This window comes from Pocillopora verrucosa, chromosome 7 (genome assembly GCF_036669915.1).
Source record: "Pocillopora verrucosa isolate sample1 chromosome 7, ASM3666991v2, whole genome shotgun sequence".
NCBI lineage: Eukaryota > Metazoa > Cnidaria > Anthozoa > Scleractinia > Pocilloporidae > Pocillopora > Pocillopora verrucosa.
Window position 1 is genome coordinate 24,887,895 of NC_089318.1, and position 113,789 is coordinate 25,001,683.

Here is a 113,789-nt window from a genome sequence, read left to right on the forward strand (position 1 = left end):
ATAGTCTAGTCTAGTCTTTTAGTAAAGGTTGTCTTAAGTTTGCCAGAATTAATATAAAAGAGGAGCGTGCCTTTTTTTCCATTTTAGAGCTTGAGACATTTTAACTTTCTGCAAATTACGATAAGCTCATTTCAGCGACTTTGCATCACTTAGAAGGTAAGTAAATAATCATAACAATTTGATACTAACCTGAGTAAGATGGGTTCGTTCGCTAATGGGAAAACCCTGATGCGTGGCCTAAAGCAGTTGTAGGAAAAAGTTATGGTCGATCATCACTACAGGTCATCTGAAAGAGGTAAGGCCGGCATGTTTTGATTGTAACAAGTTCTGTCAGGTTTTTCTTTTTCTTCAGAGTGACTTCGTGGAAGTATACTATAGTCTACTTTAGACTAGTGAAGGAGTTAAGGTTCTCTCGAGTTTGCCAGAATTTAAATAGAAGAAGAGCGCGCCTTTTTTTTCTATCTTAGAGCTTGAGACATTTTAACTTTCTGCAACTCACGATAAGTTCATTTCAGCGGCTTTGCATCACTGAGATGGTGATCATAACAATTTAGTACTAACCTGTGCAAGATGGGTTCGTTCACTGATAGGAAACCGCGATGCGTTGCCTAAAGCAGTTCTAGGAAAATTTATGGTCGATCAGCACTACATGTCATCTGAAAGAGGTAAGGCCGGCATGTTTCTATTGCAACAAGTTTTGTTAGATCTTTTTTTTTTTCATCATGACCTTATGGGCTCAGTTCGGATCAGAGCAGGACTGGAGTGCTTCATAAAAAGAGAGCCATAACAAAAAGCTGAGCTACAACAGAGAGGAGAATCCAAAGCTTGGCATAACCACAGGTATGTTAAATGTCTCAGTAAAGGAAGTATACTATAGTCTAGTCTAGTCTAAGAGTTAAGATTGTCTAATACCTTTAACAGGTATGTTAAATGTCTCAGTAAAAGAAGTATACTCTAGTCTAGTCTAGTCTAAGAGTTAAGGTTGTCTCAAGTTTGCCAGAATTAATATAGAAGACCGTGTCTTTTTTTCCATTTTATAGCTTGAGGCATTTTAACTTTCAGCAACTCACGATAAGCTCATTTCGGCGACTTTGCATCACTGAGAAGGTAAGTAAATAATCATAACAATTTGATACTAACCTGTGTAATATAAGTTCGTTCACTGATAGGAAAACCCTGATGCGTTAAGAAGCAACTGGAGGAAAAAGATATGGTCCATCAGCACTACAGGTCATCTGAAAGAGGTATGGCCGGCATGTTTCCATTGCAACAAGTTTTGTTACATTTTTTTTTTCTTCAGCATGATCTCGTGGCTCAGTTCGGATCAGAGCAGGACTGGAGTGCTTCATAAAAAGAGAGCCATAACAAGAAGCTGAGCGACAACAAAGAGAAGAATTCAAAGCTTGGACATAACCACAGGTATGTTAAATGTCTCAGTAAATGAAGTATAATATAGTCTATTCTAGTCTAGTCTAAGAGTTAAGGTTGTCTCGGGTTTGCTAGAATTAATAAAAAAGAACAGCGCGCTTTTTTTTCCATTCTGGAGCTCGAGACATTTTAACTTTCTGCAACTCACGATAAGCTCATTCCAGCGACTTTGCATCACTGAGAAGGTAAGTAAATAATCATAACAATTTGATACTAACTTGTGTAAGATGGGTTCGCTCACTGATAGGAAAACCCTGATGCGTTGCCTAAAGCAGTTCTAAGAAAAAAATTATGGTCCATCAGCACTACAGGTCATCTGAAAGAGGTAAGGCCAGCATGTTTTGATCGCAAAAAGTTTTTTTTAGATTTTTTTTTTTTCATCATGATCTCGTGGCTCAGTTCGGATCAGAGCAGGACTGGAGTGCTTCATAAGAAGAGAGTCATAACAACAAGCTGAGCTACAACACAGAGGAGAATCCAAAACTAGGACATAACCACAGGTATCTTAAATGTCTCAGTAAAGGAATTATACTATAGTATAGTCTAAGAGTCATTATTGTCTCGAGTTTGCCACAATTGACATAAAAGAAGAACGTACTTTTTTTTTCTATTTTAGAGCTTGAGACATTTAACTATCTACAACTTTCGATAAACTCATTTCAGCGACTTTGCATCACTGAGAAGGTAAGTAAATAATCATAACAATTTGATACTAACCTGTGTAATATGAGTTCGTTTACTGATAGGAAAACTCTGATACGTTGCCTAAAGCAGTTGGAAGAAAAAATTATGGTCGTTCAGCACTACAGGTCATCTGAAAGAGGTAAGGCCGGCATATTTTGATTGCAACAGGTTGTTGGATTTTTTTCTTTTAAGCATGACTTCGTGGCTCACTTCAAATCACGTCAAAACCAAATAGCACATCGAGGGCTTCATAGGTAATATGTAATCATTTGTAAGAATTATTCTTTCTTCTAGACAATCTGAAATTTTCTGTTTACAGAACTTTTTAGGTAGTTTCCTGATTAATAAGTTTAATGACAACGTTTCACAATGTGACGTGTTTCATATTTCAACCTCTTTTTTTCTCTGAACAGTTTTCTGTTTTAAGTGGAGAAAAACTAGTGTTTTCAAACAAGGCCTAATCAGCAGCCCATGACGATTGAGGCCGCATCAGCAGCCCATGACGATTGAGGCCTAATCACAGATGACGATTAACTGTAAGTATTCAATTATAGGACAAAATAAGGAAAACTAACACGATACCCATTGTTACATATTTCGTATGCTCAAAACACGAATTGTCTTGAATAATTGAAACTGAAACTAGCTTCATAATATAATTTTTATTTCTTTGATGTTTTCTTAAAACATCATTATATTATCAGTCTTTATTAGCAGTCTTTTTGCATGTAAGTCGAGTTTAGATTAATGTATTGCCATCTACTCCATTGCAGTTCAGGCAATCCAGAACAGTCTAGTCTAGTCTAGTCAAGTGCAGTGCAGAGCAGTGCAATCCGTAGCAGCTCTGCCCCGTCCCGTCCCATCCAAAACAACTAACTGCCGTTGAGTCTACCACAATGCAGCCCTGCTCAGTCAAGTTAGGAACAGCCAAGTGCATTGCGGCCCGTCCAGTCAAGTGAAGTACTATTCGGAAAAGTCCACATTGAAGCCCCTACAAGCGTATTTCAGTCCTCTGTTGTCTTCAGTTGTGACACTAACACAATCAAGAGCGTCTACTTGCGGCATTGTCGTAGACAGGTCTTTTTTAATGATACCTTTAATAAAAGTATACCTAATAACTGAAAAGTAAACAAGAATAATTGATAATCAATCAAAGATAAAATAAAGAAATAAAATATATATCTCAATCACTGAAAACATTAATTAATTCTTGAAGAACAAAAGAAATGATGAATAAATAGGGAGATAAATAAATATGTAAATAAACTGATATATTAATAAGTTCAGAAGTAGTTACGTTGTTAAATAAATACAATTTTATCTTATGGTCTATGTATAGACAATATTTTTACAGAATATTAAAAGATAGCACCACGTTGTCTTAAAAGTTTGCAAGTATTTTTTCTCAAAAGACTCGGTTTTCCCAAGACACCAGCTCACCTTTGGAAAGACACGTGCAATCACGAGGTCACTACTGATTCATGGTTTAATTTGAAACACTGGGATATCAGTAGAGCAGGACTGGAATAGATAATCATAACAACAAGCTGAGCAACACCTGCGAGGAGAATCCGAAGCTAGGACATAACCACAGGTACGTTAGATGTTTAAGTAATTGATTAAAAGCAAGTCGAAGCGGATTGTCTTCCTCTTACAAAAAGTGCTACATATAGTATATAGTATACTATAGTATTGAAGTTAAAGGACGGATATTAGTAGGGGAGGACTGAAGTGCTTCATAAGAGGATAGCCATAACAACAAGTTGTGGTACAACAGCGAGGAGAATTCAAACCTAGGACATCACCACAACAACGTTAAATTTCTGAGTAATGGGTTAAAGGCTAGATGAAGAGGATTGCCTTCCTCTTAGAAAAGTAGAATATAGTATAGTATAGTATAGAATTAAATTCTAAACTGCGATATCAGTAAAACAGGACTGGAGTTCTTCATGAAAAGATAGCCATAACAACAAGCTGAGCTACAATACCGAGGAGAATCCAAGGCTAGGGCATAACTACAGGTATGTTAATGTCTCAGGAAAGGAAGCATAGCATAGTATAGTCTAGTCTAGAATAGTGTAATCTAGGAGTTACGGTTGTCTCGAGTTTGCCAGGATTAATATAAGAAAAGAGCGGGTTTTTTTTTTTTTCGATTTAAGAGCTTCAGACATTTTAACTTTCTGCGGCTCAAGGTAAGCTCATTTTAGGCGGCTTTCATCACTGAGAAGGTAAGTAAAGAATTATAACAATGTGATACTAACCTGTATGACATATGTTCGTTAACTGATAGAAAAACCCTGATGCGTTGCATAAAGCAGTTGTAGGAAAATGTTATGGTCGATCAGCCCTACAGGTCATCTGAAAGAAGCAAGGCCGGCAGGTTTTGATTGCAAATTTTAAGCATCACCTCGTGGCTCACTTTGGATCGGAGCAGAACTGGAGTGCTTCATAAAAAGATAGCGACAACCACAAGCTAAGGTAAAACAGCGTGGAGAATCCAAAGCTAGGACATAGCCACAGGTACGTTAAATTTCTGAGTAATGGATAACGGGCTAGTCGAAACAGAAAAAGTACTACATAGTGTATTACCGGTAACGAATTGAATTTATAGCTGGGCTATCAGTAAAACAGGACTGGAGTTCTTCAGGAAAAGATAGCCATAACAACAAGCTGAGGTACAACAGCGAGGAGAATCCAAGGCTAAGAAGTAACCAGAGGTATGTTAAGTGTCTCAGGAAAGGAAGTACAGTCTAGTCTAGTCAGGTGTAGGAGTTTAGGTTGTCACAAGTTTGCCAGAAGAGCGCGCCTTTTTTCGATTTAAGACCTTAAGGCATTTTAACTTTCTCCAGCTCAAGATAAGCTCATTTTTAGCGGCTGTCCATCAATGAGAAGGTAGGTAAAGAATTATAATACTGTGATACTAACCTGTGTAACGTGGGATTATTGGCTGATAAAAAAAACCCTGATGCGTTGCATAGAGCAGTTAGAGGAAAAAGTTATGGTCGATCAGCACTTCAGGTCATCTGAAAGAGGTAAGGCCGGCATGTTTCCATTGCAGCAAGTTTTGTCAGATTTTTTCTTTTGAGCATGACCTCGTGCCTCAGTTCGGATCAGAGCAGGACTGGAGTGCTTCATAAAAAGAGAGCCATAACAACAAGCTGAGCTACAACAGTGAGGAGAATCCAAAGCTAGGACATAACCACAGGTATGTTAAATTTCTAAGTAGTGGATTAAAAGTTAGTCGGAGCGGATTGTCTTCCTCTTAGAAAAGTGCTACATAGTACAATATAGTATTGAATTTAAAACTGGAATATCGGTAGAGCAGGACTAGACTGCTTCGCGAAAAAATGCCCAAAACAACAAGCTGAGCTACAACAGCGTGGAGAATCCAAAGCTAGGAATACACGTATGTTAGATGTTAGTTTAGTCTAGTAGAGGAGGGAAGGTCGGTGGGTTCGTTAGCTTATAAGAAAACTCTGATACGTTGCATAGAGGAGTTAGAGGAAAAAGTTATGGTTGATCAGCACTACAGGTTATCTGAAAGAGGTAAGGCCGGCATGTTTTGATTGCAACAAGTTGTCATATTTTTTTTTTCAGCATGACCTCGTGGCTCCCTTTGGATCACATCATAAACAAGTAGCACATCGAGCGCTGCATAGGTAATATGTAATCATTTGTAAGAATTATTCTTTCTTTTAGACTATCTGAAATTTCTGTTTACAGAGCTTTTTAGGTGCTTTCCTTATTAATTGCTTTAGTGACAACGTTTCACTACTCACTATGTGACGTGTTTAATATTTCAACACCTTTTTTTCTCTGAACAGTTTTCCGTTTTCAGTGAAGAAAATAGTGTTCTAAAACAAGACCTAATCAGCAGCCCCTCAGAAAGGTCACAGATGACGATTTACTGTAAGTATTCAGTTATGGGACAATTCAAGGACAACTAACACGATATCCACTGTTACATATTTCGTATGCTCAAAACCACGAATTGTCTTGAATGATTGAAACTGAAACTAGCTTCATAATATAATATTTATTTAGCTGATCTTTTCTCAAAACATCGGTATATCATCCCTCTTTATTCGTAGTCTTTTGCATAAAAGTCAAGTGCAGATTAATGTATTGCCATCAACTCCATTGCAGTTTATGCAATCCAGAACAATTCTTTTAACTTACTTCCAGCGCTGTGCAAAGCTATCCTGTGTGCTCTAGTCCAATGAAGTACATTCACGTGCAGCGCAGTACAGTCTGTCAGTTTCATTGAAAAACGTGCAATGCAGATCAGTCTAGCGAGGTGCAGTGAACTGACTGTCCTGTATGGTACTTTCCAGTTCAATCCAGGGTAATGCAGTGTAGTGCAGTCTGGTGAAGTCAAGCTCAAGCAAAGACAGTCCAGTTAGGTACAGTGCCGTCCAGTTCAGTCTTCTGAAATGCTGTCCGGCTCAGTCCAGTGCGGTCCAGTCCACTCCGCTAACGTGTACTCCAGTCCAGTTTAATCCGGTCCAGTCTGGTCCCATCCCGTCCCGTCCATTCCAGTCCCGTCCCGTTGAAATCTATTGGTTCCCGTCCAATTCCATTCACTCCCCTTCCACCTAAGTACATTTCAATCTAGGATAGCCCAGGTCCATATAAGTCAACAGCAATCGAGTCTAGTCCAGTCAAGTGCAGTGCAGAGCAGTGCAATCCGTAACACCTCAGCCCATTTCCGTTTCGTCCAGTTGAGAACAACTAACTGCCGTTGAGTCTAGCACAACGCAGTCCTGCTCAGTCAAGTTAGGAACAGCCAAGTGCATTGCGGCCCGTCCTGTCAAGTGAGGTGCTATTCGGAAAAGCCCACATTTAAGCCCATACAAGTGTATTTCAGTCCTGTGTTGTCTTTAGTTGTGACACCAACACAATCAAGAGCGTCTACTTACGGCATTGTCGTAGACAAGTCTTTTTTAATGATACCTTAATAAAAACTTTACCTGATAACTTAAAAATAAACAAGAATAACTGATAATCAATAAAACATAAAATAAAGAAATAAAATATATGTCTCAATCACTGAAAACATTGATTAATTCTTGAAGAACTAAATAAATGATGAATTAGTAGGGAGATGAATAAATATGTAAATAAATTGATATATAAATAACTTAAGAAATACTTACTTTATTAACTGAATACAATTTTATCGTATGGTCAATGTGTTTAAAATGTTTTTGCAGAATATTAAAATATAGCACCACGCTGTCTTGACGGTTTGCAAGCATTTTTTCTCACAAGACTAAGTTTTACCAAGACGTCCTTAGTGATGGTCAGTCAGTCAGCTGTAAGCAACAGCTGCAAGAAGAATCCAAAGCTAGGACATGAGCACAGGTACGTTACATTACTTAGTAGTGGATTGAAGGCTAGTCAAAGCGGATTGTCTTCCTCTTAGAAAAGTACTACATAGTATACTATAGTAAGGTATTGAATCCAAGGCTGGGAGATTAGTAAAACAGGAGTGGAGTGCTTCGTGAAAATATAGCCATAATAACAAGCTGAGATACAACAGGAAGGAGAATCAAAGACTAGGACATAACCACAGGTATGTTAAATGTCTAGTAAAGGAAGTATAATATAGTATAGTATAGTATAGTCTAGTGTAGGAGACAAGGTTTGTCTCGAGTTTGCCTGAATTAATATAAAAGAACAGCGGGCCCTTTTTTCGGTTTAAGAGCTTTAGACATTTTAACTTTCTGTGGCTCAAGAAGAGCTCATTTTCAGCGGCTTAGCATCACTGAGAAGGTAAGTAAAGAATTATAACAATGTGATACTAACCTTTGTAAGATGGGTTCGTTGGCTGATAGCAAACCCTGATGCGTTGCATAAAGTAGTTGTAGGAGAAAGTTCTGGTCGTTCAGCACTACAGGTCATCTGAAAGAGGTAAGGCCGGCATGTTTTGATTGCAACAAGAATTACAACAATGTGATACTAACCTGAGTAACATGGGTTCGTTGATTGATAGGAAAACCCTGATGCGTTGCATTGAGCAGTTGGAGGAAAAAATCTTGGTCGATCAGCACTACAGGTCATCTGAAAGAGGTATGGCCGGCAGGTTTTGATTGCAACAAGTTTTATTATATTTTTTCTTTTCAGCATGACTGCGTGGCTCAGTTTGGATCAGAGCAGGACTGGAGTACTTCATTAAAAGATACCCACAACCACAAGGTAAGCTACAACCGCGAGAAGAATCCAAAGCTAGGACATAGCCACAGGTGCATTTAATTTCTGAGTAATGGATTAGAGGCTAGTCGAAGCAGAAAAGTACTACATAGTATAGTACAGTAAACAATTGAATGTAAATCTAGGATATCAGTAAAACAGGATTGGAGTGCTTCATGAAAAGATAGCCATAACAAAAAGGTGAGCTACGACAGCGAGAAGAATCCAAGGCTAGAACAATAACCATAGGTATGTTAAATGTCTCAGTAAAGGAAGTATAGTCTAGTCTAGTCTAGTCTAGTCTAGTTTAAGAGTTAAGGTTGTCTTGAGTTTGCCAGATATAATATAAAAGAAGAGGGCGCCTTTTTCTCGATTTAAGAGCTTCAGACAATTTAACTTTCTGCAGCTCATTTTCAACGGCTTTCCATCACTGAAAAGGTAGGTGAAGAATTATAATACTGCGATACTAATCTTTGTAAGATGGGTTCGTTGGCTGATAGGAAAACCCTGATGCGTTGCATAGAGCAGTTGAAAGAAAAAGTCGTGATCGATCAGCACTACCGGTCATCTGAAAGAGCTAAGGCCGGCATGTTTTGATCGCAACAAATTTTTTTAAATCTTTTCTTTTCTCCATGACCTCGTGGCTCAGTTCGGATCAGAGAAGGACTGAATAAAAAGATAGCCATTACAACATAGTGAGCTACAACAGCGAGATTAAAAGCTAGGACATAATAACAGGTACGTGTAATTTCTGAGTAATGGATTAAAAACTACTCGAAGCGGATTGTCTTTCTCTTAGAAAAGTACTACACAGTTTAATATAGTATTAAATATAAAGCTGGATTATCGATAGAACAGAGCTGGAGCGCTTCACGAAAAGATGGCCGTAACAAGAAGCTTAGCTACAACAGCGAGGAGAATCTAAAGCTAGGACATAACTACAGGTATGTTAAATTTCTGAGTAATGGATGTATAGTATACTTTAGTGTAGTGTAGTGTAGGAGCTAGCGTCGTCTCCAGTTTGCCAGAATTAATATAAAAGAAGAGCGGGCCTTTTCTTCAATTTAAGAGCTTGAGACATTTTAACTTTCTGCAGCTAAAGATAAGCCCATTTTCAGCGTCTTTGCATCACTGAGAAGGTAAGTAAAGAACTATAACAATGCGATACTAACCTGTGTAAGATGGGCTAGTTCACTGCTAGGAAAACCCTGATGCGTTGCATAGAGCAGTTGGAGGAAAAAGTTGTGGTCGATCAGCACCACAGGTCATCTGAAAGAGGTAACGCCGGCATGTTTTGATTACAACAAGTTTTGTTATATTTTTTCTTTTTAGTAGGACCTCGTGGCTCACTTCGGATCACGTCATAAACAAGAAGCACATCGAGCGCTTCATAGGTAATATGTAATCATTTGTAAGAACTATTCTCTCTTCTAGACTATCTGAAATTTTGTTTGCAGAACTGTTTAGGTGGCTTCCGGATTAATTGAAGTTTAAGCTAAGATATGAGTAGAGCAGGACTGAGAGAGTGCTTCGTAATAAGATAGCCATAACAACAAGCCTACCAACAACAACGAGGAAAGTCCAAAGTTAGGACATAACCTCAGGTACGTTAAGTTTTTGAGTAATGGATTAAAGACTAGTCGAAGCGGGTTGTGTTCCTCTTACAAAATTACTATATAGTAAAGTATAATATTAAATTTAATGCAGAGATATCAGTAGAGCAGGACTGGAGTGCTTCATGAAAAGATAGCCATAACAACAAGCTGAGCTACAACAGAGAGGAGAATCCAAAGCTAGGACATAACCACAGGTATGTTAAATGTCTCAGTAAAGGAAGTATAGTCTAGTCTAGCGTAAGAGTTAAGGTTGTCTCGAGTCTGCCAGAATTAATAAAATAGAGGAGCGCGCCTTTTTTTCCATTTTAGAGCTTGTGACATTTTAACTTTCTGCAACTCACGAGAAGCTCATTTCAGCGACTTTGCATCAGTGGGAAGATAAGTAAATAATCATAACAATTTGATACTAACCTGCGTAGGATGGGTTCGTTGGCTGATAGGAAAACCTTGATGCGTTGCCTGAGGCAGTTGTAGGAAAAAGTTATGGTCGATCAGCACTACAGGTCAACTGAAAGAGGTAAGGCCGACATGTTTTGATTGCAACAAGTTGTGTTAGTTTTTTTTTCTTTTTTCAGCATGACCTCGTGGCTCAGTTCGGATCAGAGCAGGACTCGTGTGCTTTATAAAAAGAGAGCCATAACAACAAGCTGAGCTACAACAGAGAGGAGAATTCAAAGCTAGGACATAACCACAGGTATGTAAAATGTCTCTGTGAAGGAAGTATAGTATAGTATAGTATAGTATAGTCTAGTATAGTCTAGTCTAGTCTAGTGTTGGAGTTAAGGTTGTCTTTTGTTTGCCAGAATTCAGATAAAAGAGCGAGCCTTTTTTCTATTTTAGAGCTTGAGACATTTAACTTTCTGCAACTCACGAGAAGCTTGTCAGCGACTATGCATCATTGTGAAGGTAAGTAAATAATCATAACAATTTGATACTAACCTGTGTAAGATGGGTTCGTTTACTGATAGGAAACCCCTGATGCGTTGCCTAAAGCACTTGTAGGAAAAAGTTATGGTCGATCAGCACTACAGGTAAATTGAAAGAGGTAAGGCCCGCATGTTTTGATTACAACAAGTTTTGTTAGATTTTCAGCATGATTTCGTGGCTCAGTTCGGATTAGAGTAGGACTGGAGTGCTTCATGAAAAGAAAGCCATTACAACAAGCTGAGTTACAACAGAAAGGAGAATCCAAAGCTAGGACATAACCACGGGTATGTTAAACGTCTTAGTAAAGGAAGTTTAGTCTGGTGTAGTAGTAAAGGTTGTCTCGAGTCTGCCAGAATTCATATAAAAGAAGAGCGGGCCCTTTTTCAGTTTAAGAGCTTCAGACATTTTAACTTTCTGCAGCTCAATACAACCTCATTTTCAGCGGCTTAGCATCACTGAGAAGGTAAGTAAAGAATTATAACAATGTGATACTAACCTTTTTAAGATGGGTTTCGTTGGCTGATGGCAAAACCATGATGCGTTGCATAAAGCAGTTGTAGGAGAAAGTTATGGCCGTTCAGAACTACAGGTCATCTGAAAGAGGTAAGGCCGGCATGTTTTAATTGCAACAAGTTGTTAGATTTTTTCTTTTCAGCATGACCTCGTGGCTCACTTCAAATCACGTCAAAACCAAGTAGCACATCGAGCGCTTCATAGGTAATATGTAATCATTTGTAAGAATTATCCTTTTTTCTAGACTATCTGAAATTTTCTGTTTACAGAACTTTTTAGGTAGTTTCTTGATTAATTAGTTTCATGGCAACGTCTCGCAATATGACGTGTTTAATATTTCAACATCTTTTTTTTCTCTTAACAGTTTTCTGTTTTCAGTGGAGAAAAACTAGTGTTTTCAAACGAGGCCCAATCAACAGCCCATCAGAAAGGTTACAGATGACAATTTACTGTAAGTATTCAATTATGGGACAAACTAAAAAAAACTGACACGATACCCATTGTTACATATTTTCAGTCCAGTCCCGTCCAGTCTAATTCAAATTCATTCCCTTTCGGCTAAGTACATTTCAATCCAGCATAGCCCAGATTCATATAAGTCAACAGCAGTCGAGTCTAGTCCAGTCAAGTACAATCTGTAACAGCTCAGCCCAGTCCCGTCCTGTCCCGTCCCGTCCCGTTCAGTCCAGAACAAACTAAACTAACTGCTGTTGAGTCTAGCACAACGCAATCCTGCTCAGTCAAGCTAGGAACAACCAAGTGCATTGCGGCCCGTCCAGTCAAGTGAAGTGCTATTCCGAAAAGTCCACATTGAAGCCCATACAAGTGTATTTCAGTACAGTCCTGTCTTCCGTTGACACACCAACACAATCAAGAGCGTCTACTTACGGCATTGTCGTAGACAGGTCGTTTTTAATGATACCTTAATAAAAGTATACCTAATAACTGAAAGTAAACAAGAATAATTGATAATCAATAAAAGATAAATCAAAGAAATTAAATATCTCAATCACTGAAACATTGATTAATTCTTTAAGAACTTGAGAAACGATAAATTAATAAGGAGATAAATAAATATGTAAATAAATTGATATATTAATAAGTTCACAAATAGTTACGTTGTTAAATAAGTACAATTTTATCGTATTGTCAATGTATTAAAAATATTTTTGCAGAATATTGAAATATAGCACCACGTTGTCTTAAAAGTTTGCAAGTATTTTTTCTCACAAGACTCAGTTTTACTAAGACACCAGCTGACCTTTGGAAAGACACAAGCAATCGCAGGGTCACCAGTGATTCATAGTTGAATTTGCAATACTGGGATATCAGTAGAGCAGGACTGGAATGGATAATCATAACAACAAGCTGAGCAACACCTGCTAGGAGAATCCGAAGCTAGGACATAGCCACAGGTACGTTAAATGTTTGAGTAATGGGTTAAAAGCTGGTCGAAGCTGATTGCCTTCCTCTTACAAAAAGTGCTACATAGTATAGTATACTATAGTATTGAAGTTAAAGGACGGACATTAGTAGAGGAGGACTGGAGTGCTTCATAAGAAGATAGCCATAACAACAAGTTCAGCTACAACAGCGAGGAGAATCCAAACCTTGGACATAACCACAGGTACATTAAATTTTTGAGTAATGGATTAAAGGCTAGTTGAAGCGGATTGTCTTCGTCTTAGAAAAGTACAACATAGTATAATATAGTAAAGAATTGAATTTAAAGCTGCGATATCAGTAAAACAGGACTGGGTTTCTTCATGAAAAGATAGCCATAACAACAAGCTGAGCTACAATACCGAGGAGAATCCAAGGCTAGGACATAACCACAGGTATGTTAAATGTCTCAGGAAAGGAAGAATCGTATAGTCTAGTCTAGTCTAGTGTAATCTAGGGGTTACGGTTGTCCCGAGTTTGCCACAATTTATATAAAAGAAGAGCGAGCCTTTTTTTCGATTTAAGACCTGGGGACATTTAAGCTTTCTCCAGCTCAAGAGAAACTCATTTTTAGCGGCTTTCTATTACTGAGAAGGTAGGGAAAGAATTATAATACTGTGATACTAACCTGTGTAACATGGGTTCGTTGGCTGATAGGAAAACCCTGATGCGTTGCATAGCGCAGTTGGAGGAAAAAGTTATGGTCGATCAGCACTGCAGGTCATCTGAAAGAGGTAAGCCGGCATATTTCCATTGCAACAAGTTTTGTCAGATTTTTCTTTTCAGCGTGACCTTGTGGCTCAGTTCGGATCAAAGCAGGACTGGAGTGCTTCATAAAACGAGAGCCATAACAACAAGCTGGGCTACAACGGCGAGGAGAATCCAAAGCTAGGAAAAAATCTTCAGGTATGGTAGATGTTAGTTTAGTCTAGTAGAGGAGGTAACGTCGGTGGGTTTGTTGGCTTATAAGAAAACCCTGATGCGTTGCATAGAGGAGTTGGAGGAAAAAGTTATGGTCAATCAGCACTACAGGTCATCTGAAAGAGGTAAGGCCGGCATGTCTTGATTGCAACAAGTTTTTTTTTTCAGCATGACCTCGTGGCTCCCTTTGGATCACATCATAAACAAGTAGCACATCGAGCGCTTCATAGGTAATATGTAATCATTTGTAAGAATTATTCTTTCTCTTAGACTATCTGAAATCTTCTGTTTACAGAACTTTTTAGGTGCTTTCCTGATTAATTGGTTTAATGACAACGTTCACTACTCATTATGTGACGTGTTTAATATTTCAACACCTTTTTTTCTTTTAACAGTTTTCTGTTTTAAGCGGAGAAAAACTAGTGTTTTCAAACAAGACCAAATCAGAAGCCCGTCAGAAAGGTCACAGATGACGATTAACTGTAAGTATTCAGTTATGGGACAATTCAAGGACAACTAAAACGATATCCATTGTTACATATTTCGTATGCTCAAAAACATGAATTGTCTTGAATAGCTGAAACTAAAACTAGCGTGATAATATAATTTTTATTTAGTTGATCGTTTCTAAAAACATCAGTATATCATCCGTCTTTATTAGTAGTCTTTTGCATAAAAGTCAACGGTAGATTAATGTATTGCCATCAGCTCCATTGCAGTTTAGGCAATCCAGAACAATCCTTTTAACTTACTTCCAGCGCTGTGCAAAGCTATCCTGTGTGGTCTAGTCCAATGGAGTACATTCACGTGCAGTGCAGTACAGTCTTTATCAGTTTCATTTGGAAACGTGTATTTCGATTCCATTCATTTCCTTCCACCTAAGTACATTTCAATCTAGGATAGCCCAGGTCCATATAAGTCAACAGCAGTCGAGTCTAGTCCAGTGAAGTGCAGTGCAGAGCAGTGCAACCCGTAACACCTCGGCTCATTTCTGTTTCATCCAGTCGAGAACAACTAACTTCCGTTGAGTTTAGCACAATGCAGTCCTGCTCAGTCAAGTTAGGAACAACCAAGTGAATTGCAGCCCGTCCATTCAAGTGAAGTGCTATTCGGAAAAGCCCACATTTAAGCCCATACAAGTGTATTTCAGTCCAGTATTGTCTTCAGTTGTCACACCAACACAATTAAGACCGTCTACTTACGACATTGTCGTAAACAGGTCTTTCTAATGATATCTTAATAAAAGTATACCAGCTAACTAAAAAATAAACAAGAATAACTGACAGTCAATGAAAGATAAAATAAAGAAATAAAATATATATCTCAATAACTCATAACGTTGATGAATTCTTGAAGAACTAAAGAAATGATGAATTAATAGGGAGATTAATAAATATGTAAATAAATTGATATATAAATAAGTTAAGAAATACTTATGTTATTAACTGAGTACAATTTTATCGTATGGTCAATTTATTAAAAATGTTTTTGCAGAATATTAAAATATAGCATCATGCTGTCTTAACGGTTTGCAAGTATTTTTTCTTACAAGACTTAGTTTTACCAAGACACTAGCTGACCTTTGGAAAGACACAAGCACTCACAAGGTCGCTAGTGATTTATGGCTGAATTCGCAACACTGAGATATTAGTAGAGCAGGACTGGAATGGATAATCATAACAACAAGCTAAGCAACAGCTGCAAGAAGAATCCAAGGCTAGGACATAAGCACAGGTACATTACATTTTCTTAGTAATGGATTAAAAGCTAGTCGAAGCGGATTGTCTTCCTCTTAGAAAAGTACTACATAGTATACTATAGTAAGGTATTGAATGTAACGCTGGGAGATTAGTAAAACAGGACTGGGGTGCTTCGTGAAAAGATAGACATAACAACAAGCTGAGCTATAACAGCGAGGAGAATCAAAGACTAGGAAATAACCAGAGGTATGTTAAATGGCTCAGGAAAGGAAATATAGTATAGTCTTGTGTAGGAGTTAAGGTTGTCTCGAATTTGCCTGAATTAATATAAAAGAACAGCAGGCCTTTTTTTCGATTTAAGATCTTGAGACATTCTAACTTTCTGCAGCTCAAGATAAGCTTGTTTTCAGCGGCTTTCCATCACTAAGAAGGTAAGTAAAGAACTAAAACAATGTGATACTAACTTGTGTAAGATGGGTGCGCTGGCTGATAGGAAAACCCTGAGGCGTTGAATAGAGCAGTTGGTAAAAAAGTTATGGTTGCTCAGCACTACAGGTCATCTGAAAGAGCTAAGGCCGGCAAGGTTTGTTTACAACAAGTTTTGTTAGATTTTTCTTATTAGTAGGACCTGGTGGCTCAACTGGGATCAGAGCAGGACTGGAGTCCTTCATAAGAAAATAGCCATGACCACAAGCTGAGATACAACAGCGAGGAGAATCCAAACCAAGAACATAACCACAGGTACCTTAAATTTCTGAGTAATGGATTAAAGGCTAGTCGAAGCAGATTGTTTTCCTGTTAGAAAAGTACTACATAATATAGTATAGAATTGAATTTAAAGCTGGTGTATCAGTAAAACAGGACTGGAGTGCATCAGGAAGAGATTGCAATAACAACAAGCTGAGCTACAACAGCGAGGACAATCCAAGGCTAGGACATAGCCACAGGTACGTTAAATTTTTAAGTAATGAATAGAGGCCAGTCGAAGCAGATTGTCTTCCTCTTACAAATGTACTACATAGTTTAATATAGTATTGAATTTCAAGCTGGGGTATCAATTGAACAGGACGGGAGTGCTTCATGAAAAGATAGCCTTAACAACAAGCTGAGCTACAACAGCGACGAGAATCCAAAGCTAGGACATAACCACAGGTACGTTAAATGTCTAGTGATTCACGACTGAAGTATAGTATAGTTTAGTTTAGTGTAGGAGTTAAGGTTGTCTCGAAGAAGAGCGCGCTTTTTTTTCGATTTAAAAGCTTGAGACATTTTAACTTTCTGCAGCTCAAGATAAGCTCATTTTCAGCGACTTAGCATCACTGAGAAGGTAAGTGAAGAATTATAACAATGTGATACTAACCGGTGTAAGATGGGTTCGTTCACTGATAGGAAAACCCTGATGTGTTGCATAGAGCAGTTGGACGAAAAAGTCGTGGTCGACCAGCACTACGGGTCATCTGAAAGAGGCAATGCCGGCATGTTTTGATTACAACAAATGTTTTTTTCTTTTCTTCATGACCTCGTGGCTCAGTTCGGATCAGAGAAGGACTGCATTGCTGTATAAAAAGATAGCCATTACAACATGGTGAGCTAAAACAGCGAAAAGAAACTAAAAGCTAGGACATAATAACAGGTGCATTCATTTTCTGAGTAATAGATTAAAGGCTGCTCGAAGCGGACTTTCTTTCTCCCAGAAAAGTACTTCGTAGTACAGTATAGTATAGCATTGAATTTAAAGCTGGATTATCGATAGAACAGGACTGGAGTGCTTCACGAAAAGATTGCCTAAACTGGATTGGTTCAATAACTTCCCAATCTGCCAATAAAAAAAGCCCTGGAATAAAAGTCATCTAGGTGTTAACTGCATGTTAGCCCATTTTTGGGAGGGTTTGGTCATTTTCTTAAATTTAGCCACAGCCATCCACTTTCAATTGCGAACTGTTCGCGCGACTTAAAGGTTTGAGATTGCAAAACTTCACTGTGTCCATTTTCGGGGACTGAACGAAAATTTTCACCTTTTTTCCCTTGAACTTCGTATATCTGCGGCTCAACATAAACCCATTTTCTCACCGAGATGGTAATTAAAGAACTATAATTCTGGGGTACCAATCTGCTTTAAAGATGGGCCGAATCGAGCCGTTCGAGGAAAAAAAATATCAACGATCATCTTCATACTCTCTAGTAGAGAGCCTTTTCTAAATACAGCTTACTAAAAATATACCTAAAGTATAACTTCAATAATAAAAAAAATTGATCTATCAAAAATAAAATAAAGAAAGAAAATAAATCTTAATAACTAATAAAAGTGACTATTTCTTAATTAAACACGCAAGAAGATAAAGGAATGATGAATAAATAGGAAGATGAATAAATATGTAAATAAATTGATAGTAAATGAAACAATTAATAGATATAATATCATAGTATGATTTATGTATTTATGATTTTTGCTGAATATTAAAATGAAATGTGACGTTGTCATAAGTGTTTAAGAGATATTTTTTTCTCCCAAGACCTAGTTTTCCCAGGACATAAGCTGACCTTTAAAAAGACACGAGCAACCACAAGGTCGCCAGTGATTTGTGGCTGAATTTGTGAAACTGGGATGTGCTTCATGAGAAGATGATCATAACAACAAGCTAAGCCACAGCTGCGAGAAGAATCGAAAGCTCGGACAACCATTAGTACTAAAACATTTCTGAGTAATGAAAGTAAAAGCTAGGCAAAGCAGGTTGTCTTCCTCTGACAAAAACGTCTATGAATTGGTGATAGAGCATAGCTAGTACATCAGTCTTAAATCCGAAAGAGAATAAGTGTTCTCATCACTTCCAAACTCGAGAATACGATATCTTGTAATGGTTTTTTATTTCAAAATAAGTGAAATTATTACACATGTGCCTAAGTACTATGTAGTAGGGACATAGCAGAGTATAGTATAGCATAGTTTAGTAATGTCCATTATCGTATAGTATAGTACAGTATAGTATAGGAGATAATATGGTCTCAATTTTGATAGAAAGAATTGAAAAGGGATTTGGGAAGTTGAAACATTTTTAAATCATTGCAGCTCAAGATGAGTCCATTTTCGGGAGCTGTGCATCACTGAGTAGGTATGTAAAGAAATATTATGACACTAACCTGAGTAAGACGGGTTGCTTTGCTGATAGGAAAACCCTGATGCGTTGAATCGAGACGTTGGAGAAAAACTTAGAGTGTGATATCCATAAGCTCCACAGATAAATCTAATAAGAGGTAAGGCCAGCATGTTTTGATTGCAACAAAACTTCACAGTAGGGTATACTGCAGTATAGCATAGTTTGGTATTGCTCTCTATAATAAAGTATAGGAGTTATTGTTGTCTCAAGTTTGATAGAAAGAATAGAAAACGGATTTAGGAGGTAAAAACATTTTAAAATTAGTGCTGCTCAAGATACGCCCGTTTTCGGAAGCTGTACAGCACTGAGTAGGTATGTAACGAAATATTATAATGTTATATTACTAACCTGAGTAAGATGGTTTGCTTTGCTGATAGGAAAACCCTGATGCGTTGCACCGAGAAGTTGGAGAAAAAGGTAATACCCATAAGCTCTACAGATCATATTGTGGATTTCAACAAGTTTTGTTCGATTTCCATGTTTTGTTTTGTTTTTTTCAGCAGGACCTCGTAACTCGCTCCAGATTACATCATAACGAAAAGGGCATCAGACACTTCAAAGGTAATATCGAAACATTTGTAAGAATTATTCTTGACTCTGGACTATCTGAAATTTTCTGTTTACAGAATTTGTGAGGTGGCTTCGCGACTCATTACTTTGATATCAATGTTCAATCATTTACAAGTAACATGTTTAATATTTCAATCCTTTTTTGTTTTCTGAAAGTTTTCTGTTTTCAGAGGAGAAAACTATCAATGGGTAGTACTTTCAAACAAAACCCTGTTATCCAATCAGCTGCCCATTGGACTGGCCACCATGACCAATAAGAGTAAGTATTATGTCAGGGGACAATTCAATGCAGCTTACATGATCTCCATTGTTGCATTTCATATGCTGGAAACGCAAATTGTCTTAAATATGTGCGACTAGCACTAACTTAAAAAAATGATTTAGTTGATCTTTTCTTAATCCTTAGTATATTATCAGTCTTTACCAACAGCCTTTTGCATTCAAGTCAAGTGTAGTACCATTAACTCCACTGCAATTTAGAGAATCCAGAATAGTTCTTCTAAGTTAAGTCTAATGCGATGCAAACTATCCTGTATGGTTATTTCCAGTTCAATCCAAGGCAGTGCAGTGTAATGCACTCTGGTGTAGTCAAGCACAGTCTATAACAATCCAGTGCAGTGCTGTCTGGTCTAGTCCAGTCTTGTCCCGCTCACTGCAGTCCACTCAAGTAAAGTCCCATCCATGCAAGTAAATTGCAGTGTATTTCCATCTGGAACAGCCCAACTCCATGAAAGCTAAGTCCAGTCCAGACAGTCCCGCCCACTGAAGTACAGTGCGGTGTATTTCGATTTAAAGCGCAATGTCGAGCACTATGCAGTCCTGCTGAGTAAACTGAAGTACAACCTAGGGAAGTGCAGTGCCGTCCATTAGAGTAAACTGCCTTTCAGAAAAGGCGACATTCAAGTCTAATTTAGTTAAATCCAGTCCAGTCACATCACCCCAATGAAATATCTACAAATACTGTGGGGGAGAGGTTTTCTAAATGATAGCTTTATAAAGGTATACCTAATAACTAAAAATACACCAAATAATTGGTGAATACAAACATGAAATAAAGAAATTAAATAAATCTTGATAACTAATAACAGTGATCATTTCTCAACTTAATTCCTAAGAAGATTAAGAAATGATAAATAAGAAGGAAGATGAAAAAATACGTAAATAAATTGATAGATAAGTAAAAAATTATTAACTATGATATTATTGTATTATTTACTTATTAATAATTTTTAGTGCAGCGTATTAAAAGCAATCGCAACGTTTAAAAAGTTTTCCAGGTATTTTTTCTCCTAAGACCCAGTTTTATCGAGCCATCAGCTGATCTTTGGAAGGGCACAAGCAACCACAGGGTCGCCAGTGATTCGTGGCTGAATTTTTAACACTGGGATATCAGAAGAGCAGTATTGGAGTGCTTGACGAGAAGATGATCATTACAACAAGCTAAGCTACAGCTGCGAGAAAAACCCAAAGGTAGGATATAACCACAAGTATAATAAAATTTCTGAGTAATGGAGGTACGTGACTCTAAGTACTATGCAGTAAGGTATAGTATAGTGTAATGTAGTATAGCATAGTTTGGTACTGTATACTATAGTATAGTATAGAATAGGAGTCAATACTCTCTCAACTCTAATACAAAGAATAGAAAACGGATTTGGCAGGTTTAAACATTTTAAAATTAGTGCAGCTCAAGATAAGCCCAATTTTGGGAAGTGTTCATCACTGAGTAGGTATGTAAAGAAATGTTATAATGTTATGATACTAACCCGAGTAAGATAGTTTGGTTCGCTAATAGGAACACCCTGATGCGTTGAACCAAGCAGTTAGAGAAAAACTTGATATCTATAAGGTCTACAGATTATGTAAATAGAGGTAAGGCTGGCATGTTTTCATTGCAACAAGTTTTATCAGATTTCCATTTTTTTTTTTTTCAGGAAGACCTCGTAACTCACCCCAGATAATATCGTAACGAAGTAGTTTATCAGACACCTCAAAGGTAACATAGAAACATTTGTGAGAATTATTCTTGGTTCTGGAGTACCTTAAATTTTCTGTTTATAGAATTTGTGAGGCGGCTTCTCGACTCATTGCTTGGATGCCAATGTTTAATAATTTACAAGGTGACACGTTTAATATTTAACCCCTTTTTGTGTTCTGAAACTTTTCTCTCTCCAGAGGAGAAAGATAATCAATGGGTAGTGCTTTTAAACATGGCCTAGTTATCCAATCAACAGCCCATGGGACTGGTCACAGATAACGATTAAGTGTAAGTATTAAGTCAAGGGACAATTCAAGAACAACTTGCATGATTTTCATTGTTACATTACATATGCTCGAAACACAAATTGTCTTTAATATCTGCGACTAGCATTACCTTCAAAAGAAAACGTCTTAAAAGATTTTTTCTAAATCCTTAGAATATTATCAGTCTGTATTAGCAGTCTTTTGCATTCAAGTCAAGTGTAGTACCATTAACTCCATTGCAATCAAGGCAATCCAGAAAATTATTTCCAAGTCCAGTCCAGTGCTATGCAAACTATGCTGTAAGTAGATTTCCAGTTCATCCAAGACAGTGCAGTGTAATGCAATCTGGTGAAGTCAAGCATAGTCTATAGCAGTTCAGTGCAGCAAAGTGCAGTGCTCTCTGGTCCAGTACAGTCTTGTCCCGCTCACTCCAGTGCAGTCCCATCCACGCAAGTACATTGCAATGTATTTCCATCCGGAACACCCCAAGTCCATAAAAGACAACTGCAACAATCCAGTTCCGTGAAGTGCTGTCCTGTTCAGTCCAGTCCAGTCCAGTCCAGTCCCACCCAATGAAGTACAGTGCAGTGTATTTCAATCTGGAGCGCAATGTCGAGCGCAATGCACTCCGGCTGAGTCAAGTGAAGTACAACCTAAAGCAGTGCGGTGCTGTCCATTAGAGTAAAGTGCCATTCAGAAAACGCCACATTCAGGTCCCAGTCAGCCCAGTCTGGTCCAGTCACAGCAGTCTAATGAAGTGTCTACAAATGCTGTCGTGGAGAGCTTTTTCTAAATGATAGCTTCATAAGACTATACCTAATAACTTAAAATACACCAAAACAAATTGATAAATAAAAAATTGAAATAAAGTGATGAAATAATCTTAATTACTAATAACAGTGATCATTTCTCAACTAAATTCCTAAGAAGGTAAAGAAATGAACAATAAGTAGGAAGATAAAATAATATGTAAATAAGTTGATAAACCAATAAAAAATAATAAATCTAACATTATTATATGTATTTGTGAATTTTTAATGCAGAATATTAAAACGAAATGGAACGTTTTAAAAGTTTTCCAAGTATTTTTTTCTCCCAAGCCCAGAAATCGGCTGATCTTTGGAAGGACACAAGCAATGAAAGGGTCTCCAGTGATTTGTAGCTGAATCTGTAACGCTGGGATATCAGTAGAGCAATAGTGAAGTGCTTCATCAGAAAATGATCTTAAGAACAATCTAAGCTACAGCTGCGAAAAGAATCCAAAGCTAGGACATAGCCACAGGTACGATAAAATTTCTGAGTAATGGAAAAGCTAGTCAAAGCAGATTTTATTCCTCTGAAAAAAGCACTTATGAACGGGTGATAGAGCATAGCCCTTACATAAGTATTCACTTGAAAAGAGAACAAGTGCTCTTATCACCTTCAAATTCGCTAATGTGACATCTTATAATAGTTTTCATGGCAAAAAAGTGATATTATTACACGTGCATCAGAGTATTATACAGTAGGGTGTAATATAGTATAGTATGGCATAGATTGGTCCTGTATAGTATAGTAGTTAATGTTGTCTCAAGTTAGACAGAAAGAATAAAAAAGGGATTTGGGAGCTTAAAACATTTTAAAATTCTTGCAGCCCAAGATAAGGCGGTTTTCGGGAGATGTGCATCAGTGAGTAGGTACGTAAAGAAATATTGTAGTATTATGATACTTACCTGAGTAAAATCAATTGGTTCGCTAATAGAAAAACCCTGATGCGTTGTACGGAGCAACTGGAGAAAAACTTAATATCCATAAGCGCTACAGATCATCTAAAAAGAGGTAGGGCCGGCGTGTTTTGATTGCAACCAGTTTTGTTAGATTTCCCTTTTTTTTTTTTTTTTTCCAAAAGGACCTCGTAACTCACTCCCGATCACTTCGTGAAGAGGTAGGGCACCATACACCTAAAAGGTAACGTAGAAACATTTGTAAGAATTATTCTCGGTTCTGGACTATCTGAAATTTTCTGTTTATAGAATTTGTGAGTTGGCCTCCCGACTCATTGCTTTGGTGTCAATTTTTAATAATTTCCAAGGTGACATGTTTCTTGTATTCTGAAAGTTTTCTGTTATCAGAGGAGAAAAACCATCAGTTGGAAATGCTTTCAAACAAGGCCCAGTTATCCAATCAGCAACCCATGGGGCTGGTAACACATGACGATTAAGTGTAAGTATTAAGTCGGGGGACAATTCAAGGACAACTTACATGATTTCCATTGTTGCATTTCATATGCTCGAGACACAAATTGTCTTAAGTATATGCGACTAGCACTAGCTTCAAAAAAAACTATGGTTTAGTCGGTCTTTTCTAAATCCTTAGTATATTATCAGTCTTTCTTAGCAGTCTTTTGCATTCAAGTCAAGTGTAGCACCATTAATTCCATTGCATTCTAGGCATCCCAGAACAGCCCTTCCAAGTCAAGTCTAACGCTATGCAATCTATCCTGTATGGCGATTTCTGGTTCAATCCAAGACAGTGCAGTGTAATGCTGTCTGGTGAACTCAAGCACAGTCTACAGCAATCCAGTGTAGTGAAGTGTATCGCTGTCTGGTCCAGTGCAGTCCTGTCCCGCTCACTCCAGTCCAGTCCCATCTACTCAAGTCAAGTCTCATCCATGCAAGTACATTGCAGTGTATCTCCATCCGGAACTACCCAAGTCAATATAAGCCAACTGCAACAATGCAGTGTAGTGCTGTCCAGTCCAGTCCCGCTATCTGAGGTACATTGCAGTGTATTTTAATCTGGTGCACAATGTCGAATGCAATGCATTCCAGCTGAGACTAGAGAAGCACAACCAAGGGCAGTGCGGTATTCATAAAAAAGGCCCCAGTCAAGTCAGATTCAGTGAAGTTAAGTGCAGTTCAGTCCAAGCAGCTTTGCTTTACTAACATCATTTATCTTGGTAGAGATTGTTAGCAGACTTCTCAAGGAAAAAGTGTATTACATTCTTCAAGTTCAAAGTGTCAATTGTGTAGACTTTGATCGCTAGATTTTGATCCACTTTATTTGTTCCCTTTTTCAAATAGAAGGAGTTTCGCAATAATAGTAATTTTTATAATAATTATTATTACTATTGATAACAGCCAAAATGGCAATCTTAGGTACAGCTGTTGGACCAAAACTTCAGAGTTTGCATGTTATTGAAAGGGGCAGTATACCAAGTATATTAATCCCTTTTCAATTTTCTCTCTCCAACAGGTTCACTCAATGAGAAGACATGTATCATAAATACCGTAAAATGAAAATCTGATGAGCAGTCCATCTATAGCTCCAGAAGGAATGAAAGAAATATTTCATGCCATTCTGTCTTCTCCAGGCCCTGTCCTAAGTTTCTCAAGATAAGTGAAAAAGAGTCTTCAGGTGCCACGGCATTGACAACATGACCAGCAAAGATCTGATGATAACAACAGTTGATAAAATCTCACAGCATCAATTTGATTATGTGTAAACTTTCATACCACCATCAAATAATTCAAAAGTAAAGCAGCAACTTGAAACTTTTACATGTTACGTAATTCCAAGCCATTGGCAGTTCGCTTATTCTGATCTAGACAAGTCTATTATAGGTTTAAACAACTTGTGTGTTATCTCTAATTCATGATTCAATCTACCATTGAATGACCAAAACCAAACAAAAATCTGTTAGACAAAATAAAATGTCAAAGTGCATCAAGTAGATATATCTCCTGTGGCGATAGCTTAAATCAAACCATTTGTAGGCCACTGCTTAAACCTAGTGGTGAATAAATTCCTACTCCCTAAATATACTGCCTTCCTTAAAAAAAAAATTACCAAAATCTGAAAACCTCAGTTGAACTGAAAACATCATAGCATGAGACTAAAAGATTTTCCAATTAAAATTTCAGTAACAAATATTTCTAAAGAATTAAATCTATAAACTAAAACCATGTATATTCAATTCTGCAGTAAATTCTTAGCCAAATTTTCTCAAATACATATTTCTAGATTTACTTCTGTAAGGAGCAGCTGCCAGAAGATCGAAATGCCGCCGTGGTGTTTTCATCAAGACTCGAAAAAACTGGCATGTCGCTGCCCAAGTACGTTAGTGCTTATAAGATGGCTGATGGTGAAAGGTAAGTTGATGTGTTTATCACTTTTGCAACTAGACAATACATAGAAACTACAACCTTGAACTAAATAATTAAAAAAAAACCAACGAGTTGAAAAAGAGGAGCTTTTCAAACTTGTCCTTTATTAGGCAAACTACAAATATGCGGTACCATTCTGAATACAAGCTGGCAACCAGATATTTCTTGTTCACTTAATAGATTTGTTTAATTTAAAATTAGTAAAGTAATTCATACCCTTTTTCAATTGCATCAAACATAATCAAAGCCTGTATTAAGCAAACGAAGTTAAGAAACCATTCAAACTAAAAGGAGAAATTGACATGCCCTAATGTAACCTTACACTCTTATTTAACTACAAATACGTTTAAAGGAGAGCGAAACTAAATAATTATGATAATAAAAACACGCCAGCACCAGTTATTATGAACATAGTTGTTAATTCAATCTTTAGTGCAATTCGACTCGATATTAGTAATTACAGTTTACTTTTGTATTGAAACCTTGAATGAACCCAACTTAATATCGCTACCTTTTATCTACATACAGTGTCAAACGTGAAGAGGACTACAAAATCAGGAAAGAGACAGAAGAATACACATCCTAAGAAGCTGCAACAGCCAGAACAATCTTAAAATTTTCCTTTTCTAAATCGCTATGATAAGCGACGTATTTAAAAGTTACTAGCGCGTATATCTGAGAGAAAGCCTTTTGAAAAACCCTTTTTTTATGAAATAGAAAAACCGTAACAACTTCGAAAAGTTTTCCTGAATTGAATAATTTTAAAGGCAGACCTCTACCAGTACAAAATGTAACAATTATCTTAATAAAAAAAAATCCTTCAACCGCCAGCCAATGATAAGCATGTGATTCAATTGTCACAGTTAGTAATGGCAAAGTATAAGATTCCTTGCGTATATTTTTGTATTCAAATCTTCGTTGTATTCTAATAAAGTTACCGTCATAGTTTATATATAGAATTTGTTATGGTTTATATATAGAATAAAAGAGTGTAAAATATAAGTGTGAAACATCAAGCAATAAAAGTTTGATTAAATATTTTATATGACAGCAAGAAAGCCGACTACCACGTTGACTTGATTAGGAATTAAACCCAACCCCAATCCCAAACCGTCAACATTCAAATTCTTTTTCCAATTCTCACTACGAGATCTTTTTAAAAACAATTTTGCCAAACTTCATTCGCCATATTGAAAAGAAAGAAATCCTCATTAAGAAAAGCAGCGCATTATAGTCTAAATCAAAGGTTTTACCCAGACGGACGGTAAAGTTTATTATTTCGTAAAACTCGTTTCAAATTAATAGTTCCATTAAAAAAAACCACCCTAGCCTACAAATTTCCCAACCATACGGTACGGGTTCTTATTTCAGAAAATCCACCCGATCTTATTTATCTCGAAAAGAACCGTTGAAGCTCAGATATTTCCCACCGAGGCAGCTAAGGTCATATTTCAGTCGAGATAATTTCAAATTAATGATTCTAGTTAAAAAAATCAACCCTATCCTAGATATTTCCCAAAAAAACGGTTAAGGATATTATTTCGAAAAACTAACCCTAAGCATATTTATCTCCAAAAGGGCAGTTAAAGCTCAAATATTTCCCAGAGAGCAGCTAAGATTACATTTTGGTAGAGTTAATTTCAAATTAATGGTTCCAGTAAAAAAATAAACCCTATCCTAGATATTTCCCAGATAAACGGTTAGGGTTTTTATTTCGAAACCCTAACACTAAGCAGAGATATCTCCAAAGAAGCAGTTAAGGCTCAGATTTTTCCAAGCAAGGCAAGTAAATTTAATATTTAAAAGCATTTATAAAAAACTAATATTTCTAGTGAAAAATTCAAGTAAAAAAATCAATATTTATCAAAAAAATAAGTAAGGGTTGCTATTAACAACAATCTGCCCTAACGTAAAGAGTTCCAGAAAAGACATTAAAGGCTATTATTTCCAGAAAAAAACCCTGGTATAAAAAAAAAGAAACTAACTCTAACCCTAAGCAAAACCCTAAACCCTACCCAACCGTTAACGACCCTAAACAACCCTAAGCACAAAACAACTCTAAACACTAAAAAACCTAAGCCTTACACAACCATAACTAACCCTAAGATATACCCTAACCGCAAAATACCTCTAACAACTGAAAAACCCTAAACCCTACCCAACCATAAGAAAACCTAGCCAACCCTGAGCGCGAAATCACTCTAAACCCTAAGCAAAACCTAAACCCTACACAACCGTAACTAACCCTAAGATATACCCTAACTGGAAAACACCTCTAAACACTGAAAGACCATCAGCCCTACAAAACCGTAAGGAAACCTAACCAACCCTAGGCGCGAAACAACTCTAAACTTAAAAAAACCTCAACCCTAAAAAACCGTAACTAACCCCAACATATACCCTAGCTAGAAAAGACCTCTAAACGCTAAAAAACCCTAAACCCTACCCAACCGTAAGCAAACCAAGCCAACCCTAGGCGCAAAAGAACTCTAAACCCTAAAAAACCTCAACCCTAAACAACCGTAACTAACCCTAAGATATACCCTAACAGGAAAAGACCTCTAAACGCTGAAAAACCCCAAACCCTACCAAACCGTAAGCAAACCTAGCCAACACTAGGCGCAAAAGAACTCTAAACCCTAAAAAACCTCAACCCTAAGCAACCGTAACTAACCCTAAGATATACCCTAACCGAAAAGACATCTAAACACAAAAAAACAGTAAACACTACCCAACCGTAATAAACCTTAGCCAAAAATTGGAGCAAAATAACTCTCAACCCCAAAAAACCTAAACCATACAGAATCGTAACTAACCCTAAGATATACCCTACCCGGAAAAGTCCTCTGAAAGCCAAAAAAACACTAAACACTACCCAACCGTAAGAAAACCTAGCCTATCCTGGAAGCAAAACAACTCTAAACACTCAGAAACCTGAACCCTACACAAACGTAACTAACCCTAAGATATACCCTAATTGCAAAAGGCCTCTAAACGCTCAAAAACCCTAAACCCTACCCAACAATAAGCAAACAAAGCAAACCCCAGGAACAAAAGAACTCTATACCCTAAAATTCCTAAACCCTACACAACAGTAACTAACCCTAACCCTAACCCTAACCCTAAACCCTAACCCTAACCCTAACCCTAACCCTAACCCTAACCCTAACCCTAAACCCTAACCCTAAACCCTAACCCTGACTTCCACACGCGATGGTTGAATTAAGCCGGAAAAAGCAAGGTGAGTGTTAGGGTTGCCTGAAAATTTCCTAAGCAAGGGTGCATTTCTTTCTGGAACCATTAATAGTTGGAAGGAATTTGCTTAAATAACAACCCTTACCGCCTGTCTCGGGGGTAAAACCTTGAATTTAGACTATAATGCACTGCTTTTCTTAACGAGGATCTATTTTCATTTCAATATGGAGGGCGAAATTTGGCAAAGTGCCCCAAAGAGAGATCTCGGATTGACAATTGGAAAAAAGAGGTTGAATTTGTCTGTTCAGAGTTTTGTCGGCAGTCTAATTGTTGTTCAATTCCTTTCTCTCAACTGCAAACCTTTTTAGTCAAATGAAGGTGAAAACAAAAGACCATTTTATCGCAATTGGTTGACAGGCTAGGTAAGGAAAGCTGCATTTATAGCGATCGTGGTGACTGGAGTTAAAGGAGACACTTTTGAATGTTCTCATCTTTGTGGGCACAGCGACCTGCTTCCCTTTTGTGGCGGTTATTAAAAATAACTTATTATAGCAGAGAACAAGCACACATTTTCTCAACCATCAACTCAATTTTATTTTAAATGTGTTGAATTCCAAAATGAACATGCTGGTCAAATTTCAAAATCGAGCTAAACTATCTGTCACCTTTGTCACAGAAAAAAATTAGTTTCCTCACAAAAACACGACCGCCTTAGCTTGAATATTATTATCAACAGCTTCTGAGGAACTTAAAAAAAAAAAATCTTGCAAACACAACATTTACGGAACACACTGGCCTGTGTTGAACTCTGAAATGAACATGCTGGTTGAATTTCAAAATCGAGTAAAACCATCTCACCGCTGTCACAGAAAAGACCAATTTCCTCAGAAAAACACCACTGCCCTAGCTTGAATATTTATCCACAGTTTGCGAGAGACTTTGAAATTGATCATCTTGTTTTAAAATTGACTGAAACCACCTCTCACCATTGCCACAAAAAAAAATTCATTTCTTCAGAACACACACTGGCCTGTGTTGAACTCTAAAATGAACATGCTGGTTGAATTTAAAAATTGAGTAAAACCATTGTCACAGAAAGAACTAATGTCCTCATAGCTCGAATATCTATCAACAGTTTGCGCGAGACGTTGACATTGATCATCTCCAACTCCAAAATGAACATCCAAGTGAAAAGCTTACAGTCTGACTAAAAATTTCTTTTACAGTTAGGTACCTCCTATTGGAAGACAGTCCTGTCGATCTCTTCTTCTTCGGTGGGATCTTCTGGCTGGAGAAACCACAGCCATCTGTTGTTACTGTCTGGTATGCACCTTCGACGTATATACATGAGTGCTGCGATCTGGCTATGGTGGTCGCTGTGATGGCCGATGGCACTGGCTATCTTGGACAAGTTGCACCATACGTCTCCCCAGCCTCTTTGTAAGAGAAGGTGTTGGAGACGTGGACGGAGCATGACCAGCATTCCAGCATTGGCAATATATCGCAGTCTGGTAGCACTACAACTCAGGATGTCCTCCAGGGCCTTGCAAAGCAGGATCCTCCTATCTTCAGGGATCTGTCCGCCGTTCAAACATTGTGCGATCAGGGGTGCAAATTCCAACATGGCAGCCAGCCGTTGGTTTCTTTTCAAGCCCAGCGCAGTGATTGTGGGTTGGTCCAGCTTGTTTACGAGCATGCAAATGGAGCAGGTTGGATTCTGACATTTGGTTCTCACGTCGGCCATATCTCCCCCCCCTTCCTGGCACAGGCAGTACGGGCAGCTCTGATCCTCTTCGTCCTGGGAGTCTCTCACGACCGGCTCTCCCAGGCAAGTGCAGTCGGCCCCAGTGGCTGTCCAGACATCGCGGACTCTCCGCCTCACTATTCTGGTACGTTCCTCTGTGTAGACCCTGAGGGCTGCAGCTCGTCTAGCCTGCTGTAAGGCTTGCGTGTCTGAAGATCTGGCCTGCTCTTCTGCCTAGGGAGAGAAAAAAAAAAGCAACAGGTGAGGTAGGTACCTCCACTAATAATAATAATAATAATAATAATAATAGTAATAATGATAATAATAATAATAATAATAATAATAATAATAAAGCATGCTTGGTGCAAGTAGTAAAAATTAAAAAATTTAAAATGGGGTGAAAATTTTTTAACTTACAATTGGTTCATTCTCAATTTCCCCCTGCCCCTCTAACAGGTCAAAATTAAATTTAGGTTAAAAGTTTTTGACAAAGATTGAGTCTCAATTTCCTCTGTCTCCTGGCCCCAACTATTCAGAATGGGCAATTTCAAGATCACTAATTTTCACACGTTCATTCTCAATTTCCCCCTGCCCCTCTAACAGGTCAAAATTAAATTTAGGTTAAAAGTTTTTGACAAAGATTGAGTCTCAATTTCCTCTGTCTCCTGGCCCCAACTATTCAGAATGGGCAATTTCAAGATCACTAATCCAATTCCCCATAAGGGCCATGAAAAGAAAAAAGGGGGAAAAAAAAACCTAGAAAATATAATCATCACAGTAATAATAAGAAGAAATCCAAAATCAGCCTAGGTAAGAAAAATTTGGACCCAACTTTAACTGTGACCTGTTATAAATACATCTCGAGGTGACTTGCTCTCAGAGGAAATAGGCTGCAAGTGAAAAATTGTGTATGCCACCGGCAAATGCCAATCTAATATTTTTGAAGTTAGCACCTATCAAATCATTTTGTCAGTCAATGTGCAGTTCTTTAATTTTTTAAATTTCAGTTCACCTGTGGTGGGTTGCAAGGTTGGTTTTCTTGCAGGAACTTTTGCAGCCTGTCCAAAGACTCCCTGTTGGGTATGCGTGTGGCTATGATTCCTGGCAGTGCTAGCAGACGCTGCTGGGGATCTTGTGGTGCTTCCTGCCGTGCTTCTTGGTCCCTTCTTGGTCTTTGCTCCTCAGCTACTGGCCCTTCTGCGGACACCTGGGATGCTCCGCTCCTGGCACGTCTGGGAGTCGCCTGCTTTCTTCGTCTGACCATGCCGGAGCTGCCGCTGGGTCTTCTTGTGGGTGTCGCTTCTGCAGCTGTGACTTGCAGTGCCTGTTATAAAAGGGTGAGATGTATCTAGTTGGTCATCTAAAACAAGGCCCTGCATGATGAAGAGGATCTTTAAATGCGTGTATTATGGTCATTTGGAGTAATGGGTTCTAAGCTCGTGTACTGACTGACTGACTGACTCGCTCATAATCACAGGAGAGACCCTACCTGAGTCGTTGTCTGCACAGACACGTAACACTGCAGCAGATTTTCTATGTGCCTGGTCACCGTTTCAGCATGCTCTGGGGTTCCTCGGGAGGGAAGGGGCTCCAGCTCCTCTTCAGCATCCCACCCGACGGAGAGTTCTGACTCATCCGAACTGCTGTCCTCCCCGTCGTCTGGAGCAGAGGCTATCACCAGATCCCAGTGGGAAGAGCTGGCCAGTCTGAGCCCCTTTGTCTGTTCGGCTTCCAGGGGCGTCATGGTCAGGAAGTCCACTCCAAATCGAACCATCATTTCCACCAGACGTGCCGGTTTGTCTTTCTTGCCCGCATATCTGATTGCTGTCATTCGCGCGAGCATCAGTTCTGTCACGGTGAGTCCCAGACCTCGTATCATTTCTTTTGACATGAAAGCAGCCACGTCACCTGCAAGAGAGTCCATGTCAATTGCATGTCCTGAGCACTAGCCCTTCACAAGAACAAATCACTTTGTACCAAAGGTAATCAGAGGAACTGCATTGAGAACACAAGATGTAATAAGTGAGGTGAGTTACCGAGGAATCCAAGAATAGTCTTCCAAAACTGTCCCAAGCTTGAATTTTCTTTGGTGCTAGCAGAGTTATCATTTTGACCTCACAATGGAATACTACTACTACTGTTTTTGTTTGTTTGTTTGTTTTTTTTTAAAGGAAAAAAAAATGGTTAAAAAAATGTTTTCAAGTTACCTGGAGACACGCTTCGAATTCCCTGGTTCGAAATGCGTGCTGCCACCGTGATATTGCCAGGCAAGATTCCTCTATGTGTGTCCGTGATGAGGCGACGAGGGAAACCATGTGTAAACTGCGCAGAGACATCGCTCCAGTGGGGGGCATTCAAGATCATGACGTTGCCAAAGAGGTCAAGGCGTACCAAATTCAAGTTGCGGTCGAATGCCTCGTTGCCACATCTCAGACTCCCATCCAAGGCTTCTCCCGTGGTTAGAAACATATCCTCCTTGGACAGTTCATTTCTTCTTTCTTGTGAGTGGTCTGACTCCTGCCGCTGTGTGCTGCACCATTCCTCTCTACTCTGTACATAGCGTGAACAATAATCTCTACATGTCTGCAGGTCTTCAAATACCACTTCTCCAGCTTGGTCCTCAGCAAAAAGCCCTGCGGGCAAACGCAAGCTGTCATACAGGAACAGATTGAAGTTGAACCGCATTCTATCTTCCAATGATACCGCCAGGCCAGACGGGAAATACGGTGCGACAAGGACCGGTGCCACATCCCTGCTTGTGGATGGCTGGTTGTCTAAGGCCACATGCAGCATTGGTGAGTCCTGGGGTTGTGTTTCGTCATCAATGAACGAGCTTGAAGGGCTACAAAAAAAGGGAAAAACAAGACATGAAAAAAATTAAAAAAACATGACAAGCCTTGCTCAAGAGCTACTTCTGTTTCCTTTTTTGAACGTGGGTGAATCCTTGTTTACATTTTTTGCCTCGTCATCATCATCATCTCGCCAAGAAATAAGATGAAATTTTTGAATGTGGAAAGAGCATATGAACCATTTCAGTTATCTCTGACAATCTGAGCCCCATCGATAGATAACAAACAGTTTCCCAGGAATTCTCTTTTCAAAACCCCAAAATTTACAGGGAATGCATGAGCTCGTTGATGTTTTGCCTGCAAGTGATTTTGCAGTTTTTTTTTTTTTACTTGTGGCCAATTTCTTTGTGATTGATTGCAAGGAGTCCAAACTTGCACTCTTTGGTATACAATCTCAAGTTCTCCAGTCGAGTACTACAAAAGTTGTAGAGTATTTTATTTTGCCCTGTTCCTTGCACAGCAGTTCTCACTTTTATGTGCTCCGTTCATCAGATACAGTGGACAAACCCAAGGCACATGTCAAGTGCAATCTGTTTCCTGGCTAAGTTTGAGCAATTTGGTTGGAATTTTGCAGTAGCCTGATGGCTAATCTGATGTAACACCGCCGAAACTATCTTTGGCCGAGTTGAAATTTAATTCGACAATATTGAGCACATGCTTTTTTGAGAACTACTGGGGCATGGATTATAATTATATTAACAAGGCTACAATAATAATAATAATAATAATAATAATAATAATAATAATAGTAGTAGTAATAATGATAATAACATTAAGAAGAATAACAATAATTCTGATGATGATCTTCAACCAGAGCAGTAGATGCCCTTCAAAATCTGCAGCCAGCTAAATTGGTTCCGGTGTTCAAGAAATATTGTGGCAAGATTAAAAAATACCAGTAACTGGGGAGAAAACACTTATGTACTATTATCCTTGTCAACTCCCAGGGGGAGGGGAGGGGTGTCTCTGCCCGAAAGGGGCGCCCCTTCCATGATTCGAGCATGTAAAAGGGCAGTGATGATCGTGTTTTCTTCTGAATTTTTGAAACCTTTGCCAGAAATAAAGGAATAGACCAACAGACATTCTCTGTGCCAATAAGTGACTCTGGGGGAGTAGATAGAATCTAATATGTGCCCACTAAGTCAAATTTAATATCATACCTTTCCTGGCTTGGATCTTCCTCGTCTCGAACGGGAACGGGATCAAGACGGGAACTGCAATGCGAAAGAGAGTCGTCGCTAAGTACACCAAGTAAAAATCAAGCGTGTATGTTTGTACAATGTATAGTACAAACGCAAAATGAAAACAAACATAGACAAAAACCAAGAAAGAAGAGGCAGAGACGACCGCAAATAGAACAGCTTCCAAATGAATACAATGAATGCAATGATTGCCTACTGGTCGTTTCACTGGGTGCGTTTCACCTCGGGGAACAACGACAAAAAAAAAAAAAAAACCAAACGAACAAGAAAACAGAACAGAGCACCATGTGTATTTTAGCGCGTTACCGACCTGCGACTTTCCGCAGCTTGTGTTTCTATAAACTCCCAACCCCTTGCTCTTTTGGAACGTTTCCTTCTGGGCGGCATGTTGAACGACCTTAACTGTGTGAGTTGATATGGGGAATGAGCTGAGGATCTCAGCTGGGACGTGTTTAAAAACAGGACCGGGAAGAGGGAGACGTGCCTAGGGTTCGTGGGTTTTTTCGACGAAGTCACGCAGATATTTAGGATCAAAGTTTAGGACCCTCGAGCGAATTCCAGCAAGCTAAAACAGAAAAGAGAGAAGCTACGAACACTCGAGGACGATTATTTGATGAGAAATTGAAAATCGACGATGTATTAGGTCAGGTGTCGTGACTTATTCACTTCAACAAACGAGGCGCTCGCCATTACTCGCGTTTCGTGCCTACATGACAACATGGCTGCAAGTTTCCAAATATGGCACCGGAAGTGGAGGTCTCTATTGTGTTCGCGCAGGTTCTGCGCGTACACAATGAATGATTGATAGCCCTGGCGACTTCCTGCCTTTCCAGGTACGTGACTTTTACACAGGACGTGACTCGAACTGAAAGCAATGTGTGCGAACTAGCGCGTCTTTCCCCTTGTACTTTGGTCAACGCGGGACGGCAAGGAGTTAATTCAATGAAAATCTCACCCCGTCGACTTCCAAAGAGAATGAATTTTGCGTGCGACTTATTTCCCGAAAGGAATGAATTCAGTGAAAATTTCACCCCGTCGACTTCCAAAGAGAATGAATTTTGCGTGCGACTTATTTCCCGAAAGGAATGAATTCAGTGAAAATTTCACCCCGTCGACTTCCAAAGAGAATGAATTTTGCGTGCGACTTATTTCCCGAAAGGAATGAATTCAGTGAAAATTTCACCCCGTCGACTTCCAAAGAGAATGAATTTTGCGTGCGACTTATTTCCCGAAAGGAATGAATTCAGTGAAAATTTCACCCCGTCGCCTTCCAAAGAGAATGAATTTTGCGTCCGAGTTATTTCCCGAAAGCATTTTTATCGTGAAAAGGAAAAAAAACACACACACACGCACATACAAAAAAAAACTGACTTTAAATTTGGACAAAACTAAATGCATGCTTATCGGTAGTAATAGGAAACGCGAAAGCAAAGTTGATTTGGCTGTCTCGATTTTAGATCATAGTATAAGTAATGTTCGCAGCTTTAAATACCTCGGCATACATATATCTTCGGATTTCACATGGACTGATCATGTCGAACACCTAACTGGGAAATTCAATCAGAGGCTTGGGCTTCTCGAGCGTATAAAGCATTTTATAAAGCAAAGCAGGGTGCGTCTACTTTTCTATAAAAGTCTTGTTATTCCTCTTTTTTGAATATGCTGATCTTGTACGGGGCGATAAACATAATATTACCCTTACGCCTAGCTTGCAAGTTTTGCAAAATAAGGCCGCTAAAGTTATTTTAAATAGACCATCGTACTCATCCTCCACTGAGGCATTAGCCGTTCTCAAGTGGCTGCCTCAAGAGAAAAGGCCATTTCAAAGAAGGTGTGTACACGTATACAAATGCATCGATGGCTTAATTAATCACGATGTAGACTTGATTAGACGAGACGTGATTCATAGGCATAATACACGTAACAAAGGCAATTTTAGATGACCACGTGTCAAAAGAAATTGGGGGAAGCAAAGAACACGATATCATGCCGTTTCCGATTTTAACTCCCTCGGTCAGACGATCAAAGACTCGAGGAATGTGAATAGTCTTCAACGTAATTTTTTTTAAGTTTTTAATATAGCTACTTGCGTTTAATTTTTACTTACACTTATTTTTAAATTTTGTGCATTTTTTGTATCTTTTGAATCCCTTTGCAACTTTAGAGCTTTGTTGTTTTTACTACATATATCTAGTTTTGAGGTCCTTTTTGAAAACCATATCTTTTCTGAAAAAGTTTCCTCAATGAAGACGATTATTATAACCGCAAACAAATATACGCTACTATTATTTGTGTCAGAGGTGGGGTGCGGCGCGACTCGTGTCGGCGTCACTTAGTGGTAAAGACACTGAGCAGATGGTTCGTTTTTATTGAACTGATTGTCGGTTAATTTGGTCGTTATTCAGAGTGATCGTAGATACGAACATAGTTGCAATGCTTGTCTGTTTGTTTACACTTGTATTGGTTTTGTAATCGGACCTTTCAGCGTCACCGCGCCCATATGCCAAAAGCGAGTTTGGCGTCCCTAACGGTCGCATTTTCGTCGATCGAAGCCCAGGGCACAGGCGGGACCGACAGGTGAGTTACCGGCTCTGTAACTGCGTTTTTCAGCATTGGGCGAAAGTATGCAAACTGGTCTTTCTTGTGGCATTTGTCGGAATTTTCAATGGATTCGAGATTTAAAGGCCAAAATTGTCTCGGATCGGACCTTTCAGCGTCACCGCGCCCATATGCCAAAAGCGAGTTTGGCGTCCCCAACGGTCGCATTTTCCTTTATCGAACCCCAGGGCACAGGTGGGACCGATAGGTGAGTTACCGGCTCTGTAACTGCGTTTTTCAGCATTGGGCGAAAGTATGCAAACTGATCTTTCTTGTGGCATTGGTCGGAATTTTCAATGGATTCGAGATTTAAAGGCCAAAATTGTCTCAGATGCGAGTGAACACCCAGCCAGCAAATTCTTGTCGTTTTGTTGTACCGAAACTTTTGTGCTTGAACGCCGTTTGTATCGTCTGTACCGTACCCAGTTTTTGTCTTTTTGTTGTTGTTGTTGTTTCTTTGTTGTTTTTTTTTTTTTTGGGATTGACCCTGCTTTACTCGCAAGACGAGACATTCGCGTCAACGGTCAACTTTGGTCTGGCTTGGTTAATGTTCAATCTCGACCCAAACACCAATATAGACAAACACCTCGTTAACCGCGTCTCGAAATCTCACGAATTCGATTTTTAGGTGGCCGTAAGCATCATTGATGGTAGTACCTAGACAACATCGCAAAGTTTTTTGGTTCTGTTTTAACTCGTGTTTATCTTATTTCATCTTATTTATTTTTTATTTTTTATTTTTTCTCTATTTTTTTTCTTTTGAAAGTGGAATTTGGTGAGCGTGTGACTGTTGCGGAATACTGAGACGATGAGCGATATCGAGGGGGGAGATGAAGATCAAAGCTACACTGACTGCTCGGTCGACGGCGACGACAGCCCCCGCTCTCCGAGCCCGTCGGCCGAATCTATGGATAGTTGTTCTCTCCACTCTAGCGACCACGAAGAATGTGATCCCGCCGGCGAGCCCACGCCCGCAGCAAGGCCAGAATCAGCGCCACCCGTTGCAATAAGCCTAGTATCTGACGACGAGGAGCGCGAAGAACACGGTGGTGGAGACGAAGCCCCAAAAGAGCCTCCCGTGGCCGCCCTCTCTCCCAAGAGGGCATCCCACGCGCCGCGTCCAACAGATCTCCCGCCCGCAAACCCGCAAAGCTCCAGGAAGAAGACTGCATCTCAACAGCCGCCACCCGTTGCAATAAGCGCAGTAGTATCCGACGATGACGGTGACGAGCAGCTTCAACCAGGTGATCGCGGAGAGGAAGCACCACGACAGCTTCCCGTAGCCGCCCTTTCTCCGAAGAGAAAGAGGGCGGCCTATCACGCACCGCGTCTCACAGATCTCCCGCCGAAGCTCAAGAGTTCCAGGGAGAAAACCGCACGTCACCACGGTCAACACGTGCTCGCGGCGACAAGGCCGCAACTAGCGCCGCCCGTCACGACCAGCACACCCCACGCTGACGATCGTGTGGAGGAAACCTTACCACAGCCTCCGAAGAGGGCGGCCACATCTCATCACGGTCAACCCATGCCCGCCGCACGGCTGGAAATACCGCCACCCGTCACAACGAGCACACCCGACCGTGAGCAGAAGCCAGGGCATGATCGTGCCGAGGAAACCCCCCCACAGCAGGTTCCCGTAGCCCCCCTTCCTCCCAAGAGGTCGGCCTACGCGCTGCGCCTCACAGATCTCCCACCAGATCTGCAATGGTTCATGCAGGAGACCAAGTCTTTTTTCACAAGGCCTCATGCGCTGGAGAGGCACGGACAGATGCTCGCCGCGAGCACGTTCGACAAAGCCTTGGAACGCATCCTGTGTGAGTATGGTGGCTCCGCATTTTACATTATTTGCTAGTTGCATCGCTCGTGGCATTTTCGGTGATCGAGCACACACAAAAAAAAGAGAAAAAGAGAAAGAAAGGCAAACCAGATAAGCAAACAGAGGAATGGAACGCGCTCCAATTTTCTGGTCCTCTTTTCATGTTTCTCGGCCATCTATCCTCAGGTTATCTTGGATACGTTCAGCGAATCCGGCCCGGAGAGTCGCCTTCAGTCCAAGACTTCCATCGCGGGGATCTTATCGAAGGATACCTAGACTATCTAAAGGTGGGTATCAAGGTTGTTTTAGAACGTTGCACTTCGAGCGAGGGTAACTTTAACTTTTCGTGGGTATTCTTTCTGGGAATGATGGGAGCCTGAAAGGAAATTGGATGTTTTTGCCAGTGAAAGCGCACAGTCAGCGCACAGACTTTGCTGCATGTTCGCGCACAAAGCGAATTTCACTTTCTCCGAAAATACGGGCTTATATGTAAAGGATAGGAATCCCCCCAAAACAACGACAACGACAGATGATTGTAGATTATCATTTGACCTGCTAAAAGACATTTACGACACGTTGCCATCTCATCTCTACATCAGGAGGAGAGGAACTTGAGTCCTGCGACCCTAAGCGTGCACGCGAGCAGTCTGCTATACCCACTGAAGTATTGCTATCGGGGATTGGGGCCCCAATTCGAAGGTATCCGCATTATCTCCCAGCTCAGAAGAACGGCCACTGTACTTCAGAAGCAGGGGGATCTGGAGAGGGCGACCGCAGTCGAAGATCTCAAAGCGCAAAGCAAGTGGCTGGATTGGTAAGTGTGCTAGTTAGTTAGTGTAAAACAAAACAGAAACAAAACAAAACTGAAACAAAACGTGTCTGTCTTTTAAACATCTTGGACGATCAATCAGGAAAACCGAGGTAGACATTTAAAAATAGTAAGAATCATGATTTGTGAACGCTTGTCCTCGAGGTCTACAGTTCCTGCCTGCCCGCCCGCCCGCCCGCCCGCCCGCCCGCCCGCCCGCCCTTTTGAGTAAACGACTGCATTCAGAGTTGAAATGCTTGAAAATAAATGCAAGAAGTACAGTTTCAATTGGTAGGAATGAATCGTTTCTAAAAATATTAAAGAAGACTGGTCCCCACTTTCTCTTAAGGGACCAAGTCCTCCTAGCCAGGGAAGCCCAGCGGTGCCGGTTTGAATTGGCCAAGGGCAGACAGCAACGCGCTCAGGAGGCCCGCGACCTGCTGCTTTTGTCACTGTACACCCACCTCCCGCCCAGCAGGGGCCTAGAAATCAGGACGCTGGAGTTGGTTTTGGAAAGCCAACTGGAAGAGCCGTTTCAGAAAGCGCACTATCGTGACAGAAACGTGGCCTTGATCAAGACAGATGGCGACGGCATCGTGCTACACCTCGGAAGGTTCAAAACCTGCAAGCAGAGCGGGCCTGAAACTATTCCCATACAGGTAATTCTTGTCACGACTGACACGAGCAGAGTACGGAAATTAACAAGAGTTCTGAGCACACTTTAATAACAGTCTCTCTCTCTCTCCCCCCGCAGGCAGACAGCCAACTCTGCAGGCTGTTCATACAGTTTGTATCAGAATTCAGAAAGGTGCTTAATCCGACGCTGTGCAGCAACTACCTGTTTCTGGTAAGTATAGGGTTCCCCGTCTTATAGCTAGCTAGCGCGGGCTAAAATTGTCCAACTCATGCCGTCGCCGGGTGAAGTAGCACTCACTTGAAACTAGCTAACTGGTTAGGAATCTTTGGGCCGAAGAGGACTCTTTGAAAACACTGGCCGTGGGTGGCAGTCACCAGATCATTTTGACTCTCACCTATTTCATTTCAGAATTCCAAGGGTGCACCGTACTCGAGCACGTCGTTCACAACACGTTTACAGAAAATGTTCGAACTCCTGACCGGAAGCAAGGTGGCCGTATGCGGACTAAGGTCATCTTTCGTAACCTGGGCATATTCCCAGAGGTAGGTCGACATGGCGTGAATTTTGGAATCTGTTGCTTTAAAACGCCGGCATAGCCACATCGCTGATAACCGTTTGATAGGTTTTTAAACGTTGTTGTTGTTCTCCCTCTGTCTATCTGCAGCGGATGCGACGATCAGATGAAAGACAGCCTTGCTGCTTGTCTCCGGCACTCCCGAGAGCAGGCCCAGACCACTTACGACCGACGCACGGCAAACCAGAGGAAGACCCCGGCATTAGATCTGGCCAGGCGCAAGGCCGAAGAGGAGCTTGTGGCCGGGCCCATGACTAGGTCTCTCCAGCTGTCAGAGCCGGAGATCGACGTGGGCGACTTTGTGGGACTCGTGGCCGAGGGCAGCACCCTACAGAAGCCTTCGATTTTCCTGGGGCGTGTTCAAGCCTTCCTGCCGGAAGGCCAAGCCCTCCTTCTATGGTACAGGCACACCGGAGGTTCTAACTATGCCCCAGACTTGGACGGTGAGCAGTGGGTGGAGTCGAGAGAGTCCCTAGTCGCTGTGAAGGTGGCTGCTGCCAAAGGCAGTCCCTACGCCATGCGACTGCTGACCAGCGTGCGCGAGATACACAAGGCAGTCATGGGCGGGGAGCGGGCATCCTGACCTCAAGGCCGACGGGAAAAGCAAAAGGAAAAAAGAAAAAAAAACCGAACGAGAACTCTAAGAAGAAGATCCGTTTTCTTCGCTATTGTTGTTGTTGTTGGACTTTTGGAAGCCAGAGAGAGTTTTTTTCAGCTGTTAAATAAATAATAAAAAGTGTGTGAATTTGAAAGGTCTCGCGTCAGTCATTCAGTCATTCAGTCAGTCAGTCAGTCAGTCAACTGTTGGTTGTTGTTCGGGGAGCGAGAACGAACCACGATCACCGAGAGAAATCGCAAAGCAATGTGTGCGAACTAGCGCCTCTTTCCCCTTGTACTTTGGTCAACGCGGGACGGCAAGGAATGAATTCAGTGAAAATTTCACCCCGTCGACTTCCAAAGAGAATGAATTTTGCGTGCGACTTATTTCCCGAAAGGAATGAATTCAGTGAAAATTTCACCCCGTCGACTTCCAAAGAGACTGAATTTTGCGTGCGACTTATTTCCCGAAAGGAATGAATTCAGTGAAAATTTCACCCCGTCGACTTCCAAAGAGAATGAATTTTGCGTGCGACTTATTTCCCGAAAGGAATGAATTCAGTGAAAATTTCACCCCGTCGACTTCCAAAGAGAATGAATTTTGCGTGCGACTTATTTCCCGAAAGGAATGAATTCAGTGAAAATTTCACCCCGTCGACTTCCAAAGAGAATGAATTTTGCGTGCGACTTATTTCCCGAAAGGAATGAATTCAGTGAAAATTTCACCCCGTCGACTTCCAAAGAGAATGAATTTTGCGTGCGACTTATTTCCCGAAAGGAATGAATTCAGTGAAAATTTCACCCCGTCGACTTCCAAAGAGAATGAATTTTTCGTGCGACTTATTTCCCGAAAGGAATGAATTCAGTGAAAATTTCACCCCGTCGACTTCCAAAGAGAATGAATTTTGCGTGCGACTTATTTCCCGAAAGCATTTTTATCGTGAAAAGGAAAAAAACACAGCCATCGATAACGCGCGATCTCCCAAGGTCTTCTTCGTTCTTAGCTGAGGTCTTTCTAACAATATACCATTATTGTTATGTCCCCCCTCCCGAAGGCGCGCGCGCACGCGCATTAGGTGACTCGAGTAGGTGGCCCTGTGAGCCAGAGAGAAATGCCTCTTCGTCTCGCCTCCGTGAAATCAGAGGCAGTGGGAATATGGCATCACAAACCTTCCAACGATGTATGCTCCACGACTGAGTCACAGAGACTCCTAGGCGAAGTTGCGATGTTGCTGTGTTCAAGGTAAGCCTGTGCAAAGAATGATTCGTCGGGCGAGGGCACTCATTTGGAGACTCTCTAGTGCTGTATATATTATTTGAATCGGGTTCACTCCCACAACGTAACGAAGGCTTTTCGACTGCGGGCGAATCGATTTCAACCTTCTTCTCTTTGCGCAATATTCGTTCGTTCGTTCGTTCGTTCGTTTGGAAGATTTCGCACCTCGTCTGCGAGGCCGCTTCGATTTCGATTCGATTCGTGGCGCACACGACGCCGGCCACATGTGGACGAACGCGCGAGTGCAAAAAAACCAGCAATCGATCGACTCTGAGAACGAAGCAACTCGCAAGAGAATCGAAAGCTTTTTCCGTCCGTAGATTTTTCTCTCTCTCTCTCTCTCTCTCTCTCTCTCTCTCTCTTCAAAAACAAGGCTTTCAGCCGCAGGGGACGAGCGTCCTGCTGACTCGAGCGACGAGTGAGTGTTTGTTTGCCTTGTTTATTTTGCTTGTACACGTCCGAGTTGTCAGATGTCCTCGCTCGGCTAAGAATAGTCGGATTTGCTTGTTCTCTTTTTTCGATTTTTGGTTTGAAATTCGTCTGGTCGTGTCTTGTTTTGTTGTGGTTTTTTTCTTGCGGGCCAGGCTGAATATTCTCATTTCCTGTGCCCATTTTCGTGCTGAAAATATTCTCGCGTTATTGTTAAATCGCCCGCCGTTTGGAACATCGTAGAGGGCTTAATTTTCTTTTCTTAATTTTCTGTAGATTTTGTCCCACGATACATTGTAATGTAAGCTTCTTTCTTTTTTTCTTTTTTTTTTTTTTTCACCCGAAGTACGGGAAACAACTTTCTATGTGGTTGGGATTTTCGAGTTACAATCTGCCATGCCATATATTCTAACTGCTAATAAGTCAAATGCTCTTACTGTAAATGAATGGAACATCGACACGGCATCCAATAAGAGACCTTTTTTGTCATGAAAAAAAATGCAAGATCGCAATAACAGTTCAGAAACAATAATTATTTCCGTTCTGGTTGCTGAATAAAGTCATGCCGATGCCACTCTGCTCTTATTTGCCATGTTTGTTTTTGTTTGTACACGTCCGAGTTGTCAGATGTCCTCGCTCGGGTAAGAATAGTCGGATTTGCTTGTTCTCTTTTTTCGATTTTTGGTTTGAAATTCGTCTGGTCGTGTCTTGTTTTGTTGTGGTTTTTTTCTTGCGGGCCAGGCTGAATATTCTCATTTCCTGTGCCCATTTTCGTGCTGAAAGTATTCTCGCGTTATTCTTAAATCGCCCGCCGTTTGGAACATGGTAGAGTGCTTGATTTTCTTTTCTTAATTTCCTGTAGATTTTGTCCCACGATACATTGTAATGTAAGCTTCTTTCTTTCTTTCTTTCTTTCTTTCTTTTTTTTTTTTTTTTTTTTCACCCGAAGTATGGGAAACAACTTTCAGGTGGTTGGGATTTTCGAGTTACAATCTGCCATGCCATATATTCTAACTGCTAATAAGTCAAATGCTCTTACTATAAATGAATGGAACATTGACACGGCATCCGATAAGAGACCTTTTTTGTCCTGAAAAAAAAAGCAAGATCACGGTAACAGTCCAGAAACAATAATTATTTCCGTTCTGGTTGCTGAATAAAGTCATGCCGATGCCACTCTGCTCTTATTTGCCATGTTTGTTTTTGTTTGTACACGTCCAAGTTGTCAGATGTCCTCGCTCGGGAAGAATTCAATTCAACATGGCTCTCCATGGAGATTCGATTGCTTTTCCAGCCCTGCTGCTCGAGCACTTCTTGACTTGAGGATTCCTGATAAGTGCTGACCTGAAAATTTACATTTCTTTCCAGATCTCGTTTGGTGTCCATGCCAACTACATGTGGAATGGACACGGAAAGGTTACTCAGAGGGCAAATTGGAGCTGATGGCTTCACGTCTGCGGCACCTGTTGAAGGAGAACGCAAAACTGTGACAGTGTTTAAAGCAGGCCCATCCTTGGGTCTTCACATAAAAATGATGGTTCGGGTTATGCACTCATCAAAGGTGTCGATCCAGGAAGCATTGCGCACAAAGCTCCTGGGATCTGCATCGGGGATCGTATAGAAGCCATAAACGGCACAACTGTTGTTGGTACCGGGCACCGTGATGTAGCTGCTATGATAGGAGGGCTTCCGGTCGGAGAGATGATCGTCTTTCGGTTGATCGAGCCTGAGAGCAGCTCAGCTCCGGTAAGTCAGCTATTATGATAGAGTTACGATCTGCCATGCCATACATTCTAACTGCTAATAAGTCAAATGCTCTTACTGTAAGTGAATGGAACATTGACACGGCATCCAAAGGGACCTCTTTTGTCGTGAAAAAATACAAGATCGATCGTGGTAACAGTTCAGAAACAATTTCCGTTCTGGTTGCTGAATAAAGTCCTGCCGATGGTGTTCGAAGCCTTTGCAGACCATTTAACTTTCTCGCCGTAGTGAGAAGTAATGTGGCTCTCCGATCCTCTTTTTTTCCCCTCAGCCCAGACGCCGGCAGTTACTGAAGAGTAAGACAGTCTCCAATCCAAGTGATTTTTGCTATGGCCGTTGATAGATGAAGAATTTGCAGATTTCCAGTTCCCAGTTGATTTTATATTTGACATTTGGGGTGCAGTGTGGGATGGTAGAAGTGGAAGGTTGAAATTGTTATCAGTTTGAAAACATGTTACTTACTCCTTGATCAAAGTCCAAAGTGTTTTGTTTCACCGACACAGGTTGTCTGAATGTCGTCTGAATGAGCATGAAAAAAAATGCAAGTGCAATGAACCTTTTTTTTTTTTTGGGTTTGGCCACCTTGTTGAAATCTCTCGATTCTTTCTTTACGAGTGAGTATAGATTGGTTTGGCCACCTTGTTGAAATTTGTTCAATTCTTTACAAGTGTAGATTGAAGAGGCTAGCTCGCTAGCCTGCTAGCTAGCTAGTTAGCTAGCTGCATGGGCTGCTAACTAGATGCAGAAATCTGGCAAGGTTCTTCCTTGGCCAATTCTGAGGCTTTAACCCTTTTTTAACTCCCAATTATTAGTGATTCACATGTAACTTCTCCCTGTAATGAATATCTAAACACTGTCTGGCAAACGGGTCCCGAGAATACTCAAACTCGTACTCGAGGAGAAGTTGTTATCTGGATCTAACACCAAATTCTTGTCACTCATTTACAATTATCATGTGGCAGCCAACATGTGTGGCAGCCCATCAGATCTTGGGAGTCAAAGGCTGGTTAAAGCAAGAGATTTTAAGACCTTTTGTAAGAACGTCCTCAGAGTGTTGTGTTGGAACCAGTTTGGAAGTTACACTTTATGTGTTGTTTTTTTCCTTCGTTAGACGATTGCAACACTCTCGTGTCAGTTCATCTCACTCGAAGCGCAATTTTCTTTTTTCTGTTTTTGTTTTTGTTTTTTTTAACCCTTTAACTCCAACACAGTGAGTGACCAACACAGAATTTCTCCTTACATCATCCCTACAATATCAACCAGCTAGGTGATACTGATGAGAAGAAAGAAAAATATGAATTTGTGGATGATTTAGTGGATCTGATACCAAATTCTCTGAACCAACACGATGAGAATTGTGTGGTTGGCGGTAAAAAGAATTACACATTTGGTCTGGGAGTTAAAGGGTTAATTCATGGTTAATTCATAACGCCTCAGTGGATGAAAATCCAGAGTGTTTGTTTCACCGACACAGGTTTAAGTTGTCTGAATGAGCATGGAAAAAATGCAAGTGCAATGAACCTCTTTTTGTTGGGTTTGGCCACCTTCTTGAAAGTTCTCGATTCTTTACAAGCGTAGATTGAAGAGGCTAGCTAGCTGCCAACTAGACGTAGAAATCTGGCAAGGTTCTTCCTTGGCCAATTCTGAGGCTTTAACCCTTTTTTAACTCCCAATTATTAGTGATTCACATGTAACCTCTCCCTGTAACCAATATCTAAACATTGTCTGGCAAACGGGTGGTGAGAATACTCAAACTTATACTCCAGTAGAAGTTGTTACCTCCATCCAACGCCAAATTCTTGTCACGTATCTGCAATTATTATTATTATGTGGCAGCCAATCAGATCTTGGGAGTCAAAGGCTGGTTAAAGCAAGAGATTTTAAGACCTTTTGTAAGAATGTCCTCAGAGTTTTGTGTGGGAACTAGTTGCTTAGGGTTGACACTTGATGTGTTGGTTTTTTGGCTTGCTTAGGGTTAGACAATGCAATGCAACTTTTTTATTGAACCCTTTAACTCCAACACAGTGAGTGACCAACACAGAATTTCTCCTTACATTATCCATACAATATCGACCGGCTAGGTGATACTGATGAGAAGAGAGAAAAATATGAATTTGTGGATAATTAGTGGATCTAATACTAAATTGTGCGAGCTCACATCATAAGAAAGAATTACAAATTTGATCTGGGAGTTAAAGGGTTCATTCATGGTTCATTCATATCTGTTTGTTAAATAGATTCGTCCAATAAATGAGGTATGGTGTAAATACCTCGTAGATATTGTACTGATGTCTGTCTTTATTTTCACACAACTTTTTTAAATTGGTGAGAAACAACTTTCATCTACCTACTGATTCATCGGATGATCTGCATTAGGGTTACTCACTCTCGCTCTCTCTCTCTCTCTCTCTCTCTCTCTCTCTCTCACGCACGGTGGCATCCAAAAAAAGAAAGAAAGACCCACCCAAGAGGTCTCCAACCTCAAAAATCTGGGCCTGTCGATAACTGCTTCTCATTCTGATAAACTAGTTTCACTCACTTGAAGAAGGATACCATATTTTCATTATCATATCAATTTGATGCATGTGCTGTGCTGTGCTGTGCTGTGCTCAAAACTTTCATCCCACTGAAATTTTATGGACAATACCAATCCCTTCTCCAAAGGAGAACAACTACATTTCAAGTTTCTATCCACTACTCTGTTTACGTGTCGGTCCAACATTCATACCACTGAATGACAGCTTCAAGAAAATTTCCACATCCAATAATTTTGCTTAGGGTTAGCCTACCTTGTTGGTATACAAATTAGAACAGGTTTGTAATGATGATGCCCAAAACAGCCATCTGTGGTAAGAGGGCAGGCTTTCCTTTCTTCATTTCAAGAATTACTGGCCAGGGGTTAAATGTATTAAATGCGATCTGAATAATAAAAATAATGATATGACATGTTTCAAATGAAATGTCAATGCAAATTTTTGATCCCTGGTTTTCTTTCCTTCATTAAAAGGAGGCTGTAAATTAAATGTCAATGTTAATTTTCCTGCTTTCCTACCTGTAGGGAAAACAAGGAACCGAGTGAAGTACAAATGGAATCCTTCCCTGCCTGGGAAAAAAAGGTGAGTCCATTCATAAAATCAAATCAGCCAGCATAATAATTATTGATCACTCGCTCCAATAGTTTTAAAAACAATCCTTCCAAGAGGTATATATATATCAAGGTAACCACTTGTGCCTGATATGTCTGATGATTCTCACTACCTGTTTGCTGAATAATGTATGGATATTATAGGGACAGGTTACACACAGGTTACATCATTCCATCGCCTCTCTCTCTCTCTCTCTCTCTCTCTCTCTCTCTCTCTCTCTCTCTCTCTACCTCTTCTCTCCACTGCCTATTGGCATTTTTGGCAGAAACTTCATATTTTTAGCAATCTCATTTAGTAATAGTAGAAATGATAATACAATATCCAATATCCAATATACAATATACAATATTCAATATGCAATATCAAGCAGACAAGTGATGAGATCAAAGAAAAATAGAATAGAAGGGAACTTAAGTTGATCCAATAGCAAATTCTCCAAGCCAACATCACCAGAACTGTATGGCTGACAGTAAGGAGAATTACTATCCAGATCTTGGGAGGGAGTAAAAGGCATCATTAAAAGGAGGCTGTAAATTCAATGTCAATGTTAATTTTTTCTGCTTTCCTTCCTGTAGGCAAACCAAGGAACAACTGAAGTACAAATTGAATCCTTCCCTGGGAAAAAAAGGTGAGTCCATTCATAAAATCAAATCAGCCAGGGTATTAATTATTGATCACTCGCTCCAATAGTTTTAAAAACAATCCTTCCAAGAGGGATATCTATCAAGGTAACCACTTGTGCCTGATATGTCTGATGATTCTCACTACCTGTTTGCTGAATAATGTATGGATATTATAGGGACAGGTTACATCTAGTGTCAAACACTAACGGGAGTTCAAGGGTTAACCCTTTAGCTCCCAGATCAAATTTGCACCTCTCCTCACTGTCAACCATACAATCCTTCTGATGGTAGTTACTTGGTAGAATTTAGTATGGCATCAACCAATGGTCCCCAAATTGAGATGATGTTCCGGATTCTCATCACTCCTCCTGTTGATACTGTCAGTATTGATATCACTTGTTGGTATACAAATTAGAACAGTTTTGTAATGATGACCTGTGGTAAGAGGGCAGGCTTTCCTTTCTTCATTTCAAGAATTACTGGCCAGGGGTTAAAATGCATCAAATGCAATCTCAATAATAATAATAATAATAATGATGATATTACATGTTTCAAATCAAATTTTTTGTCAATGCCAATTTTTGATCCCTGCTTTTCTTTCCTCTAGGCCAAGCAAGGACCAAGTCCTGCACATCCACCTAGTGACTCAGGTATGAATAACAATCAATTGTTCCCAAAGTGCCCCACTGAAAACAGACCATTGAAAAAAAAACATCATTCTACTACCTGCTGGTCTGGTCTATGTCCCTCCTTGACCTCTGCACAAACAGTGCCCTGCCTTTCCCCTGGCTAGCCACGCTGCTCGCTTTGCGACGCGCGCCAGCGCTTGTGGGGCCTGTGGCTCCGGCCTCAACAGTTTGCCGTCACCAACCGGCCGGCGGTTTAGGACCGACAGCCCCTCAAAGTTTCACCTCTGCAGCTACAACTTGTGAGCATTTCTTCCACTGTCCTGCACTGATCATTCCATCGCCTCTCTCTCTCTCTCTCTCGCTCTCTCTCTCTCTCTCTCTCTCTCTCTCTCTCTCTCTCTCTCTCTCTCTCTCTCTCTCTCTCTCTCTCTCTCTCTCTCTCTCTCTCTCTCTCTACCTCTTCTCTCCACTGCCTATTGGCATTGTCGGCAGAGATTTCATGTTTTTAGCAATCTCATTTAATAATAGTAGAAATGATACTACAATATCCAATATCCAATATCCAATATCCAATATACAATATACAATATACAATATACAATATGCAATATAAAGCAGACAAGTGATGAGATCAAAGAAAAATAGAATTGAAGGGAACTTAAGTTGATCCAATAGCAAATTCTCCAAGCCAACATCACCGGAACTGTATGGCTGACAGTAAGGAGAATTACTATCCAGATCTTGGGAGGGAGTAAAAGGCATCATTAAAAGGAGGCTGTAAATTCAATGTCAATGTTAATTTTTTCTGCTTTCCTTCCTGTAGGCAAAACAAGGAACCGAGTGAAGTACAAATTGAATCCTTCCCTGGGAAAAAAAAGGTGAGTCCATTCATTAAATCAAATCAGCCAGCATAATAATTATTGATCACTCACTCCAATAGTTTTAAAAACAATCCTTCCAAGAGGTATATCTATCAAGGTAACCACTTGTGCCTGATATGTCTGATGATTCTCACTACCTGTTTGCTGAATAATGTATGGATATTATAGGGACAGGTTACATCTAGTGTCAAACACTAACAGGAGTTCAAGGGTTAACCCTTTAGCTCCCAGATCAAATTTGCACCTCTCCTCACTGTCAACCATACAATCCTTCTGATGGTAGTTACTTGGTAGAATTTAGTATGGCATCAACCAATGGTCCCCAAATTGAGATGATGTTCCGGATTCTCATCACTCCTCCTGTTGATACTGTCAGTATTGATATCACTTGTTGGTATACAAATTAGAACAGTTTTGTAATGATGACCTGTGGTAAGAGGGCAGGCTTTCCTTTCTTCATTTCAAGAATTACTGGCCAGGGGTTAAAATGCATCAAATGCAATCTCAATAATAATAATAATAATGATGATATTACATGTTTCAAATCAAATTTTTTGTCAATGCCAATTTTTGATCCCTGCTTTTCTTTCCTCTAGGCCAAGCAAGGACCAAGTCCTGCACATCCACCTAGTGACTCAGGTATGAATAACAATCAATTGTTCCCAAAGTGCCCCACTGAAAACAGACCATTGAAAAAAAAACATCATTCTACTACCTGCTGGTCTGGTCTATGTCCCTCCTTGACATCTGCACAAACAGTGCCCTGCCTTACCCCTGGCTAGCCACGCTGCTTGCTTTGCGACGCGCGCCAGCGCTTGTGGGGCCTGTGGCTCCGGCCTCAACAGTTTGCCGTCACCAACCGGCCGGCGGTTTAGGACCGACAGCCCCTCAAAGTTTCACCTCTGCAGCTACAACTTGTGAGCATTTCTTCCACTGTCCTGCACTGATCATTCCATCGCCTCTCTCTCTCTCTCTCTCTCTCTCTCTCTCTCTACCTCTTCTCTCCACTGCCTATTGGCATTGTTGGCAGAAATTTCATGTTTTTAGCAATCTCGTTTAATAATAGTAGAAATGATAATACAATATCCAATATCCAATATCCAATATACAATATACAATATTCAATATGCAATATCAAGCAGACAAGTGATGAGATCAAAGAAAAATAGAATAGAAGGGAACTTAAGTTGATCCAATAGCAAATTCTCCAAGCCAACATCACCGGAACTGTATGGCTGACAGTAAGGAGAATTACTATCCAGATCTTGGGAGGGAGTAAAAGGCATCATTAAAAGGAGGCTGTAAATTCAATGTCAATGTTAATTTTTTCTGCTTTCCTTCCTGTAGGCAAACCAAGGAACCGAGTGAAGTACAAATTGAATCCTTCCCTGGGAAAAAAAAGGTGAGTCCACTCATTAAATCAAATCAGCCAGCATAATAATTATTGATCACTCACTCCAATAGTTTTAAAAACAATCCTTCCAAGAGGGATATCTATCAAGGTAACCACTTGTGCCTGATATGTCTGATGATTCTCACTACCTGTTTGCTGAATAATGTATGGATATTATAGGGACAGGTTACATCTAGTGTCAAACACTAACAGGAGTTCAAGGGTTAACCCTTTAGCTCCCAGATCAAATTTGCACCTCTCCTCACTGTCAACCATACAATCCTTCTGATGGTAGTTACTTGGTAGAATTTAGTATGGCATCAACCAATGGTCCCCAAATTGAGATGATGTTCCGGATTCTCATCACTCCTCCTGTTGATACTGTCAGTATTGATATCACTTGTTGGTATACAAATTAGAACAGTTTTGTAATGATGACCTGTGGTAAGAGGGCAGGCTTTCCTTTCTTCGTTTCAAGAATTACTGGCCAGGGGTTAAAATGCATCAAATGCAATCTCAATAATAATAATAATGATGATATTACATGTTTCAAATCAAATTTTTTGTCAATGCCAATTTTTGATCCCTGCTTTTCTTTCCTCTAGGCCAAGCAAGGACCAAGTCCTGCACATCCACCTAGTGACTCAGGTATGAATAACAATCAATTGTTCCCAAAGTGCCCCACTGAAAACAGACCATTGAAAAAAAAACATCATTCTACTACCTGCTGGTCTGGTCTATGTCCCTCCTTGACCTCTGCACAAACAGTGCCCTGCCTTTCCCCTGGCTAGCCACGCTGCTCGCTTTGCGACGCGCGCCAGCGCTTGTGGGGCCTGTGGCTCCGGCCTCAACAGTTTGCCGTCACCAACCGGCCGGCGGTTTAGGACCGACAGCCCCTCAAAGTTTCACCTCTGCAGCTACAACTTGTGAGCATTTCTTCCACTGTCCTGCACTGATCATTCCATCGCCTCTCTCTCTCTCTCTCTCTCTCTCTCTCTCTCTCTCTCTCTCTCTCTCTCTCTCTCTCTCTCTCTACCTCTTCTCTCCACTGCCTATTGGCATTGTTGGCAGAAATTTCATGTTTTTAGCAATCTCATTTAATAATAGTAGAAATGATAAAACAATATCCAATATCCAATATACAATATACAATATTCAATATGCAATATCAAGCAGACAAGTGATGAGATCAAAGAAAAATAGAATTGAAGGGAACTTAAGTTGATCCAATAGCAAATTCTCCAAACCAACATCACCGGAACTGTATGGCTGACAGTAAGGAGAATTACTATCCAGATCTTGGGAGGGAGTAAAAGGCTTCATTAAAAGGAGGCTGTAAATTGAATGTCAATGTTAATTTTTTCTGCTTTCCTTCCTGTAGGGAAACCAAGGACCAACTGAAGTACAAATTGAATCCTTCCCTGGGAAAAAAAGGTGAGTCCATTCATAAAATCAAATCAGCCAGCGTATTAATTATTGATCACTCGCTCCAATAGTTTTAAAAACAATCCTTCCAAGAGGGATATCTATCAAGGTAACCACTTGTGCCTGATATGTCTGATGATTCTCACTACCTGTTTGCTGAATAATGTATGGATATTATAGGGACAGGTTACATCTAGTGTCAAACACTAACAGGAGTTCAAGGGTTAACCCTTTAGCTCCCAGATCAAATTAGCACCTCTCCTCACTGTCAACCATACAATCCTTATGCTGGTAGTTACTTGGTAGAATTTAGTATGGCATCAACCAATGGTCCCCAAATTGAGATGATGTTCTGGATTCTCAGCACTCATCCTGTTGATACTGTCATTCTGTCCAGGTCACTTGCGGTAGTCAAAGGGTTATTAACAGCTGTCACATCGCCTCGCCTGCAGGTAAATATGGTCAATGACATTACTAGATTTCTGGATTATACCATCCATTTACCCGTCTACGTAACATTTCCCCCACTGAACAAACAAGAGCCTGTCGTTCGCCTGACAGGCCATGATCACCATTGCGCTACGCGCGCAGGCTTTCTGGGTGCCTGGGGCTACCACCTCAACAGTCTGCCGCAAGCCTGCGACCAGCGCTATGGAAATGACAGCCACCAGAAACTTTTAACTCCATCCATCATTATCACATCAACCCTTGACATTAATTCATTCCTCCTTTGCAGCTGAATTTCATTCAAACACTTTGGATTAGTTATTATTGCTTCAAAAAGTGCAGGAATTCAGTGTGAAGCTAGCTTGGGTTTTAAGGAATTTTCATACTTTTTGCTCTGCAATTTGATGTTTTTATCAGCGTCAACAGATGAGCAAAATTCTCTCTTTTCTTCAGTTGCAGCAGGTAACATGCAAGGGCAGGAACGGTGCTGGTGTGATGTAGCTATCAAGTGCATCCATCAAGGTTGAATGTGTGCAGTCAGTGATCACTGGAGATTTTTTCCCCTTCGAAACAATACTGCCTAACCAAATGGAGTAGACAAGAAAAGTTTTGATACATTTATTGGTATTGTTGTTGAAAATAAAGACTGATGCCAAAATTTAGATTCAAAGGAGTGTGTGGTTTTGTCCTTTGTCTTTGTGTAGGTAATTGGATGATCTCTAGTGATATTTGACCTAAATACCTGCAGTGATATTTCGAAATTGTTATGCGTAATTTCACCAGCTGTTAGGCCAGTGGCATTTGAGGCAATTTTGAAATATCACCAGTGGTATTCATGCCAAACATCACGTACAAATTATGCTGTTATTCGTTTCCACCACTACCCGAGTTTAGTTTGTAATTTCACAATGTAGGTATTTGGCTTAAATTAAGCTGAAACACCACTGCTCTAAGCCAATCAAATCGCAGAAATTTCTCATGTGCTAGTATACGGGCATTAAAAGCGGACAGTGCAACCTCCATGTATGAAACCCTTTCACTCCCAAGATCTGATTAGTAATTGTCCTTACTATCTGCCATACAACTCTTATGATGTGAGTTCAAAGAATTTGCTATTGGCTCAACTACCAATCCCATGATTGATGTTCTTCTCCATTCTCGTCACCTGCCTGCTTGATATTGTATTCATACTGTAGGGAGAAATTCTGTCTTGGTCACTGGGTTTTGACCTGTGGCCTTTATTTTATTTCGCCAATTTGACAGGCACGTTTTCTGTGATTTGAATTTCCTCTAGGAGTATTTCATTTTCCCAAGCATTTTGATTTTCGCACCAATAATTTTTTACATTTTGGAGCGCGGGCTCAACTCTCTGCACACACCCCAGTACCCCCTCGGTGTCCAAATGGAAACAAACAAAACAGATGGCGAAGGAAGTGAGTAGATGTCAAAGACTTTCAGTTTAAGACTCGTAGAACCAACCTTCTGAGGCTTATTCTGCTCGTTAAACGGAGAGTATTTTCCCGACGATCGGTCCATTTTCTAAAGGAAGGTCGCAAGTGCCTGTCAAATATCCCAGGCATTTTTGCTTCGTTTTGTGTATTTTGGTAGAAACTCGTACGTCGAAGGAACGCGCTTTAAAAGTGTATGAATCCAGAGCTACACATATTTACAGTTGAGGGTGACAAACTGAACGGATTTACCCAGTCGTTTGGCATGCTGTTGCACCCTAACCCTGACTTCCACACGCGATGGTTGAATTAAGCCGGAAAAAGCAAGGTGAGTGTTAGGGTTGCCTGAAAATTTCCTAAGCAAGGGTGCATTTCTTTCTGGAACCATTAATAGTTGGAAGGAATTTGCTTAAATAACAACCCTTACCGCCTGTCTCGGGGGTAAAACCTTGAATTTAGACTATAATGCACTGCTTTTCTTAACGAGGATCTATTTTCATTTCAATATGGAGGGCGAAATTTGGCAAAGTGCCCCAAAGAGAGATCTCGGATTGACAATTGGAAAAAAGAGGTTGAATTTGTCTGTTCAGAGTTTTGTCGGCAGTCTAATTGTTGTTCAATTCCTTTCTCTCAACTGCAAACCTTTTTAGTCAAATGAAGGTGAAAACAAAAGACCATTTTATCGCAATTGGTTGACAGGCTAGGTAAGGAAAGCTGCATTTATAGCGATCGTGGTGACTGGAGTTAAAGGAGACACTTTTGAATGTTCTCATCTTTGTGGGCACAGCGACCTGCTTCCCTTTTGTGGCGGTTATTAAAAATAACTTATTATAGCAGAGAACAAGCACACATTTTCTCAACCATCAACTCAATTTTATTTTAAATGTGTTGAATTCCAAAATGAACATGCTGGTCAAATTTCAAAATCGAGCTAAACTATCTGTCACCTTTGTCACAGAAAAAAATTAGTTTCCTCACAAAAACACGACCGCCTTAGCTTGAATATTATTATCAACAGCTTCTGAGGAACTTAAAAAAAAAAAAATCTTGCAAACACAACATTTACGGAACACACTGGCCTGTGTTGAACTCTGAAATGAACATGCTGGTTGAATTTCAAAATCGAGTAAAACCATCTCACCGCTGTCACAGAAAAGACCAATTTCCTCAGAAAAACACCACTGCCCTAGCTTGAATATTTATCCACAGTTTGCGAGAGACTTTGAAATTGATCATCTTGTTTTAAAATTGACTGAAACCACCTCTCACCATTGCCACAAAAAAAAAATTCATTTCTTCAGAACACACACTGGCCTGTGTTGAACTCTAAAATGAACATGCTGGTTGAATTTAAAAATTGAGTAAAACCATTGTCACAGAAAGAACTAATGTCCTCATAGCTCGAATATCTATCAACAGTTTGCGCGAGACGTTGACATTGATCATCTCCAACTCCAAAATGAACATCCAAGTGAAAAGCTTACAGTCTGACTAAAAATTTCTTTTACAGTTAGGTACCTCCTATTGGAAGACAGTCCTGTCGATCTCTTCTTCTTCGGTGGGATCTTCTGGCTGGAGAAACCACAGCCATCTGTTGTTACTGTCTGGTATGCACCTTCGACGTATATACATGAGTGCTGCGATCTGGCTATGGTGGTCGCTGTGATGGCCGATGGCACTGGCTATCTTGGACAAGTTGCACCATACGTCTCCCCAGCCTCTTTGTAAGAGAAGGTGTTGGAGACGTGGACGGAGCATGACCAGCATTCCAGCATTGGCAATATATCGCAGTCTGGTAGCACTACAACTCAGGATGTCCTCCAGGGCCTTGCAAAGCAGGATCCTCCTATCTTCAGGGATCTGTCCGCCGTTCAAACATTGTGCGATCAGGGGTGCAAATTCCAACATGGCAGCCAGCCGTTGGTTTCTTTTCAAGCCCAGCGCAGTGATTGTGGGTTGGTCCAGCTTGTTTACGAGCATGCAAATGGAGCAGGTTGGATTCTGACATTTGGTTCTCACGTCGGCCATATCTCCCCCCCCTTCCTGGCACAGGCAGTACGGGCAGCTCTGATCCTCTTCGTCCTGGGAGTCTCTCACGACCGGCTCTCCCAGGCAAGTGCAGTCGGCCCCAGTGGCTGTCCAGACATCGCGGACTCTCCGCCTCACTATTCTGGTACGTTCCTCTGTGTAGACCCTGAGGGCTGCAGCTCGTCTAGCCTGCTGTAAGGCTTGCGTGTCTGAAGATCTGGCCTGCTCTTCTGCCTAGGGAGAGAAAAAAAAAAGCAACAGGTGAGGTAGGTACCTCCACTAATAATAATAATAATAATAATAATAATAGTAATAATGATAATAATAATAATAATAATAATAATAATAATAATAATAAAGCATGCTTGGTGCAAGTAGTAAAAATTAAAAAATTTAAAATGGGGTGAAAATTTTTTAACTTACAATTGGTTCATTCTCAATTTCCCCCTGCCCCTCTAACAGGTCAAAATTAAATTTAGGTTAAAAGTTTTTGACAAAGATTGAGTCTCAATTTCCTCTGTCTCCTGGCCCCAACTATTCAGAATGGGCAATTTCAAGATCACTAATTTTCACACGTTCATTCTCAATTTCCCCCTGCCCCTCTAACAGGTCAAAATTAAATTTAGGTTAAAAGTTTTTGACAAAGATTGAGTCTCAATTTCCTCTGTCTCCTGGCCCCAACTATTCAGAATGGGCAATTTCAAGATCACTAATCCAATTCCCCATAAGGGCCATGAAAAGAAAAAAGGGGGAAAAAAAAACCTAGAAAATATAATCATCACAGTAATAATAAGAAGAAATCCAAAATCAGCCTAGGTAAGAAAAATTTGGACCCAACTTTAACTGTGACCTGTTATAAATACATCTCGAGGTGACTTGCTCTCAGAGGAAATAGGCTGCAAGTGAAAAATTGTGTATGCCACCGGCAAATGCCAATCTAATATTTTTGAAGTTAGCACCTATCAAATCATTTTGTCAGTCAATGTGCAGTTCTTTAATTTTTTAAATTTCAGTTCACCTGTGGTGGGTTGCAAGGTTGGTTTTCTTGCAGGAACTTTTGCAGCCTGTCCAAAGACTCCCTGTTGGGTATGCGTGTGGCTATGATTCCTGGCAGTGCTAGCAGACGCTGCTGGGGATCTTGTGGTGCTTCCTGCCGTGCTTCTTGGTCCCTTCTTGGTCTTTGCTCCTCAGCTACTGGCCCTTCTGCGGACACCTGGGATGCTCCGCTCCTGGCACGTCTGGGAGTCGCCTGCTTTCTTCGTCTGACCATGCCGGAGCTGCCGCTGGGTCTTCTTGTGGGTGTCGCTTCTGCAGCTGTGACTTGCAGTGCCTGTTATAAAAGGGTGAGATGTATCTAGTTGGTCATCTAAAACAAGGCCCTGCATGATGAAGAGGATCTTTAAATGCGTGTATTATGGTCATTTGGAGTAATGGGTTCTAAGCTCGTGTACTGACTGACTGACTGACTCGCTCATAATCACAGGAGAGACCCTACCTGAGTCGTTGTCTGCACAGACACGTAACACTGCAGCAGATTTTCTATGTGCCTGGTCACCGTTTCAGCATGCTCTGGGGTTCCTCGGGAGGGAAGGGGCTCCAGCTCCTCTTCAGCATCCCACCCGACGGAGAGTTCTGACTCATCCGAACTGCTGTCCTCCCCGTCGTCTGGAGCAGAGGCTATCACCAGATCCCAGTGGGAAGAGCTGGCCAGTCTGAGCCCCTTTGTCTGTTCGGCTTCCAGGGGCGTCATGGTCAGGAAGTCCACTCCAAATCGAACCATCATTTCCACCAGACGTGCCGGTTTGTCTTTCTTGCCCGCATATCTGATTGCTGTCATTCGCGCGAGCATCAGTTCTGTCACGGTGAGTCCCAGACCTCGTATCATTTCTTTTGACATGAAAGCAGCCACGTCACCTGCAAGAGAGTCCATGTCAATTGCATGTCCTGAGCACTAGCCCTTCACAAGAACAAATCACTTTGTACCAAAGGTAATCAGAGGAACTGCATTGAGAACACAAGATGTAATAAGTGAGGTGAGTTACCGAGGAATCCAAGAATAGTCTTCCAAAACTGTCCCAAGCTTGAATTTTCTTTGGTGCTAGCAGAGTTATCATTTTGACCTCACAATGGAATACTACTACTACTGTTTTTGTTTGTTTGTTTGTTTTTTTTTAAAGGAAAAAAAAATGGTTAAAAAAATGTTTTCAAGTTACCTGGAGACACGCTTCGAATTCCCTGGTTCGAAATGCGTGCTGCCACCGTGATATTGCCAGGCAAGATTCCTCTATGTGTGTCCGTGATGAGGCGACGAGGGAAACCATGTGTAAACTGCGCAGAGACATCGCTCCAGTGGGGGGCATTCAAGATCATGACGTTGCCAAAGAGGTCAAGGCGTACCAAATTCAAGTTGCGGTCGAATGCCTCGTTGCCACATCTCAGACTCCCATCCAAGGCTTCTCCCGTGGTTAGAAACATATCCTCCTTGGACAGTTCATTTCTTCTTTCTTGTGAGTGGTCTGACTCCTGCCGCTGTGTGCTGCACCATTCCTCTCTACTCTGTACATAGCGTGAACAATAATCTCTACATGTCTGCAGGTCTTCAAATACCACTTCTCCAGCTTGGTCCTCAGCAAAAAGCCCTGCGGGCAAACGCAAGCTGTCATACAGGAACAGATTGAAGTTGAACCGCATTCTATCTTCCAATGATACCGCCAGGCCAGACGGGAAATACGGTGCGACAAGGACCGGTGCCACATCCCTGCTTGTGGATGGCTGGTTGTCTAAGGCCACATGCAGCATTGGTGAGTCCTGGGGTTGTGTTTCGTCATCAATGAACGAGCTTGAAGGGCTACAAAAAAAGGGAAAAACAAGACATGAAAAAAATTAAAAAAACATGACAAGCCTTGCTCAAGAGCTACTTCTGTTTCCTTTTTTGAACGTGGGTGAATCCTTGTTTACATTTTTTGCCTCGTCATCATCATCATCTCGCCAAGAAATAAGATGAAATTTTTGAATGTGGAAAGAGCATATGAACCATTTCAGTTATCTCTGACAATCTGAGCCCCATCGATAGATAACAAACAGTTTCCCAGGAATTCTCTTTTCAAAACCCCAAAATTTACAGGGAATGCATGAGCTCGTTGATGTTTTGCCTGCAAGTGATTTTGCAGTTTTTTTTTTTTTACTTGTGGCCAATTTCTTTGTGATTGATTGCAAGGAGTCCAAACTTGCACTCTTTGGTATACAATCTCAAGTTCTCCAGTCGAGTACTACAAAAGTTGTAGAGTATTTTATTTTGCCCTGTTCCTTGCACAGCAGTTCTCACTTTTATGTGCTCCGTTCATCAGATACAGTGGACAAACCCAAGGCACATGTCAAGTGCAATCTGTTTCCTGGCTAAGTTTGAGCAATTTGGTTGGAATTTTGCAGTAGCCTGATGGCTAATCTGATGTAACACCACCGAAACTATCTTTGGCCGAGTTGAAATTTAATTCGACAATATTGAGCACATGCTTTTTTGAGAACTACTGGGGCATGGATTATAATTATATTAACAAGGCTACAATAATAATAATAATAATAATAATAATAATAATAATAGTAGTAGTAATAATGATAATAACATTAAGAAGAATAACAATAATTCTGATGATGATCTTCAACCAGAGCAGTAGATGCCCTTCAAAATCTGCAGCCAGCTAAATTGGTTCCGGTGTTCAAGAAATATTGTGGCAAGATTAAAAAATACCAGTAACTGGGGAGAAAACACTTATGTACTATTATCCTTGTCAACTCCCAGGGGGAGGGGAGGGGTGTCTCTGCCCGAAAGGGGCGCCCCTTCCATGATTCGAGCATGTAAAAGGGCAGTGATGATCGTGTTTTCTTCTGAATTTTTGAAACCTTTGCCAGAAATAAAGGAATAGACCAACAGACATTCTCTGTGCCAATAAGTGACTCTGGGGGAGTAGATAGAATCTAATATGTGCCCACTAAGTCAAATTTAATATCATACCTTTCCTGGCTTGGATCTTCCTCGTCTCGAACGGGAACGGGATCAAGACGGGAACTGCAATGCGAAAGAGAGTCGTCGCTAAGTACACCAAGTAAAAATCAAGCGTGTATGTTTGTACAATGTATAGTACAAACGCAAAATGAAAACAAACATAGACAAAAACCAAGAAAGAAGAGGCAGAGACGACCGCAAATAGAACAGCTTCCAAATGAATACAATGAATGCAATGATTGCCTACTGGTCGTTTCACTGGGTGCGTTTCACCTCGGGGAACAACGACAAAAAAAAAAAAAAACCAAACGAACAAGAAAACAGAACAGAGCACCATGTGTATTTTAGCGCGTTACCGACCTGCGACTTTCCGCAGCTTGTGTTTCTATAAACTCCCAACCCCTTGCTCTTTTGGAACGTTTCCTTCTGGGCGGCATGTTGAACGACCTTAACTGTGTGAGTTGATATGGGGAATGAGCTGAGGATCTCAGCTGGGACGTGTTTAAAAACAGGACCGGGAAGAGGGAGACGTGCCTAGGGTTCGTGGGTTTTTTCGACGAAGTCACGCAGATATTTAGGATCAAAGTTTAGGACCCTCGAGCGAATTCCAGCAAGCTAAAACAGAAAAGAGAGAAGCTACGAACACTCGAGGACGATTATTTGATGAGAAATTGAAAATCGACGATGTATTAGGTCAGGTGTCGTGACTTATTCACTTCAACAAACGAGGCGCTCGCCATTACTCGCGTTTCGTGCCTACATGACAACATGGCTGCAAGTTTCCAAATATGGCACCGGAAGTGGAGGTCTCTATTGTGTTCGCGCAGGTTCTGCGCGTACACAATGAATGATTGATAGCCCTGGCGACTTCCTGCCTTTCCAGGTACGTGACTTTTACACAGGACGTGACTCGAACTGAAAGCAATGTGTGCGAACTAGCGCGTCTTTCCCCTTGTACTTTGGTCAACGCGGGACGGCAAGGAGTTAATTCAATGAAAATCTCACCCCGTCGACTTCCAAAGAGAATGAATTTTGCGTGCGACTTATTTCCCGAAAGGAATGAATTCAGTGAAAATTTCACCCCGTCGACTTCCAAAGAGAATGAATTTTGCGTGCGACTTATTTCCCGAAAGGAATGAATTCAGTGAAAATTTCACCCCGTCGACTTCCAAAGAGAATGAATTTTGCGTGCGACTTATTTCCCGAAAGGAATGAATTCAGTGAAAATTTCACCCCGTCGACTTCCAAAGAGAATGAATTTTGCGTGCGACTTATTTCCCGAAAGGAATGAATTCAGTGAAAATTTCACCCCGTCGCCTTCCAAAGAGAATGAATTTTGCGTCCGAGTTATTTCCCGAAAGCATTTTTATCGTGAAAAGGAAAAAAAACACACACACACGCACATACAAAAAAAAACTGACTTTAAATTTGGACAAAACTAAATGCATGCTTATCGGTAGTAATAGGAAACGCGAAAGCAAAGTTGATTTGGCTGTCTCGATTTTAGATCATAGTATAAGTAATGTTCGCAGCTTTAAATACCTCGGCATACATATATCTTCGGATTTCACATGGACTGATCATGTCGAACACCTAACTGGGAAATTCAATCAGAGGCTTGGGCTTCTCGAGCGTATAAAGCATTTTATAAAGCAAAGCAGGGTGCGTCTACTTTTCTATAAAAGTCTTGTTATTCCTCTTTTTTGAATATGCTGATCTTGTACGGGGCGATAAACATAATATTACCCTTACGCCTAGCTTGCAAGTTTTGCAAAATAAGGCCGCTAAAGTTATTTTAAATAGACCATCGTACTCATCCTCCACTGAGGCATTAGCCGTTCTCAAGTGGCTGCCTCAAGAGAAAAGGCCATTTCAAAGAAGGTGTGTACACGTATACAAATGCATCGATGGCTTAATTAATCACGATGTAGACTTGATTAGACGAGACGTGATTCATAGGCATAATACACGTAACAAAGGCAATTTTAGATGACCACGTGTCAAAAGAAATTGGGGGAAGCAAAGAACACGATATCATGCCGTTTCCGATTTTAACTCCCTCGGTCAGACGATCAAAGACTCGAGGAATGTGAATAGTCTTCAACGTAATTTTTTTTAAGTTTTTAATATAGCTACTTGCGTTTAATTTTTACTTACACTTATTTTTAAATTTTGTGCATTTTTTGTATCTTTTGAATCCCTTTGCAACTTTAGAGCTTTGTTGTTTTTACTACATATATCTAGTTTTGAGGTCCTTTTTGAAAACCATATCTTTTCTGAAAAAGTTTCCTCAATGAAGACGATTATTATAACCGCAAACAAATATACGCTACTATTATTTGTGTCAGAGGTGGGGTGCGGCGCGACTCGTGTCGGCGTCACTTAGTGGTAAAGACACTGAGCAGATGGTTCGTTTTTATTGAACTGATTGTCGGTTAATTTGGTCGTTATTCAGAGTGATCGTAGATACGAACATAGTTGCAATGCTTGTCTGTTTGTTTACACTTGTATTGGTTTTGTAATCGGACCTTTCAGCGTCACCGCGCCCATATGCCAAAAGCGAGTTTGGCGTCCCTAACGGTCGCATTTTCGTCGATCGAAGCCCAGGGCACAGGCGGGACCGACAGGTGAGTTACCGGCTCTGTAACTGCGTTTTTCAGCATTGGGCGAAAGTATGCAAACTGGTCTTTCTTGTGGCATTTGTCGGAATTTTCAATGGATTCGAGATTTAAAGGCCAAAATTGTCTCGGATCGGACCTTTCAGCGTCACCGCGCCCATATGCCAAAAGCGAGTTTGGCGTCCCCAACGGTCGCATTTTCCTTTATCGAACCCCAGGGCACAGGTGGGACCGATAGGTGAGTTACCGGCTCTGTAACTGCGTTTTTCAGCATTGGGCGAAAGTATGCAAACTGATCTTTCTTGTGGCATTGGTCGGAATTTTCAATGGATTCGAGATTTAAAGGCCAAAATTGTCTCAGATGCGAGTGAACACCCAGCCAGCAAATTCTTGTCGTTTTGTTGTACCGAAACTTTTGTGCTTGAACGCCGTTTGTATCGTCTGTACCGTACCCAGTTTTTGTCTTTTTGTTGTTGTTGTTGTTTCTTTGTTGTTTTTTTTTTTTTGGGATTGACCCTGCTTTACTCGCAAGACGAGACATTCGCGTCAACGGTCAACTTTGGTCTGGCTTGGTTAATGTTCAATCTCGACCCAAACACCAATATAGACAAACACCTCGTTAACCGCGTCTCGAAATCTCACGAATTCGATTTTTAGGTGGCCGTAAGCATCATTGATGGTAGTACCTAGACAACATCGCAAAGTTTTTTGGTTCTGTTTTAACTCGTGTTTATCTTATTTCATCTTATTTATTTTTTATTTTTTATTTTTTCTCTATTTTTTTTCTTTTGAAAGTGGAATTTGGTGAGCGTGTGACTGTTGCGGAATACTGAGACGATGAGCGATATCGAGGGGGGAGATGAAGATCAAAGCTACACTGACTGCTCGGTCGACGGCGACGACAGCCCCCGCTCTCCGAGCCCGTCGGCCGAATCTATGGATAGTTGTTCTCTCCACTCTAGCGACCACGAAGAATGTGATCCCGCCGGCGAGCCCACGCCCGCAGCAAGGCCAGAATCAGCGCCACCCGTTGCAATAAGCCTAGTATCTGACGACGAGGAGCGCGAAGAACACGGTGGTGGAGACGAAGCCCCAAAAGAGCCTCCCGTGGCCGCCCTCTCTCCCAAGAGGGCATCCCACGCGCCGCGTCCAACAGATCTCCCGCCCGCAAACCCGCAAAGCTCCAGGAAGAAGACTGCATCTCAACAGCCGCCACCCGTTGCAATAAGCGCAGTAGTATCCGACGATGACGGTGACGAGCAGCTTCAACCAGGTGATCGCGGAGAGGAAGCACCACGACAGCTTCCCGTAGCCGCCCTTTCTCCGAAGAGAAAGAGGGCGGCCTATCACGCACCGCGTCTCACAGATCTCCCGCCGAAGCTCAAGAGTTCCAGGGAGAAAACCGCACGTCACCACGGTCAACACGTGCTCGCGGCGACAAGGCCGCAACTAGCGCCGCCCGTCACGACCAGCACACCCCACGCTGACGATCGTGTGGAGGAAACCTTACCACAGCCTCCGAAGAGGGCGGCCACATCTCATCACGGTCAACCCATGCCCGCCGCACGGCTGGAAATACCGCCACCCGTCACAACGAGCACACCCGACCGTGAGCAGAAGCCAGGGCATGATCGTGCCGAGGAAACCCCCCCACAGCAGGTTCCCGTAGCCCCCCTTCCTCCCAAGAGGTCGGCCTACGCGCTGCGCCTCACAGATCTCCCACCAGATCTGCAATGGTTCATGCAGGAGACCAAGTCTTTTTTCACAAGGCCTCATGCGCTGGAGAGGCACGGACAGATGCTCGCCGCGAGCACGTTCGACAAAGCCTTGGAACGCATCCTGTGTGAGTATGGTGGCTCCGCATTTTACATTATTTGCTAGTTGCATCGCTCGTGGCATTTTCGGTGATCGAGCACACACAAAAAAAAGAGAAAAAGAGAAAGAAAGGCAAACCAGATAAGCAAACAGAGGAATGGAACGCGCTCCAATTTTCTGGTCCTCTTTTCATGTTTCTCGGCCATCTATCCTCAGGTTATCTTGGATACGTTCAGCGAATCCGGCCCGGAGAGTCGCCTTCAGTCCAAGACTTCCATCGCGGGGATCTTATCGAAGGATACCTAGACTATCTAAAGGTGGGTATCAAGGTTGTTTTAGAACGTTGCACTTCGAGCGAGGGTAACTTTAACTTTTCGTGGGTATTCTTTCTGGGAATGATGGGAGCCTGAAAGGAAATTGGATGTTTTTGCCAGTGAAAGCGCACAGTCAGCGCACAGACTTTGCTGCATGTTCGCGCACAAAGCGAATTTCACTTTCTCCGAAAATACGGGCTTATATGTAAAGGATAGGAATCCCCCCAAAACAACGACAACGACAGATGATTGTAGATTATCATTTGACCTGCTAAAAGACATTTACGACACGTTGCCATCTCATCTCTACATCAGGAGGAGAGGAACTTGAGTCCTGCGACCCTAAGCGTGCACGCGAGCAGTCTGCTATACCCACTGAAGTATTGCTATCGGGGATTGGGGCCCCAATTCGAAGGTATCCGCATTATCTCCCAGCTCAGAAGAACGGCCACTGTACTTCAGAAGCAGGGGGATCTGGAGAGGGCGACCGCAGTCGAAGATCTCAAAGCGCAAAGCAAGTGGCTGGATTGGTAAGTGTGCTAGTTAGTTAGTGTAAAACAAAACAGAAACAAAACAAAACTGAAACAAAACGTGTCTGTCTTTTAAACATCTTGGACGATCAATCAGGAAAACCGAGGTAGACATTTAAAAATAGTAAGAATCATGATTTGTGAACGCTTGTCCTCGAGGTCTACAGTTCCTGCCTGCCCGCCCGCCCGCCCGCCCGCCCGCCCGCCCGCCCGCCCGCCCGCCCTTTTGAGTAAACGACTGCATTCAGAGTTGAAATGCTTGAAAATAAATGCAAGAAGTACAGTTTCAATTGGTAGGAATGAATCGTTTCTAAAAATATTAAAGAAGACTGGTCCCCACTTTCTCTTAAGGGACCAAGTCCTCCTAGCCAGGGAAGCCCAGCGGTGCCGGTTTGAATTGGCCAAGGGCAGACAGCAACGCGCTCAGGAGGCCCGCGACCTGCTGCTTTTGTCACTGTACACCCACCTCCCGCCCAGCAGGGGCCTAGAAATCAGGACGCTGGAGTTGGTTTTGGAAAGCCAACTGGAAGAGCCGTTTCAGAAAGCGCACTATCGTGACAGAAACGTGGCCTTGATCAAGACAGATGGCGACGGCATCGTGCTACACCTCGGAAGGTTCAAAACCTGCAAGCAGAGCGGGCCTGAAACTATTCCCATACAGGTAATTCTTGTCACGACTGACACGAGCAGAGTACGGAAATTAACAAGAGTTCTGAGCACACTTTAATAACAGTCTCTCTCTCTCTCCCCCCGCAGGCAGACAGCCAACTCTGCAGGCTGTTCATACAGTTTGTATCAGAATTCAGAAAGGTGCTTAATCCGACGCTGTGCAGCAACTACCTGTTTCTGGTAAGTATAGGGTTCCCCGTCTTATAGCTAGCTAGCGCGGGCTAAAATTGTCCAACTCATGCCGTCGCCGGGTGAAGTAGCACTCACTTGAAACTAGCTAACTGGTTAGGAATCTTTGGGCCGAAGAGGACTCTTTGAAAACACTGGCCGTGGGTGGCAGTCACCAGATCATTTTGACTCTCACCTATTTCATTTCAGAATTCCAAGGGTGCACCGTACTCGAGCACGTCGTTCACAACACGTTTACAGAAAATGTTCGAACTCCTGACCGGAAGCAAGGTGGCCGTATGCGGACTAAGGTCATCTTTCGTAACCTGGGCATATTCCCAGAGGTAGGTCGACATGGCGTGAATTTTGGAATCTGTTGCTTTAAAACGCCGGCATAGCCACATCGCTGATAACCGTTTGATAGGTTTTTAAACGTTGTTGTTGTTCTCCCTCTGTCTATCTGCAGCGGATGCGACGATCAGATGAAAGACAGCCTTGCTGCTTGTCTCCGGCACTCCCGAGAGCAGGCCCAGACCACTTACGACCGACGCACGGCAAACCAGAGGAAGACCCCGGCATTAGATCTGGCCAGGCGCAAGGCCGAAGAGGAGCTTGTGGCCGGGCCCATGACTAGGTCTCTCCAGCTGTCAGAGCCGGAGATCGACGTGGGCGACTTTGTGGGACTCGTGGCCGAGGGCAGCACCCTACAGAAGCCTTCGATTTTCCTGGGGCGTGTTCAAGCCTTCCTGCCGGAAGGCCAAGCCCTCCTTCTATGGTACAGGCACACCGGAGGTTCTAACTATGCCCCAGACTTGGACGGTGAGCAGTGGGTGGAGTCGAGAGAGTCCCTAGTCGCTGTGAAGGTGGCTGCTGCCAAAGGCAGTCCCTACGCCATGCGACTGCTGACCAGCGTGCGCGAGATACACAAGGCAGTCATGGGCGGGGAGCGGGCATCCTGACCTCAAGGCCGACGGGAAAAGCAAAAGGAAAAAAGAAAAAAAAACCGAACGAGAACTCTAAGAAGAAGATCCGTTTTCTTCGCTATTGTTGTTGTTGTTGGACTTTTGGAAGCCAGAGAGAGTTTTTTTCAGCTGTTAAATAAATAATAAAAAGTGTGTGAATTTGAAAGGTCTCGCGTCAGTCATTCAGTCATTCAGTCAGTCAGTCAGTCAGTCAACTGTTGGTTGTTGTTCGGGGAGCGAGAACGAACCACGATCACCGAGAGAAATCGCAAAGCAATGTGTGCGAACTAGCGCCTCTTTCCCCTTGTACTTTGGTCAACGCGGGACGGCAAGGAATGAATTCAGTGAAAATTTCACCCCGTCGACTTCCAAAGAGAATGAATTTTGCGTGCGACTTATTTCCCGAAAGGAATGAATTCAGTGAAAATTTCACCCCGTCGACTTCCAAAGAGACTGAATTTTGCGTGCGACTTATTTCCCGAAAGGAATGAATTCAGTGAAAATTTCACCCCGTCGACTTCCAAAGAGAATGAATTTTGCGTGCGACTTATTTCCCGAAAGGAATGAATTCAGTGAAAATTTCACCCCGTCGACTTCCAAAGAGAATGAATTTTGCGTGCGACTTATTTCCCGAAAGGAATGAATTCAGTGAAAATTTCACCCCGTCGACTTCCAAAGAGAATGAATTTTGCGTGCGACTTATTTCCCGAAAGGAATGAATTCAGTGAAAATTTCACCCCGTCGACTTCCAAAGAGAATGAATTTTGCGTGCGACTTATTTCCCGAAAGGAATGAATTCAGTGAAAATTTCACCCCGTCGACTTCCAAAGAGAATGAATTTTTCGTGCGACTTATTTCCCGAAAGGAATGAATTCAGTGAAAATTTCACCCCGTCGACTTCCAAAGAGAATGAATTTTGCGTGCGACTTATTTCCCGAAAGCATTTTTATCGTGAAAAGGAAAAAAACACAGCCATCGATAACGCGCGATCTCCCAAGGTCTTCTTCGTTCTTAGCTGAGGTCTTTCTAACAATATACCATTATTGTTATGTCCCCCCTCCCGAAGGCGCGCGCGCACGCGCATTAGGTGACTCGAGTAGGTGGCCCTGTGAGCCAGAGAGAAATGCCTCTTCGTCTCGCCTCCGTGAAATCAGAGGCAGTGGGAATATGGCATCACAAACCTTCCAACGATGTATGCTCCACGACTGAGTCACAGAGACTCCTAGGCGAAGTTGCGATGTTGCTGTGTTCAAGGTAAGCCTGTGCAAAGAATGATTCGTCGGGCGAGGGCACTCATTTGGAGACTCTCTAGTGCTGTATATATTATTTGAATCGGGTTCACTCCCACAACGTAACGAAGGCTTTTCGACTGCGGGCGAATCGATTTCAACCTTCTTCTCTTTGCGCAATATTCGTTCGTTCGTTCGTTCGTTCGTTTGGAAGATTTCGCACCTCGTCTGCGAGGCCGCTTCGATTTCGATTCGATTCGTGGCGCACACGACGCCGGCCACATGTGGACGAACGCGCGAGTGCAAAAAAACCAGCAATCGATCGACTCTGAGAACGAAGCAACTCGCAAGAGAATCGAAAGCTTTTTCCGTCCGTAGATTTTTCTCTCTCTCTCTCTCTCTCTCTCTCTCTCTCTCTCTCTTCAAAAACAAGGCTTTCAGCCGCAGGGGACGAGCGTCCTGCTGACTCGAGCGACGAGTGAGTGTTTGTTTGCCTTGTTTATTTTGCTTGTACACGTCCGAGTTGTCAGATGTCCTCGCTCGGCTAAGAATAGTCGGATTTGCTTGTTCTCTTTTTTCGATTTTTGGTTTGAAATTCGTCTGGTCGTGTCTTGTTTTGTTGTGGTTTTTTTCTTGCGGGCCAGGCTGAATATTCTCATTTCCTGTGCCCATTTTCGTGCTGAAAATATTCTCGCGTTATTGTTAAATCGCCCGCCGTTTGGAACATCGTAGAGGGCTTAATTTTCTTTTCTTAATTTTCTGTAGATTTTGTCCCACGATACATTGTAATGTAAGCTTCTTTCTTTTTTTCTTTTTTTTTTTTTTCACCCGAAGTACGGGAAACAACTTTCTATGTGGTTGGGATTTTCGAGTTACAATCTGCCATGCCATATATTCTAACTGCTAATAAGTCAAATGCTCTTACTGTAAATGAATGGAACATCGACACGGCATCCAATAAGAGACCTTTTTTGTCATGAAAAAAAATGCAAGATCGCAATAACAGTTCAGAAACAATAATTATTTCCGTTCTGGTTGCTGAATAAAGTCATGCCGATGCCACTCTGCTCTTATTTGCCATGTTTGTTTTTGTTTGTACACGTCCGAGTTGTCAGATGTCCTCGCTCGGGTAAGAATAGTCGGATTTGCTTGTTCTCTTTTTTCGATTTTTGGTTTGAAATTCGTCTGGTCGTGTCTTGTTTTGTTGTGGTTTTTTTCTTGCGGGCCAGGCTGAATATTCTCATTTCCTGTGCCCATTTTCGTGCTGAAAGTATTCTCGCGTTATTCTTAAATCGCCCGCCGTTTGGAACATGGTAGAGTGCTTGATTTTCTTTTCTTAATTTCCTGTAGATTTTGTCCCACGATACATTGTAATGTAAGCTTCTTTCTTTCTTTCTTTCTTTCTTTCTTTTTTTTTTTTTTTTTTTCACCCGAAGTATGGGAAACAACTTTCAGGTGGTTGGGATTTTCGAGTTACAATCTGCCATGCCATATATTCTAACTGCTAATAAGTCAAATGCTCTTACTATAAATGAATGGAACATTGACACGGCATCCGATAAGAGACCTTTTTTGTCCTGAAAAAAAAAGCAAGATCACGGTAACAGTCCAGAAACAATAATTATTTCCGTTCTGGTTGCTGAATAAAGTCATGCCGATGCCACTCTGCTCTTATTTGCCATGTTTGTTTTTGTTTGTACACGTCCAAGTTGTCAGATGTCCTCGCTCGGGAAGAATTCAATTCAACATGGCTCTCCATGGAGATTCGATTGCTTTTCCAGCCCTGCTGCTCGAGCACTTCTTGACTTGAGGATTCCTGATAAGTGCTGACCTGAAAATTTACATTTCTTTCCAGATCTCGTTTGGTGTCCATGCCAACTACATGTGGAATGGACACGGAAAGGTTACTCAGAGGGCAAATTGGAGCTGATGGCTTCACGTCTGCGGCACCTGTTGAAGGAGAACGCAAAACTGTGACAGTGTTTAAAGCAGGCCCATCCTTGGGTCTTCACATAAAAAATGATGGTTCGGGTTATGCACTCATCAAAGGTGTCGATCCAGGAAGCATTGCGCACAAAGCTCCTGGGATCTGCATCGGGGATCGTATAGAAGCCATAAACGGCACAACTGTTGTTGGTACCGGGCACCGTGATGTAGCTGCTATGATAGGAGGGCTTCCGGTCGGAGAGATGATCGTCTTTCGGTTGATCGAGCCTGAGAGCAGCTCAGCTCCGGTAAGTCAGCTATTATGATAGAGTTACGATCTGCCATGCCATACATTCTAACTGCTAATAAGTCAAATGCTCTTACTGTAAGTGAATGGAACATTGACACGGCATCCAAAGGGACCTCTTTTGTCGTGAAAAAATACAAGATCGATCGTGGTAACAGTTCAGAAACAATTTCCGTTCTGGTTGCTGAATAAAGTCCTGCCGATGGTGTTCGAAGCCTTTGCAGACCATTTAACTTTCTCGCCGTAGTGAGAAGTAATGTGGCTCTCCGATCCTCTTTTTTTCCCCTCAGCCCAGACGCCGGCAGTTACTGAAGAGTAAGACAGTCTCCAATCCAAGTGATTTTTGCTATGGCCGTTGATAGATGAAGAATTTGCAGATTTCCAGTTCCCAGTTGATTTTATATTTGACATTTGGGGTGCAGTGTGGGATGGTAGAAGTGGAAGGTTGAAATTGTTATCAGTTTGAAAACATGTTACTTACTCCTTGATCAAAGTCCAAAGTGTTTTGTTTCACCGACACAGGTTGTCTGAATGTCGTCTGAATGAGCATGAAAAAAAATGCAAGTGCAATGAACCTTTTTTTTTTTTTGGGTTTGGCCACCTTGTTGAAATCTCTCGATTCTTTCTTTACGAGTGAGTATAGATTGGTTTGGCCACCTTGTTGAAATTTGTTCAATTCTTTACAAGTGTAGATTGAAGAGGCTAGCTCGCTAGCCTGCTAGCTAGCTAGTTAGCTAGCTGCATGGGCTGCTAACTAGATGCAGAAATCTGGCAAGGTTCTTCCTTGGCCAATTCTGAGGCTTTAACCCTTTTTTAACTCCCAATTATTAGTGATTCACATGTAACTTCTCCCTGTAATGAATATCTAAACACTGTCTGGCAAACGGGTCCCGAGAATACTCAAACTCGTACTCGAGGAGAAGTTGTTATCTGGATCTAACACCAAATTCTTGTCACTCATTTACAATTATCATGTGGCAGCCAACATGTGTGGCAGCCCATCAGATCTTGGGAGTCAAAGGCTGGTTAAAGCAAGAGATTTTAAGACCTTTTGTAAGAACGTCCTCAGAGTGTTGTGTTGGAACCAGTTTGGAAGTTACACTTTATGTGTTGTTTTTTTCCTTCGTTAGACGATTGCAACACTCTCGTGTCAGTTCATCTCACTCGAAGCGCAATTTTCTTTTTTCTGTTTTTGTTTTTGTTTTTTTTAACCCTTTAACTCCAACACAGTGAGTGACCAACACAGAATTTCTCCTTACATCATCCCTACAATATCAACCAGCTAGGTGATACTGATGAGAAGAAAGAAAAATATGAATTTGTGGATGATTTAGTGGATCTGATACCAAATTCTCTGAACCAACACGATGAGAATTGTGTGGTTGGCGGTAAAAAGAATTACACATTTGGTCTGGGAGTTAAAGGGTTAATTCATGGTTAATTCATAACGCCTCAGTGGATGAAAATCCAGAGTGTTTGTTTCACCGACACAGGTTTAAGTTGTCTGAATGAGCATGGAAAAAATGCAAGTGCAATGAACCTCTTTTTGTTGGGTTTGGCCACCTTCTTGAAAGTTCTCGATTCTTTACAAGCGTAGATTGAAGAGGCTAGCTAGCTGCCAACTAGACGTAGAAATCTGGCAAGGTTCTTCCTTGGCCAATTCTGAGGCTTTAACCCTTTTTTAACTCCCAATTATTAGTGATTCACATGTAACCTCTCCCTGTAACCAATATCTAAACATTGTCTGGCAAACGGGTGGTGAGAATACTCAAACTTATACTCCAGTAGAAGTTGTTACCTCCATCCAACGCCAAATTCTTGTCACGTATCTGCAATTATTATTATTATGTGGCAGCCAATCAGATCTTGGGAGTCAAAGGCTGGTTAAAGCAAGAGATTTTAAGACCTTTTGTAAGAATGTCCTCAGAGTTTTGTGTGGGAACTAGTTGCTTAGGGTTGACACTTGATGTGTTGGTTTTTTGGCTTGCTTAGGGTTAGACAATGCAATGCAACTTTTTTATTGAACCCTTTAACTCCAACACAGTGAGTGACCAACACAGAATTTCTCCTTACATTATCCATACAATATCGACCGGCTAGGTGATACTGATGAGAAGAGAGAAAAATATGAATTTGTGGATAATTAGTGGATCTAATACTAAATTGTGCGAGCTCACATCATAAGAAAGAATTACAAATTTGATCTGGGAGTTAAAGGGTTCATTCATGGTTCATTCATATCTGTTTGTTAAATAGATTCGTCCAATAAATGAGGTATGGTGTAAATACCTCGTAGATATTGTACTGATGTCTGTCTTTATTTTCACACAACTTTTTTAAATTGGTGAGAAACAACTTTCATCTACCTACTGATTCATCGGATGATCTGCATTAGGGTTACTCACTCTCGCTCTCTCTCTCTCTCTCTCTCTCTCTCTCTCTCTCACGCACGGTGGCATCCAAAAAAAAGAAAGAAAGACCCACCCAAGAGGTCTCCAACCTCAAAAATCTGGGCCTGTCGATAACTGCTTCTCATTCTGATAAACTAGTTTCACTCACTTGAAGAAGGATACCATATTTTCATTATCATATCAATTTGATGCATGTGCTGTGCTGTGCTGTGCTGTGCTCAAAACTTTCATCCCACTGAAATTTTATGGACAATACCAATCCCTTCTCCAAAGGAGAACAACTACATTTCAAGTTTCTATCCACTACTCTGTTTACGTGTCGGTCCAACATTCATACCACTGAATGACAGCTTCAAGAAAATTTCCACATCCAATAATTTTGCTTAGGGTTAGCCTACCTTGTTGGTATACAAATTAGAACAGGTTTGTAATGATGATGCCCAAAACAGCCATCTGTGGTAAGAGGGCAGGCTTTCCTTTCTTCATTTCAAGAATTACTGGCCAGGGGTTAAATGTATTAAATGCGATCTGAATAATAAAAATAATGATATGACATGTTTCAAATGAAATGTCAATGCAAATTTTTGATCCCTGGTTTTCTTTCCTTCATTAAAAGGAGGCTGTAAATTAAATGTCAATGTTAATTTTCCTGCTTTCCTACCTGTAGGGAAAACAAGGAACCGAGTGAAGTACAAATGGAATCCTTCCCTGCCTGGGAAAAAAAGGTGAGTCCATTCATAAAATCAAATCAGCCAGCATAATAATTATTGATCACTCGCTCCAATAGTTTTAAAAACAATCCTTCCAAGAGGTATATATATATCAAGGTAACCACTTGTGCCTGATATGTCTGATGATTCTCACTACCTGTTTGCTGAATAATGTATGGATATTATAGGGACAGGTTACACACAGGTTACATCATTCCATCGCCTCTCTCTCTCTCTCTCTCTCTCTCTCTCTCTCTCTCTCTCTCTCTCTCTACCTCTTCTCTCCACTGCCTATTGGCATTTTTGGCAGAAACTTCATATTTTTAGCAATCTCATTTAGTAATAGTAGAAATGATAATACAATATCCAATATCCAATATACAATATACAATATTCAATATGCAATATCAAGCAGACAAGTGATGAGATCAAAGAAAAATAGAATAGAAGGGAACTTAAGTTGATCCAATAGCAAATTCTCCAAGCCAACATCACCAGAACTGTATGGCTGACAGTAAGGAGAATTACTATCCAGATCTTGGGAGGGAGTAAAAGGCATCATTAAAAGGAGGCTGTAAATTCAATGTCAATGTTAATTTTTTCTGCTTTCCTTCCTGTAGGCAAACCAAGGAACAACTGAAGTACAAATTGAATCCTTCCCTGGGAAAAAAAGGTGAGTCCATTCATAAAATCAAATCAGCCAGGGTATTAATTATTGATCACTCGCTCCAATAGTTTTAAAAACAATCCTTCCAAGAGGGATATCTATCAAGGTAACCACTTGTGCCTGATATGTCTGATGATTCTCACTACCTGTTTGCTGAATAATGTATGGATATTATAGGGACAGGTTACATCTAGTGTCAAACACTAACGGGAGTTCAAGGGTTAACCCTTTAGCTCCCAGATCAAATTTGCACCTCTCCTCACTGTCAACCATACAATCCTTCTGATGGTAGTTACTTGGTAGAATTTAGTATGGCATCAACCAATGGTCCCCAAATTGAGATGATGTTCCGGATTCTCATCACTCCTCCTGTTGATACTGTCAGTATTGATATCACTTGTTGGTATACAAATTAGAACAGTTTTGTAATGATGACCTGTGGTAAGAGGGCAGGCTTTCCTTTCTTCATTTCAAGAATTACTGGCCAGGGGTTAAAATGCATCAAATGCAATCTCAATAATAATAATAATAATAATGATGATATTACATGTTTCAAATCAAATTTTTTGTCAATGCCAATTTTTGATCCCTGCTTTTCTTTCCTCTAGGCCAAGCAAGGACCAAGTCCTGCACATCCACCTAGTGACTCAGGTATGAATAACAATCAATTGTTCCCAAAGTGCCCCACTGAAAACAGACCATTGAAAAAAAAACATCATTCTACTACCTGCTGGTCTGGTCTATGTCCCTCCTTGACCTCTGCACAAACAGTGCCCTGCCTTTCCCCTGGCTAGCCACGCTGCTCGCTTTGCGACGCGCGCCAGCGCTTGTGGGGCCTGTGGCTCCGGCCTCAACAGTTTGCCGTCACCAACCGGCCGGCGGTTTAGGACCGACAGCCCCTCAAAGTTTCACCTCTGCAGCTACAACTTGTGAGCATTTCTTCCACTGTCCTGCACTGATCATTCCATCGCCTCTCTCTCTCTCTCTCTCGCTCTCTCTCTCTCTCTCTCTCTCTCTCTCTCTCTCTCTCTCTCTCTCTCTCTCTCTCTCTCTCTCTCTCTCTCTCTCTCTCTCTCTCTCTCTACCTCTTCTCTCCACTGCCTATTGGCATTGTCGGCAGAGATTTCATGTTTTTAGCAATCTCATTTAATAATAGTAGAAATGATACTACAATATCCAATATCCAATATCCAATATCCAATATACAATATACAATATACAATATACAATATGCAATATAAAGCAGACAAGTGATGAGATCAAAGAAAAATAGAATTGAAGGGAACTTAAGTTGATCCAATAGCAAATTCTCCAAGCCAACATCACCGGAACTGTATGGCTGACAGTAAGGAGAATTACTATCCAGATCTTGGGAGGGAGTAAAAGGCATCATTAAAAGGAGGCTGTAAATTCAATGTCAATGTTAATTTTTTCTGCTTTCCTTCCTGTAGGCAAAACAAGGAACCGAGTGAAGTACAAATTGAATCCTTCCCTGGGAAAAAAAAGGTGAGTCCATTCATTAAATCAAATCAGCCAGCATAATAATTATTGATCACTCACTCCAATAGTTTTAAAAACAATCCTTCCAAGAGGTATATCTATCAAGGTAACCACTTGTGCCTGATATGTCTGATGATTCTCACTACCTGTTTGCTGAATAATGTATGGATATTATAGGGACAGGTTACATCTAGTGTCAAACACTAACAGGAGTTCAAGGGTTAACCCTTTAGCTCCCAGATCAAATTTGCACCTCTCCTCACTGTCAACCATACAATCCTTCTGATGGTAGTTACTTGGTAGAATTTAGTATGGCATCAACCAATGGTCCCCAAATTGAGATGATGTTCCGGATTCTCATCACTCCTCCTGTTGATACTGTCAGTATTGATATCACTTGTTGGTATACAAATTAGAACAGTTTTGTAATGATGACCTGTGGTAAGAGGGCAGGCTTTCCTTTCTTCATTTCAAGAATTACTGGCCAGGGGTTAAAATGCATCAAATGCAATCTCAATAATAATAATAATAATGATGATATTACATGTTTCAAATCAAATTTTTTGTCAATGCCAATTTTTGATCCCTGCTTTTCTTTCCTCTAGGCCAAGCAAGGACCAAGTCCTGCACATCCACCTAGTGACTCAGGTATGAATAACAATCAATTGTTCCCAAAGTGCCCCACTGAAAACAGACCATTGAAAAAAAAACATCATTCTACTACCTGCTGGTCTGGTCTATGTCCCTCCTTGACATCTGCACAAACAGTGCCCTGCCTTACCCCTGGCTAGCCACGCTGCTTGCTTTGCGACGCGCGCCAGCGCTTGTGGGGCCTGTGGCTCCGGCCTCAACAGTTTGCCGTCACCAACCGGCCGGCGGTTTAGGACCGACAGCCCCTCAAAGTTTCACCTCTGCAGCTACAACTTGTGAGCATTTCTTCCACTGTCCTGCACTGATCATTCCATCGCCTCTCTCTCTCTCTCTCTCTCTCTCTCTCTCTCTACCTCTTCTCTCCACTGCCTATTGGCATTGTTGGCAGAAATTTCATGTTTTTAGCAATCTCGTTTAATAATAGTAGAAATGATAATACAATATCCAATATCCAATATCCAATATACAATATACAATATTCAATATGCAATATCAAGCAGACAAGTGATGAGATCAAAGAAAAATAGAATAGAAGGGAACTTAAGTTGATCCAATAGCAAATTCTCCAAGCCAACATCACCGGAACTGTATGGCTGACAGTAAGGAGAATTACTATCCAGATCTTGGGAGGGAGTAAAAGGCATCATTAAAAGGAGGCTGTAAATTCAATGTCAATGTTAATTTTTTCTGCTTTCCTTCCTGTAGGCAAACCAAGGAACCGAGTGAAGTACAAATTGAATCCTTCCCTGGGAAAAAAAAGGTGAGTCCACTCATTAAATCAAATCAGCCAGCATAATAATTATTGATCACTCACTCCAATAGTTTTAAAAACAATCCTTCCAAGAGGGATATCTATCAAGGTAACCACTTGTGCCTGATATGTCTGATGATTCTCACTACCTGTTTGCTGAATAATGTATGGATATTATAGGGACAGGTTACATCTAGTGTCAAACACTAACAGGAGTTCAAGGGTTAACCCTTTAGCTCCCAGATCAAATTTGCACCTCTCCTCACTGTCAACCATACAATCCTTCTGATGGTAGTTACTTGGTAGAATTTAGTATGGCATCAACCAATGGTCCCCAAATTGAGATGATGTTCCGGATTCTCATCACTCCTCCTGTTGATACTGTCAGTATTGATATCACTTGTTGGTATACAAATTAGAACAGTTTTGTAATGATGACCTGTGGTAAGAGGGCAGGCTTTCCTTTCTTCGTTTCAAGAATTACTGGCCAGGGGTTAAAATGCATCAAATGCAATCTCAATAATAATAATAATGATGATATTACATGTTTCAAATCAAATTTTTTGTCAATGCCAATTTTTGATCCCTGCTTTTCTTTCCTCTAGGCCAAGCAAGGACCAAGTCCTGCACATCCACCTAGTGACTCAGGTATGAATAACAATCAATTGTTCCCAAAGTGCCCCACTGAAAACAGACCATTGAAAAAAAAACATCATTCTACTACCTGCTGGTCTGGTCTATGTCCCTCCTTGACCTCTGCACAAACAGTGCCCTGCCTTTCCCCTGGCTAGCCACGCTGCTCGCTTTGCGACGCGCGCCAGCGCTTGTGGGGCCTGTGGCTCCGGCCTCAACAGTTTGCCGTCACCAACCGGCCGGCGGTTTAGGACCGACAGCCCCTCAAAGTTTCACCTCTGCAGCTACAACTTGTGAGCATTTCTTCCACTGTCCTGCACTGATCATTCCATCGCCTCTCTCTCTCTCTCTCTCGCTCTCTCTCTCTCTCTCTCTCTCTCTCTCTCTCTCTCTCTCTCTCTCTACCTCTTCTCTCCACTGCCTATTGGCATTGTTGGCAGAAATTTCATGTTTTTAGCAATCTCATTTAATAATAGTAGAAATGATAAAACAATATCCAATATCCAATATACAATATACAATATTCAATATGCAATATCAAGCAGACAAGTGATGAGATCAAAGAAAAATAGAATTGAAGGGAACTTAAGTTGATCCAATAGCAAATTCTCCAAACCAACATCACCGGAACTGTATGGCTGACAGTAAGGAGAATTACTATCCAGATCTTGGGAGGGAGTAAAAGGCTTCATTAAAAGGAGGCTGTAAATTGAATGTCAATGTTAATTTTTTCTGCTTTCCTTCCTGTAGGGAAACCAAGGACCAACTGAAGTACAAATTGAATCCTTCCCTGGGAAAAAAAGGTGAGTCCATTCATAAAATCAAATCAGCCAGCGTATTAATTATTGATCACTCGCTCCAATAGTTTTAAAAACAATCCTTCCAAGAGGGATATCTATCAAGGTAACCACTTGTGCCTGATATGTCTGATGATTCTCACTACCTGTTTGCTGAATAATGTATGGATATTATAGGGACAGGTTACATCTAGTGTCAAACACTAACAGGAGTTCAAGGGTTAACCCTTTAGCTCCCAGATCAAATTAGCACCTCTCCTCACTGTCAACCATACAATCCTTATGCTGGTAGTTACTTGGTAGAATTTAGTATGGCATCAACCAATGGTCCCCAAATTGAGATGATGTTCTGGATTCTCAGCACTCATCCTGTTGATACTGTCATTCTGTCCAGGTCACTTGCGGTAGTCAAAGGGTTATTAACAGCTGTCACATCGCCTCGCCTGCAGGTAAATATGGTCAATGACATTACTAGATTTCTGGATTATACCATCCATTTACCCGTCTACGTAACATTTCCCCCACTGAACAAACAAGAGCCTGTCGTTCGCCTGACAGGCCATGATCACCATTGCGCTACGCGCGCAGGCTTTCTGGGTGCCTGGGGCTACCACCTCAACAGTCTGCCGCAAGCCTGCGACCAGCGCTATGGAAATGACAGCCACCAGAAACTTTTAACTCCATCCATCATTATCACATCAACCCTTGACATTAATTCATTCCTCCTTTGCAGCTGAATTTCATTCAAACACTTTGGATTAGTTATTATTGCTTCAAAAAGTGCAGGAATTCAGTGTGAAGCTAGCTTGGGTTTTAAGGAATTTTCATACTTTTTGCTCTGCAATTTGATGTTTTTATCAGCGTCAACAGATGAGCAAAATTCTCTCTTTTCTTCAGTTGCAGCAGGTAACATGCAAGGGCAGGAACGGTGCTGGTGTGATGTAGCTATCAAGTGCATCCATCAAGGTTGAATGTGTGCAGTCAGTGATCACTGGAGATTTTTTCCCCTTCGAAACAATACTGCCTAACCAAATGGAGTAGACAAGAAAAGTTTTGATACATTTATTGGTATTGTTGTTGAAAATAAAGACTGATGCCAAAATTTAGATTCAAAGGAGTGTGTGGTTTTGTCCTTTGTCTTTGTGTAGGTAATTGGATGATCTCTAGTGATATTTGACCTAAATACCTGCAGTGATATTTCGAAATTGTTATGCGTAATTTCACCAGCTGTTAGGCCAGTGGCATTTGAGGCAATTTTGAAATATCACCAGTGGTATTCATGCCAAACATCACGTACAAATTATGCTGTTATTCGTTTCCACCACTACCCGAGTTTAGTTTGTAATTTCACAATGTAGGTATTTGGCTTAAATTAAGCTGAAACACCACTGCTCTAAGCCAATCAAATCGCAGAAATTTCTCATGTGCTAGTATACGGGCATTAAAAGCGGACAGTGCAACCTCCATGTATGAAACCCTTTCACTCCCAAGATCTGATTAGTAATTGTCCTTACTATCTGCCATACAACTCTTATGATGTGAGTTCAAAGAATTTGCTATTGGCTCAACTACCAATCCCATGATTGATGTTCTTCTCCATTCTCGTCACCTGCCTGCTTGATATTGTATTCATACTGTAGGGAGAAATTCTGTCTTGGTCACTGGGTTTTGACCTGTGGCCTTTATTTTATTTCGCCAATTTGACAGGCACGTTTTCTGTGATTTGAATTTCCTCTAGGAGTATTTCATTTTCCCAAGCATTTTGATTTTCGCACCAATAATTTTTTACATTTTGGAGCGCGGGCTCAACTCTCTGCACACACCCCAGTACCCCCTCGGTGTCCAAATGGAAACAAACAAAACAGATGGCGAAGGAAGTGAGTAGATGTCAAAGACTTTCAGTTTAAGACTCGTAGAACCAACCTTCTGAGGCTTATTCTGCTCGTTAAACGGAGAGTATTTTCCCGACGATCGGTCCATTTTCTAAAGGAAGGTCGCAAGTGCCTGTCAAATATCCCAGGCATTTTTGCTTCGTTTTGTGTATTTTGGTAGAAACTCGTACGTCGAAGGAACGCGCTTTAAAAGTGTATGAATCCAGAGCTACACATATTTACAGTTGAGGGTGACAAACTGAACGGATTTACCCAGTCGTTTGGCATGCTGTTGCACCCTAACCCTGACTTCCACACGCGATGGTTGAATTAAGCCGGAAAAAGCAAGGTGAGTGTTAGGGTTGCCTGAAAATTTCCTAAGCAAGGGTGCATTTCTTTCTGGAACCATTAATAGTTGGAAGGAATTTGCTTAAATAACAACCCTTACCGCCTGTCTCGGGGGTAAAACCTTGAATTTAGACTATAATGCACTGCTTTTCTTAACGAGGATCTATTTTCATTTCAATATGGAGGGCGAAATTTGGCAAAGTGCCCCAAAGAGAGATCTCGGATTGACAATTGGAAAAAGAGGTTGAATTTGTCTGTTCAGAGTTTTGTCGGCAGTCTAATTGTTGTTCAATTCCTTTCTCTCAACTGCAAACCTTTTTAGTCAAATGAAGGTGAAAACAAAAGACCATTTTATCGCAATTGGTTGACAGGCTAGGTAAGGAAAGCTGCATTTATAGCGATCGTGGTGACTGGAGTTAAAGGAGACACTTTTGAATGTTCTCATCTTTGTGGGCACAGCGACCTGCTTCCCTTTTGTGGCGGTTATTAAAAATAACTTATTATAGCAGAGAACAAGCACACATTTTCTCAACCATCAACTCAATTTTATTTTAAATGTGTTGAATTCCAAAATGAACATGCTGGTCAAATTTCAAAATCGAGCTAAACTATCTGTCACCTTTGTCACAGAAAAAAATTAGTTTCCTCACAAAAACACGACCGCCTTAGCTTGAATATTATTATCAACAGCTTCTGAGGAACTTAAAAAAAAAAAATCTTGCAAACACAACATTTACGGAACACACTGGCCTGTGTTGAACTCTGAAATGAACATGCTGGTTGAATTTCAAAATCGAGTAAAACCATCTCACCGCTGTCACAGAAAAGACCAATTTCCTCAGAAAAACACCACTGCCCTAGCTTGAATATTTATCCACAGTTTGCGAGAGACTTTGAAATTGATCATCTTGTTTTAAAATTGACTGAAACCACCTCTCACCATTGCCACAAAAAAAAAATTCATTTCTTCAGAACACACACTGGCCTGTGTTGAACTCTAAAATGAACATGCTGGTTGAATTTAAAAATTGAGTAAAACCATTGTCACAGAAAGAACTAATGTCCTCATAGCTCGAATATCTATCAACAGTTTGCGCGAGACGTTGACATTGATCATCTCCAACTCCAAAATGAACATCCAAGTGAAAAGCTTACAGTCTGACTAAAAATTTCTTTTACAGTTAGGTACCTCCTATTGGAAGACAGTCCTGTCGATCTCTTCTTCTTCGGTGGGATCTTCTGGCTGGAGAAACCACAGCCATCTGTTGTTACTGTCTGGTATGCACCTTCGACGTATATACATGAGTGCTGCGATCTGGCTATGGTGGTCGCTGTGATGGCCGATGGCACTGGCTATCTTGGACAAGTTGCACCATACGTCTCCCCAGCCTCTTTGTAAGAGAAGGTGTTGGAGACGTGGACGGAGCATGACCAGCATTCCAGCATTGGCAATATATCGCAGTCTGGTAGCACTACAACTCAGGATGTCCTCCAGGGCCTTGCAAAGCAGGATCCTCCTATCTTCAGGGATCTGTCCGCCGTTCAAACATTGTGCGATCAGGGGTGCAAATTCCAACATGGCAGCCAGCCGTTGGTTTCTTTTCAAGCCCAGCGCAGTGATTGTGGGTTGGTCCAGCTTGTTTACGAGCATGCAAATGGAGCAGGTTGGATTCTGACATTTGGTTCTCACGTCGGCCATATCTCCCCCCCCTTCCTGGCACAGGCAGTACGGGCAGCTCTGATCCTCTTCGTCCTGGGAGTCTCTCACGACCGGCTCTCCCAGGCAAGTGCAGTCGGCCCCAGTGGCTGTCCAGACATCGCGGACTCTCCGCCTCACTATTCTGGTACGTTCCTCTGTGTAGACCCTGAGGGCTGCAGCTCGTCTAGCCTGCTGTAAGGCTTGCGTGTCTGAAGATCTGGCCTGCTCTTCTGCCTAGGGAGAGAAAAAAAAAAGCAACAGGTGAGGTAGGTACCTCCACTAATAATAATAATAATAATAATAATAGTAATAATGATAATAATAATAATAATAATAATAATAATAATAATAATAAAGCATGCTTGGTGCAAGTAGTAAAAATTAAAAATTTAAAATGGGGTGAAAATTTTTTAACTTACAATTGGTTCATTCTCAATTTCCCCCTGCCCCTCTAACAGGTCAAAATTAAATTTAGGTTAAAAGTTTTTGACAAAGATTGAGTCTCAATTTCCTCTGTCTCCTGGCCCCAACTATTCAGAATGGGCAATTTCAAGATCACTAATTTTCACACGTTCATTCTCAATTTCCCCCTGCCCCTCTAACAGGTCAAAATTAAATTTAGGTTAAAAGTTTTTGACAAAGATTGAGTCTCAATTTCCTCTGTCTCCTGGCCCCAACTATTCAGAATGGGCAATTTCAAGATCACTAATCCAATTCCCCATAAGGGCCATGAAAAGAAAAAAGGGGGAAAAAAAAACCTAGAAAATATAATCATCACAGTAATAATAAGAAGAAATCCAAAATCAGCCTAGGTAAGAAAAATTTGGACCCAACTTTAACTGTGACCTGTTATAAATACATCTCGAGGTGACTTGCTCTCAGAGGAAATAGGCTGCAAGTGAAAAATTGTGTATGCCACCGGCAAATGCCAATCTAATATTTTTGAAGTTAGCACCTATCAAATCATTTTGTCAGTCAATGTGCAGTTCTTTAATTTTTTAAATTTCAGTTCACCTGTGGTGGGTTGCAAGGTTGGTTTTCTTGCAGGAACTTTTGCAGCCTGTCCAAAGACTCCCTGTTGGGTATGCGTGTGGCTATGATTCCTGGCAGTGCTAGCAGACGCTGCTGGGGATCTTGTGGTGCTTCCTGCCGTGCTTCTTGGTCCCTTCTTGGTCTTTGCTCCTCAGCTACTGGCCCTTCTGCGGACACCTGGGATGCTCCGCTCCTGGCACGTCTGGGAGTCGCCTGCTTTCTTCGTCTGACCATGCCGGAGCTGCCGCTGGGTCTTCTTGTGGGTGTCGCTTCTGCAGCTGTGACTTGCAGTGCCTGTTATAAAAGGGTGAGATGTATCTAGTTGGTCATCTAAAACAAGGCCCTGCATGATGAAGAGGATCTTTAAATGCGTGTATTATGGTCATTTGGAGTAATGGGTTCTAAGCTCGTGTACTGACTGACTGACTGACTCGCTCATAATCACAGGAGAGACCCTACCTGAGTCGTTGTCTGCACAGACACGTAACACTGCAGCAGATTTTCTATGTGCCTGGTCACCGTTTCAGCATGCTCTGGGGTTCCTCGGGAGGGAAGGGGCTCCAGCTCCTCTTCAGCATCCCACCCGACGGAGAGTTCTGACTCATCCGAACTGCTGTCCTCCCCGTCGTCTGGAGCAGAGGCTATCACCAGATCCCAGTGGGAAGAGCTGGCCAGTCTGAGCCCCTTTGTCTGTTCGGCTTCCAGGGGCGTCATGGTCAGGAAGTCCACTCCAAATCGAACCATCATTTCCACCAGACGTGCCGGTTTGTCTTTCTTGCCCGTTGAACTGCCACGACAAACATTAGCAGTTAAGGATCAGAAGGAAGGCAAACGTGCTATTCGCCTTCAACTCGTCTAGCACCATCGAAAAGGTTGAGAAGTTTATCTATATTTTCGAAAATACATACAGTTCAAAACCGTCTCTGAAGATTCCATAGTATCGTAAACAAGTGCAAAGCATGAGCAATTGGACAGAGAGGTTCAAGCTTCTTTGAAAAGAATCTTCCTTACTGTATGTATAAATGAAATTCCATGCCTCAAGCAAGTGTATCACTAAAGCACATGAAGATCGTAAACCATAATTTAGTAAGAATAGAAAATTTCACAGCTTAGCTAGAGTCAGATCAGTGATACCTTTAGAAGACAAGAGACCCGTAAAATAAGTAAAAGCTTAGAAACCAAGGTTAAATTGAAGCAAAGAAAATTTAAGTTTATAATCTAATAAATGAAGGGCTTACAAAAAATTCTACAACTCAAACGGAACTACAACACAAGCTTGATAAACTTACCATAGCAAATCTTGATGTACGGTCCTAAGACCCCAGTAAGCTGGGCTTAGCAATCCGAATCCACGATCACCCAAAAAATCAAAAAGAAAACTTCAAACTGAAGGAAAACTTGCGATGGCCGACAACACAAGGACGCTCGACTTACCCTCCTCACCAGGGGCCATGGGGGGTCCTTAGCGTTGATTGGTCCGTTCATTCAGAGCCTCCTCCACTGGGCCTTCAGTGAATAATTAGCCCCTACCATATACGGAAAATCGAAGCTGGAGTTGACATATTTCATTGTGCAATTCCACTTCCTGTACCACAATAACATCCGCTTGCTTCAAATTCGCGGGAAACTTGATTTCTGACGTTTCCTCCTCTCTGAGAAGACTAAGCTGATTCGATGACGCAACTTCCTTGAAAAATTTTTGCTGTTGCTCCTCTTTCTAACACTTGTTTATCTAGTTAAAATTTACTATAATAATCTATTTTTCGGTTTACATAAATTTTTTGCTATGGTAGATATATGCCCCGGAAATTTCAATTACAGTAATGGCTTTTTAGAGCGGAGATTTTGTATTAAGGTAAGGCCAACTCTTCAAAACCAAAGAGATTTCCTACTGTGAGTACATGTCATTATCTCTATTATAAATTGATAATTAAGACAATAACGACTGTGAATATATGAAAATCATACATGTGAACTGTGAAAAAAGACGTGAATAGGAAAGGGATCTTTGCAGTAATGAACACTTCCTGAGCAGTTGTAAAAATGAGGACTCAAAAAATTCAGGCCTGTATGGGATTTGAACCCATGACCTCTTCACTACTGCTCAGATAGTCTTCATTACTATGAAGATCACTTTCATATTAATGTCTTTATCTGCAGTTCACATTTATGATGTTCATATATTCACAGTCATTTATTCATCACTTCACTGGTTTATTTGGAACCAACATTATGACCAGCTCCCAGTTGGCTTGTTAGCTAAGTTGGTAGAGCACTGCCTAGGTATTGCAGAGGTCATGGGTTCAAATCAGTTCAAGCCTAACTTTTTTCAGGGTTTATTTTCATTACTGCTCAGGTAGTGTTTATTAATGCTAAGATGACTTTCATATTTAAGTCAATAATGTCCACAGTCTGTTCTAGGCATTACAAGTAATCCTGACGATTCTAAGAAAGAATAAAAAACATTCAGAAATCTCAGTTTTGGTGAAACATGGCACCCAGAATATTTGTAGCTTAAGCACCAAACAATGCAATACAAACATTAAAATTTAACAGAGATAGGCTGAAGGAAATCTAACCCTGGCTGTACAGATGTATACTAGCTCTTCTTACTACACCAGCCCTGATAACCTGATATTTCACCTCCTATATTTCTTGTATTCTATTTGTTCTGATGGAGGGCTAAAGCTCAAAACGTCAGCCTTGAAACACTTTATGGCGGCCAATTTACATTATCAACTCAGTTGATAAAACCAAAATTATCTTGTTATACTCCCCCAGTGCATAGCACTACAGTTTCTTTAGAAACTTATTCCCTTCTCTTCACTTCCTATTTGCCCAGATACATGAGAACCAGAAAAAAATCACAGTAAACAGAATGTTTTTGTTGCATACACTATTGTTCTGTAAGTTTGCTATAAGTTAGCCCTATTAATCAGCAAATTGAAATTTGAAAATATTGGTTTGGGCTCGTGAGGGTAGCATAGCTGCTTCAGAAATAGGCTACTGCTCACTTTAAGTGAATAAAAATTTACATTCTTAAGTAACAACATTAATAGAACACAAATTATGAGTACTTAAGTTAGACATGAAACAATAAAACTTGAGAAAAACAAGAAAAATAGTTGCACAATTTATAGCGCCATATTTATTAAGTATGCCCCTTTCTGGCAGCTGGTATGTCAACTGATGTCTGCCACTGAGATGATGTCTGAGAAATGAATATTTAGCTGCTAGGTGAAGCAGGTTTTTTTATAACCCTCCTATTAATCTTTGTATCATGCATTGACAGCAAATTTTGACTTTTTTGTGCTTTCTGTAGCAGTACTTGGGACGAACTTTTCATCATCACTACCACTGGATTCTACACAATAAGTTTGTTTTTCTTAAGCAATAAAGAAATAAGAGTGCAACACTTGAGCAGGCTTTTTTCTGCTGGCTTTGTTTTTTTCTTATGAAAATAATCAGTACTAGACAAATATTGATGCAAATGGGTGTTATTGCATGATAACTTTTCCAGTGATTTTGATAGAATTGCACGGAAATTAATAGGTAGGTTGTAATGAATACTATTTTATTCTGATAGTTTTTATTATTAGGAATGTACAATTTTAATAATTCCTATGGACATATGTTCAACCACTATCTTTTAGTTTTTTTTTTCTTTTTGTGTGTAACTGAATGTAAAATTTCCCCTTCTGGAACATTAGACAAAAAAAATAAACATTACTCCCAGAGTCTTACAATGTTGCTTATTTCTTTTTTCTTATGTTATTTGACCTTGGAACACTTTCAGTTCCCTTTTCATTCCATGATGATTTCAACTTCTTATTTCCGTTTTTTTGGACTCTTGAACTTCTTATGCTTTGTTTCTTGTTGTTTGCATAACTTTTAGCAGGACCTCTGTTGCATTTTTTTCCTCTACAATCATATCTTGTGGATTTCTTGGAGGTGATTCCACTGAATGCATAAGCCACAGGTTTACCTTTTTTAACACTTTTTAACTGACCTGAAGAAGAGAGGAAATTAATTAACCCAGCTGCTGTTACTTTTCACAACTTTTTACTTTTTATTACTCTTCACCTATTTTTTAGGGTATTCATTTCAATTTCTACCAGCCTTTTATAAATTTATTTGCCTTTTGAATTTAACCTCCAACCAGCTCTATACTTGGATATGTAAACCCAGCCTTTTCTTTGTTACAAAGAGGAAATTGTGTGAGACTGAGACTCAAAAACAATTTTTCTAAGCCTTAAGGATGTGAGGATTCTGTAAGATGCAGGAATTAGTCCTAGAGGGCACACACATCCTCTGCCTTGATATAAATATCATGACTTTACCTAAATGGGGATTTTCTGTGGATGGGAAGATGCGTAACTGTCGACCTTGGAATTCTATTTTATGCCTTCTCAAAGCAAACATCACTCCATCTCTTTCCTGTAAAGAAAAGAAAACAAAAAAACATTCTGAGTGAAAGTGTACAGGGGACTTTGACTTAAATACCTTAACACAAAATGCTTGTTCATTTTGTGATTATGCTGGCTTTGTTTGTTGTGTATCCTAGACAGGTACAGTGGGACTGATCTTGGTTTACTTACCGTAAAGAGGATGAATCCAAAGCCCTTCCCTGCACCAGTTTTGCTGTCCCTAACAATTCGAACACCCTCAATTTCACCAAATTCACTGAAGGCTTGCCTCAGTGGTTCCTCCTCAGTATCTACAAATGAAATTTACAAAATGCCTCAAAGCATACAAGACTATAGGTCAAGGCTCATGATGTGGCAGATAATTAACCCTTTAACTCCCAAGAAGTCATGAGTAATTCTCCTGACTGTCTACTCTACAAGTCTTCTGATGTTACATCTGAGAATTTGGTATTGGATCAACTAATAATCCCCTAATTGATACTTTTCTTGGTCCTCACCACTTATCTCCTTGATTTGGTATCAATATTGTGAAGAGGAATTCTGTCTTGGTCACCCATGGGAGTTAAAGGGTTTACAGTCTGATATCACTATGATAATAGTTCATCATAGTTAGTACTTTAAATGTAATTGTAAACAGTGTTCTGAAACAATTATGGTAATATTAATAATACTTGTGATGATAATCATAATGATTAAAATAACTATAATAATAATAATAATAATAATAATAAAATTGAAAAAATAGAAACATGACTCTGGCAAGGTAACTATAGGCTAGTTGTTTGAAAAGCAGTCAGTGCTAAATCCAAGGTAAGTTGGCTTTGATTTGTTATGGGTGGCATAAATTGCTAAGCAACAATCAGCAACAAAATCTTTGAACTCCCACCTGTTCTTCCCCTGAATAATGTGGCACTTGATTTTCTAAGAATGTACAACACTGGATGGGGGGGGGGGGGGGGCCTTTGTAACTTGCATTGCAGTTAATTTTTAAATGTGTATTAGATTGTGATCTTATCTCAGTGTCAGGAAAATGAAAAAGAAGGGAAAAGAAAAGGACAGTGAGAAAATTTACTTTGTAAAATTGTATAGAAAACAAAAACAGAACCAAATCAAAACATGACATAAACCTAGGTGAAGCCATGGATCAACTACAGCTCAGACTTGTTTTTAATTTATTTATTCTTCCTAGTGGCTTAAGGCCTCAACAAAAACTTTTATACCATTTTAAAATGCTACTACATATCAACATGAAACACTAAACCCTGGGATTATTTCTCATATTTTAAACAAAATGGCCCTCTGGTGTCACTGTTAGGAGGAAGAAAATAAAAAAGTGTTGAAAAAGGGAGAGCACACCGAATAAATGTACACCATATGGAGTCTAAACATTTTGAAATTAGAAAGCCTTCCCTGTTCCAGAAACAAACTGCATTTATTGCCCAGGCAGAGATTAAATAAATTAATATCTCTCTAATTAATAGATTAAACCTAAATACTATGTAGTATCTGTGATAAGTTACAACTTAAATGTCACACAAGTATTTGATATTGAGCCTTGACCAAAAAAGATAACTTGACTTTGATGACTCACCAAAAGGTAAATTTCCGACAAATATTGATCTGGTGTGATCATGCTGACACCAAAAAGAAAAAGAGAATGTATATAAAGTTAAAAAATTGGCATAGGGTTACCATTCTATCTACTGGTGTTTGCTTTAGGTGATCATTCTTTCTATCGTTACATTTGATTTAACATTCCATTTTATGACTACAACTTATGTCTTCCTTCAAAAACTTAGCCCTCCTAGTGGGTAGGAGCATGCTATAGTATGGTATACAATTATCAGTGATTATAATGAATATAATTATATCTATTGGACAAAAACAAAGTGGTAATAAGCAATAGTTCTACCATACCTCAATATCTTTTCCAGTTATATCAACTCTGATGTGAAAACCACCAACTTCTAAACCATTACTGTTGGCAAAAAGAAGACAGAATTTGGTACATCAAGTTTTGTTAGACAACTTCATCATTCCTTACTTAACAGGTGATATACTATCTGCTCAATTTCATTAAACATGTATGAGATATTATTAATTAAAAAATTGAAGAATTATACAACAGATGGAGAAAGTTAAGTTAAAAACTTCAATCAACACCTGCTTAAAGATTTGACTGCACTCTTCCTCTCTTTGAATACAACATAGGCATTGATATTGTGTCGATCTGAATGAAACTCTCTTCTGTAAAAGAAAAAAGAACGCTTCATTAGGTAGTGCACAATTGATGCTACAAAACATATGTAATAACAACCTTTAGTTGCTATACTTCAAAACAACACAACAGGGTAAGGCAAATGTTTCTATTATATTTCTCCTCCAGAGGAGACAATCAGAAGACTAACAACTGTTTTGCATTTGTATTGAGCCATATAAATTTGATATACATGGCAACATTTTCAAATATTTACCTCTTACTAACCAAGTTTGAGGTCCAAACTGTAAGTTATGGACCAAGTTTTTCCAGCTTGGATTTATAGCTTGAGTTAAAAGCATGTGAGCCATAAATCCAAGCTGAAAATATAAGGAAATAACTAAAAAACTGTGTCTAACTACCTTATGAAGTCAAGCCTAAAGTGCAGAAACATATCAAAGATTGGATCAGAGCATGCACTCTGCAGAACTCAGTTTGCATATTTGCCTTGTACTGTTACTGAGGTTATTGAGGACAGATTTCCAATTTTGTACTTTAATCAATATTTACTGACAGTGTAATCAATTTGCTGCAAGCATTTTAAGGCCAATACAAGTCATGATGATTCACCTTTTAATAATGGGCCATTTTTCTCCTTGAGATTTTTTTAAATACTGCCACACAAAATTAAAGGAACAGATGAAACAATATACCACCTAAAATGACTAATTTGAAACAGGTGCTAAACACATGTTTGTAACATTACTTTTTCATTGCCACTTTTCTTGATAGACCTGGTTTGGCAAGCGCCTGCAAAAAAGAAGCACAATTAATAAGGTACAGAATGTACATGAAGCTTTAATTCATAATTGTACTTATGACAAACAAAGTTGCTCTCCAATAAGAAATTCGAGCACATTGCAAAAGGATATACATGTTTGATCATAGAGTTTCTGTTAACATCTCTTTCTTAGGAGAGACTGAAATGCTTCTTAGAAACAAGGTTTCTAGAGGTTTGCACGTGTGAATCAGCTCTAAAGCATTAGTTTGCGTATATCTCTCTCAGTTGCCTTGGTCACTTTCTTTGTCTTGTTTGATGTAGGATTCCCTTCAATGTCATTGCAAACTATCTTCCTCAAGTCCTTCCCAACACAAAATTAGCCCAAAAACATGCACATGGATGAGATATTAGGAACTGTTGTCTTGAGAACATGCATCAAAGACATTCAATACTGGATGATTTGTTATGAACCTTTATTCCTCAAAAACTATTGAATTTTTCATCTTTGGAAATTAACATGAGTATGAGAAAAGAGTGCTTGGTTTGATTTGCATCAAAAGTAAAACTATTTAATCAGAAGCAAATTAGAGTACTTTTCATAACAATTTGTACTGTGATATGACAGGTGTGAACAAAAAAACAGTCAACTGCAAAGAGAGAGGGTTCAGAATGCTATGATATGACTCATTACAGGGCTTCATTTCTTGGCCATCATACCTATTACACCCACAAATTTCATGCTTACTTAATGAGTTACTATTAACATCTAAATGAAGAAAATATTTAATAACCAATTTAAAATTGTAGACAAAAATCAAAGTATGACATTTGCAATCACAACTTCCCTTGTGCTCAGAGCAAACACATTTTAGGACATTGAGCATTTCAAGCTGCAAGTTTAAAGCTCTGGACAATCTCCCAGAAGCCATCAGGACTGACAAATAACTCAAGAATTAAAATGAAAATATTTTACTTGATGTTGTTTAGTAGTCTTTCACAGTCATGCACAAAATTAGACAATAACCACATAAATGAGTCATTGTTTTTCATTGTTGTCTTTGTCACAATTTTTCAGTGAGGGATCAATCCCCATCTCTCCTTTTTTGAAAAAGACTCCTGTCTTCCATGGTTTAAAGATGTAGGACTGCAAAGCCTAACAGCCTAGTAATATGACTGGCTAATTTACTGCCCAAGTACCATTTACAGAGGAAATCTCAACTTGGCCATAGAGAGGTAAGGTAAATAAGGTTGTTTAACATTTTTTACATTAATCAGGCTGCAGTGTCTAATGCTTAAGACCACCATTTGTGTTAAGCAGCTGATGAGCCAGTGCTGATCATCTCCAGCAAGGTGACCTACAGCCACTTCCAGTCACTTGACAAGTGACATGAGCAGCCATACTACACTATTTTTTTTTTATTTTTTGATTCATGTGATTTTCTAGATCAGTTGATTTACATTCAGTAATATAATAAAAAACACAACTTTAGTCTACCCTTTTTTGACTTCACAGCTAGTGACAGTTTTGACTGCACTTGCCAAAACCTAAACCAGTTCCTACTTTTATAAATTTTTGTCACAAAGGGTTTTGAACATTGCACCATGTTGACACACATTACATGGTAAGTCTGTCTTCCATAAGGTCAATAACCATATAAATGAGTCACTGTTTTTCATTGTTGTCTTTGTCACAATTTTTCAGTGAGGGATCAATCCCCATCTCTTCTTTTTTGAAAAAGACTCCTGTCTTCCATGGTTTAAAGATGTAGGATTTTGGAATGTTGCCAAGCAGTGCCCCATAATAGGCCATGGCTTCCCTTGGGCAAACTACCTTTGATGTACCCTGATTACTATTATCAAGAATGCTACCATCCGCCATCTGTAAGATATCTATGCCATCCCTGCAGTTATTTTTCTTTTCCACATTTGCTGTATGTGAGCTATCTGATCCACTCTCTGTCCTGTGGTATTTTGATTCAGTTGCATCATATTTAAAGTTTTCTGGATTCACCCCAAGCTTAATCAATAGATAGTGCTTAATGGCATGAACTCCCCTTTCAACCACACTATGTGGAGGCTCTTTGAGAGGGTTATTTGATAAATTTAGCCCTGTTAGTGTCCTAATGACTCCTAACTCCAATGGGAGAAATTTGAGCTGATTTCTCCCTAACAACAATGTCTTTATATTCCTGTGCTCTCCAATGTTCTGTGGAATTTCATGAAGTTTGTTGTCTCTCAGATCAAGCCACACCAGATTTTGAAGACTGGGAAAAAACTCATCTGGTAAGAAGGATATGTTATTACCTTGTAGATAAAAATATTTCAGATGAGAAAGATTGAGTTCACCTAATCCTCTCGGAATTTTTTGAATGCCATTTATGTTCAAATCCAATGAATCAAGACCTTTCTTTGCAACAGTTTCTAATGCTTTCAAAATTCCCTTGTTCTGTTCATGAGGATCTTCCATGTTTCTGACAATACTGCCCACAAACTTGTGTATTAGCTTATCAGTTTTTGTCCAGCAATTACTGAAAAACTGCCAGGTTGTCAAAACATTACTCACTCAAAACCTGAAATATACTCTTAGCTCATTAATTATTAACAACTGTCTAGGATGAATATTTTATTCTTCTGAATTAAGGGTTACACTTAATAAGGCAACAAACTGTGAAAATAAATTGTTTCTTCCTGAATATGTCAATACAGTCAAAAGTATTGTTGGACCATATAAGCAAAGACAAGTAAACATGCCAGTGGAGGAGAAGATTTCTTTATCAGCTATTCCACAATATTATTTGCCTATTGAAACAAATACTCTGCAATTTGATGGAACAAACAATGGCAATAAATAAAATGTTTAAATCCTGGTTTGTAAGGGTTTTTCAGACAAAAAACGACAACAACAACAAATTTAAGCAGCAGAAAATAAATCAAATGAAAAATGGTGACCAATTGCTGTGTTCAATTGCAGAAAATACTAGTGCAACAGAAAACTGGAAAGGAGACAAGGCTCATTAATTATTCAACCCATCAATTAAATTCCATTATCTTATTGGTGTTGGAAACCTGTTCAATAATTTTTGGCATTTATTCTTTTAATTTGTGGAATAAAATTTCAAGGATGACCAGCTTCACATATATCAGCATGTCAGGGATGCAAACAAATGAAATTAAACCAGTTCCACTCAATGATTATGTCTCACTCCATTGGTCCAGCCCAACTCTTGTGCACTACAGTAGTGAAAACTCTAACCCAACTGTCAGAGCCAATTAAAACCCTTCAACTCCCACAAGTGATTGATGTGTAACTTCTCCCTGTAATATCCATACATTACCCCACAAATAGGTAATAAGAATACTCAAACTCATCAGGTAGAAGTTGTTATCTTGATCAAACACCAAATTCTCATAATTAATTAATAAGGAAATGTGTAGCAGCTAGAAGGTAGAATTAACAATCAGATCTTGGGAGTTAAAGGGTTAAAAAAATACCTACCTCCTAAGTTTGATCACTTAGTGATTCAAATAAATTTAAAATAAACTATAGCTTAAAAACCTCAAAGTGCCCCAAGTCCTACAGCTTGCTTTTAGTCGCAAATGTCGTGATTAGTGAGAATTGGTGAAGTTCTTAAGTCATGGTGGTTATCTTGTTTTCTTAAACAAAACATCTATTGAAGTTCTCCACAAAATTTTGTGTTAATTTTAGAGAACAGTCCTGCCGCTGGAAAAACAGAGTCAAGTGACTGCTGTCATAGTCATTTTGACTTGGTTTGATCAACTAGGGCATAAAATGGGAATCAAAAATATTCAAAATATATTGTCAGAAATATGGAAGATATGTTCCTGTACATCTTCTGTTCTCTACACTCTCTGTTCTATACATTGTGTTAAAGAATATTTATTTATTCCACAAATACTAGAAAGCACCTACCGCTGAGCGAAATCGAACACTCTCCACTTCACCATAAATGGCAAACATCTGTTTCAGTTTCTTAAAAAAAAATTTAAAAGTGAACATCTCTTGTGGTTGCCAAAGCCATAGCCCTTACTTTTCTCTAGCAAATGTAAAATATCCCTGACTAACTGAGTTTACAAATTTTGACAACAGTTCACAGCAGTTCTTTCCAACTTTTTATCTATGCTTGCAACAAGTCACATACAGTGTATGGGAATTGATACTTCCTTGATCTAGGAAGTGATTTTCCTGGAAACCAAACATCAGCTTGCTCAGTGTCAATAAACCATATTCTACCAATTTAATAAGTTTCACACTATTGGTACCCAAACCTTTCACAAGGTTCTCAATAAGTTATCAAGTAGAAGGCCTATTACATGCAGTAATTGGCCAACAATTTTAGACCTTCTTCCCCATGGCTACATGTAAGGGAATGCTCTCCCACAAGATGGAGGCTCTCAAATGCTTTTTAATTAATTCTTTTGGAGGTGGATGCAAAGCAGTATGGCAGTCAGTTGGCTTGGTAAACATGCGCCAGGTAGAGGTTAGAAAAATGCTCAACTGGTGGGAAAAGGTAACAGCACATGTCTTGGTGGAATGCAAAAATGGCTTTAAAGAAAGTTGTCGGTCATAAATTGTATGTCGCAGTGATTTGTATTAATTTTTATCAAAGTTAAGTGTTCTCAACTAACACACTTTATCTTAGAAAAAGGAGGCAGCTCAGAATCAAGGTACCCAGATTTTTAGGAGATAGTCAGCACTTAATGAAAATCCTGTTAGGTGACAATTTCTGGATTTTTAATAAAAGGCTGTACTTCTGATTATATATTGGTACTGACCTTTCTTGATAATGTCACAGGAAGGTTTCCCACAAAGACAGTCCTGGCTACTCTTTCTGGATTTTCTACTGCCTCACAGGATTTCTTGCATTTTTTACTAGGATTCTTAACCACCATATCTTCATCATCACTAAAAGAACACAATCCAGATGGTAATTGGTATTGAAATCACAGGTAAGGTAAAGAAAAAAAACAACAAAAACAAACAAAACAAAATATTTTAATTCCAGCCATTTTAGCTAAGTCTGTTGTTTCCACACAGTTTGCTCTTTTTGTCACCTTATGCTCTGTGCAACACATGCTACTTTTGAAAAAAAGTTCAATCATTTAGTTGTGGCTTTACTTCAGAATTCACACCATTTCAGATATTATTATTTATGATTGTGTATTCTAGGTGAAGAAATAATTTCTGAATAGGTTTTGGGTTGAAAATTACTCTTACCTTAATACTTCCTTTCTTTTTCTTGAATGGCTGGTAAAATCTAGTATGTGTAAAACAAATTCCAAATCAAAACAAAATATCTGATTATAAAAGGTTCATAAAAGTCACATCTCAATAAACCTAATTAAATAAGCCCTAGACCTAAACCCTAACCATGAACTAATAAAGAAAAGAGCTAAATAGGAATTAACAAGCAGATAAAATTGTACCCATGTAAAACTTCTACTGAAAGGATCTTTCCACATCCTTGAAACTAACTGATGTTTTTTTAGATATCTCAAACCTTCCAATGATAGCATTGGTTTTAAAGTGCCTCTAACCCCCAGGAATTCTTTTCAACAATATAAATCTCCTTGTTTTACTGATACTAAATTAAAAAAGAATTGCTGTGACATCTATTTCACTGATTTTATTTTAATGAATTTCAAAGAACCCAAATTGGCCTCCTTCATGTTCTCGACCAAAAAATAGGGTTAATGGGATTGGTTGGCTCATGAAATCATCCCGTGAACCATTCCACATAATTTAGTGAAAAAAACAGTTGCACCAAAACCAAGGAAATGTATTTGGAGGACAACTACCTTGAAGTGAACAAACCCAGTAAGAAAATAGGTTGATTTCTTTTAAGATTTGTTGATGGGCCAGCATGACACCTGCCATTTCCAAGAAATTTTAAATCTTTTTGCCTTTGTTGATTAGTTCTAACCAGGATATCTTTTAATGACCTTCCTTTTCAACATCATACTGGGTTGGCTTTTAAATACTACTCTTGAGTGTAAATGGTTTTGAATAAGATTCCCATTCTCCATCACTGTGTTCTTGAAGTTAGGCAGAGCCAAAAGATATTGTGTTCCAAAGGGCAATATTTTCTTTAGAGTGCTATTTTTCTTTGTTTTTGAGTGACTTTTCCCTCCCAGTAATATTAGCCTCAGAGATATATCTGTCCAAAAAGTTCACCTCGATATCCTTTAATCTTCAAGTGTATTTTGAAAATCTGTTTGTTTCTATTATATATGAGAAATTTTTTCTTCCTACTCAAAGAATGTTATTGAGTTAGTGCATATCAGACATTGCAATATGTCATTTTCCACAACACAGGACCATTGTGAATTTATGGTATCAACCAAAGCAGGTAATATTTCAAATAAAATAATTTCACTAAAATAATTTCTGTGAAGATGATTATCCCCATATTACACTTAAGTTTACTGGCAGAAATTTCAAAAGTTAGTTTTTCCCATTTTGCGAACTTCACTCTAAATTCATAAAATTTCAGATTTCACTGTATAATATCATGAATAAAGAGACAACAGTCTTAAGAATGTACAAAAGTTTAACTTCCATCAAGTTGTTGATCCAACACCACTGTACATCATTTCCCTTTCACCTAAATTATTTGCACACCTCTGCTTACCTGAGAGTTTTCACTGATTCCTTCTCAAATTTAAAAAGCATAATGTAAAAAATTATCAAACCTTGCTAGCTTTCACAAGCAAGCTTAAACTGTACACAGTGAACAAACAGAAGCATCACAAAATCCAAACTATGAAGTGGTGTTGGTTATGCATTCATTCTTTGGTTGTAAATTTATGTTACAGCAAAATCCTTGAAATAAACATCCTTTTCAATTCAATACTGCTAATTCTTTAAAGCAAAGAAATTGTAATTTTTTTTAACCTGTATTTTTGGGAAATTTAACACTCCTTTCCTTTTATTGCACAATAAAAATTAAACTTAGCCCGGACCTTTCATTTAAAATGCATATTATTAAGTTATTCATTGTCTTAGTAAGATAATAATTTTCCAAAACCAATTAAACATAGGAAATTACTGATTTCTTCACCTATAAAGCCGAGCGATTTTTTCAGTATTTGACATTTGTTTGGCTTATAGCGGAGGGTTTGGGATTCAAAAAAAGTACAAATTTAATGTTAATGCAAAATGACCGTAAATTCTGTGACTGCAGCACTCTCTAGGTGACATGCCTTATAACTGTCATGACAGCCAACATATTTCCGACCACCAATCAGATTCTTTGCTTCCCATGCATTGAAAGACAATCTCACTCAACTCAGCAAAAACTCATCTCATTTCACATTACAAATGAAATGTATGGTCTATCTGCTGTGAAAACCAATCTGTTGCTTGCTTGTCTAGTTAGAGACACTAGGGATCAAAACGGCCCATTTTTGCACATCTGGCAGACATCTTAAGTTTGCCAGAAAGAATAGTCGCCTGGTCTCTTCTCCAGTGTCACACCATGAACTTGCTAAGTCCATAATCTCAAGCAATTTCCGTGCTGTTTTCTACAGCCTCAGCTTCCACGATAACTTTTATCTTGAAAGCCATAGTATATGAAGAGCGGCGTGCTTTTGGCATGATGAGAAAAATAACAGTGACTAAGGAGATCCTCGATTGAACATTTGTCAGGTTACAGTAACTGAGAGTATTGTTGTGTTTCTGCAGTCGTGTAGTAGTATTTTTACATCTTCACTGATGTGCTTTTTTTTTTCTTTTCGTTGTTTATTCTCCATTCATTAACCTTTTGTGTTCGTTGAGCCGTTTCCCAATTTTTTCCATGGGGTTCGCTCACTCAAATGCCCGGTTACTAATCAAGAATTTCACTCTCGGCTTATAGCCAATGGTTTTTTGCCTTTTTCCTTTTGGACAACCCAAGTCCTGGTTGGAAGGTCTCTAACTTTTTAGGGTCCCTCGGCTTATAGCCGAGGGTCGACTTATAGGTGAAGAAATACGGTAGAAAACCACAAACCGACTATTTCTTCCCAACTCATAGTTTGAGCATGATTTCAAACATAGCTTCATTTGTTGCTTGGCTCTTGTGATTTTGTAAGAGAGTAAACCATGATAACTCCCAGGCTAGGAAAGTGCACTTACCCACCAGGAGAATGCTTTGCTTTATACCACTATGTCCCAAAAACTTTGTCGTTCTCATTGTCACAAATATGTATTATCATCCCTCATACTTTGTATCATGGGTGAGAGAATAGCTTAGGACCCTGCCTTTTTACAGAATCCTATATAGCCCACTCTTTGAACCCTGAACAGAACTCATAATAACCTTGATGTAGATCTCCAATTCGTTCTTCCACAATCTGTGAAGTTTTCTCTCAAAATTCTGAGCATCCCTTGAAGGTGTTCTACATGTCCCTGAATGGAAGAAACATGAAACAAAATTTTACAAATGATTATCAAATTCCTTGGTTAAAGCCTAACAGCCCTAGTAATATGACCTGGCTAATTTACTGCCTAAGTACTTCACAATACAATGTAATATCCTCAAATTCATCTCTTCCCCCTTTAACCATAAAGTATCTGGTACAATTGTGGCATCTTTGAGCTATTTATTTGATAAGGCTGAAGCATATTATCTGAAGGACATACACATAGATTGATTTCATCACCCATTGACAAAAATATTTCTTTTTTTATCCAAAAAATAAGTAGATTCCATGATGTCCGTGGTTTCTGTCAGTAACAGATCCTAGAAGACATCATCAGCGACACTCTCGAGCTTTTTTCTGCCGCTTTTTTCGCTTCTCAACACAATTTGACATCATCTGTGATCTATTACTGATCAGAAGCATGACAACATGAATTCATCTATGATCCCCTCCTGAAACAGACGTATAGCAGCAAGGACCTCTATTTGTTAGTTAGTAAGCATTTCTTACCTTTGGACCCAATTGCCCTCAATTCAGGTTGAATTACTTTAGCTGAACTGAACAAGGAATTGAGTTTTGTCACCTGCTCTTGTTTTTACTTTCAGTTTCCTTGAATGTAATGCCTTTGGATATTTCGCCAACTTTGTACCCAACTAACCGCACTACCAATTAGCCGACGTGACCGCCATTATCACTACTTCCAACTCATACGCCAGTCCCTTGCTGGTTTCTCCTCAAGGCCGAGGTCTACCCTAAAAAAATGTTTCACTGAAGAGTGACCCTAAAATCTGGAACGGTGGAATGGCGGAATTGTGGATGGCTTGAATGGCGGAATGGCGAATGGGAATGGGTGAATGGCGGAATGTTTGGAATGCGGAATGGCGGAATGGCCGAAGATGGCGGAATTTGCAGAATGGCGAGAATGCGGAAAATGGCCCCAAATCCTCCTAGAGTAAGGAATCGGCGGAAAATGACCCAAAATCCTAAAACACGGAACGGCGTGAAACATGACCCCAAATCCTAAAACACGAACGGCGGGAAAAGACTCAGATCGCTAAAGCCATGGAACGCGCGCGGAACATGACCTCAGATCCTAAAACATGGAACGGTGGAAATGACCCCCAATCCAAAAACAACGGAACGGTGTGATCAGGGTCCATGTTGCACAAAATTTTGTACAAAGAACACCAAGCGCTTGGCTCAATTTATATCCCCACGACGATAACGCGTGTGACAAAAATTAAGTTCTCGAACCCTTAAAAGCGAAACCCCCGCTTACTCGAACAAGATCTTGACCCCATTTTTTTTTTCCAGTCAATTCTGCTAGCAGCAAAAAAAAAGACGGCATGGCGGAAAATTACCCCAAAGCCTAAAAGATTGAATTATTAGGCAAGGCCCAAGGATCCAGAGAGGCCAAATAAAAATCAAAGTGTAGCCCACACTAATTTCCCCCTTAGGAGGAATCACTTCCTTTGATAATTTAAGTCAATACCGGAAAAAAATATCTTTTGCTCGTAATAATGTTTCCATATTCATGCTGTGGATGTCCCATTTAACTAATTTATCACCTCTCTCTTTCTGAGTAAAATTGACATGAGGCCTGTCCAGGGTTTGGAACTTTTTGTCCACAATGCAAGTGATGCAATCACTAAGCGGTTGTACTTACTTCTTGTTAACGCACATCTTAACTAAAACTTCGACATTATCAGTGAAAATATATCGAGCTTTAATATCAACGAAGGGGGAAAAAATAACCATTATCTAATATGTAACGGGACCCTGTCCAATGTCAGTCCATCTTAACACAGGTTTCACCAACTTACCCTAATAATAGATAATGAGTTGAATTTTAGACAAAATATGCTATCACGGTTGCTTAAATTTTAAACAGTGAGAATGATGTTGATTTAAAAAACTGGAAATAATTTCAGCAATAACTAACATTAACGGGACCTGTCCTACGAATCATGTTCACACAGGTTTCGTCTTATAACATAAACAATTGTCGAACCTTCAAGCGAAAACTTTTGCTACAATTGCTTCAATAAAAACACAACTCCGATCCTTTGAAAATACTATTACTTTTCTATCATTATAAACCAAACTGAGTCGAGCGGGCTTGAAAAGCACTGCATTTCCCTTTCCTCGAATAAGCACCCGCGCGCTCATCTAAATTTTTGGCTAAAAGAAGGGGCTCTTATAAGGAGAGAACTTAATCGAGGGGGCCACTTAATAGGAGATTATTAACCTGCACTGATTGTGCGTGTAATTGAGATCTTGAAGGCGTTTGGGGTGAGCGCTTATTCGAGAAAATACGGCCAATTTATAGGCCTCCGTAGTCGCTATTGCGCAGACTGTTCATAGAACCGAACTCGCTTCGTAAATGCCGAAGATGAATATCATCCCATCACCTCCTTGGCCCAGCATCCGTTTACTTCTTCCACCGACGGATAATACTTTTTTTGCCGTGGGTTTTGCGAATGCAGGAACATTTTGGTGATAAATGCACTGGTTCTTCCGGGCTTGGATGGACATCTTCAGCTTCACCAGCACCATTAGAGATTAGCCGGAGTTTCCAGTCATGCGCAGAACAAAGTCCCAAGGTGGTGGAGGAAAACAACTTCCGTTTCGCCTTTCTGGGGTTTGGGACGGAATGTTTTTGCCGACACCCAAACATCTGTAAACTCTCGCAGTTCTTTGAGCCATTTACCTTTGAAGGTATTGGGTGTTTTTAAGTGTTTGGTTTTCGGAGGGGTAGGAAACTCTTTCTGTGTATTGCCTAGCTTTGAACACTCGGACTGGGGATTACGTTTTTCTTTTCCGTTCGCGCTTTTCTCCAGGTTTTCCCACCGACTGACTTTGGCATGTTCTTGTAAGCGCAATTTTGGTCAGATTCTTGTTCTTAGCCTCTTGCATTATTGATGCGAGCCTTCTTCCAGTTGTAAAAAATGCCTCCATTGAAATTTCATGAACTCTCCTATTAATCTATCTTCTTTCTCCTTTTGGGCGTGCGACCTTCCCGATGTAGGTGGAGAAGGGAACATGAAGCTTGGAACTGTATCGCTGGCCTTATCTTGAAAGGACCCTCACCCACATCGCCGTTTCGCCAATTTTCCTTTCCTCCTCTTCAGAAATAGATGTTTAAGCAAGTCCCTACTTCCAGTCCAGGCGAGTTTTCTTTCCCCCGTACATCTGCCCTTTTCGTGCTTTTATCTGCTGATGTTTGGACTCTGCTGCGTTGTTGTAAAAAAAACGGCTTCCCCTAGGGCAGCACGTTTTCCTAACGGGGGAAATCATCTTCTTCTTTATGTCTTCCGCAACGTGTGCGACATAGTATTTGTGGAATACTGCTTTGCTTTAAGCGGAGAGGGCTTGACCCCTTGATGTGTTCTCTTGAATTCCACACGTTTTCCAAACTCTCAATTTTAGCATCAAAGTCCATGCATCCTTCGGAATCGATGACCCCTTTGTCATGGTTGGCATCAGACCCAAATATGTCACGTATAAAATCCTGTAAGGTACTCTGAATAGAATTTTCCTAACGAGCGAAGCTTCCTTTTACATTCCTCTATCACGTGACGTTTTGCAAGCAAGCCATGTTGCAACAGGAAAATCAAAGACTCATTCCCTTCTCAAGCGGCATCTTCTCGGTCTGACCCTATAAATCGTATTTTTCTAGTGCCGTTTTCAAGTCCTGTAAGTGTGGCTCCACAGTAGTCTGCAGTTGTCGCTATCCTTTCTCGTATGTATTAGTGTGGCTGCCCCAAGTAAAAGAGGGGGGTTTTCAGTTCTCCTCTCGTCCTCATCAGATGCCGATAGGTTGTATGTGTCCCATAGAAGTCGCCAATGTTGAAAGTTATGTCGATGGAGAGCACTGAAAAATTTTCAGTGGTATTGGCACAAAACCGCTTAACATCCTGAACTTGCCTATCAGAATCCAAAACGCATGCCAGACTAGGTCCAACTTGCAGGCGTCGAATATAAACTTTTCCCGTTTCCCCTCCTCCTCTTTCCTTTTGATTTGAGTTAGGTCGTATAACTCGTCTTGACTTCGAACTTCTCTTCCCTTATATTTTGCGTTCTCCACTTGCTTTCTATTTCTTGGAACATCTGAGAAGACACTGCAAACCTTGAGTAGGCCCCAGCCTCTTCAAACACTTCGTCCATACACTTTTGAACGGAGGAGCAGAACCTTTTCACCTTTCCCTTGATGCTCTCCAAAACTCCAGGTTTTGTGCGAGTAAAAGCTTTCTCGGACTTAGAATTGCCGTGTGGTTTGGTCGTGATCGCATTTTGTTTTGGTCCGCTGAAACTGTACTGTAAAAGTACGAATCGTCTCGGGCGTAAAGCTGTGCCCACTATATCTGAAGTAGTTCATAAGCTCTTCTGCGAAAATCAGGATTTTTGTACGTGCGTCCAGTACGTTCTCTTGAGAAGAACTGTGGAGCGTTTGCAATCTTCTGGTTTTTGTTTTGGATATCCAGCGCATTTCCGGATTCTTGTCCTCGTAATACGCAACACAATGAGTTCCATCATTTTTGTAGACTCCAAGGCCATCTGCTTTCCAGTCGTCTGGGTTTCGAAAATACGGCGATTTTTTTATCAATGATGAAAATTTTTGTTTTCACTGACACTTTACGGGTGGGTTTTCGAAGCGACTTTATCTTCAAGAGGATCTATTAATAGCCGTGCAATGTCGCTGTTTGACAATTCCTTTCATCTCTGAGGCCATAAACCGTTATGTGTTTATCAGCCCGCTCAAAACCGAGGAGAGCACCCCTTCCCCCCCCAAGATAAAAAGACTCAGTTTCACTGTGATCCTGGGATTCAGAACCGTTCACCAATGTTTTCAGAGTCGTCCTCGTCAGACTCAACCCTAAAAAGATTATAAAACATATTAGCATTTTTCCGGTTTGGAAAAGAAGCACACAGGGGCGTTTGCTATGGTTGAAAGATCCCCTAGCCAACCAATCCAATACAGTGGGGATCATTTTCCGCCGGTCCGTTTTTTAGGATTTGGGTTCATTTTCCGCCGTTCCGTGCTTTAGGATTTGGGGTCATTTTCCGCCATTCCGCCATTCCACCGTTCCGTCTTGAGGGGTCGCCCTCAAGTCTTCCGTTGTAAGTTTATGTCCTCATGGGAAATATATAATATATAGATTTTAGCCAAGCCTAAAAGCGGAGCTTTAATTAGTTTATTTTTCAGCCCTACGTTACACTGAATAATAACTGTATGGCGCCATGGCGCCTAAATTTTTCACTTTGGCGACGAAATCCTGAAAGTTTAGTCTCCAAAGTGTCCGACACGAAGGCGTTTCAGCACAACCTTACCTAGACTATACGTGACTTAAAAAGATTTTTTGCAAAGATAAATCCGCGGCAAACTTCCTCGTTTTGTTTGTTTTCCAAAACTTAGCACATGCCTCTCGATCGAATAACTAGACGCCATCTTGGATTTAGATGAGCCTGAACGTTGTATATCATCCATCCTAGTGTCCACTTTGTAGCGCATTAAAATCCTTTTCCCCTAACGTAATTGTGGAGGGTCTATCTAGAACGCTGACAGCGTAACGAAAGATTTTGTTTGTCTTTGAAAATGGCGACCACCTTTTTTTGAATTGGCTCCCACTTTGGAAGAATTTAGGCGCCAAGTGGCTATCAGAAAAAAAATTTAATTTCACGGCCTGCAATAACCAATAGAATGCAGTCTTATCTCTTCTAATCAAAGTGCATTGCGATCGTGTCGTTCTGCTTGTCACTTACCAACAAAAGTGTTAAGAAGATCGTCAAGATTTCTTCGCTCAAAGTTTGAGAATTTCAAAAGGGGTACTTCTATGAATGTATCCCACTTACTTGCCGTAGCCATCGTTACCTCCGAGTTTCCATTTGATCACTGTGCGAATTTGTCATAAACGGGTTAAACTATGACACTCCGACGCCACACTTGTAATATATCCTACAATGACTTAGAAAACAGCACTGAAGATAAGACAGAAAAAAAAAAAAAAAAAAAAAAAAAAAAAAAAAAACAAAAACAACAACAACACTCCAACACAAATACTTGTATATATGACAATCCATAGTTTAGGAACCCATGCGTTATATCCTTACCAGCGACATCCAACCTTCAACATGAAAGTCCATTCGTCTGCGATTACGAGAGAACCGATTTTCTTTACATGCAAGAGCCTGAGAATGTCCCAGGACTAAAGAGACCGACGAAGCGTCGTTGCTGATTAGTCACCCTGGTGTCTCAAGTCCGTGTGGTTTTTGTTAAGGTAATTGAAAGATGGAATAGAAAGCGAGCATACCTCAGGGGATGGGTATATTCGTGAACGGCTACGGCACTAAGCTTCATGTGAGGTATTTGGTTCATAAGTTTCACGATAGGAATTTGGTTTTTCCAAAGATCATTGTCTTTCAGATCAGTTTGAAGCGCTCTGTGGGATCAAAACAGATCGCTCTGTGACAGTAGAAAATATGCTGCCGGCTGGCTGTAACAGCTAAAATCAGCGGAACCGCAATAAAATCATAGTCTAACTAATTCCACCCAACCTAAAACTTGCCATGATTCCGAATAAAAACGACTGGGGCCTAGTAGAAACCGCAAAACCGTAGAATAAATCATCCAAAACCGAAAAAAAAATCGATCAAAACCGAAAACTGCATACAAAACTGTTAAAACCAATACAGTTTCACATCCCAGCTGTGTAAAACCCAGATCGATCCGATAACAGGGGTGACCTGTGGAAACATACAGAGTAAACTACAATAATTTCATTATAGGATTTATTAATGCCATGGACTTGTGCATTCGTATATTCTGGTATCTGCTTAAATTGACGGCCTGCTCCTTCGAGGACCTCGAGCGTGGTCTCTGCGGACTCAGCAGCTGGTAATGGCGCCTAGTTAAATTAAGGAATTTTGCACACAAAGTCCGCAATCTAGGATTGCAATTTTGCACCGCCAAAAAGCCATAGCTCTGGAAATTTTCACCGAAAATCCCTAATCCAAGCATTATCATGGTCGAACTACGACCTGAAAGTTTGGAGATTCTATTTGGATGTTGAATTCAGTCAGTCACGTGTTGCCCCTGTAACTTGGCCATCAACTTTGGGGCGAGTTGGCGTTGACAAAGAAACTCTGGCAACGCTCCGTGCCTTAGCCATAACCCTACGTGTAGCCGCATCTCCTCCTCACCCCACCTTGGAGGAGGAGGAGGGCCCGGCTACACGTAGGTTACTCCTGGATCCCTGTGATATTTCAATTGGTTTGTCACGCATTCCTCTCGAATAACATTGGCGTTTTAGCAGTCTATTCGAGATCAGTGGAGGCGCGTCATTGCCAAAAACCCAAATAGGTCCAAATAGAATAAACCGAAAACCGCATCGGATATCATTTAGTATCAGTTAGTATTTTTCGCGAAAACCGAAAACCGAACCAAATGCTAAACAACGGAAAACCGCAAACCGCAATGAACACCCAAAGTCGAAAAACCGATCTAAAAATTAGCCAAAACCGGAAAACTGAAAATCCCGATGCCCCCCTCAATGATAACTATGACTTCTCATTCGATCTCACCTCTGGCAGATCAGGATAAAGCGTCAAAAATATGTCATTTTATGTTGACGAACCATAATCTATGAATCTTCATCTATTAAAGAAAATAAAACAATTGTGATATGAGTCACCTTTGGCTTTTCTCTTAGCTTGTGGGTACAATGCTGTCATTGGCTCGCAAGTCGCGCAAAGATGACGGTAAATAAAGCAAGACTGCAAATAAAGCGTGAACAACAACGCAAAGGTTTGGTCGAAAATCGCTTTGCTATTTACGGCGGCAAGTTTGTTCTTCCACATTTAAGTTATAACAACGATGCGATCACACGGCGTATCACGAAGAAACGATAGAACTTCAAGGGAAGTAATGCGCGTGAGAGAGGCCAATTGATCTGGTTCGCAATAACCAAGCGGATGGCAACTTTTCCTGAAATCAGCGGGTTGTTCAATCCGTTGTTACCGTTGAAAATACTGGTCAACTTTCCACTTATGCAGTCCCCTTGAATGAGCATCCTTTTACTTGAAGGCAGATCTACAACGGAATAAAGGGGTTACTTTCTAAAGACTGTGGTGCTGCGTCGGTGGGAGAGTATAGCAGGTAATTTAGTGTTAACAACTGGTTTGAAAACGTAAATTAGCCACCGTAAAGATAAAAAACCTGACGTTTCGAGCGTTAGTCCTTCGTCATGCGATTGGACGAAGGGCTAACGCGCGAAACTCTTTACGGTGGTCTAATTTACGTTTTCCAACCCAGTTTGAAAACGGAGTCTCTTAACCAGTCCCTAATCTGTGCGTTGCTCGATAGATCACAGGAGTATGATTCGCCACTGTATCACATTACGTCAGAGGACATACCTACAAATAAGGGGTAGATAACGGTACAAGTGTTCACCTGAACTCGGCTGAGTTGCGTTACCCATCCTCTTCTCATCATGAAGGGAAGGAAGAGAGAGGACCTTGGGAACAACTAAATTTAGCACGTACTTTGCAAGATACAACTGACGTCGTCGCATGCGGCCGAGTAGGAATAAATTTCTTTCTTGACACGTGCTTTCATTGGGACACTATAGCGGCAGCACAAAGGAACTTTTGAATCCTTCCACAATCAGCAGGGTTTCAAATTTCGTATTTTTACTGGTCATAAAATTAAAAATGCATAATCCCCCGTCTCACGCAGTAACCCCTTTACCACCTCCGACCCCTTCTAAAATGTTCCCTCTCTCTCAACTTTTGGCTTCGTACCTTCACTTGTTACTAATGCTGTCACAGTCGGATACTCAAAACCCATAGGATTCTCGAAACCCTGTGATAGAGTAGAAGCCGGCGAGAGGGTCTGCAAAGGAATTTTGGCAGCATTATCGGTACATGACCCACTTGCAAACCTCCCGCAGGCAAGACCTCAAACTTATTTGCGGAAGAAGAAACACATCTTTAATGACAAGCTATCTAAACAGGGCCCTTGAGTCTTAACGTCCTTATTTCTTATGAAGCTACATTCACAATCATGTAGTGCCATTAAATCAATGAGGACGTGACCAGAAAAAGTATTGTTTTGCTGTGATGTGATGTGTCCAGTTGTTTTTTCCACATGCTGTGCGACTTTATCTGAATGTCGCCGACCATAAGCGCAACTCTTAGCGAAGTTTGGCTGAACAAAAGCAATTAAAAATAACTAAAATTACTACGGTGGCAGATTTTTAGCTCCGTCCCAAAGTTTCCCATTACAGCTACACTGAAGCGACAGAATTGGAGACTTGCAATCCTCCCGACGTGCGCATAGAACCTTGAATTTTGAAAACAACTTTTAAAGTTGAAAATAAAACTTGAATTATTTGATACTACAAGCATAATTCATCCATCCTTCAACCGAAGTTTGCCTTGGAAATGTTGTAGAAAAAGTGTCATAAAAAAGCATGAAAAGTGTTTTGGTGATAAGATGTATGGCGCTAATTGGTCCACTGGGTGCTTTCATAAATCAACTTCCACCCCAACCCTCCAACTATATTATTCCAAAAAAAGGCCGGCACGGTGCAATGACAAAACAGAGTTGAAGAGAGAGAGAGAGAGAGAGAGAGAGAGTGAGAGAGAGAGAGAGAGAGAGAGAGAGAGATAGAGAGAGAGAGAGAAGAGAGAGAGAGTAGAAGGGGGGGGGGATGAGAAGGTTATGTACAGTATTACTCTTTTAAAAAAGGATCTGGACAACCTTAAGATAACTTCGATCGAGAAGAAGTTGAATCGAGGATGGCAACGGCATCAATACGTAACGGAAAAAATAGCTTTAACGAGAGGTTTTAATAGATGTGCACGTGTATGTCCAAACTTTGTGGCTGTCATCCCTGCCATGAAGCAACTCAAAGCGCTGGGGTTTGAAAATTCTGCGAATGGAAACACCGAGGGAAAATTATTGCGTTCAACGCAGGGAAAACGCCATTTCCGAGTTCTCGCGGTTCTGTGATCCTGGTGCCGAAATTACGGCTTGAAAAAAAAGCCAAGTGGTAAGTCTTTCCTCATCGGTATAAAGAATAAGTGACGTGGTGGTGAAAATGGGCTAAATTGATCGAAGCTTAACGTGGGAGGATAAATTAATTTGGTGTATAGAGGAATTCCTAATCGAGTGAAGGCGGAAAAGGAAAAGAAAAAAAGCAGAACGTTTCGTTTTATGCAAGAAAGCTGCAGCAATGAAGCATATCAAACTTGCCTCTTATGTCTCTTCTACCAAAGACCGCAGAAAACTTTTGGAGGAGAAATTACAAACAAGTGAGCAAATTTTCATGACCTAAATTTTGAATGCTTGGAACCGGCACGTTCTTCTAACATTTCAGGAGCTCTAATTCGGCGTCCCGCATGCAGCCGTGCCTCAGCTGCTTTGATGTCATCATCTAACCGTGGTTTTATTTCTTGCTTGATTCGTCAGGAGAGCTTAGTGTAAATTGCTAAACGACATCAAAATATGTAATTTGCAAAATAAACTCGAAATCTGTATTTTGCGAACCAGAAATGTGTCATTTGCGAAACGGAAATCTGTAATTGTTTCAAGAGCTCGAGTGCAAGGCTGATCTCTTTTTTAAATGAATTTTATACCCAAGAATTTTATGCCCAGTTTTAATCAAGACTTTTTGACATTGCTTCTCGGGCAAAAAGGAAAACATACAAAAAATTGTTATTCGTAGTTATATTTTTCTGTAGCAAAGGGTACTCCCTTTTTAATTTAAAATCCTAGCGAAAATGGAATACTTGACCTCCTCCTTTGGTTTCCCTTGTTTTAACGAGGCAGGAATATATATCAAAACGGAATATGAAGAGGAAATCTTCCACAGTTTGAGCTTCCAAATACTATAAACCTATTGTATTGAAAATCAATAAATTGCTAGATCCCTAACTCGCTACACTAATCTTCTCCGAGTCATTTCGTAGAAATCTGAGGTTGGAATCTACGCGAAGGGGCTCCCATCGCTCATTAATAGTGTCGTACGCTATTATCAACGTATAACAATCTTTCTTTAATGCCTCTACTACCCTTATGATAGAGTTCTTAAGCAACAAAACGAACTGAAACCAGCAAGACGATCCTGTAGACAATTTGTATTGGAAGCGGAGGAACAAGCCCTGGCAGGATGTGATTACCTGATGATGTACCTCACATTTCTTATCCAGATCGATGATTGATACTTGCGTAAAACGGCCTAAAAACTACACAACTTGGCAGTAGTCCTAAGTTGCATTAAAGTATTGGGACCTTAAGGGGCAGATAGCTTGAACAACTGGAACACGCGTGAGAGAAGAGAACCAGAATCTTGGATCTCAATAGCGTCTTGTTTTAATGTACCACTGGTGCCAGTTGTTACAACGTCTCTCTAACTTTCACCAACCTTCCAACTTCCACTATTTATTGCCAAAAAGCCTTGGCACTCATATCCGCATGTTACTAAACGATCTAAAGCACTAAGACACACTCAAAGATTTGAACCTCGCGCTAATTAGAAAGTCTAAAAGTTTACATGCAAATAAGCTCTTAAATAGCGTGTATAGTTGGTAAACACTTAACCCCCGGATAGCGATTTAGCCGATAAATAGCACCACCGAGCCTTTGAACAACTGAAGGCCTGTCGGATCGTTTTAAAATAATTTTCAGCCGTGACTAAACAGGAAAATCTTAAAGCGCTTGCAAAAGAAAAAAACTATGGCTTATTTCACAGCATATTTTGCTATTTTGAAGGAGGGATCATTTGCACGCGAACGACTACGACAAATAATTGAAGTTTTGTTATTCCCTTTCGGTGTTTCTGCATTTTTGTGCAAAACTTTTTGTACTAATTGGGATACCCTTCTGTTTTTCGTCTTGGAATCAAAATGGGAGAACCCAGATGTTAATTTGCCGTTTGCGTTTACCTTATAAAATGTGCCTCTAATTACTGGTGCTAATTAGAAAAATCGTGCGCGCTAAAAACCCGTGCAGGTAGACGAGTCAGTCAAGGAAGGGCTCATTAACCCACGACAAACTACTACGACAGAAATTGAAGGTTTGTTTCGTCGCTTTCAGTGTCTGCATTGTGTGCAAAACTTTTGTACTCTTTGTGTGACTGCCAACAAATTCAGGTTTCAACATGCGAACACTTTACGATTTATTTACATTACGGTTGATCATGGTTGCTAAAAAAGCACACATAGTTACAAGTTACTACAAAGTAGAAGGAAGAGGAAAACGCAAAACAACAGAGGAACTGCAATCGGACAAGGAAACACTTACAAACGGTGTGTGACTTGCGAGCATGAAGGACGGAAGGAAACTAAAGATGATAGCGGCGAAGGAATCGATGTTACCCTAATTCACTCTTATACTCCAATGTTCAATTTTTTTCTGAGAGACTTTTACGAAATGAATTAAACAAAGCAGAATTATGCGAAAAAATCTAACAGAATACAAATCGCCGTGAGTGAAACGAATGCGAAAACAATAAGAAAAATGTGCGTGCAAAACACAAAAATGTCTTAGCAACGTAAAAGGAAAGAAATCACTAAGTGGGAATACGGCAGTGAACTCTTGCGAGGCCCTTGCTTTATTTTGTCTTGGAATAAAAATGAGGACCGCAGATGGTAATTTGCCGTTTGCGTTTACCACAACAAAATGTGCCCCTAATGAATATTGCTAATTAGAAAAATCGTGCGCGCTGAAAACCCGTGCCGTTAGACGATCCATCCTGGAAGAGCTCACCCAACACCCCGTGCACGCATAAGGTTTAAAAGGCGCACTTTTGACATTATCACAAGCTTAGAGAAATTCTACGATCATTGATCACTTCTTGTCACAGATTTTTGCCCTTACACAGTGTTTTTCCTCGCCTTGGAAGCCCTCTTGCGTTTCTCGTTTTGTCCAAACTTAACATCATGTATCATTTCTGGCAACGAACGGAAGCAGGTAAGTGTTTTATCGACGCTTATATAAACAAGTAAAACTGTGGTACCTGATTCTAAAAGCAGCCCTGAGCCATTTTAAAAATTCAAGAAGGGCTCCAGGACGAAGCTTCCGTTTATTTAAATCCGTTAATTCTTTCCAGTCGCTCGTATTTCCGCCCAGAAGCTGTCAATCACTTAGGGCAGTAGAAATTCTATTGCGTATTTTTTTTTTGCAAAATGGCTTCTTTCAAATTCTTCTTTGAAACTGTTGTCGCGCCGAGGGTAAAAATTTCCGCACAGTCATCATCCTACATTATGCATTCAGTTCTTGAACAGAGAAAACAATTACAAAAACAA

General features: G+C 40.5%; 9 protein-coding genes, 1 long non-coding RNA gene and 3 pseudogenes across 12 annotated transcripts; 7 read left to right on the plus strand and 6 right to left on the minus strand.

Annotated features, from left to right (window-relative positions):
* Nucleotides 1–29,347: 29,347 nt before the first annotated feature.
* LOC136282269 (uncharacterized) lies at nucleotides 29,348–32,656 on the minus strand. The gene is made up of 3 exons (XM_066169655.1): nucleotides 31,967–32,656; nucleotides 31,490–31,801; nucleotides 29,348–30,711 (listed from the first exon to the last, which is right to left on the minus strand). The coding sequence occupies exons 1-3, from the start codon at nucleotides 32,399–32,401 to the stop codon at nucleotides 29,971–29,973; spliced, it is 1,488 nt and encodes a 495-aa protein (XP_066025752.1). The 5' UTR covers nucleotides 32,402–32,656; the 3' UTR covers nucleotides 29,348–29,970.
* A 3,268-nt stretch (nucleotides 32,657–35,924) lies between these two features.
* LOC136282644 (uncharacterized) lies at nucleotides 35,925–37,787 on the plus strand (annotated as a pseudogene).
* Nucleotides 37,788–37,934: 147 nt separating this feature from the next.
* Nucleotides 37,935–41,544, plus strand: LOC131775925 (uncharacterized). The gene is made up of 7 exons (XM_059092047.1): nucleotides 37,935–38,940; nucleotides 39,129–39,229; nucleotides 39,542–39,756; nucleotides 40,100–40,409; nucleotides 40,505–40,597; nucleotides 40,796–40,929; nucleotides 41,052–41,544. Exons 1-7 carry the CDS (start codon nucleotides 37,935–37,937, stop codon nucleotides 41,542–41,544), a joined length of 2,352 nt encoding a protein of 783 aa, XP_058948030.1.
* Nucleotides 41,545–42,651: 1,107 nt separating this feature from the next.
* LOC136282711 (uncharacterized) lies at nucleotides 42,652–47,408 on the plus strand. Its single transcript, XR_010718382.1, has 3 exons — nucleotides 42,652–42,801; nucleotides 44,632–45,009; nucleotides 45,299–47,408. It is a non-coding gene; the product is annotated as an uncharacterized lncRNA (long non-coding RNA).
* A 443-nt stretch (nucleotides 47,409–47,851) lies between these two features.
* On the plus strand, nucleotides 47,852–54,235 carry LOC131775905 (uncharacterized). The gene is made up of 11 exons (XM_066170321.1): nucleotides 47,852–47,876; nucleotides 48,086–48,143; nucleotides 48,749–48,833; nucleotides 49,404–49,528; nucleotides 50,249–50,303; nucleotides 50,903–50,945; nucleotides 51,654–51,708; nucleotides 52,305–52,347; nucleotides 53,081–53,133; nucleotides 53,522–53,576; nucleotides 54,025–54,235. The coding sequence occupies exons 1-11, from the start codon at nucleotides 47,852–47,854 to the stop codon at nucleotides 54,070–54,072; spliced, it is 645 nt and encodes a 214-aa protein (XP_066026418.1). The 3' UTR covers nucleotides 54,073–54,235.
* Nucleotides 54,236–55,888: 1,653 nt separating this feature from the next.
* On the minus strand, nucleotides 55,889–59,232 carry LOC136282714 (uncharacterized). Its single transcript, XM_066170445.1, has 3 exons — nucleotides 58,543–59,232; nucleotides 58,066–58,377; nucleotides 55,889–57,281 (listed from the first exon to the last, which is right to left on the minus strand). Exons 1-3 carry the CDS (start codon nucleotides 58,975–58,977, stop codon nucleotides 56,541–56,543), a joined length of 1,488 nt encoding a protein of 495 aa, XP_066026542.1. The 5' UTR covers nucleotides 58,978–59,232; the 3' UTR covers nucleotides 55,889–56,540.
* Nucleotides 59,233–62,496: 3,264 nt separating this feature from the next.
* Nucleotides 62,497–64,358, plus strand: LOC136282645 (uncharacterized; annotated as a pseudogene).
* A 4,872-nt stretch (nucleotides 64,359–69,230) lies between these two features.
* LOC136282684 (PDZ domain-containing protein GIPC1-like) lies at nucleotides 69,231–74,700 on the plus strand. 2 transcript variants are annotated; one of them, XM_066170376.1, is made up of 3 exons: nucleotides 69,231–69,380; nucleotides 71,211–71,589; nucleotides 71,879–74,700. In XM_066170376.1, the coding sequence occupies exons 1-3, from the start codon at nucleotides 69,250–69,252 to the stop codon at nucleotides 71,945–71,947; spliced, it is 579 nt and encodes a 192-aa protein (XP_066026473.1). In that variant the 5' UTR covers nucleotides 69,231–69,249; the 3' UTR covers nucleotides 71,948–74,700. The 2 variants fall into 2 exon arrangements, with proteins under 2 accessions (XP_066026473.1, XP_066026474.1); XM_066170377.1 differs by having other exon boundaries at nucleotides 74,667–74,700.
* Nucleotides 74,695–80,816, plus strand: LOC136282646 (uncharacterized). Its single transcript, XM_066170322.1, has 9 exons — nucleotides 74,695–74,724; nucleotides 75,330–75,382; nucleotides 76,828–76,882; nucleotides 77,482–77,524; nucleotides 78,233–78,287; nucleotides 78,884–78,926; nucleotides 79,662–79,714; nucleotides 80,103–80,157; nucleotides 80,606–80,816. Exons 1-9 carry the CDS (start codon nucleotides 74,695–74,697, stop codon nucleotides 80,651–80,653), a joined length of 435 nt encoding a protein of 144 aa, XP_066026419.1. The 3' UTR covers nucleotides 80,654–80,816.
* Nucleotides 80,817–82,495: 1,679 nt separating this feature from the next.
* Nucleotides 82,496–86,554, minus strand: LOC136282287 (uncharacterized). 2 transcript variants are annotated; one of them, XM_066169708.1, is made up of 4 exons: nucleotides 85,948–86,554; nucleotides 85,118–85,445; nucleotides 84,641–84,952; nucleotides 82,496–83,860 (listed from the first exon to the last, which is right to left on the minus strand). In XM_066169708.1, the coding sequence occupies exons 2-4, from the start codon at nucleotides 85,403–85,405 to the stop codon at nucleotides 83,120–83,122; spliced, it is 1,341 nt and encodes a 446-aa protein (XP_066025805.1). In that variant the 5' UTR covers nucleotides 85,406–85,445; nucleotides 85,948–86,554; the 3' UTR covers nucleotides 82,496–83,119. The 2 variants fall into 2 exon arrangements, with proteins under 2 accessions (XP_066025805.1, XP_066025804.1); XM_066169707.1 differs by having other exon boundaries at nucleotides 85,118–85,544.
* Nucleotides 86,555–87,537: 983 nt separating this feature from the next.
* LOC136282296 (RNA-binding protein 34-like) lies at nucleotides 87,538–100,397 on the minus strand. The gene is made up of 11 exons (XM_066169750.1): nucleotides 100,379–100,397; nucleotides 97,300–97,339; nucleotides 96,858–96,987; nucleotides 95,995–96,054; nucleotides 92,049–92,092; nucleotides 91,249–91,332; nucleotides 91,003–91,063; nucleotides 90,677–90,719; nucleotides 89,257–89,375; nucleotides 88,999–89,095; nucleotides 87,538–88,667 (listed from the first exon to the last, which is right to left on the minus strand). The coding sequence occupies exons 3-11, from the start codon at nucleotides 96,972–96,974 to the stop codon at nucleotides 88,411–88,413; spliced, it is 882 nt and encodes a 293-aa protein (XP_066025847.1). The 5' UTR covers nucleotides 96,975–96,987; nucleotides 97,300–97,339; nucleotides 100,379–100,397; the 3' UTR covers nucleotides 87,538–88,410.
* LOC136282297 (leucine-rich repeat-containing protein 27-like) lies at nucleotides 92,100–95,987 on the minus strand. Its single transcript, XM_066169751.1, has one exon. It carries the CDS (start codon nucleotides 94,528–94,530, stop codon nucleotides 93,727–93,729), a length of 804 nt encoding a protein of 267 aa, XP_066025848.1. The 5' UTR covers nucleotides 94,531–95,987; the 3' UTR covers nucleotides 92,100–93,726.
* Nucleotides 100,398–102,804: 2,407 nt separating the features above from the next.
* On the minus strand, nucleotides 102,805–106,347 carry LOC136282647 (uncharacterized; annotated as a pseudogene).
* Nucleotides 106,348–113,789: the final 7,442 nt, after the last annotated feature.

Bases quoted from the DNA above. Each gene is read 5' to 3' on its own strand.
- LOC136282269 (XM_066169655.1), bottom strand. From the start codon at position 32,401: ATGGACTCTCTTGCAGGTGACGTGGCTGCTTTCATGTCAAAAGAAATG. The intron at 31,802-31,966 runs GTAGGGTCTCTC...CTTTTATAACAG, and splicing joins CTGTGCAGACAACGACTCAG to GCACTGCAAGTCACAGCTGC. The intron at 30,712-31,489 runs GTGAACTGAAAT...TTCTCTCCCTAG, and splicing joins AACCTTGCAACCCACCACAG to GCAGAAGAGCAGGCCAGATC.
- LOC131775925 (XM_059092047.1), top strand. From the start codon at position 37,935: ATGAGCGATATCGAGGGGGGAGATGAAGATCAAAGCTACACTGACTGC. The intron at 39,230-39,541 runs GTGGGTATCAAG...TCTCTACATCAG, and splicing joins GATACCTAGACTATCTAAAG to GAGGAGAGGAACTTGAGTCC. The intron at 40,930-41,051 runs GTAGGTCGACAT...GTCTATCTGCAG, and splicing joins ACCTGGGCATATTCCCAGAG to CGGATGCGACGATCAGATGA.
- LOC131775905 (XM_066170321.1), top strand. From the start codon at position 47,852: ATGATGCCCAAAACAGCCATCTGTG. The intron at 48,144-48,748 runs GTGAGTCCATTC...TCCTTCCTGTAG, and splicing joins TCCCTGCCTGGGAAAAAAAG to GCAAACCAAGGAACAACTGA. The intron at 51,709-52,304 runs GTGAGTCCACTC...TCTTTCCTCTAG, and splicing joins CCTTCCCTGGGAAAAAAAAG to GCCAAGCAAGGACCAAGTCC.
- LOC136282714 (XM_066170445.1), bottom strand. From the start codon at position 58,977: ATGGACTCTCTTGCAGGTGACGTGGCTGCTTTCATGTCAAAAGAAATG. The intron at 58,378-58,542 runs GTAGGGTCTCTC...CTTTTATAACAG, and splicing joins CTGTGCAGACAACGACTCAG to GCACTGCAAGTCACAGCTGC. The intron at 57,282-58,065 runs GTGAACTGAAAT...TTCTCTCCCTAG, and splicing joins AACCTTGCAACCCACCACAG to GCAGAAGAGCAGGCCAGATC.
- LOC136282684 (XM_066170376.1), top strand. From the start codon at position 69,250: ATGCCTCTTCGTCTCGCCTCCGTGAAATCAGAGGCAGTGGGAATATGG. The intron at 69,381-71,210 runs GTAAGCCTGTGC...ATTTCTTTCCAG, and splicing joins GCGATGTTGCTGTGTTCAAG to ATCTCGTTTGGTGTCCATGC. The intron at 71,590-71,878 runs GTAAGTCAGCTA...TTTTCCCCTCAG, and splicing joins CTGAGAGCAGCTCAGCTCCG to CCCAGACGCCGGCAGTTACT.
- LOC136282646 (XM_066170322.1), top strand. From the start codon at position 74,695: ATGGAATCCTTCCCTGCCTGGGAAAAAAAG. The intron at 78,288-78,883 runs GTGAGTCCACTC...TCTTTCCTCTAG, and splicing joins CCTTCCCTGGGAAAAAAAAG to GCCAAGCAAGGACCAAGTCC. The intron at 78,927-79,661 runs GTATGAATAACA...TCCTTCCTGTAG, and splicing joins ACATCCACCTAGTGACTCAG to GGAAACCAAGGACCAACTGA.
- LOC136282287 (XM_066169708.1), bottom strand. From the start codon at position 85,405: ATGATGGTTCGATTTGGAGTGGACTTCCTGACCATGACGCCCCTGGAA. The intron at 84,953-85,117 runs GTAGGGTCTCTC...CTTTTATAACAG, and splicing joins CTGTGCAGACAACGACTCAG to GCACTGCAAGTCACAGCTGC. The intron at 83,861-84,640 runs GTGAACTGAAAT...TTCTCTCCCTAG, and splicing joins AACCTTGCAACCCACCACAG to GCAGAAGAGCAGGCCAGATC.
- LOC136282297 (XM_066169751.1), bottom strand. From the start codon at position 94,530: ATGGAAGATCCTCATGAACAGAACAAGGGAATTTTGAAAGCATTAGAA.
- LOC136282296 (XM_066169750.1), bottom strand. From the start codon at position 96,974: ATGGTGGTTAAGAATCCTAGTAAAAAATGCAAGAAATCCTGTGAGGCA. The intron at 92,093-95,994 runs GTAGGTGCTTTC...TCTTTTTTGCAG, and splicing joins GTGTTCGATTTCGCTCAGCG to GCGCTTGCCAAACCAGGTCT. The intron at 89,096-89,256 runs GTAAGTAAACCA...TTTTCTTTACAG, and splicing joins TTGGATTCATCCTCTTTACG to GAAAGAGATGGAGTGATGTT.